This window comes from Acinonyx jubatus, chromosome C1 (genome assembly GCF_027475565.1).
Source record: "Acinonyx jubatus isolate Ajub_Pintada_27869175 chromosome C1, VMU_Ajub_asm_v1.0, whole genome shotgun sequence".
Lineage (NCBI taxonomy): Eukaryota > Metazoa > Chordata > Mammalia > Carnivora > Felidae > Acinonyx > Acinonyx jubatus.
The window spans coordinates 79726073-79847968 of record NC_069381.1 but is presented as its reverse complement, the minus strand read 5'-3'; the positions used below and the strand labels follow the sequence as shown (position 1 = coordinate 79847968).

Here is a 121896-nt window from a genome sequence, read left to right as displayed (position 1 = left end):
GCAAGAGACATCATTTGCAAATGGAAATGAGTATTGAGAGAAGAACAAATTTTAGCAAAATGGTACTCGTTAGCCACCATTTGTCAGGCCTTATTAAGTGTCACGCATTAATTTATTTAAATTTAATCCTCTCTGCAAACTTTCCAGAGTACACTCATTTTACTGAGGAGAAAACCAAATATGTGGTAAGGACATTCATCTTGTGACTAGTGGAGCCAGCCGTACAATCTACCTCCAAAGTCCATGCTTTTACCCACAATCCTACAGAGGCTGGATCCTACACAATCCTACTGAGGCTGGATCCCTTCAGTGAGTTACGCTTGAAAATTGCCCTTCTGGTAAGATACACAGGAGGGAGAGGCTCCATCTTTGGGTCTACATTCATTTTGGCTAGATGAGAGATGCTGAGAGATCTAGGGACACTAACTGGCTTTGGACATAGGCAGCACAGCTGACATTATGGATGAGAGCTGAGACTGGAAATGAAGAACTTCTGGGTCCATCAGACTGCTAACTTACATGTAGTTAGTAGATAGTCATTAAATAAATTACTTAATTTTTACTTTGCCAACCTGTATTCCCACTGTTAAACATAATATTGCCTGTCACATAGTAAATGCCCCATAAATTCATGATGAATGAATCAGTAAATACATGAACTGCTAAATGAATGAATAGGTTTATAAAGAACTAAGCATAGCCATACTTATCTGTAGGAAATCCTGGCACACAGACCAAAGCAGCAGCCCTACTATCACCAGTTGTATTTGTAGACATTGGCCCCTAAGCTCTACACGAGTATAGTCACTGTCCGAGCTGCTTATGTAACAGACTGTGCCAAAAGCAGTAATAAATGAGGCTTAGGTCATTAGCATTCCCAGGCTATGACACACACCACCAGGGTTTTTGTCCATGGACATTCTTTTTTAGCATTTCCTTGCGCTGCCCTTTTATAGAAGAATCAATCTGGACTTTTAATCATTTGCTCTTTGACCTAAAGCATATGGATTTACAGCATCCTTTTCAGGGCCATGGGATCTTTATCTTGGATTTTCCCAGTTTAAAAATCAATCTTAACTAATCAGAGCTAATTAGAGATCAACAAAAGCTTCCAATCTCTATCTAGGACCTGCGAAAGTATTTTAAAACCTATACAATTTCTAACTGAGTTGAAGTTCATTTTATGGGCAAGTATAGGAAGGACCCATATTTAGCAAATAGATTCTTTAGTTGTACAACTTTCAATTAACAGATGCCTTAATGACGGAAAGAAAAGGAGGAAAAGAAGTTAGACCTCCAAAGTTTGAAACATGTTTTCACCACTATTAGGTGTGACCTTGAACAAATCACTAGGCCACACTAGATCTATTTGCCCCACTGAGACATAAAGTGTTGAGCTCTCTGCTAGTTCTACAAACACCCATGTGTCGTTTATTATAGTGCCTTGTTTATCAACAAGATGGTGAATTATTTAAGGATGTGAAGTAAACTTTCTTCTTCCATCTCTCCCATTGCTTCCAGAACAGTTCAACACAAAAAGCTAATTATTTGGTCAACTGGATTGTAGTAAATCAAGGTCCCGCATGTTTGCCTAGCAAGAATACGAAAACTTTGCCAAATTTATGTAAAGAAAGCACTTCAGTAATCAGAATATACTGCAGTTGGGGGGATTTTTCTTTTTTATTTCTCACACATGTGTCATCGTGTGTGTGTGTGTGTGTGTGTGTGTGTGTGTGTGTGTGTGTGTGTTTAAGACAATCCATGCTTCTTTCACTCTTGGTTAAAAATTTTAAGGGTATTCATGATTTCCCCAAGTGAAATTTCCATTGAAAATGGAAAATACTCAATTTCTGTTTGCACTAAATGGTTTAAAATGCATGACAATTAACAAATGAGTCACAAGCAGCCTCTTCCTGTATCTAATGCACTGCAAGCCAGATTCATCAATTACAGCAAGGATACAATATTCACTTTACCAAACATCCAGGTTTCTTAGGCTTCGTGCCTGTTTGTTTGTTTGCCTTCTATTCTCTTTCTACGTGCTCTATTCATAAATTGTCTCCAGCAAATTATAGCAAAGGTGTCTCTCTTCTCTATTGCCACTTTGCAATCTATACTTAACTGCAGGGTAACAGCAATGGAAGCCATAACTAACAGCACCAACTCCAGCCTTCTAAATCTGCAACTACAGCTTGGGAAGAATCTTGTATCGGGGTGTTACATGCTAGATTTGATGTGGATGTTGTAGTCTGAAGCGAAAATTATTTCTACAGCTGGAATATAACATTTGCATAAGTTACAATTAAAAGGGAAAATATAATTACAAATTTTCAACTTAATTTGAATGGTTTGTAAAATGCTCATTTGGCATAGTCAACAGCTTGCAGGCAAACAGAACACAGTCTCAGAGTTGTGTCCTTTGTCTGAGTAGCAGTGGTGAACTCATTCTGAAGGGTTTGCTTTAACCCCTGAATCCCAACATAACCAGCAGTGAGAACCTAAGGTACAGGGCATTGTTTGCTTTCAAAACAGGATTGCAACATACACAGCAATTCACAAATATTTGCATCTTTTAATTGTTTCTAAAACAGAAGTGGCAAGTGGCATCGAACAGGAATGTTATTTCTCTTGTGGAGTGAATGAGCAGTGGAATTTTAACTAGTTTCATTTCCTTTCAGCTCTCAGATCTGAAATCTGTGGTCACATCTCCTGTACCATGTGTTCTTCATATCACAGTCTCTTTAATGGCTCCTGTTTCTGATTTTCTCCCCTCCTTAATTACATGTCTTTTTCTTGTAGCTACTTCATGCTGAAGGCATGTCATTCTTCCCAGACGCAGACTCGGCTAGGTGTCCGTGCACTGAGTCCGTCTGTTCGTTTGTTTTCAGGGTTTCTTTCTAAGAAGCAAAGGAATCCTTTTATTATCCTCAAACGTGAGAATCAAAATTTTCATAAAATACTTTGTACAGCATGTGCACTTGAAATCCTGCGTCCCCAAAGTCATGATAACCGTGATTATTATGGAACATGCATTGTGTCGCATCAATAGTTTTGAAAAATGAGAGAAAAAGGAGAAAATTATTCCATTCAGTCTTTCTCAGGGAAAAAAAATGCATCCAAAAAGACATATGAACAGGAAAAATTGCTATTATTATGAATTACACAATTAAGTATGCTTTTCTATGTTTTTGATCCTTCTTTTCATAGCAATCTTCCAAATAATGAGACACCAGAACATACTCTTGGAAAAAAACAAATTATAAAAACCTATCCTTTGTTCTATTTGCCCTGGAAACTGAAAAAGAAATTCTATGGCAAAGGAAAATATAAAGTAATAACATAACCTTATTTTATCTTTTTCCTGAGAAACCACAAAGGCGCCGGGTTGATTCAGAGTATTGTTAAGTAGCATGATTTTTTTTTAAATCACAGAAACCCTGTCTATTTATGGGATAACAAATACAGGACAGTGAGAGGGCCACCACACCACCTTCAGGACAATGCGCCGCTACTTGGAATGACTGGCTGAAACTAACAAGCAAATTACCTAAATGATGTTCTGGTGCATCATCATCTTCTGTGCCCCAGACTTGGAATAATTTTATCACTCCAAACTAGGGTACAAAATGAAAAATACATATGCATATATATTTTATTTATGTTGATTACACATATATTTTATTTATATTGAAAAAAATTCTAGGATTTTAATAAATTTTATACTGGGACCTGTAGGCTCCTGGCAATCTAGTCCAATAGCTTTCCCATTTCTTTTCTTCTTGGTGCATAAACCCTAAGTTTATATCCAAAGTCATAAGCCAGAAGCAGACCATTTACCATAATGAATGGTATTTCCCAAATGGTAGAACATTTACTGCTGGGGAGATAATTTTAGTTGCCACATATCCAAATATTTTCATTGTTACCTATTTTTTTAAAAATATAACATCACATTATACTTTTGATTTCACCAATTTTATTACTTAGAATTGCTCCCTTTTAAATTGATTTGAAGATGGGGTGCCTAGGTGGCTAAGTCGGTTAAGAGCCCGACTTCAGCTCAAATCATAATCTCATGATTCATGAGTTCCAGCCCCACATCAAGCTCTTTGCTGACAGCTTGGAGCCTGGAGCCTGCTTTGGATTCTGTGTCTCCCTCTCTCTCCCCTGACCTCTCCTGCTCGTGCGTTGTCTCTCTCTCTCTCTCTCTCTCTCTCTCTCAAAAATAAATAAACATTCAAAAAAATTAAGTTGATTTAAAGAAAAATGTGGAGAAAAATATCACAGATGGTATGCAGGCATAGCAAAGTCATGAAAGAATTATAGAAATGACTTATGTTTAAGAAACAGTATTCTAGAAAATCACTTCTCTATCAGGGCTGAGTTCTTAATTAAAAAAAAACTAATGTTTATTTATTTTTGAGAAAGAGAGAGCATGAGCAGGGGAGAGGCAGAGAGACAGGGAGACACAGAATCTGAAGGAGGCTCCAGGCTCCGAGCTGTCAACACAGAGCTCAACATGGGGCTTGAACTCACAAGTGTCAAAATCATGACCTGAACTGCAGTTGGACTCTTAACTGACTGAGCCACCCAGGTGCCCCTGAATTCTTAATTTTTTTTTTAAATTAAAAGGGCATTTCTCAAAAAAATTTTCAAGGAAAATGAACACCTCAAGAAAGAATAAACTATTTTAATGTTTACTTTTCTCCTGGATTCATGGAAAACACTTCTCAAAAAGAGTAAAACCACTACAGCATAGTGATTTGCCTTGAACACAGAGAGTAGATTGGGAGCAAGCACTCTCAGGAAGATTCAGGAATTTTTCCAGAAGGCATCTCACAAGAAGCCAAGAGAGGCAGGGATTAAGAAGAGTGTTGGCCAGGGGCGCCTGGGTGGCTCAGTCGGTTGAGCGTCAGACTTCGGCTCAGGTCATGATCTCACAGTTCTTGAGTTCGGCCAGCACTGGGCTCTGTGCTGACAGCTCAGAGCCTGCAGCCTGTTTCCGATTCTGTGTTTTCCTCTCTCTCTGCCCCTCCCCTACACGCGCTCTGTTTCTGTCTGCCTCTCAAAAATAAAGAAAACTAATAAAAAAAATTTTTTTAAAAAGAGTGTTGGCTAAGTTGCAGACAAGGTACAGGTTATTCCTAGTAGCTCAGCAGGTGACATCAGGGCAGGATTGGGGTGATGCCACCCATGAAGGAGGCCCTGGGTGGAGTCCCAGAGGCGGAAGCAAATGAAAGTGCCTGAATTGCCAGCCATCCTTCTCTCCCCATGCTCCATGCCACTCCACATCTTATGCTTTCCCTCCGGCCCTCTCCCTTCTCCTGTCTTTCATCAACTGAAATGACAATGGGGGCATAGAAATCTAGTTTTCATTATTTACTGTCTTTCTATAAAGTTTTTCATTTTTTCTTCTGAATTTTAAATGTAGATGACTTTAAAGTTTTATATTTCCAGGTCTCCAAAAAGACTAGAATTAGTCTAAAAATAGTCCTAAGTTGGTTTCCACTTACAAATGGTTCTAGGATATATATTTTATATGATTCAGTGCTCCTCCCACCCCCAACATTGAAAATAGAGCAATAATTACAGCTGAAGCAAATGGACCCTTTTCCTCCTCTTGGTGGGAAGAGTATACATGTAATATAAGAATAATTAATGGACTGGAAGAAGACAAAGACCTTCAGACGGATGCTTCTGAGAACCACTGTATTTTGGTGTTCTTTGTAGTAATTTGAAGAAGTCATGCCATTTCAAATGGTAATCAAGGGAAATCTAGAGTAATTCACTATGAAGAGAAAACAGACCAGTCTTAAAATGTTTCTTTACACCGTTTTCCATTTGAGCTGTACCTCCTAGAGTAAATGTTAGAATGAATGGATGGGATAGAGCTGGTCTTTTCCCATCAAATTCTTCAGAGCACTGCAGTAGTTGGAGGCTGGGGCGAGGAGCTGTAGGGTAAGGAGAAAGACACTATTTGACAAGCTCTTGGGACTGCACTATCCCCTCTGACCACTGTAACTCCACTGTTACCTGTCTGATAGATGGGAATCAAAAAAAAATGGTCCTTTTTTTTTTTTTAAATAAAAGGGTGCCCCTGTTTTTAAAACTTGGAAAATCATGGGAATAGAAAAATTCATGTTCCCAGATTGACCCTGGAAAAACAGAACCAATTATAAGGATGGTGAATGTTTCTTCAGACTGATCATTTCTTTTTAATTCCTCAAAGGCTCATTAAGTTAGATCCTGCTCCTCTGTGACCTTAGAAATCATTTCCCACTCTCCATACCCCTTACACTTTGTGGGGTGGAAGGGACACATAGATTAGATTGATGGGGTTATTCTCCCTACCGTTTTATGTAAATTTGCCAAAGAAATAAGATACCTGTTCTGACAAGAGTCAGGCAAGTCTAAATATTTCTTACAGACAGAGTTGACAAAATTCAAAAGTAGTTTGGTTACAAGAGACTCATTAATTTCAAATGGGCATTTGATTCCCAAAGGGAAGACAAACTTCATCAGTTGGAGCATTGTGATGTCACAGAGGAACTTCATTAGTGCACCACTTAGAAGGGAGCCATCAGAGTAAGTAAAATGAAATGTAAATAAATGCCTAATTAGGTGTCCATGAAAAACTGAAGAGTCTCCAAAGTTGTTAGAGATGACTGTACTTGGAAGGCAGCTTCTTAGACTAAGAATCAGTGCTTTCATAACCTTCACAGAGGAGGCTGGAAGATTCTGCAGAGGTCTCCAGAAGACTGGTTAACTTGGATGAAACCATTGAAGACAATCAGGTATGACATCATTCCCATGGTTGAGGTCCTCTGGAGCAGAAGTTCTAGAACTTCTTAGGGCCATTCTAGTAGAATAGAATACTCAGAAATCACCCCCACTTCTGCTGAGGGTGGGGTGGGAACAGGCACAGGGAGAGGAAACTTTATCACAAGGAATGAGCAAAATGGAACTGATTGTGATAAAGGCATTGTAAGTATTCAGTTAACATTAGAACCATGAAGATACGATCTTGTCTCAACCAATATTATAAAAGTCCACAGACCAAGCAGATCAAGTAGACTTTAAACCATAAATTGAAACCTTCTACTCAACAGGAACACTAGACAGCTCTTTTCTCTAGCACTCAGGCATTAAAGCTGTTGCTACTTCTCCCGTCTTTCCACCCCACACCTGCCTACAAAATAACGTCCAAATTTCTTAGCATGCATCAAGGCCCTTTAAGATCCACCCCATTCTCCTTTCCCCAGCTTACCTCTCACCATGTCTTAACCTGTTCCCTTATACATCATGCAGTCTGTACTCGGTCTAGTTATACCCTTTTATCCAAAGTCTCTGAATGGCAAAATCATATTCATCTTTCAGAATCCAGCTCAAATTACACTTCCTTCCCTAAAGAGTTCATGATTTCTCCTTTGTGTGTTACAGACACATTTCAAGCGTCTACTTTAGCACTTATCTGATCAAGGGTATCAGGAGGGCAGTTCTCCCTCGGCTTATGGTTAGATACATCTGCACAGATCTAGAAGACAATGGTTTGCACGCAGGAATTGTGTGCATAGGGCACTGAGAGGGCTAACTGAGTAGGTAACAAGCCCCAGGATGACAGGGGAAGGGAGAATTGGAGTAGTGTGGTGTTGGTCTCCTGTATCTGTCCCTAGCCTACCCCCACAGACATATGCCTGGGTCATATAGACTGGGATTGAGAGTGTGAATTCTAAAGCTCTGTGTCTGGATTCAAATTTCACTTCTGTTACATACTAGTTGCCTTGAATGAGTCAGTTAACCTCTCTAGCTTCAGGGGAGATGGTAATAATAGTGCTTCTGCCTCATGGTTCTGTCATGAGAATTATACAAGTTAATGAATACAAAGCTCCCCAACAGTGCTTGTCACACAATAAGCATCATATAATAAGCATCACCTATTATACTTAGGAAGAGAGATGACAGTTAAGTAAAAAACTGAAAATCCTATAAGGCCTTAGGGCACCTGCAGCACTAACTTGGAACCACTAAGTTGAAAGAAAACAAAAATAGGTGTTCTTCCCAACTCCACCATTGGCCAGAAGCAGCATGGCACTTTGAAGTGGTGGCATCTATTGGGACTGGAAATAGAGGGCTCCAATGCTTGACAGGGGCAGCTGTGCTCAGAGGGGTCGATTCTCAGCAGAGACAGAAGCAGTGCCCATCAGGAGCAATGGCCATCACTGTGTGGCCTTTGTCATACCCAGAGGTGATGTTGCAAGACATCCAAGGTGTCGGGTGAGTGCAGAGCAATGTAAGTGATAGAGGAGCCTGGTTCAAGTGAAGCCACCCAGTGGACACGGCAACTGTCAACAAAGACAGGGATGGCAGCATAAGAAGGGTCAGGACTCCGTGGACCCCACGAGGTGAGACATCAGACTTACCCACATGGAAATATTTTCTGGGTCACCCAAAAATACTTGGGAGGAGGGCTTTTGCCAGGGTGCAGAGGTCCTCTAGGGTGCAATGTGATCAATTCCTCAAATTATCATCGGTGTGGCTTTATTTTTACAGAAAGGGAATACTGAGACACCATTAAAAGCACAAGCTTTGGTTTCAGACAGACTTGTGCTTCAACTGAAAGTATTTACTAAGTATCTATTCTATGCCCCAGGCTCTGCTCTGGTCGGTGGAAATACCACAGTGAACAAGGCAAATAGGATTCCTCCTCACATAGAGCTACCTTAGAGAGGGGACACAGACAAATAACAAGAAAACAAATTAATGGGATCTTGCCTGTTTAAGAGCCATGAAGGCAATAAAATAGATGATATGGTGTACAGATTGGGTGGAGAGAGCTGCTTACATATGGCAGCCAAGTAAAGTCTCTCCATCACAGTGAGGGCTAATAGCCAGGAAGAGGCAGCTCAGGGAAGATCTGGGGACAGAGTGTGGGACCCTAAGATAGGGAGACTTGGCATATTAGAGGAACATAGAGAGGGATAGTAAGTCCGAGGGCGCCTGGGTGGCTCAGTCGGTTAAGCATCTGACTTTAGCTCAGGTCATGATCTCACTGCTCCTGAGTTCGAGCCCCACATGGGGCTCGGTTGCTGACAGCTCAGAGCCTGGAACCTGTTTCAGATTCTAGGTCTCCCTCTCTCTCCATCTCTCCCTGACTCGTTCTCTCTCTCTCTCAAAAAGTAACAAACATTAAAAAATTAAAAAAAAAAAAAAAAGGATAGTAAGTCCAAAACAAGGGTCAGCAAACTACGGTGTGGGGGCCAAATCCAGCCGGCTACCTGTTTATGTAAATAAAGTTTTATTAGAACACAGTCCACACTCATTTGTTGTCTCTAGCTGTTTTCGTGCTATAATAGCAGAGTTGAGTGCTATAATAGTAGAAATGAATAGTTGCCACAGAGGCTGAATGGCCTGAAAAACCTGTAAGATTTAATATCTGGCCCTTTACACAATGTGTGCCAATCTCTGGACTAAAGCCTAGTGAACAAGCTGGGTGAAAGCCGTAGGAACTAAAGTTTAAGGGGTGCCGGGAGGCAGCAAACTGCAGGGTACTACAGACCATGGCAGAGAAGTCAGCTTATATTCCACACATGATGGAAAGCTCCTGAAAGGGTCCAAGCAAGGGAGACACGTGATCTGATTCACGTTCTCCACTGTGGGAGCTGCACAGAGAGGGACTGCAGGGGCAAAGTGGCAGCAGGGAAGCCAGTTATGAGGATGCTATCCGTGCAGATGGGGACTAGTAGTCAAGATGTATTGGCTCAGGTATAGAACAAGCATGAGAATCCCAACTCGGCTGTATAACCACACATAAGTTACTCCAACGCTTTCAGCCTCAGTTTCTTGTCAGTAAAACCCTCAGACTACTATTGTGTGGGTTAAATTACAAACGCACCTGAGGTATCTGTCAAAAAGTAAGTGTTCAGTGGATGTTAGCCATTATTGTTCTCTTGTTGAGTCATTGTTGTTGACTGGCGAGGCCCATGGAGCACTGGGTCCCAGCATGGGCCTCTCCGTGCTGGGTAGTGTGGCACGCTTCTCTCCCTGACTAGACCTGTAAGTACCCTGGAAACCAGGAAGCTTTTATTCATCTTTATATCCCCCAAACTGTGCCTGGCACATGGTAGATGTTTAATAAATATTTATTGATTAAACTATCAAGGCGTTTTTGGTTTTTTTGAAAAAAGGAAAGGTATTATTCATTCTGCCATTTTCACCAGACATGTTTTGTTTTCAGGGTTGAGGTGGTGTATTTTGATGACACAGACCATTCTGAAGATACAGAGGTAGTTGTCTCTATGGAGAGCTAGTACCTAGTGCCCCCTCTGGTGCAAAGGGAAACTCAGATACTGCTCCCCATGAACCTCTAACACGACAAAATATGTCAATGATGGTAATTATATATGAAATCTGGACTAAAAAGTCACCATACCCAAGAAATTCACACATATCAGACACCATCTATGTATCAAAAATCTCAGCCACAAAGTGGACCCAATAAGAGTCAAAAAATATTGTTCTTAGTGTCAGGTTGTTTTCAGACTTTTGCTTCCAAACAGTTGGACATTGTGATGCTTTGTCCAGCCACATCAAAGGGAGTCTCTACTTTATATCATTATCTCGTTTCTTTTATTGATTCATTATCCTGCCTAGAAAACTAAAAGGACCGCTCCCCAAATTGAAATTTCAGAATTTTTTGTCAATTTTCTTATTCTCTGACACACCATGACCAAGAAAGACTGGAAATCTACCCTTCACAAGGAATTAATTTTCTCATCATAAAATGATCCATACTGTCTAAACAACTGTTTCAAATGAAATTAAGTATGATAGACACATTTGCAAATGGCATATGATATCCATAAAGTAGTTGCATACTTTGTGACATTTTTATTTTTCAAAAAAGAGGTTTTAATGCCAGAAGGGTTGTACAATACAGAATTATAAAACCCTGGAAGGGCCAACTCAAATGACATGTTACTAGGTGTATATCATCTGTGTATTCACAGTGCTATATGTGTCCTTCCTGTGCATTTATCACTATATCAAAAACATTAATTAGAATTTTTTTTAAATCAAAGTAAGACTGAGAAAAATGTCTCAGTAGTAGTCACCAAATCTAGCAGTCCTATGCAAACTTAGTAATTTAGCCAACAAACTCCAAAAGTACAGGAAACTTAAAAGAAGAAAAAGATTTAAAACAACACAATATTAAAGATGAGAATCCCCTACAATAGTGAAGGAAAAGGTGGAAATCCTTGAAACATCAGTGAGCAGCCATGAGAAGGTAGTTTTGTGTGTGTGTGTGTGTGTGTGTGTGTGTGTTTAACAGGAAGCCTGGCATCTCACAAATAACGTATGTTGCATATTATGTGGCAGTTGCTATAGTAACAACCTTTATTTTCTGAAACAGTACACAGATGTGTACAACATACTAACTTGCTGGTTATAAATTACGGCTTTTCCCATAGTTCAATAACTTAAGAATTCTACGTTTTTGAAATCTCAGAAGTTCTGTTGTTATTCAATTTCTTTTATGAGATAATTTTCCTTGTACTTTCAAAATGAGAGCATTCCGAGACAGGCTGAGAGAAAGAAGGGATGAGAAAATGGGGGATATCAGAGAGTAACAACAGACTGAGGACTGTTTCCTATGGAGTCTGGATGGAACCCACTGACTGAAATGAGAACATTATTTTAATGAATTAGGCATCATGTACAATAGTGATGAGAAAGAAGTTGCTAGCAAAATGATGTTACAAATAAAGTTATGAATTGATTTTTTATTACAAGGTGCCATATTTATAGTTTTAAAATAAATGGAGATTATTTCTTAGAAATGTCACAAACATTAATATAATTTTATAAGCTACAACAGTGTGGGGGAGTGAATTAGCCTGGTTACCTGACTTCAAATGAAGTTTTTTTGAATCTTCATTCAAGGCCTGAGTCTGGGAAAAAAATGTATATTCCTATTTTCATAAGAGATTAGCATCCCTTTGTCAGGTTACAAAACAGAAGGCAGATTTTTACTGGGTGGGATATTTTTCTTTTCATATTTTAACCTTAATCAACAAATATTTATCACGTGCTTTGTACATGCAGGGAGCTAACTATCTGTGCCTAGATGTGCATAGATACGTGTAGAAACACAAATTATAGAAAAATTGAGTTCTGTAGATGGTTCTTTTCTGATTCTAAATATTTACATATGTTTTCCATGTGCTGGATCTGAACATTTTCTTTAATAGACAGTTCACACTGTAGAGTTTTAAACCTTGTCAAAAAGAGCAATCTCTGCAGGATTTGTCAGGCTAAAGTTTATTACCTGGGAAACACATTTGAAAATAAGGTTATATAGTTAACATTTATAGTTAAAAGCCAACTTTCTACAATTTTAGATAGGTAAGTAGGTAGGTAGGTAGGTAGATAAATAGACAGATATAGATATAAGGAAGGGTGCAAGGATCATCATATAGAAAGTAAAAAAAGACCCCTGATTGAGAAAGTCCAGACCTTACAATGCTACTAAATTTACCTAACAAACACCAAACACTCAGAAATGCTATTTCAAGTGACAATACAGTCACATTCAAATGAAAAATTGTCTTATAGCTGCAATGGCACAGGATGAGAAACACTGAACACAGTGCAGATAAGAACAAATCATTTTGAAAAGCTTGCACCAGTAAGTGGCTGTTAAAATTTTTGCTAATGCTTTACACACACACACACACACACACACACACACACAAACTCCTTTCCATATCATTCTGAGATATATTATTAAAAACAGGACCATGACTAATCCATTCAAGTCCTTACGTTATCAGAGAGAAAAGAGAGAGAGAGGGAGAGTTAAGTTATCACCTGATGGGGGCTTAGAGCCTAGAACTGGGAACCCAAAAGAAAAAGAGTACTTCACTGGTAGATGCATTTTAAAAGTATTACTTAAATTACATTTAAGCCATCAGACAATTATGAACTTTCTTCTCTTTTATATTTATATGGCATATTTATTGAATTGCACAGTATGCTTTTACAATAAAGTGCTTTTTACGTTGCCGCCTTTGTTCATCCAAAATAAAACTGACAGTTATCCTTTTATAAGCTATTCCGAGAACATTTTCTCTTCTTTGAAGCTGATTGATGCACTACTTTAAATGTTCCTGCAAATATCTTTTCAATTCAAGTTTTTGCATAATGTAATAAGAAGATAAAAGAATTCTATACTTCAACGAGAGACATTACAAAGCAAGTAGAGACATTATCAAGGGCATTAACATGCTCCTAATAGCAATAAAACCTTTTAACTGTCTGATGTAGAACACACTCCCACCAAACCACCACATATTATGGTAATTGGCTCCAATTTCTGAATCTTACATTGTAAAGTTACAAAGAGTTAGGTGGAACTGAAAAACAAATCCAGAACACTCATCTTGTTAGCGTTCCCATTATGAAATGTTTGCTTGCTACCTGGAAGGAGAACTGGTCTGGTCTGTGGAGCTGTTCTTTCCCGTGCTATCATATTTTTGCATCCTGTCTCATTGTTATTCCTACTGACTCTGATATAAATACATATTTTTCCCCCAAATAACCCTTTTCTAACTCCAAAACACCATAGTAATATAAATAGCATTTTTCTCGGAATTTCAGTGTAACAAATGGGTTCTCTGTTCATGCCTGTGTCACATCTCATTCACTTTATGTGTTCTTTCATCACAGGAAGATACAATAGGGGAAAGTATTCCGCGAGGACGCTTTGATTTTTCTTTACAACACACCACTAAATTACGTGAGTAGCCTTTCCATCGTGGTGGAGAGGAAACATAATTTCAAACTAAAGTTGAGCCCAGTTTCTGTTAAATTAAACAGCAAACAAAAAAAATAGTTCTTGGCTTTATTCTTCTTAGATGGGGAGCAGGGCAGTAGGGAATTGACACAAGTCGGTCCTTGGTGATTAACCTGCAGTTTATGGTTGTGTTTCCCGGTGATGTGCCCATCACGCAGGAAGCTTCTCGGAGGCTGTGGAGAGCAGCCTGTCTGCTTTGAGAAGTGCAGATCTATCAGGATCCAGAATCGGGCTCTGAAAAAGCTGTCATTTCATGTCTCTAAAACAGCCTGATTTAATGTACAAGATGTCAAGAAGTAAAGGACAATAAAATAAAAGCCAAAAAGGAGAACTATTTCAATTAAGAAGCATTTCTATACCAATTCTTGGAAATCACGTAAAATAAAAACTGTCAGAATCAATCTGTGTTTAAAAGGTTGATTTTTGTGGCGCTTACATAGAAACTGCAAGACAGGAAAAAAATACAAATTATTAACAGAGCAATTGAACCTTAAAAAATTCCTTTCTCACTAGATAGATATTTGGTTATTAAATTTTCCTAAGGGACCTAGGGGAAGCGTTTGTACAGCAGATGCTGGGAGTTGGGAGAGAGAAGGAAAGCAATAAATCCTCATACGGAAAAAAGTAACAAATGTAAGCTGCAGTCCTGTAAGAAGAAGGAGTTTTGTGTATTTCCAAGAATTTAATATTTTGATTGCCGATAATTAGAACCCTCTTATAAGACTTTAGGAGTTTACCTTTCATTGCCATGATTTTCCAATGGTGTTTGAATGTCCTTTTCAGAGAAAGATAAATATTTCTTCAAGGACTGCCCTATCACCCCAGTAATCAAATATCTTAAAGGTGAACTGAGAAAAAAATCTTTGTGAAATTTGAAGCAACCTTTTAGCTAAGAGTATAATAATAATAAATAAAGAGATAAGCATTGTCAAAAATAAATAAATAAAATTCTTCCTTTGGAAGACATAAATTTTATTTTCATTTCTTTTTAAAAATATGCTATTTAAGAAACATACGTTATAACTCCAACCTACTCCTGTCCTTAGAATTTTTATGATGCTATGCTTTTTATTCCATATTTTCTGTTAGGAGAGAGATTGGGCAGGGAAAGAAGAGGTGAATATACTTGCTGTCCCCCATTGATTTGTACATTTCAGGGATATGCCCCTTTCCATGGTCTATTTCTGGCTCCTTTATTTAAAAAAAAAAAGTTTCTCTGAAGGGAATACTTTACAGAAGAAAATTCACTCCCTTATCATCAAATCAAGAACTTTTCTTAAAGTAACTCTAAGCACAAGCAATAAGAGGAGCAGCCTAAGAACTGCCTCCAATCACAAGAAGAAAAATAACAAAATCAGCTCACTCGTGATTTCCTTAATATACTTAAAAGAGATACAATCCCACTGATGCCTCTAAAAATAAAATGAGGAAAGGGCAACTTTATTGATTCCCTGCAAACCCACGAACGTGTAACTTATTGATAATACTAAACACTGTCTAAGCCTTTAGTGATTTCCAACCAAAAGTCTGCCTCTGAATGAAGGTTTAAATCATCGTATTAATATATTAAGGGGGGAAATTATCATGGGAGACACTTGGAAATTAATTAAAAACTCTGCACTCAGTTTGTTTGTGAGAGGAGATAAATATCACACATGGGAAATGATGCCTGACAACCGCCATAGTTTTCAGATCCAAAATTAGACCCTGACAGCTATGTCTTTGTATGACTCTCCTTGGGGTATAATATGCAGAGATATAGAATGGGAAGATTTCTGATAGAAGTATTTATTACTGACACTTCTGAAACACTCCACGTGTGGCATCAGCAAAGCATGCTCCACCTTAGACAGAAATGTCAGGTTTTCTTCCAAGATTTTCCTTCTATTCCTCTTCCCCCCTTCCCATCCCTCCCTCCCCATCCACCACCACCCCCCCTTCTTCTCCAAAATATGATTTTTTTTTTAGAAGTTCAACAGCAGCCCCTGGTGGAACTCAGCAGTTGTTTCAGCCTGAGCACAGTTGTTCAAGAAACTCCATCCCTGCTGTCAATAGACAGAAAAGTATGTCCATGTGCCTATCACCACACCTGCATGCTGTTCCTACAGGTCAGAGATCAGGATAAAACCCTGAATGTACAAAAGCTGTGCTTTGTGATGGTAATTGTAGCCAATTTCAGTAGCTGGAGTTTTGAAAAAAATATATATGTAACAATCAATAAACATCTGTCTCAAATGTCACATTCATTTTATGCATGAAGACCAATAATTAACTGCTCGTGAATAATGCTTACCACAGAGTGCGCCGAAACGAGGAGATCCCTCACACATGAGCCAGTGATCACCATTTTGTTTGGCTTATGTTGTGACAGAATCAGCTTTGTCACTTAGCAAAATGAGCTATACAAAATGACAATTCTATGCAAAGAAGGGATTTCTCTGGGTCACAGCTCCCAAAGTACCACAGAATGCCACTATCTGGTCCCCTCAAAATGGCAAGCTAGACTTAGAAGAAAGCCCACCAAAATGCTCTTCAGAAAGATCATGACTATTCATTTTCCTGCTTAGTTGGCAGCCACGGATTATCATTTGGGGACAAGGAGGAGATGGGAACATCTTTGGGGACGAAGATGGCTCTTTGCCTTAGGCAGGGTAAGTCTGTGCACTTCATAAAGTTGCCTGGTAGAGGCGCTCAAATCCAGCTTCCCTTCCTAGGGAGCCATCTGCCTAGAGGACAGGCACCTGTGTCTTAACACAAAGTCATGGTTCTGTTGCTGAGCCCTGGGCCTTTGGAGCTGCAGAGAGGTTGCCTTTTCCTCATTCACACAAAGGTGTGAGCCATATAGGCTAGAGGTAGCCTTGGTCCTAGACAAGGAAAGAAGAGAATTATATACTGACGAAGTTCACTTTCCTGATTCTCAGGTGTAACAGGGTTGGGGGACATGGTAGGCATTCACCTCCATGAGGCTCGTGTGAGGACAAAGGAACAATGGGTGATTTGCTCAAAATACCCAAAGGTTTACTTGAGTAAATTTACTCACCATCTTTCACTTGTGTGTTTCGACTTTTCACTTCTTACATGATGCAGTTTATTAAAAGGAAACGCAAAGAGAACTTTTAAAGCTTTCAATGGCTTTATGATAAATACTAGAATAGGGGCGCCTGGGTGGCTCAGTCAGTTAAGCGGCCAACTTCGGCTCAGGTCATGATCTCGCGGTCCGTGAGTTCAAGCCCTGCGTCAGGCTCTGTGCTGACAGCTCAGAGCCTGGAGCCTGTTTCAGATTCTGTGTCTCCCTCTCTCTGACCTTGCCCCATTCATGCTCTGTCTCTCTCTGTCTCAAAAATAAATAAATGTTAAAAAAAATTTTTAAAAATACTAGAATAATATTCCTATTAAAAAGTGGTTTTTAAATTTTGAAAGCATTATACTTTCCATTAGCCCTTCCCTTGCCCCTGAGGCCGCTTACATCTCTTGATTAATCTCATGTGAAACCAAATCAGCGAGCTGATATGTTGAGACCAGAGATAATCCCATGACAGGCTGCCTCCTGAGAACCTCATGGGCACTGTATTTGACACTAGGGAATAAGAGGTATAAAAAGAAATAATACCAGTCTCCAATGAATTACAATCTAGTGGAGGAACTATATCTATCTAGATCATTTTAATATAATGTGGTAGCAGCATGCAGAGTCTTAACAAAGTGAGACCTTTATCTTGCTTTCTGTAGGGATGACACTTGCACAAATTCTTAAAGAAAGATTATAAATGAGCTACAGAAAAGAGAGGTAGAGGGCAAGATAGGAGGAGAATCACTAGGACCCAAGGGTAAGGGTGTAAAACTACACAGTAGATCTAAAGAACTTCGGGCAGTTTGATACTGCTAGAACACCAAGTACAAGATGGTAAATAGGAATAGAATGTAGGGAAATGGGTAAGGCCAGTCATGAAGGGCCTGCGTGCCTTCCAAGGGAATTGGGATTGTCCTTTAGGTCATGGAAAGCAATGAAAAGAGTTTTTAAGGAGTTGCTCTTCTGAGAGCGGACTGAGACTGGAGGTTGGAAGACTGGTCAGGGCTTTTTGTGATTGTCCAAGAGAAAGAGGATAGAGACCTGAATCCTGGGGGTGGTAATGGGGTTGGAGAAGAAATGGTAGGTTTCAGAAATAGTCACAGGTGAAAACCGAGAGCAGTTAGTGACTTAGTGGTTATGGGCACCGAGGGGGCTGTCTTGGATAACTCCCAGGGTTTGGGTGTAAGAGACAAAGTAGATTGTGACGTCGTCAAGTGACTTAGAGACTACAGGGGCCAGAATAGGTTTGAGGGGAGAAGATGACACTCTAAAGTAATACTTCTCAAAATATGTCCTCAAGTACTCTCTACTGACCTCCAGACAGCTGCTTGTAACACTGGTATTAACACTGCCCACAAATGCCATGGCCAGAGAGGACCTCACAGATGAAGTCCAATTGCTTTCAAACTGTGTACCGTGGGGGTGACGGGGGAGGTAGAGCTGGCCGGGATACAGTCTGCCTTCCCTGATTCAACCCAAGAGAGTCCACTCTTCCTATTGTATATATTAGAATTCTTCAGAAGATTTGGTTTGAAAAAGGAAAACCACAGTTTGGAAACCACTTCCTTTTACAGAGAGGAAACTGAGGCCCACAGAGGTTAGAATAACTTGTCTGCAGACACAAGTTTATAGCAGAGGCTGAGCTACACCTCGGGCACCTAGTTTACCCATGTCAATCCTGCTATGCTGTGGTTTCCTGCATGAAGTAATTGTTTACTTTTGCTATGTCTTAGAAAATGGGCAGAAACCTCCTCATCTCCACCATGCAGTGAGCAGTTTCCTTGGGTTTATTCTTTCAATGAACGTTTATTGAACATCTTCTGCATGCCAAGACCTCTTTTACCGAGACTACCTGAGCGTTTCTGTTTGGACCCCTGGCTGTAGTTGTTGACTCTTTGGTAGACTTCTAATGATGCCCCATTAATATTCCACCATGACCGGATACAGTAAGATCCAGGATTAGGGATACTGGGGACTATTTTAGTCCCAAGTAAACAGTATTATTATCAAAGGCATGAGTTTCCTAATTCACTGGGGGATATAGCTAACTTATATTTTTTTAATTTAATTTTTCAAAATACATTTTTTAAAAAATCCATGAAGCTCCTAACATACAATAAAGTGCTATTCATAATTTTTTTAAGGAATTGCTTCTCAGATGTCACATTCAGCTTTCCATACACAGTCCAGGGCTCACTGGAAATAATGCCCCAACATTCAATAAGCTTAACTTTATGAAACTTAGAACTGATATCTGAAGTAATTACAGGATAAATTGCTTTCAAAAAGTGAGAATTCAGACCAATAAACTTGATAACCCTTCTTCCCCATCATATAACTCAACAGCTGCTTGTCCCAATAAGGTAGTTCCTCAAACAAGGAAAAGCACATCCTTATTCAACCTATAGAAACAAATAGAGACACATGTTAGCTGAGGGACGATGGTAGCCTATTGATATCTCGAGACCATTCCATCTTGGGAATCTTGTCCCAAACTCCTAGAAGGGAGGAGCAGGCTGCTTGTCTGTCAGGTGTGTGAGTGAGGGTAGGAAACAGGATGCAGGTGGGGGAAGACCTCCTGCTTGAGAATTTCCAGAGTTGAGATTCGCACAGGTCTTTCTAGAAAGATTATATAACATCTGAACTACAGAAAGGAATCCATTGCTCTGTCTCTCCTGTTGGGGAATCCATTCATCATATTTTTATTTTTTTTTTAATGTTTTATTTTATATTTGAAAGAGAGACACAGAGCATGAGCAGGGGAGGGGCAGAAAGACAAGACAGAATATGAAGCAGGCTCCAGGCTCCAAGCTGTCAGCACAAAGGCCAACGCGAGACTCAAACCCACAAACCACGAGATCATGACCTGAGTCCAAGTTAGATGCTTAACCAACTGAGCCACCAAGGTGCCCCCATTCTTCATCTTTTTAAATTCCTTAAAAGAAGGGACCAGGGAATTGGTCTTTCTTCAACTGTCCCTATGTACATCACTACCACACCCCAATCAATCCTTCATTTTCTGTCTGTGCTCTATTTGCAGGTAATTTTTAAAACCAGAAACTCTGTGTATACCAACATACAGACAACCCAGTTAGTTCATAAAGGGCATTAAGAGTACACTTATCTTAATGAGCACTGAAAAATGTATACAATTGTTGAATCATTATATTGCACACCCGAAACTAATATAACACTATATGTTAATTATATTTGAATAAAAGATAAAAACAAAGAGCAGTTGAGGAATTGGGGTTTACAGGCAATCTGATAAAGGAATGATAGAGTAAAACTGTCACATTAGGTACAAAACTGGTTAATGTCCTCAGGGTAATTAATTAAATCTTTGAGATTATTTTTTTCCATCAGACAGAAATTTACAAGTTAATGGTGTGACCTCACAGTGCCTGGGCTCTACTCAAATAGTAAACAGCAAAGACAAGCATAAGTATATTCTCCTGGAGATTTTCAATATGGGGGTGAGCCTCTAAAATATAAATAAAAAATAGGGGCGCGTGGGTGGCTCAGTCGGTTGGGCGTCCAACTTCAGCTCAGGTCATGATCTCACGGTTCATGGGTTCAAGCCCCACTTCGGCTCTGTGCTGACAGCTCAGAGCCTGGAGCCTGCTTTGGATTCTGTATCTCACTCTCTCTCTGCCCCTCCCCCACCAATGCTCTGTCTTTCTGTCTCTCAAAAATGAATAAACATTAAAAAATATTTTTTTAATAAATAAAAAATAAAACCAAGTGAGTGGAGGTAAGTTGCAAGTAAGATAGAAAGGGAAAGAAAGAAAAAAATCCAAGATAATAGATCAAAAAAAATTCAAGTCTCACCTGTTCAACCCCATTTCCTTAAAGATGAAAAACCCAAAGTCAAGTGACTCATCTAAGATTATCTCACCCCACTGTTTTTACATAGTAGTACGGTTGAAGTTAGGAGGCAAATAAGCAAAAACAGTTTAAAAATTCAAACAAAAGCTTAATTGGCTCCACAGGTCCCCATTTATACCAGCCTCCTTTACACTGTAAAGTGTGCTGGTGAATGGGCACACTGACTCTTGAGGGAGCAAGCATTTTTTATCACTTGTCCCCATTGCCCTGGCACTGTCCCTCTCCTTTGCACAAGTAAATCCAGAGTTAATGTTCTTTTGAGATGATCATTTTGTTCTAATGTCCTAAAAAAATCTTTCTTTAGAGCAAGTTCTTTCATCCACTCACCAAAAGTTAATTGGACGCTTACTCACTACTCTCAGACAGTAGTGAGAGAGAAGTGACTACTTCTGCTCTCTTGTTTATCTGCCCACAGCTTTGTCACTGTGTGTCACGATGTAGGAGCCGCATGTCTTCACCAAATCCAATAAGTTTATTTATCCATGAGCTTTTTTATACTAATAGGTTTAAAATGGTTTGAAAATTCTTTGAAGCTCATCTTCTGTGTGGTAAATAGCAATATTGGCATATTACCTCTATGTTTTTCCTTTGGGTATTCTAGTATCCTCCTTTCTGTGAAATCCTTCCTCTGAAATCCTGCCCTCTAGACTGGCCTTGTCTGAATGCAATGACATTGAGTTCCTAATTAATGAAATTCCACATACCACATGGAGGCTCACTGGGAGCATTTCACAAAATGAAGTGCCTCAGTGAGCTCTCCAAATTCCTCAGAGTCCAATGACTAAAGATGTCCCAGAATGAAGAACTGAATGTGGTTTAGAGACACAAGGTAAATGGGGCACAGAATTTTTTGTCAGGTCCTTACAAGCATTTGATGAAATGCTATTAAAAGATTCAAAACCTTTAACATAACTATGAAAATTACCATAGCCTTACATACCTAGGACTAAAAGAAATTAAGCGGGGCCTAAAATACAGTTGGCCACCTTATTAAATTAAAAAAAAGGAAAATGTGACCCATCTCTGGAAGGCACTACTCCTAAAGGTTAAGAACATGGTTCATCTAAGTATTCCACAAATTTAGCTATTAATACTATTTCTTCTCTGAGCATTTCAACTTACTGCTTATTACTATGATTAAAAGTATTACACAAAGCCTCCAACAAGTCTGTGAAAATTTGCTTTAATTACAATGTTAGATATAATTTTCTTTTTGGAAATAATAATGTATTATATGCAAAAAAAGATTTTTTAATCCTATTTCTGCCTTGCTTGCTTTCCAGCCCTTTTATTAAATTTGGTTATGATGGGGTCAAAAGCCAGAGCAAACATCCTATTAGTTAGCCATATTCTACTGACACCAGGCAAGTCCAACTGGCATGAGAGGTCAACTACAAGTAAAACACTCTAAAGATTTACTTGCAACACATCTTGAAACAATCCATCTCTTTCAAAATGATCCAGCTGCTCTAGAATACCTAAGTGATAAGTATTTTTCCAAGCAATATAAATCAGTAGATTTAATCACACATTTATTGAATATAAATTTTGCACAAAATATTGTGCATGGTATTCCAAGAAAAGTTAGGATACACCATACATATCCCTGTCCTCAAGGAGCCTACTGTTATGAAGTCCATTTCCTCAGAAGATTTCGATTCCATACTTCTTCCCAGCCTAACCTGAATAAAGATGAGGAAAATCATTTTTTTTTCTAAACTATAAGAAGCATTTGATTCAATCACTACGTCTCATACCATAGCTTAAAGACTATATTTTCCTTTGTGCATTTGATATTTGAGAATAATGAATTAAAAAATTATTGGGGAAAATAGGTCTGTAATTGATCTCCTAGGGAAACTACATGAAATCCCTTCAAAATTCCCACCCGGAGTAGAAGAGAAGTGGATTCAGTTACACCATTCTGAAACCTTCCCAAGCTTTCTCCACTGGAATTCTAATTAGTAGACCCCTGTAAGCAATTTTAAATATGCTTCATTTAAATACAGGAAGTATTTCCTTGGGCTTTGTAATACTTTGGCAGAGCTGATCCTATTTCCTGAGATTAAATAGGAGAAAATTCTTTCCTCTGGAGACTAAACTACATACAGTAAGATCATTCATTATAATTTTCATATAAATTCAAAATATACCACGGGAAGAGTAAATGTCTTCTTCCTAAAAGAGAACACCCTACAAATGCTAAGTGGAGCCATGATTGGTTTTACTCTTGAGTTTTGGCCTTTGTGGGATTAAAGTTCTCCAGGAAGAATTACTGAGGTGATAACTCATTTTGACAATGAAACCAAGTACAAGATAACTAAAACAAAAAACTTAATCCTTTTTCCTAAATAAAAAACATCTGTCAATATTATTTGCTTCTTCAGAGTTTTGCTTCCATTCATAAAAATAAAGCTGTACCTTTTGTGATCTAATTCTTATTCTGTACCACTTAACACGTAGCAGTAGGGAAATTTCAGAAGCTTAGTACCAAAACCTGTTACTCATATGGCTGATTGGTAAGGGGAGTGGAAAAGGATATGCTTCTAATACTTTTTTATTGTCCAAGAAAACAAAGGGGAGCACTTTTCAATCTCTTGCTATCCTCTTGCAAATTTACATCACCAAAAATTGATAGCTAAATAGTGTTCTGACAGTGTTGTTGAGACTTGTATGTCAGATTTAGAAATGTTATTGTGGAGACTTACTTTGATGGTGAGATTTTAGAAGCTTATTTTCCTCCTAAACAAATGTATTATAGAGTGATGGATAACAGAGATTCAAAGGATTACAATGAGAGATCAAGGAGTTCACCTGTAATATCTATTGCATTGACAGCTGACTTTATTGAAGTTTCACAATATTAACTGCCTCTCTGTGGACTGGCTTATCCGGCTAGGTGATTATCAATTTATCACCAGTCAAAACACAGATTGCTTCATGTACAGTGTCTGTGGCATAATCATGTACCTTGAATCCGATCAAACTGGAATGATCCAACTCGGATGATTCTTGTAAAAGTGAAGAAGAAACATTAGTTGGGAACTTCTCTAATGAAATGATATCTAATTCAAGGTTTGATAGAACATCTTTCCTGGAGCCTACATCAAGAATGCAGCACTCCAAAAGGAAGTAAAACAAAGCCCAAGTAATAGAATGGAGAGAATGTTAGAAACAATTTACTCCTTTTTGCTGAGCCTTGTTTCTCTAACCACCCTTCAGTCCCACTTCATGGATACTGAGAAGGACTTGACCAGTCTTTAAAATCACCTCCACAGTGGAAGACTTGCACCTTGAAACTCCACTTAGTATTATGAGAACTAACTGAATTACATGTAGGAAATTACCTGTAATAACAAAGGACCAGCACTGAGATGCTTACATTACATCTTTGACTTGTCAATATAGCAAAAGCTTTTAAGAGGTTTACATTTCCACCCTATTTCCTGATCCTATCCTCTAACAAGGTCTAATCTTTCTCCACATATTGAGCTCCATCAGTAGCCACTCCAATTAATATTTGTTAAATGCAGGAATGGAGAGAGATTTTGGCCTTAGATGTCTGTCTGATCAGGGCAAGAATTAATAGGTACACTAGCAAACACTTATTGACCACTTACTATGTATCAGGTACTAATCTAAGTACTTTTCACATATGAACTCATTTAATTTTCTTAACCACCCTGTGAGGAAAGTACTACTATCTTCCCTGTACTATCAATGAAAAAAGTGATGAATAGAAGTATTAAATAACTTGCCCAAGACGACCGAGCCTACAAGTTGAACCCAGGCAGATGACCCTAGAGCCTTTCAAATTCTGAAACCCAGATTCTATTCAGTCATACCCTGATTGGATTGAGTCGCTCTTCTCCTATTCCAGCTGCCTACCATTGTATAAAGTTAACCACCTCTAGAGGAAAATAGCATCATCCAGAGCCTTTACAATTTTTTAAGTGTCTGGCATTCAATAAAAAATTAGCCGATATACCAAAAAGTCAGAAAAAAAGAAAAAGAAAGAAAATAGAAACAGGGCCACAGATAATTCAGATGTTAAAGTTATCAAATACAGATAAATACATTCAAAAGTAGATGACAACATATCTTCACTAGAGAAATGGAATCTATTAAAAAAATAAGTGGAAATTCTAGAAGTGAAAGGTACAATAATTAAAATTAAGAAGTCAACAGAAGGGTTTACGAGCAGCTTAAACACAGCTAAAATGAGTATCAGTACTGTAAGATAGCTCAATAGAAAATATTCAGACCAAATAAGAAAGAAAAAAAAATGGAAATATAGAAAAAAGTGCAAGAGATACTTGGGAGATGACAAAAGTGCAATAGAAGTGCAACTGGAGCTCCAGAAGTACATTAGAGAGGAAATGGGGCCAAATCAATGTTTGAAGACATAACGTCTGAGAATTTTCTAAAATACATGAAAGACATCAAACCCCAAGTATGATAAATAGAGTATTAGTCACATCATAGTAAAACTGCCAAAAGGCAAAGACAAAGAGTAAACCATAAGAACAGCCAGATGAAAAAGCATATTACCTTCAAAGGAGCTACAACAATGACAACTAAGTTCTGAACAGAAACCATGGAAGCCAGAAGAAAACAAAATAACATCTGGAAGTGCTGAAAGAAATTTTGACAACTTAGTAGTCTATATACAGTAAAAACATCCTTCAAACACAAAGCCATCAAAAAAATAAATAAAAATAAGAGCACTTGTTGTCAGCAGACCCACATTAAAAGAAATACTGAAGGGGTTTTTAGACAGGAGGAAAATGACCCCAGATGGAAAGACAGAAGTGCAGGAAGAAATGAAGAGCAACAGAAAGGTAAATATGAGTATAAATATAAGTGACTATTAGCTACAAAGCAATATTAATATACCTTGGAGTTTAAAATACATACATGATTAAAATGCATGACAGCAGTAATTCTAATAGCCAAAGGGGATAAATGGAATTAATGTGTTATTAAATCTTAGCATTGTCTGGGAAGTGGTAATTCATATTAGACTCTATTAAGTAAAGGATGCATGTTGTTTTACCCAGTAAATATACTCCAAAATATATCCTTACATTAATTACATTAAATGTAAATGGACTAAATACTTCAACTGAATGATAACGTTTGTTAAAATAAATTAAAAAATCAAAATTCAACTCTACCTTGCTAAATAAGTACTCCGAAATTACAGAGAAAGAATGGAGAGATATGTAAATACTATCATTAAACATAAAAAGGGGCATTTCATAAGAATATTTAAAAGCTAATCTGTCAGATATGAAGATGAAAAAATGATAAAACTAAACAATAATTTAGGAATACTAATACTTATGATAAGACTCTTTAATTTTTTAATTTACATCCAAATTAGTTAGCATATACTGCAACAATGATTTCAGGGTAGATTCCTTAATGCCCCTTATCCATTTAGCCCATCCCCCTCCCAGAACTCCTCCAGTAACCCTCTGTTTGTTTTCCATATTTAAGAGTCTCTTATGTTTTGTCCCCCTCCCTGTTTTTATATTATTTTTGTTTCCCTTCCCTTGTGTTCATCTGTTCTGTCTCTTAAAGTCCTCATATGAGTGAAGTCATATGATATTTGTCCTTCTCTGACTAATTTCGCTTAGCATAATAGCCGCTAGTTCCATCCACATAGTTGCAAATGGCAAGATTTCATTCTTTTTGATTGCTGACTAATACCCCATTGTATATATATACCACACCTTCTTTATCCATTCATCCGTCGACGGACATTTGGGCTCTTTCCATACTTTGGCTATTGTTGATAGTGCTACTATAAACACAGGGGTGCATGTGCCCCTTCGAAACAGCATACCCACATCCCTTGGATAAAGAGTAGTGCAATTGCTGGATCATAGGGTAGTTCTATTTTTAAATTTTTGAGGAAACTCCATAGTGTTTTCCAGAGTGGCTGCACCAGTTTGCATTCCCACCAGCAGTGCAAAAGAGAGCTTCTCTCTCTGCATCCTTGCCAACATCTGTTGTTGCCTGAGTTGTTACTGTTAGCCATTCTGCCAGGTGCGAGGTGGTATCTCATTGTGGTTTTGATTTGTATTTCCCTGATGATGAGTTATGTTGAGCGTTTTTTCATGTGTCAGTTGGCCACTGATAAGACTCTTTAAAAGCACAGGCAATTAAAAAATTCAGGACAGTGGCATAAGAGAGAACTAGGCAAGAACATAAATGAGGAGAACAAGGGTATCTTTAAGTCGTGTTGTGGATTCACAGACTCTTATTTTTCTATTATTCTTTAAACTATATATTTGAGACATTATTTCTCTTTTGTGTGTATAATTTATCTGACAATAAGAAAACTCTTTAAATAGTAAAAAAAAACTTAATCTACTAGAAAGATGTGACCATTTTAAATTCATAGTCTTTCAAATTAACAGAACTAAATATAGAAAGAGATAAGTCCACAATTATAGAAGGAGACTTCAACAAACTTTCAAAAATTACTCACTGAACAATCAGACTAAATGATGTATTAACTGACTTAATTGATATATGTAAAATTATCTAATAAGGGAACATGAGACATTTACCAAAACTGACCATATTCTGGGACATAGAATGAGTCCCCAAGTCCCCCCATATTTCAAAATATTGAAACCATTAATGTATTCTCAGATTCAGTGGAATTAAGCAAGAAATCAGTAACCAAATGGAAACTAGAATATCGCTCAAATATTTGGAAATCAGTCAAAGAAGAAGTCAAAATAGAAGTCAGAAAATACTTTGAACTAAGAGATTATGAAAACATGACATCAAAACTTGGGAACACAGGATAAGCTTCACTTAGTGGGAAAAATCAGTGACAATGATTACTTTGAGGAGGGAAGATGACTGAGAAATAGTAGAGTACAGCCTGGTAATATTCTATGTCTTGCTGGAGGAGGTAATTACAAGAATGTTGTCCCTTTGAGAAAAATTCACCATGCTCTACACTTATGATTTGGGCATTTTTCTGTATGCATGATTATACTGCAAAATAAGATTTACTTTAAAAATATCAGAAATTATTCCTGACTCTTCTTTTTCTCACACCTCACATTCAGATCATCAACATTTCCTGTCAGTTTCAATTCAAAATTTATCCAGAATCCGGTCATTTCTCACTACCTCCAGCTGCTAATCTTGTATAAACCAACATCATCTCTTTCTTGATTCACCTCCATTTCATGTCTAGTCTTCCTGCTTCTGCCCTTGCTCCCTATTGCCACTTACCAACACAGTCATTAGGGTGAGCTGTTAAAGCCGAATCAAATACATTACCACTCTCCACAAAATTGTCCAATTGGCTTCTCATTTGACTCACAATAAAAGCCAAATATTTGTCACGACTATGTGCCTACATCATCTGGACTGCCATCCCATCACTTACTTCATCTCCTACCCCCACATCTTGACCCGAGATTTGTACTCATTTCTCCATCTCGCCTGGATGTTTCTTCACCTGGATCCACACAGCTCATTCCCTTACTTCTTCAGATCTCTGTATAAATATAACTTTCATCCCTGACCATTATCATTGCAATTCTTCCCATAAACAACAACTTCCAATCCCTTTTCAGTTAAATTCACCAGATATTTATCCAGTGCCAATATAAGCCAGGTACTTAGGTGCTCATGACAAATAGGTAAACAAAACAAAGATCCCTGCCTTCATGGGGCCTACATTCAAGAAGGAGGAGACAAGGAATAAACATAGATACACCAATTATACAGTGAGTTGAAGGAAATAAATACTCTGGAAATAATACTGGGACAGGTTAAGCAATGTTTCTCAGACTGTTAAGAGGGGGTGAGAAAGGAGTTTAAATTATAAATAAGGTGTTCTGAGCAAGCTTTATTGAAAGCAATAACATCTGAGCAAAACTTTGGAAGTAGAAGGGAATTAGCTACATGGATATAGGGAGAAGATTGTTGAAAATGGAGAGTAAGTGCAGAAGCCTGAAGTAGGAATGTGCCTGGCATGTTGGCAGGACAGTAAAAAGGCACATATGGTTAGAACAGTGGGTAGGGTGAGCAACTGTCCAAGTCTGCCAGGAACTCAGAAGTTTCCTGAGATGTGTGACTTTCAGGGCATCCAGGACAAATTGAGACGGTTGGTTGGTCACCCTAAAGAGAAAGAGTTGAAAGAGGTGAGGTCAAAGAAGTAATGGGGCTAGATCATGAAGATCTATGAGGGTCATTTTAGGGACCCTGATTTTTAAAATGAGGAAAACAGCACAGCATGTGGGTGGTTCAGTCAGATGACTGATTAAGATGACTCTTGATTTTGGCTCAGATCATGATCTCTGTGTTCATGGGTTCAAGCCCTGTGCTGGGCTCTTTCCTGACAGTGCGGAGCCTGCTTGGGATTCTCTCTCTCCCTCTCTCTCTGACCCTCTCCTGCTCACACACTCTTTCTCTTTCTCTCAAAATAAATAAATAAATAGATATTTAGGGGTGCCTGGGTGGCTCAGTCAGTTAAGCACCTGACTTTTGATTTCGGCTTAGGTCACAATCTCGCAGTTCGTGTGTTCAAGCACTGTGTGGGGCTCTGTGATGACATCACAGACCCTGCTTGAGATTGTGTCTCCCTCTTTCTTTGCCCCTCCCCCACTTGCTCTCTCTATCTCTCTCTAAATAAATAAAAATAAAAATAAATTTTAAAAACAATTTAAAAAATAAATAAATAGGGGTGCCTGGGTGGCTCAGTCGGTTGAATGTCCAACTTCAGCTCAGGTCACAACCTCACAGTTCATGGGTTTGAGCTCCATATTGGGCTTTGCACTGACAGCTCAGAGCCTACTTCAGCTTCTCCGTCTCTCTATCTCTCTGTCTGTCTCTCTCTGCCTCTCTCTGCCCCTCCCTGCTCATGCTTACTCTCTCTCTCTCAAAAATAAAAATGTTAAAAAAAATTTTAATAAATAAATAAATGAGGAAAACAGGGAGCCAGTGGAATGTTTAAAAAACTCTTTTTATGGTTGTGTTGAAAATGGGGCATAGAAGGACAAGTGTGAAAGAAGGAAAACCATCATGGATGCTATTGCAATAATCCAAGTGAGAGTTGATGGTGGCTTGCAACAATGATTTTTTTTTTAATTTTTTTCAACTTTTTAAAATTTATTTTTGGGACACAGAGAGACAGAGCATGAACGGGGGAGGGGCAGAGAGAGAGGGAGACACAGAATCGGAAACAGGCTCCAGGCTCCGAGCCATCAGCCCAGAGCCTGACGCGGGGCTCGAACTCACGGACCGCGAGATCGTGACCTGGCTGAAGTTGGACACTTAACCGACTGCGCCACCAGGCGCCCCATTGATTTTTTAGTAGAGATGATAACAAGTGGTCAATTCTGGATGTACTCTGAAGGTAGAACAAGTAAAATTTCCTAAAAGATTGGATGAGGAGTGTAACAGAAAGAGGAAGGATAACTTTCCAGGGGTTTGATCCAACCAACTATAAGAACGGAGTCGCTATCAGCTGAAATGAGAAAGAATGAACATAGAGCAAGTTTGAAGAGAAAAAAAAAACAGCTCTATGTTAGACATGTTATAAACCCTTTTCTGCCTCATTATCTTCCATAGTTTTTATCCACACTGACATGCTATGTACTTTATTTACTTACTTATTTATTATCTATATTTGCCCACTAGAATATAATCTCCAAGAAGGCAAAGACTTCTGTTTGTTTTGTTCACTGCTCTATCACCAGCTTCTAGAATAAATTCATCTACTACATAAGCATTTATAGAGTGCCTCCTGTATGACTGGAACTACGCTAGGCTCTAGGAACACATCAAAACATATGACATGTTCTTAGGATTGCCAGATAAAATACAGGATGGAAGGCCACATTTGAATGGCATATAAATAATGAATCATTCTTAGTATATATATGTCCCACATTCAAATATGTATGCTCCATAGACAAAAATTCAATTATGGGAAATAGTTATCTGAAAATAAGTTTAACTGGGAATCCTGTATTTTTATTTGCTAAATCTGACAACCCTTATGCTTTCTGAGTATAAGGAACCTAAACAATAATGGGATATATAGAAAAATAAGCAGTCTGTATATAATAACTTTAGGAATCCAGGACACCATGGGAGCATACAGGAAGGGTATCACACATAGACTGTGCATATTGTAACTGAGAGTAGAGTTATCTAGTTGAAAAGTGGAAAAGCATCCCAGGAAGATGGAATAATGTAGGTCAAGCTTAGAGGACAAAGAGACCTTGGGACATTTGTGAAGCTGCATGGTTGACCTGGTGTCTTAGATATACCTAGAGAACATAATTGTGTGAGACGGGAATCGGAAGAGTTAACATCTCCAAAAAGCACACGTGGCTGAGCAATTACTCTACCAGAGACCTAGGCAAAGGCCAGCAAACACAGGCACCTGCCACCAGAAGCAAGAGCAGCAAGGGAGACCATCTTCCCATCCACCAAGCAGTTGTGGCAGCAACAATACAGGGTTCTTTTTGTTTTGTTTTGTTTTTTTTTTAATTTGAAAGAGAGAAAGAGAGTGCAAGTCAGAGAGGAGTAGAGGGGGAGAAAGAGAGAATCATAAGCAGGCTTCATGCTCAGCACAGAGCTCAATGCCAGGCTCAATCCCACGATGCTGAGATCATGGCCTGAGCCAAAATCAAGAGTCGGAGGCTCAACAGACTGAGCCACCCAGGCCCCCAACAATAGAGGGCTCTGACATTCACTGCCCACCAGCTGCATTTCACTGGGCTTGACCATGATGACCAAGGACAAAATGGAGGACAATTCTTTTCCAGTCCATCCTTGAGAGACTAACTGTGTTCCCAGTTTCCCCACAGGTAGAAACAGGCAGACAGAACAAAACCTACTTTCATACAAAACAGGTAAACACTCCTAAAAATCTGGAGGAGGGAAGAAATCCCATAGAAAAGGCTGGAATTTCTGTTAGCAAAATGGGCAGAGGTTGGTACCCTTCGTAATCTCTTCTGAATCCACAATCTGGCAACATTTGAGTTCTACAAGAGCATGCATTCTCAGCAGGAGCGATCCAACTCCCAGAGAGGTGAAATTAATTCTTGGAGGTAGGAATATCTTAGATATTATAATGGTATATTACCCTGCAAAAGGCTATCGTACATAAACAGATCTATAGTATATCTGTGATTCTAAAATTACACCAGAGGATAGGGGAAGAGAGGATGAGAAGACCTTTTAAAAATATCTAAAAAGGCTACTTAGGGATGGCAAGAATGAGAAACAAATTGATAAACACGGAAGTAGAGCAAAGTTCTACCTGAGGGATGGAAACCAGGTTGGTGTGACAGATGTGTTCTTCTGGAAGAAGGGGTAGAGATAGAAAGGAGCAGGAAAGGAAGGTATTCTGGGTGGTGCAAACACCATATGCATAGACTTCCAGAAAAAGTAAAAGGTAAACAACATAAATGCAATAGCATGGTCAAGTAAGATAAGGTCTGGAAAGGCTTTATTGGATTTAGCAATTAGGAGGTCACTGATCATTTAACCTCTTTGTGCTTCAGTTTCAATACTTGTTAAATTAAATTGAAAAATAATCTCCCAGGCAACTTAAAGCTCTAAAGACTCTCATGTGGACTGGGTCTCTTTACACACAGAGACACACACAAAAGACACATCCACACACTTATACACACTCCCAACACACATGCTAATCTCTTTCCTTAATCTAATTTTCTTATCTCTCTGCAGCTATATTTGCTTTTGAAGAATTCCAGTTCTCTTTGTTTAATGACAACAATACTTTTTAAAAATCAGTTACAAGAGTCTACAGTTCCCTGATAAGCTGAGTTGCTGGGCAATAAACGGGTTAATATTAGTTCCTATAAGCATTCCTAATGCTTTATAAATACCTTTTATAATGCAATAAATTCTTTAGAATGTGGATGCCAGATTTTTATTTCATTTTAAAAAATGATTTGAAAACCCAGATTCATTCCAATGGGGGGGAAAAATGATTTCCACCTAAACTATCATTCATTCATTAAATATTTTCTAAGTGCCTACTATGTATCAAACAGTACAATATGTGTGTGAGAAATCATCAGCGAATAAAGACAAACAGTCCATAGCTTCCAGGAACCCAGAAGGAGGAAAGTAAGGGAATAACTGAGAAGTTGGTAATGTTAGCACCATGTACTCATGGTTACCATGTGGCCACATGGGTAACACATCCGGACCTTGGACCTGCTCCTGAAAAGAGCTCTGGGGAGAGGTAAAGTATCAATTTACCAAAGAGAAAAATGGCAGCAAAGGCAACAGCCACTCTAGAAAGAGGAGTTCATCACCATTTGGAGGCCATAGACCCCTTCTCAGAATCATGTATTTAAATGTCTAACATAAGAGTACAAATGCAGCCAATTACACTGAAGTATGGTTATCATTTTTACAATTTGTGGTATGTGCATTTCTTTCCTAACACATTAAATAACCAGATCCAGCAGCTGTCCCAAGAACAACTATCATTTTGAAGCAGTGATGAGCACAAATGGCCTGCTGAGCTACTTGTAACCCTGTGTTATAAAAATATCTGTGATGTTTATTGATGACAAAGTCACAGACACTATTAATAATTCTGCAGTCTGGTGCCTACATTTATAATTGAACAGAATGTGAAATTTCAGTTAGAGCTTAAGGAAAGTAAAGAATTGTTTTACTATCTAAATCCACAGGCTCTCCTAAATTCCACCCAGGGAACCCTTGGGCTGCAGCCCCCTGTTCTAAGACATGAAGCTCAGTCAGGATTTTCTCCTTCAATAACATAGTTCTGTAGTCACTTGTAGAGCTATCATTCCCTCATTGGGATTTCCCAAAGATGTAGCTTGTCCATTATTTGGGGCACACTGCCATCCCATGGCTCCTCCTGAGGAGTTTAGCATTAATAACATTCACAACAAAGCAGCCTTTTAGGGCATTAGACCAAACCTGCAAATTAATGCACTGGCTCATCACAATTCATTAATCAAACTCAGACCGGATTTAACAACAGATTATTAAAGACTCAAAATTATACCCACAGAAGAAGAAGGGGAAAAAAAAAAAAAACCAGGCAGCTCCCAGAGGGTCAAATGTAATGTGAATGGTTTTGCATAAAACCATAAACCTGCTATTAAATTAAAAACAGGAAAAATTATGTCCACTGCTTATCTCCAGTCATTTTTTTTTTAAAGGAACGTTACGCTAATTTATTTCTTTGCTCTTCCTGGTTACACAGTAAAAGACTAAAAGGTTACAATGCACTGGTTATTTTGATGTTTGGTTGAGCAACTTACACTAACATGTACTGACTGAGGTAAAGAAATTAATGAAATTACTCCCATAATTCATTACTAATGGAACACTGTCAATGCTTTCAACTGACAGTTCACACACATCTTCGGCAGACAGCGAGACACCTCTTGGAAACTGTAGGGCTCACTCCTTCTGATAATGACCAACAAAGCAGAACTTGGCTGCTTTGTCCTACAATTTCACTGATCTCTCACCTCCATGTGTTTGCTCTTGATGAACAGGTCTGTTCTCTCTGGGAACAAAAGCAGGAAGGGGGGAACAATGATTGGAATTTTTCTTTCCCTTCAGGGAAGTTAGGTAGACCAGCTGGGGATTCCCAAAGATGTATAAACATTCAGAATGCTGTAATTGGGCAGGACACAGAGCTACAACTTACTTTGCAATGAACTTTTTTAAAGGTTAATATTTTAGAGCAGCAATCATGGATAAAGAGCATAATCCTAATAAGAAGTATGAAAAAAAACTAAAGAACTGTGTGATTTTGTGACATCTTTGCTCTTTCCCCATTAGGACTGAATCATTAGTTCTTTCTGTTTTTGCAGAAACAGAAGCAAAAATTACTAGCACACATGCTGATTAAAGTAGGTAAGTGACATTTCTGGAAATACAAAATGTTTTATTCAATGTAGGTACCTGTTTGATATTTATAGAGTGTTTTGGTCTTACTACTGTCTGGTTTAAACTCTAAACTGCTCAAGAGAAGTGTCCATGTCTTTGTTATATACGTGAAAATAATTAATAACGTCTCTCTGAAGATAAGCTCCTATACACTGATCATACCAAGTTAGTATAAAATGACACTATGGGTGAGGCAAAATATACCACTGACCATATAATATATGCATAATACAAATTATGTATAATAGAAAAAGGTCCAAAATAGTCAACACATTCAAAACACTTTATAAATACAGGAAGATTCTTTTTTTTTAAGTTTATTTATTTTGAGAGAGACAGAACTATGCAAGTGGGGGGTGGGCAGACAGAGATGAGGAGAGAGAATCCCCAGCAGGCTCCCCACAGTCAGCATGGAGCCTAATGTTGGGGCTCAAACCCATGAAACCGAGACATCATGACCTTACTGAAACCAAGAGGTGGACATTTAACCGATGGAGCCACCCATGCATCCCAATATAGGAAGATTCTAATACAACATGATTTGGGTTGGGATTCTGCTCATATTGTTGTAGTTACATTATATGCAGTAAATACATAGGCCAATTCTGTCATCCCCCTCCTTCAACCCCTGGCACTCTTTCCTGTCTGCTAGGGATCACAATCCACCTCAACACAGCTGTAATTGTGTTACACTGCAAATAGCTTCCATCAATTGCTTAATGACTTCTTAAAAAGAAATGTATTCACTCTACCCAGACACAGTATCTGGCACATGGTAGGTATTCTCTAAATATTTCTTGAAATGAAAAAACAATACTTCCCCTCCTCTTTCCAAATGAAAACCTACTATGTTAGGACTGTCCTTCCAAAATCAACATAAACAGTACTAATTCCCACCAAGTGTTATCTTAGAGATTAACTGCAATAAGTGCCTCATATAAATATCTTGTAATTTTTCATTGAACCTCCAGTCTCACGCAGATGCTTATTACCCTGTCATGTGGTCAAATAGATGCACCAGAAGAGAAAGTTATATCTATTTGAAAACACAATTGTAAAATCCATATCATAGAAACAAGGGCCATCGTAAGCCACCAAGATTAACAAAAATAAAGCCAACCTTAACTTTTGAACAGGAACACTTTGGGCAAAAGGGTACAACTGAGATCCCTTATTTCTCTAAGGTGTGATAAGTGGGTAAATTCTAACAACAGCTACTGTGGATAAAGCCCCTGCTCTGGACCAGGCATCTGCTGCGTGGGTGACATGGAACGACAAGCCCATCAAGTGGATATTAGCATCACTACTTTACTAAGCACTAAGCAGGAAATTCTGAGAGCTTCAGCAGCTCATCCGGAGGTCAAGCTAGGGTGTTGCACAGCCAATGTGTAAAGTCACATCTCCTGCTTCCAAAGTCCTATGACACAACTACTCTATTGCACCGCTCTTCTCTCAGACCCTTTCCCATGTATGCCCTCCACTAGAGCTACTTCCAACCTAAAACAATCACTGAAGGAAAGATCTGGTCTTCAGACATACCTTTATACCAATTCTAGATAACCCACAGATTATAAGTGGCAGAAGAGCAAGGTATTTAGCTGTTGGACTATGGTATCAGATTGCCTAGATTAGCTTCCCAGTCCTCTGACTTCCTTGTGTGGACAATTTTCTTCATTGTGCCTTACTTTTCTCATAAATAAAATGGGAGTGCAAATAATGCCAACCTCATGAGGCTGTAGTGATAATTAAATAGGTTAGTAAATGTGAAATGCTTTGTGCCTGACATAGAAAGTGCTGAATGGTGTCAGATGCTATCTCCAGCTCTTAACAGCTACAACAGAGTGGAGACTTGGTCACTCACAATTCACTATCTTCACTGACCAGCTTCCAATCACTAGGCTTTACTGAGCATTGAATACAATGCAACCTAGATAACGAAATAGCCTGAAAGTGGTTTTAATGTTAGACCTCAGGCTGTAGATTCTTTGCCATGAAGGACAATTGGGCAATTCCTCCGAAGTCCCAGTGGTAAAATTCAGCACTCCATCCCCCGAGGGAATATTTGGTTCAACCCGAGGACTGAAGTGACCTGGATAAGTCTATCTGCATCCACTACTCATTTTCATTTTTAAATTATTTAGTGTTTTACCTCAATCATTTCATCTTTCCGGGCTTTAATTTTTCCAACTTGTGAATACTGAGGGGTAGAGATGAGCAAGTGGTGGTGCAAACAGGAATTAGAAGGGATCTTCACCACAATGCTGTCAATGAAACCACCAGAGCTTTCAAATCAATATAACTTTTGAAAGTTAAGGAAAGTGGGAGCTGCAACTGAACAAAATTCGTACATCCCAATGTACAAACGTAGAACTTCAGACCCAAGATCACCCAGCCAGTAATTACAATTTTGAGATTTGAACTCACAGCCTACTGTCCTCAGGTGCCTATTTCCACAACTTTAACCTGCTCTTCTAAGGAAAGGAAGAATTCAAACATCCTCTTTCATTACTATTATTTCTTAGGTATAACTAATTTTAACATATTACCACTATTAGACTCTCTTAGCTAATTATATAATGATGATGATGATGATGATGATGATGATATATATGAACAGCATAGAAATCTGTAAATTATGAAAACAGCTTGAAACATCATCTTCCATACTGGCTCTGATATACAATAAAACTAAGACTCTGAATATTTTATAATTATTGTTAGAATTGATGCAGTGCTGAGTTAAAAATCACGAGCCATAGTGTCCACACCCACATAACCTGAATTAGTCCTTTGATAGAAGACATTCACTGAGTGAATGCTGAATAAACATTTGCATTCCCTGCCAAGAGGAAATTTTTAAAAATTACTGTAAGCTTGAGCCAATGAGCTCTGTAGATACTGGTGACAAAGACCCTCTACATCCTTTCCTCCTGGTTGGAAAAACAAAAGGAAGTGAGGTGGTTCACAAGAGAAGAAAATGAGAGGGAAGAATACACAGCAGTCTAAGGTAAACAGAATAAGGTATAAAATCCTTCTTCTCCGAGGAACATATCCTTGCATATCCTAAGGTAATCTCCAGGCAAAAATGTCTAAGTGACCGAGACTTTCACCACAAGTCAAAAATCCATATGACCACAGGTGAACTGGGCTGCTGAACCTTATCCTAAACTATATTTTATAAAATCATTCTCTCTGGATCAATAAAATGCAAATGCTGAAGTTATCTTGTTAACCATCAAAATAAAAGGAACCTTGAGAATAACGTTGTCATTCTTAATTAAAACGGGCTTTTTAATTCCTTTAACTAAAGTAGATATTAATACTGGAAACACTTTGCTAACTAAAGAAAGACTCTACCCATACCCCCAATTAGAGAACACTTCATTTATATATGATGCAGTTTATAACTACTTAGCGGTATGGTTGGGTTAAGTCTCTTTGGCCTACTTTTTAAATGATTAAATACTCTCCATCCAAGTAAATAGATGTCTTCAGAGCCGCATTTTGCATGATAAAACATTCTTTAAATGCATAAACCTTCACTCAAGATTTAAGAGGGCAAAAAATCTTAGTGACAGTACATTCATTATGTCTTTATTAAGGCCAGACTTTTCCATAGGGTTATGCGTAGCTGAAAATAAGGCTCAGTTTAATAACAAAGCAAGCTTTCCTAGGACTACAAAAATTGTAAAATTTTAATGTTTAATGCATTCCTTAATTATAGAAAACTCTGCAAAGAATAACATCCTTGAAATTTACTATGCAAATGCTCTTAATTTATGACAAATTGCTCTTTCAAATACAAGTATTAAATCTCTATGAGATTGTTGAGGTAATGTACTAATATGCATCACTAAGATCTTAAATTTCTAAGTGGCAATGCTGTTTGTTAGATGCAAACAAGGATTACCTTAATTAAAATATACTATCCCCAGCCTCTCAGCAGATTTAGCTCAGTTTTTATATAGGACAGATTCATTATCTACCTCAAGTTAATAAAAGTCTGACCTACTGTGGTTATTTCCTTTAAAATTTAATTTTAATTACTATTTTGTTAATGGAAATAAAGCACTAAAGAATTGTGAAGATGATCCAAAAGCAATTTTGAAAACTTAATTAAAATACCTCTTGAAAGCTTCAAAAGGAATTTAACACTTACGTGGTTTGATAACTGATGGCCTTACAAATACCGCATTAGATACCAACTCTGTAAAAAAATCATCAGATGAAACATGCTTTAGAACTATAGCACTTCCTTAGTCTGTATCTTGAACTAATGGTCCAACTAAATAGATATAAACATCAAGCCTTTCATTCAAAATTTTAACATTAGACAAAGGTTCTTAACAAAGAAATAAAATGAGTAACCATTACACAGCGCCTTCACAATACATAAACCTTAAATGCATTCAGAGTTTTTACATAAAACCATCCGGGCTAAATCCAGATAATTTCACAAGTGTTCAGTTTGTCTTCTGATCCTTCGGGACTCGAATATAAAATTAAAAAGGCTGGTAAGAAGTTGTATAAAATTCGGTACCAGAGTTTTATTAGGCAGCTTCCTCTCCAATCTAAATTTCAAAGGTTTACACATATATTATTGATCTTATCTGTGAAAATATTGGTTCAGTAAATAGCCTTTAAACATAACACAATCCATAGATTTTATTGAGATTCACTCCTCATGAAAAAGATAAGAATATGAGAAGCAGGGTATAACAAAGAGCATGCTCCAGGGAAGAAGCACAGACTTTGTGATATTTAGAATATATTTAGCAGCTCTTATATTACAAACCTCACAATGTTATGGTTCATAATGCAATGTGCATTTTTGTACCAGACTATTTGACTACTTCCAGTAAGTAAAATCCCTGCATTCATTAGCAATAATGAATTTTTCTTCTCATAGATCTATTTAATGAAAAAGGCATTTTGCCAGAAACTACCCCCTACCATGTCCCAAAAAAAAAAGAAAAAAAAAATCAGTATACCATTTCATTTAACATAAAGTCAGGGATCTATTCTTCTAAACATTAGAATTCTAACTCCAGAAATTAAAGAAATTTTACTAAAAATGAAAAATAAATATATGACTAAAATAATTGGATAACAATTAAGCTAAGGTAACACTGAATTTCTGTAATTCTATATTAACCTTGAAATGTGATTTAAATGACCCCAGGGATGCGTAGGTGGCTCAGTTGGTTCAGAGTCTGACTTCAGCTCAGGTCATGATCTCGGAGTTTGTCGAGTTTGAGCCCCACGTTGGGCTCTGTGCTGAGCCTGGAGCCTGCTTCAGATTCTGTATCTCCCTCTCTCTCTTCCCCTCCCCCACTTGCACTCTGTCTGTCTCTCCCTCTCTTAAAAATAAATAAACATGAAAAAACTTGTTTAAAAGAATAAATAAATAAATAAATAAATAAATAAATAAATAAATAAATAAATTCATACCCACAAAAATGGCCTAATTGAACAAGGTAAAAAAAATTCTGTAAAAATACAAATCCATCCTTTGTTATTTTTTTATTTGCCACACAGAAAATCACCAATTTTTGAGTGAGTTATTTTCTAAGAGTTTACTTACATGTCAGTTTTTTAAAACTTAGGATGAATATTACCCTAGAAGCAATAAATAAGGATCAGGTTCATCCTAAAAAAAAAATCTATAAAAGCCTTAATTTAGCTTTATAGCATAGCTGCAAGACTTGCAATGAAATATAGCAGAAAGCAAAACTGTTTCAATACTAGTAATTAAAGCAAATGGAAAGTTAAATTGAATAAAAGATAGTTTATTATTCTTAAATGCTCTGGGAATAATAGACTTAATTGGAAGAGAAAGCAAATGTAGATGAGACATTTATGAGAATTCTGAACAGGACTTCTGAGCTTTTTCAAGGTCTTTGGAGGTTATTGTCACCAATCCAGTATTAAGTCTTAATTTCATGTGAAAACATAACATGTATTACTTTACGTGGTAAAGGTAAGTTTAAAAACAAGTGTTTCTCCCTTTTCTTGTTGCAAGTAATCTCTAATATTCACTTGATTTTCATCCAACAATGATAACAGTAATTTTTAACTGATGATTGCAACGGCAAAAGAGGGATGGTGGAAGTTTTCCTGGAGACTCACGCATGCTCATGCACAAGCACACACACATACACATGTACACACACACATGCTCGCACATGTTGGGACAAAGGTAAGGAGGTGAGAAGGAACAACAGAAAAGTATTAGAAAGAAGGGACTCAGGGTTAATAAGGAAAACTGTACAGAAGAACCTAGGTGGCTCAGTCCATTAAGTATCTGACTCTTGATTTCAGCAAAAGTCATGATCTCAGGGTCGTGAGACCAAGTCCCACACTTGGCTCTGTGCTGACATTGCAAAGGATGCTTGGGATTCTCTCTCTTCCTCTCTCCCTGCTCCTCCTCTGTTTGCCCATGCACATGAATGCGTGCTCTCTCTCTCTCTCTCTCTCTCTCTCTCAAAATAAATAAACTTAAAAAAAAAAAGGAAGCCTGTAATGAAAGAAAACGGTAACTTATTGTCTGTTGGTTGGAATGTTTTATTTGTTCGGTTTGTTGGCTGTGTGTGTGTGTGTGCATAAAACAGTGAAGGAAGGGGAGAGAGGCCAGAGTGATTTCCTGATACCCATCTTTCCATTTAAGTTAGTTTTTTAATCTCGGTAGTTTCTTTTGAGAGTAAAATGTACCAAAGTGGCCAATGATGCATATGATTCCTTACATTCAAAATACAATGGTTTTGGGGCGCCTGGGTGGCGCAGTCGGTTAAGCGTCCGACTTCAGCTCAGGTCACGATCTTGCGGTCCGTGAGTTCAAGCCCCGCATCGGGCTCTGGGCTGATGGCTCCGAGCCTGGAGCCTGCTTCCGATTCTGTGTCTCCTTCTCTCTCTGCCCCTCCCCCCCTTCATGCTCTGTCTCTCTCTGTCTCAAAAATAAATGTTAAAAAAAAAAAATCAAAATACAATGGTTTATAATTTCTACACTAATAAGCATTGAGAAGCCTTAAATAAATTAAATAAGGCTTAGAAGAATTCAGAGTTTTTGCATAAAGCCACAGTGCTATATTAGTACAAAACATTTTGTTTGTATTTTGATCCTCTAGGACCTACTCAAATTACCAAGCTGATAATGTACTACATAAAATTCAGTACCAAAGCTATATTAGGCAAAGACCAAAAAACAAACAAACAAAAACCCAACAACAACAACTTAGAGCTTTTAACATGCTCATGTGCATTGGGACTGTCTAAGAATATGTAGTCTGAACTTTTCTCAAGGGGTATCTGCCAGTGTTTGCATTCTGTGAAACATACTCTGGGAAAAGCAGAGTTAGAGTCAGTAATAAGACAAAGATTCCCACGGACAACCCTGTTGTCCAAGACTGTTTTGGAGAATCTAGCCAGTAAAATGGGTTAGTAAAATGGGTTAAAGAAATGCGGCATGCATTAGAATGGGAGAGAGAGCATTATCATTCTTTGCAAATGATATTAGAAAATCTGAGAGAATCAATTAACATCTATTAAAACTAACAAAGAATTTAGAGGAATAACAAGATATGAAAGCAATAATTTTCACTTATACTAACAATCAGTTGGAAAATATAATGGGAAAAAATATTTTACTCATAATATGAATTTAACAGAAAGAAAGAGAGATCACCCAAAAGAAAAATGGGCAAAGAATATTAACAAGCAATTAAGAGAAATATGCAAATAGTCAATTAACATAGGAACAGATGTTCAAACTCAATAATAATCAAAAAATATAAATTAAAACCAGATACCATTTTCCCCTTATGAGCATTGAAATGATTAAAAACGTGGGCAATACCCCATGTTGACATGAAATGTGGAGGGAAAACATACCCTTCTGTGAGTGGTATTACTCAGAGTCCTGACAGGAAATTAAGAGTACACTCAAATTGGGTAATTTGAAGAGCATTTAATAAAAGGGTTATTTATTCATAAGGGTGTCAGGCTGAGTGGAGGGAACCCACAAGAAATAGGGCAGTCTCTAGGGCTACAAGGAGAAAAACAGAGCTGAGCAGAGAAAACTGTGACCTTAGGTCTGAGAAGACAGCCAGCCCCCAGTAATCCCACAGGAGGAGCCAGGAGAAGTAGTTCCTCCTAATTCTCCTCCTTCCTTCTCATCTCCTGCCAGTGCCCCCATCCCAGACAACTCAGCCCAACCAGAAGCCCAAAGGCTAGGGACCTACACAAACAGATCAGCCTCTCAGAGCTCAATACAGGATAGAAAAGGGTAGAGGGTACACCCCAAGGTGCAACAGAAGATATCTAGCATGTAAGGGTTAGGAAAAGTATAAATTAGGAAAGCCAAATTGAATGACGGTTTGGCAACATTTACACTTACCATAATATTTGTGCAATCATTAAAAAAAAAGATGACAAAAACAGAAAAATATCAAACCATTAGAAGAGGTTGTCTCTGAGGAAGGTTGGGAAGGAAGCTCAGGGTTGCAGGGTCAGACAGATCTGCGTTTGCATCCTGAGTCTAGCTGCTCAATTAGTAGTTTTTTTTTTTGACTACAAAAAAAAGGACAGAAAATCAAACTGACCTGATGAAGACAGTTCAGTCTTCATCAAGGCTCACACTGCCAAACCATGGAGAAACTCGGGATAGGTCTGCCTTCAGAAATACCTGGATCCAGGGACTCAGACCTTATCAAATTTTTCTCTCTCTCTCTGCCTTCCATCCACTGTCCCTTTCCTCCCATAGGCTACCAGCTCTGTTCCCTCTAGTTGGCTTCATTCTCTCAGGCCAGCTGTTCCCACAAGTTCAATCCATAGCCAAATGCAGTGATAAAAGTATATTCTTCAAGCCTCAAGGCTAGAGAGAAAAGAGTTTCCCAGGTACTTCTGTTGAGATTCTTCTACAAAATGCCACTGCGTGGACAAGCGTAGATCACATGGCCAACCATGACTGAATCATATGGTAGGCCACAGGATGAGGGCATGGCGACTGGCCCTTTCTGGAACAAATGCCCCACTCTGTGACTAAAGGACATGAGAATTTTAGGGTGCCTAGCTGGCTCAGTAGTTTAAATGTCTGACTCTTGATTTCGACTCAGGTCATGATCTCACGGCCATGAGGTCAGCCCAAAGGTTCCATGATAATTGTAGAGCCTGGGATTGTCTCTCTCCCTCTCTCTCTCTCTGCTCCTTCTCCACTTGTGCTCTCTCTCCCTCTCTATTTCTGTCCCCCCACTCTCAAAGTAAATAAGGAAACATTAATTAAAAAAAAAAAAGGACATGAGAATTTTGATTATCTTTCACCACAACCACATGTTTGGGATAGAAGAACCACAATCTCCCTAAATGAGAAATTTTCTTCCGGACACTAGAAAAGCAAATAAATACTATATAAATGGCAACCTCGGACCCTCAGTTTCCTCATATGTAAAATAAAGGAGATGATGGTGTTCATCTTATTCTTATTTTCTTATTATTCTTTTTATCTCTGTATTTCTATATTATTTCATGTTTTAAAAGAACATTTTGCTTTTAATCATGAATAAGAAATCTGTTTCCATTTCAAGAAAAAAAGGAGAGGCCAACAACATTAATTCAGGAAGAGCTATCAGGTTAAGTTAATTACTAATTACTTAAAATTTGTATTACTTTTATATTGACTCTTCACAAAATACCTACTACTAATAATTACTTGTCTATACCTAATCAAATTTAAATCTCACAAACACTTCATAAAATTGGTGCAGTCCCCATTTTACTGACAAAATTTAAACTCAGAGAATTAAACTAATTTACCCAAGGACACAAAGCCAACAGCTAATAAAACTGCTATGTAAACTCAGATCTGTCTAAAGAAAAGGTCTGCAAACTATAACCTGTGGGCGAAATCCCACCTGCCCCCTGTTTTTTTATTGCCCACAAGCTAAGAATGGTTTTTTCACTTTTGAATTGTGGAAACAAAGGAAGAGAACACTTTACGACACATACAAATTATGTGAAATTCAAATCTCAGTGTCCATCAGAAATGTTTTATTGGAACACAATCCTGCCCGTTTATGCCAGAGAAGATAGATTTACATCTTCTTGGTGGCTGCTTTGGCACTACGATGGCAGAGTAGAGTTGGGAGAGTGATCATGTGGCCCAAGAAGTCTAAAATATTCACTATCTGGTTCTTTACAGAAAAAGGTTTGCCAACTCTGGTCTAAATCCCAAACACGTTGTCTGTCAAGGACCTCTTACTACCTATCCAGATACTGTCTAAAACTTATTGGATGATGCCGCTAGAAGGTCTCTTGTGGCCCAAGCAAGGGTATTTCAATGCAAGAAAATAGGAGAGCATCTGCCAAGTTCATCTTGAGGGATGGAGAACAACAAAGGAGGTAAAAAATGTCTGCTGCCATACCACCCTGACTGACCTGATCTCAGAAGCTATGTAGGGTTGGGCCTGGTTAGTACTTGTATGGGAGGTGAGGTAAAAAATGCACCAAATAATGACATCTGCTTAGGACAGAGGAGGGGAAGGAAACAAGGTTATTGGTTCCCTATGGCACATGGTGTGACCATTCACTTACATAAAATGTTAAGTTGAATTCCTGAACACAGTATCACACATCATTCACAACACCTAGTAGGGTCAGAAAAAAATTTTTTTTGAGAGAGAGAGCATGAATGGGGAAGGGCAGAGAGAGAGGGGGACAGAGGATGCAAAGCAGGATACGTGCCAACAGCAGTGAGCCTGACATGGGGCTTGAACTCACTGTGAGATCATGACCTAAGCCAAAGTTGAGCACTCAACCAACTGAGCCAGCAAGGTACTCCAGAAAACTTTTTTGGTATTAATAAATTTAGAAGTAAATCCTGCATGACATTTTAAGTTTATAAAACTATTCTAAAGCAAAAAAAAAAAAAAAAAAAAAAAAAAGGAGGACATGGAGTAAAGAATGACCTATTCAAATTCTTAAAATGGAAACTAAAAAACTTTGAATCAGTTTATAAATATCAGAAGCTAGTCTGCTAGTCTGCCTTTCACTATACATAAGCAGTATGGACTGCCAGATTCACAGCAGCCCTAAGGTGTATTCCCTGCTTCATTATACCAGTACTAGATTTATACCATCCTCGGAAAATAGTTATCTACTATTTTCTCAAAAATCTCTGAAGACTATACAATCACTGGTGTTCAGAAAATAATTTCTCATAACCTTTATACTTAAGCTATGTTTCTAATATAATCAATATATCAACATTAAGAATAATTTCAATCAGAGACATGGGACAGTAAATCCATGACTTCCTTTTATTTCATCACTGACTTATTGTGTAGCTTAGATGTATATGAATCTTATCTAGGCTCTGGGTTTCTTAATTTATGAATCTAAGCTAATATAGAATGTTTTAAGAATTGGACTTAGAAATTGTATTGGGGTGCCTAGGTGGCTCAGTCAGCTAAGCGTCCAACTCTTGATTTCGGCTCAGGTTATGATCTCACCTGAGAGGACTTTGAGCCCTGCGTTGGGCTCTGAGCTGACAGCATGGAGCCTGTTTGGGATTCTCTCCTTCTTTCTCTCTTCCTCTCCCTCTTCCCACCCTCTAAAAATCAATAAACTTTAAAAAAAAATAAACTGTATGAATTCCCTTATGGTCTCTGACAATAGATATCAAGTAAGTACAGGAGATTCTCATCATGGAATCACTAGACTCTATTTCTCAAAGTGAAAAACATGAGTCCCCCTAAGAGAACTAACAAGCCACTAGGCCACAGAAGAGAGTCGTAGGCAAGACAGAATGTGAATGCTAACCACCACTTAATCTCCTAGCGTGTGCCTTCTCTACTTCTGAGCAGTTGTGTGTATTAGGTATACTGAAGCCCTTTATGAACTGCTAAGCACTGTAAGATGTGAGTTTCTACTACTGTCCTTGATAATCACCCTTAGGATCGTAAAGGCAACTGATTTAGAAACACAATACATTGCCTGGACAGAGCCAGATTATCTTTAAGCAAGTTTCTGATGTCTGCTTAGGGTTAAGTAATCATGGCATATATTTCACATGCAGCATTACCAGTAGGAATTCAATAGGAAAAAGTTGATGGGTTGCAGGAAATAGAGAATATGTTGTTCTAACTAACTCACAGTTTCTTTGTCTCATCGGGTTGATAAAACTATGGTGAAGTCTTGATTGGAGGTTGCATATTACCTGGCAGGTTAACCTTTCTTTCAACACGACGGGATTTGGGTTCAAAAGCTGATGACAAAACCACCATGTGTCTAAAAACTGATCTTTTCATTTCTACTGTGTAAGCAGGTTGAAACGGCTGTGCCTGTTAATTAACCCCTGAATCCCGTCAAGATAATTGAAGCGTAAACTTAAGATAAGGTTTACATGGCAAAGTAAAGCACTGCGGAGCACCAGCGCTCTTGCGTCTCTCCACCCTGCGCCCTCTTCCGATCTCAGTCTGACAAAAAGCAGACTCGACAAGGCTTCACCCTGATCCACTTCAAAGGAGTGAAGTGTATGCTCCAAAATCGAGTAAAGACGTTAATGCCTCACACCGTATTGTCTAACATATATTTTTATAGATAGCTGGTCTTACAGAATTTTTTTGCCCTCCTTGCGTGTATTTTTTGCATGGAGAAAGGATAAGCAGATTCCATTGTTGTCTTTTCTCGTTTGGTTAAATGTTGTAGTATTAGGCAAATGGTAAGATATCAACCACTTTTATTTAGAAATTATTTTAGTTAGAGACAATGATCTGTTTGGCTTTGTTCAAAATCAGCTCCAGGATGATCCTTCTTACATTTCCATTAACTATGAAATTAAAGAGAGGAGGCAATTTTTAAAAGAGAAATATTGCTTTTAGCCTGAAACCCTAAGTGTTGAGTTTCTGCCTGCAGTGGGTTTTTTCAATTAAATTATAAACCATGGGTAATAGAGATTTATAATGGGAGTGCTGATACAATCTTAACTATAGGGAAACCATCCGACACGCTCTGTGCTGTATATGGCTGGATTATTTGCATTAAATTATCTTTAGGAAATGCAAACAAAACAAAGAAAAATGTAAAGCTTGTCGCATTATTAGCATAAAATCAAAGTCCTTGAATGCATAATTGTTCCATACCCAAAGCATTAACGGATTTTATTCTTCAAGTTAGTTCAAAGACCTCCTAATTAATATGCAAAATGGCCTCATTTTATAAGCAAGCTTTTTTTTTTTCCTTCTCAGCCAAGTGACAGTTCTTTGCTGGAGGAAAATACTATGAAGTGTAGATAACACTAATATTGATATAAAAGCCCATTTATCAGTATAGCCAAAAACAATAATAACTATATGTTATTAGAATATTTGTATTTCTTCAGTCTATGTATAGGTATAAATTGTATGTGTAACCAAATAATACCTAGATTTGGAACACTAAGTGTACAAAATATAAACAGAACACGATCTTTCTCTACAAAGGTTTACCTATTTGTATAGTTTTTTTAATTATTAAAAAGAAAGAAAATCCAATAGAAAGAAATTATGGACCTAGTAATATAAATGTAAATGATGTGACTCCAATCCAAGTTTACAAAGCAGTCCCACTCCAATTTACATAGCCCCACTAACCAGGATTTGACACAAGAAAAAAGAAGTTTATACAATTTTTTTTAAAGTGTACCAACACATGGATGATTTTCCAGAATTCGGATTTCTCCCTTATTTTTCTAAATAAACATCAGAAAACTATAATCCTTGGAAGTGATTTACTGGGTTATTTTCTTTAATAAATGTCATTCCAGTTTGGACTGTACAGAGTAACGGATTTTTAATCTGAGTATTTTTGTAGTTTTAAATGATTTATGCTCTTTTTAGAGTACATGACATATGTTGCAAATCAAACTATAACCACCACAACATTGTCATGTTTTAGAAAATGTAGTAATTTCTCTTAACCAAGAAATAATGTTCCTACAAAAGAGATATGAGGTCTTAAAATACAGTGTAGTCTCTAATGTGTCTCACTCATTTGAGCGATGGGACATCAATCTACAGGACTCAACCTCCAGCTGTCACACCAGGCTCACTACCGGATTAGGAGTAATTCTTCCCTAATAGTCAGTATTAATGAGGCCAATAATGATTAAGAATGCATGTGCCAGGAAGTGTGTTGGGCCCCCCATCAATACCTTTATCCCATTTGGGTTTCACATTTATATTTTGCATTTACATTTATACACATTTATATGTACCAACTGTAACTGCTCCAGCTAGTTTTGAGATTATTCCACTTAGCAGCACATTAAACCCTTGGTCAGAATGTTCAAGATATAAATTCATGCCAAGCACTGTAGGTAAAAAGTTATTTTTCCAAAACTCTGGTAGAGTTAGTGAAGAAAGAAGGATAAACAATTTATTAATGTCTTTTTCAAGTCCTTAACACATAATCAACACTCAATAAGCAATTGAGAATGAATGGTCAGATGACAATATTAAACCATATTCCCACTTTACTCAAAATTAAAATAAGAAATGTTTAGAACTAAAGTTTAAAATTTATATTTTAAAATGGAAGAAATACAGATTACATATTTGCAACTGTACTTTAAATGTGAAAATGGTTCTGCTTACTAAATGCCTCATCAATAGGAGATTCTGCCTTTTTCTTATCAAATAAGTATGCATGGGTTAAAAATGGCATCTATCATATGCTTTTAATGCATTTATCACATGTTCCAAAAAGACTTCATTATTTAAAACTTGTTTAACCAGTACTACAACATAATGGCTGAGTTTTTAAAATTGCTTTTACACTTTTGCCAAGGAAAAAATACCAGCCTTTTTGCTAACTCTAGAGACCCAAAGGTTGAAATCAATGTTGTTAATGGCAGGGAAAAATTCCTTGATTATTTTTTGTATTTTTAAATGGAATGTACCAAAGCTTTTCATTTATAAAGCACTTTACAGTTTACCAAGTGTTTTCATACAAGCCACCTTCCTTTAAGGAACTTAGGAGGCTTCCATGAGAAATTACTGCCCACAGATCACTACCCATGACAGTTCTATTGGATTTCTAGCTAGTTAAACCACATCTATAATATAGAATTCAATTCCGGGTGCCACATTTTAAGAGGGACTTTGACCAATTAGAATGTAATGAAAGGCAAATGTCCAGGTGAATAGGAGAAGCTGTAATTTTTGATAAATTATTCAAGCAACTTGGGAAGGAAAGAATAAGAAAAGGTATAATATCTGCTTTCAAATATTTGAAGGGCTGTCATGGAGAGAATCGTATACTAATTCTGTGTTGCTCCAGAGGCCAGAACTAGGATAAAAAGCTGGAAGTTAGGGAAGGCAGACTCTGATGCAATGCAAGAAGGAACTTTTTATCCACTTTTGCCATCCAGTAACAATAACAGCTGCCTCTTAAGGATGATACCAGTCTCTGGAGGTTTTCAAGCAGAAGTTGGATATCTGTCAGAGTTACAACTTTTAAAAATTCCTGCACTGGGTGGGGAGTTGAACTAAAACTCTACGTTTCTGTCCAAGTCTCAGAATTTACTTTTCTAGAGAAGGTGAAATACCCAAATTCAATGTAAAAGATTTTTATTGTATGCCCATTATTGTGTGTAAGATGTTTTTAAGGTTTTTAAAAAAATAAGTATAAGACTCTGTGATATTCAGAGTGCTTACCCCTGACTAAAAAGAATCATTTAGCTGTTTAAAACATACAGTATGTATGAAGCAAGTTTCAGGCATTGGGTCATATATGTTCTATCCATACATAAACAATTGCAATCATAGGAAAACAGCTTTCATTTGTGAAGATACTCTGTGAAGTAACTATGAGTATACATTTAGGGATAATTTTACAAATCAAGAATAAAGGAGATTCTCTCTCCTCTCGAAAGTGCCAGAACAGAATGGAGCAGATATTTCCCTGGAGACTGTAGTTACTGGACAACAATTGTTTGCTTGGCTCCTTGAGGTCTCCTTGCATTATATAATGGACTAAGGAGCTAATATAATTCTCTTCCAAATGAAGATTTACAGATCTATGTCTTAGTCCTGGTTTTGCTACCAGATGTATGAACGCTCTAAGATAAATTACTTACTTCAGTATTCTGCTTTTAAAAAGGTGTGTGGGGGGGGGGGGCAATTGGATTAAACCATCTTTGTAGGGGGAGAGGCCAAGATGGAGGAATAGCATGGAAGTTTTCTTTGTATCTCTTGTCCATGAAATACAGACAGATCAACACTAAACCTTCCTGCACACCTAGAAAACTGACTTGAGGATTAACACAACAATCTGCACAACCTGAACCACAGAACTCAGCAGGTACGCGGTGAAGAGAGGTGAACTGGGAGAGAGAGAAGCTGCGGAGGACAGGGAGCTGTTTTTACTTGCAGAGAGAGGATGGAGACAGGGGGAGAGTATGGGACCCCCCCAAAAAGCAGCTGAAGAGAAAGTGGAAAAGTGTAAACAGCCACAGGGACTGGGGGGAAAAAAAGGGAGAAAGGAGAAAGGAGAGGGTTTAAATTCCATTATGACTCTATAAACAGGGGAAGTGCAGAGTCTGAAATTCCGCAGCTCAATACCTGGCAGTGCTCTGCTGGGAAGGCAAATTCCCAGGAGCAGAGAGCAAGGTCTGAGGGGTCCTCGGGCCAAACAAGGAGAGGCAGTTTTCCTGTTGGGAGGACATTTGGTAGAGGCTGTGTGGTCACCCCACAGGCAAAGGTCCCAGTGGACTCTGGAGAACAACCACATTCACTGGTGCCGGAACAAAGACATTAAGGGGGAAGCCTGGTGCCAGATGTGTGTTGTGACTTACTATAATCCCTGAAATGTTGCTACTACATGATTGCATGAATATTTTCTGGGGTGGGCTGGCACCTAGCTGCAGTCTCTGGGCATCAGCAGCAGCCCGGTCCCATGAATGTCCCTGGGGGTGGGTGGGCACCCAGCCATTGCTCAGTGAGACCCTCCCCCAGAGGATCTGGGCGGGCCAAAGCTGCAGTCCCTCAGAAGTGAGGGGTTGGGAAACACAGCTGCATCTGAGATAAAACACAGGAGGGAAGTGCCACACAGCAACCTGACTGCTTAGTCACGGACAGTGTAAAAGTGGGGAATGAACAAAAGCCAAAGACAAAGGAGGGGTGCACAACTGCTGGTCAGGGAGGACAGAATTCTGCTACTAGAGTCTGGGTAGCTGTGTGATGCCATTTTTACCCCTCCCGCACATGCGCATACGCACCTACAAGTGCCACAACAATCGACACCAGTAAGCTAAGCAGCACCATCTAGTGAGAACAGAGCTGTTACACTAAGCCCTGCCCAACTGGGCCAAGCTCGCTCTTCAGGAACACCGCAAGTCTCTCCGCCTGCTTAATTTATGAACTATAAAGTGCTTCATAGTTTCACTTCTAGGGGAAACCGATATAATTTCAATTGTATTTCAGTTTGTTTGCTGGTCCATCTATTCATTTTTTTTTTCTTTTTCTTTTCCTTTTCTTTTTCTTGATTATAGAATGAGAAAAAAATATTTTTATTTCCAATTTGTATTACAAACAGTTTTCTTTAATGTTTTTTCTACTATATTTTTTATTTTTTTTTGTAAATTTTTCAAACGCTATTTTACTTACATCATTTCATTTTATTCTATTTCATTGTATTCATTTTTTCAATTTTTCAAACATTTTCCTTTTTTTTCCTTTTCTTATCTTTTTTCTAGTTCTTTTTTCCTTTTCTTATCTTTTTTCTAGATCTTTTTTCTCTGATCTACCAAGCTCCTTTCAACAACCAGACCAAAACACACTTAGGATCTAGCATCATCTTTTGATTTTTTTGTGTGTATATATGTAGTTTTTAATTTTTTAATTTTATTTTTTTACCTTACTAATTCATTTTCTTCCTTCAAAATGAGGAAACAAAAGAATTCACCCCAAAAGAAAGAGCAGGGGGAAATGACAGCCAGGGAATTAATCAACACAGATACAAGCAAGATATCTGAACCAGAATTTAGAATCATGATAATAAGAATACTAGCTGGGTTGAAAATAGATTAGAATCCCTTTCTGCAGAGATAAAAGTAAAAGCAGTCAGGATGAATTAAAAAAATTCTATAACTGAGCTGCAATCTCAAATGGATGCAACAGCAACAAGGATGGATAAGGCAGAGCAGCAAATCAGTGATATAGAGGTCAAACTTATGAAGAATAATGAAGCAGATAAAAAGAGGGAGACTGAGGCAAAAGAGCACGATTTAAGAATTAGAGAAATCAGTGACTCATTAAAAATGAACAACATCAGAATCATAGGAGTCCCAGAAGATGAAGAGAGAGAAAAAGGAGTAGAAGAAGGGTTATGGGAGGAAATCATAGTGGAAAACTTAGTCCTAACATGGGGAAAGATACAGACATCAAATTCCAGGCAGCACAGAGTACTCCCATTAGATTCAACAAAAACTGACCATCAAGAAGGCGTATCATAGTCAAATTCACAAAATACTCAGGAAAGGAAAGAATCATGAAAGCAGCAAGGGAAAAAAAGTCCTTAACCTACAAGGGAAGATAGATCAGGTTTGCAGCAGACCTATCCACAGAAACTTGGCAGGCCAGGGAAGAGTAGCAGGATATATTCAATATGCTGAATCAGAAAAATATGCAGCCAAGAATTCATTATCCAGCAGTGCTGTCATTCAAAATAGAAGGAGAGATTAAAAGCTCCCCAGACAAACAAAAATTAAAAGAGTTCATGAACACTAAACCACCCCTGTAACAAATTTTAAAGGGGACTCTCTGAAGGGAGAAAAGATGGGGGGAAAAAAAAAGACCAAAAGCAACAAAGACTAGAAAGGACCAGAGAACACCACCAGAAACTCCAACTCTACAGGCGACATAATGGCAACAAATTCATATCTTTCAATACTCACTCTAAATGTCAATGGACTAAATGCTCCAATCAAAAGACACAGGGTAACAGAATGGATAAGAAAACAAGATCCATCTATATGCTGTTTACAAGAGACCCACTTTAGGCCTAAAGACACCTTCATTTTGAAGGTAAGGGGATGGAGAACCATCTATCATGCTAATGGTAGATAAGAAAGCCAGAGTAGCCATACTTATATCAGACAATCTAGACTTTAAAATAAAGACTGTAGTAAGAGATGAAGAAGGGCATTATACCATAATTAAGGGGTCTATCCACCAAGAAGACCTAACAATTGTAAATATTTATGCTCCAAATGTGGAGAAACCCAAATATATAAATCAATCTCAAACATAAAGAAACTCATTGATAATAATACCATAATAGTAGGGGACTTCAACACCCCACTTATAACAATGGACAGATCATCTAAACAGAAAATCAACAAGGAAACAATGGCTATGAATGATACATGGGACCAGATGGGCTTAACAGATATATTCAGAACATTTCATCCCAAAGCAGCGGAATACACATTCTTCTCCAGTGCACATGGAAAGTTCTCCAGAATAGATCACATACTGGGACACAAATCAGCCCTCAACAAGTACAAACAGGTCAAAATCATATTATGCATATTTCCAGACCACAATGCTATGAAACTCAAAATCAACCACAAGAAAAAAGTGTGGAAAGATAACAAATACTTGGAGACTAAAGACCTTCCTACTAAAGAATGAATGGGCTAACCAAGAAGTTAAAGAGGAAATTAAAAAGTACAGGGAAGCCAATGAAATGATAATACCACAGCCTAAAACTTCTGGGACGCAGCAAAGGCAGTCATAACAGGGAAATATATAGCAATCCAGGCCTTCCTAAAGAAGGAAGAAAGGTCTCAGATACACAACCTAACCTTACACCTTAAAGAACTGAACAAAAAACAGCAAATAAAACCCAAACCAGCAGAAGACAGAAAATAATAAAGATTAGAGCAGAAATCAATGCTACTGAAACCAAAAAACAAAACAAAACACAAACAAAACAAAACCAGGAGAACAGATCAATAAAACCAGAAGCTGGTTCTTTGAAAGAATTAACAAAATTGATAAACCACTATCCAGTTTGATCAAAAAGAAAAAGGAAAGGACTCAAATAAATAAAATCAAGAATGAAAGTGGAGAGATCACAACCAACACAGCAGAAATAAAAACAATGATAAGAGAATATTATGAGCAACTATATGCCAATAAAATGGGAAGTCTGGAAGAAATGGACAAATTCCTAGAAACATATAAATTGCCAAAACTGAAACAGGAAGAAATAGAAAATGTGAACAGACCCTTAACCAGTGAAGAAATCGAATTTGTAATAAAAAAATCTCCCCAAAAAACAAGAGTCCAAGGCCGGAGGGCTTTCCAGGGGTATTCTACCAAATATTTAAGGAAGAGTTAACACTTATTCTTTCAAAGCTGTTTCAAAAAATAGAAATTGAAGGAAAACTTCCAACTCATTTTATGAGGCCAGCATTACCTTGATTCCAAAACCAGACAAAGAACCCACTAAAAAAGAAAACTACAGACCAATATCCCTGATGAACATGAATGCAACAATTCTCAATAAGATACTAGCCAACCAGATCCAACAATATATTAAAAGAATCCTTCACCACGACCAAGTGGGATTTATACCTGGGATGCAGGGCTGGTTCAATACCTGCAAAACAATCAATGTGATACATCACCTCAATAAAAGAAAGGACAAGAACCACATGATCCTCTCAATAGATGCAGAGTAAGCATTTGACAAAATATAGCATCCTTTCTTGATAAAAACCCTCAAGAAAGTAGGGATAGAAGGATCATACCTCAAGATCATAAAAGCCATAAACGAGAGACCCACTGCTAATATCATCCTCAATTGGGAAAAACTGAGAGCTTTCCCCCTAAGGTCAGGAACACTACAGGGATTTGCACTCTTGCCACTGTTTTCAACATAGTACTGGAAGTCCTAACCTCAGCAATCAGACAACACAAAGGAATAAAAGGCATCCAAATCGGCAAGGAGGAAGTCAAACTTTCAGTCTTTGTGGAAGACATGATACCCTATATGGAAAACCCAAACAATTCCATCAAAAAACTGCTAGAACTGATCCATGAATTCAGCAATGTGGTAGGATATAAAATCGATACACAGAAATTGGTTGCATTTCTATACACCAATAATGAAGCAACAGAAAGAAAAATCAAGGAATTGCACCATTTATGACTGCACCACACATGATAAAATACCTAGGAATAAACCTAACCAAGGAGGTGAAAAATCTATATACTGAAAACTATAGAAAGCTTATGAAAGAAATTGAAGAAGACACACAAAAAATGGAAAAGTGTTCCATGCTTACGAATTAGAAGAATTAATATTGTTAAAATGTTGATACTACCCAAAACAATATACATATTCAATGCAATTCCTATCAAAATAACACCAGCAGTGTTCACAGAACTAGGAAAAACAATCCTAAAATTTGTATGGAACCAGAAAAGACCCCGAATAGCCAAAGCAATCTTGAAAAAGAAAACCAAAGCAGTAGGCATCACAATCCCAGACTTCAAGCTGTATTACAAAGCTGTAATCATCAAGACAGTATGGTACTGGCACAAAAAGAGACACTCAGATCAATGGAACAGAATACAGAACCTAGAAATGGACCCACAAACTTATGGCCAACTAATCTTTGACAAAGCAGGGAAGAATATCCATCCGATGGAATAAAGACAGTCTCTTCAGCAAGTGGTGCCGGAAAAACTGGACAGCGACATGCAGAAGAATGAGCCTGGACCCCTTTCTTACACCATACACAAAAATCAACCCAAAATGGATGAAAGACCTAAACTTAACACAAGAAGCCATCAAAATCCTTGAGGAGAAAGCAGGCAAAAACCTCTTTGATCTTGGCCACAGCAACTTCTTACTCAACATGTCTCCAGAGGCAAGAGAAACAAAAGCAAAAATGAACTACAGGGACCTCATTGAGATAAACAAAACTTCTGCACAGCGACGGAAACACTCAGCAAAACTAAAAGGCAACTGACAGAATGGGAGAAGATATTTGCAAATGATATATCAGATAAACGGTTAGTATCCAAAACCTATAAAGAACTTATCAAATGCAACACCCAAAAAACAAATAATCCACTGAAGAAATGGGCAAAAGGCATGAATACACACTGCTCCAAAGAAGGCATCCAGATGGCAAACTGACACAAGGAAAAAATGCTCAACATCATTCATCATCAGGGAAATACAAATCCAAACCACAATGAGATACCACCTTACACCTGTCAGAATAGCTAACATTAACAACTCAGGCAACAACAGATGTTGGCGAGGATGCAGAGAAAGAGGATCTCTTTTGCACTGCTGGTGGGAATGCAAACTGGTGCAGCCACTCTGGCAAACAGTATGGTTTGAGGTTCCTCAAAAAATTAAAAATAGAGCTACCCTATGACCCAGAAATTACACTACTAGGTATCTATCCAAGGGATACAGGTATGCTGTTTTGAAGGGGCACATGCACCCCTATGTTTATAGAAGCACTATCAACAATAGCTAAAGTATGGAAAGAGCCCAAATGTCCATTGACAGATGAATGGATAAAGAAGGTGTGGTATATATACAAAGGAGTATTACTCAGCAATCAGAAAGAGTGAAATCTTGCCATTTGCAACTATGTGGATGGAACTAGAGGGTATTATGCTAAGTGAAATTAGTCAGTCAGAGAAAGACAAATATCATATGACTTCACTCTTATGAGGGCATTAAGACTTGGAACAGATGAACACAAGGGAAGGGAAACAAAAATAATATAAAAACAGGGAGGGGGACAAAACATAAGAGACTCTTCAATATGGAGAACAAACAGAGGGTTACTGGAGGGGTTGTGGGAGGGGTGATGGGCTAAATGGGTAAGGGGCATTAAGGAATCTACTCCTGAAATCATTGTTGCACTATATGCTAATTTGGATGTAAATTTAAAAAATAACATTAGAATTTAAAAAAAGAAAGAAATTACTTAGAAAATTACTAAGAAAATTTACTAAGAAAGAAGGTTAGAATGGAAATTAGGAAAACACCTAGTGATCTCTACCAACACTAGCTTTTCTCTCTCTCCAGAGGATATACTACTCTTGGAGGCTAGGGATGAAAGGGGCTTTGGAGGAGGTGTTTTGGGAGAGAGACAGCAGAGCCTGGAGATAAGAAGAACCAACCTGAAAGGAGCAGTGCACGAAAGCGAAGGTCATGTTCAGACCTCCTGCTCCCAGAGGGGGCCCAGGGCTACTCCAGGGAGCCCCAGAAAATGGCACAGGAACAGAATCTGTGTTCTCCCATGCAAGTGAGCACCACATCTCACCAATGTGGAAGAACTGTGTTAGTCGCCCCACCCATTGGTTTCTGGCAAGGCCGCCCAGTGGTTGGATATTAGTGTACGTGAAAGAATGTGCCCCTCTAGGCCGTGAGGCTTGCCAAGATCCTGGGTGGGCAGTCTCCATTATAAGGCCTCTGGACATTCAGAATTCCACCGAAACAGAAATTATGACACTAAACATCAAGATGGGTCCTGTGATCATAGGTTTGATTTGGTTTTGAGTTTTTGAATGTACATTCATAGGCAAAGAAATCAGGCTGTCTAGAATCCAAAGAAGGAGTTGAAATGTCTCTAGTAACACCATTCATATTCGTTTCACATAACTCAGTAAGTGCTGAGCTTCTAATAAGCAAAGTTCTACCCTCAAAAATCTTCTGATATAGTGGGGCACCTGGGTGGCTCAGTAGTTAAGCATCCAGATCTTAGTTTCAGCTTAGGTCATGATCTCACAGTTTCATGGGTTCAAGCCCCGCATAGAGCTCTGCACTGGCAGTGTGGAACCTCCTCGGGTTTCTCTCTCTCCCATTCTCTCTGACCCTCCCCCACACACTCTGTCTCTATCTCTCTCAAAATAAATAAATGAACTTAAGAAAAAAAAACTTCTGATCTAGTAGTGGGGAAATTAAACATATATTTAAAACAATAACATAAACTACAGAGTATTCTTAGTAAAAGCAAGGAAGGAGGAAGAGAAGAAAAAGGACTAGCCCCAGTTGAGTTCTACAATGGGTCTCACACTGTGCTAGGTGCATTTGTGCAGGATTTAATCCAGTGACAAGTCTGAGAGGTAAGACAGTGATATTATTCTCATTTTGCATACAGGAAAACTGAAGCTTGCTACAAGAATTCAGACCAAAGATCAATTATTGATCCCAGAACGGGGATCAAACTGTTTATGGAGGGAAACATTCTGAAAACAGAGAAAAATGTCAATAGATAGTGAGTTGGCAGAAGAATGGACAAGAGGCAAGGACATTACAGGAAAAAGGATGAACCTGAGTATATGTAGAAGAAAAAATGAGAAGTATTTAACCAGTTGAGGTAGATCAAAACAATATGTAGAAGATGAGTGGAAGATAAAAGCAGAAAATAATGGCTTGTGGTCAAATCGAGAAGGCATTTGAAATGGCAGAGTGTAGAGTTTACAACGAACCCAGCAGGAAACGGGAGTGATATGGTTACATGAGGAAGATTTACCTAGTCCAGATCTACCACGTCTTCTCCACAGTTCCAAAACCAAAAGCCCTAAAGATCAAAATGATGGGATGTTATTTTGGTTCTGTTTTGCTAGTTTACTTGGAGACAAAAGCCAGTCTTATCTAAACTCCTTTGGCATTAAAGTTTAACACGAACAATACAAAACCAGTGATACTTTTTATTTATCTTCCTTCAAGTGAATACTCATACATTTCACTGCAGAAAAACAAGGTTTGACTATAGGATGCTTCTCCAGACTCCATTAGGGAGATTTTGTAATATAAAGTATCTTCTCTATATTACCTTTCTTTTTTTAAAAAAAATTTAATGTTTGTTTATTTTTGAGACAAAGACAGAGCATGAGCAGGGGAGAGGGAGAGAGAGGGAGACACAGAATCCAAGGCAGACCCCAGGTTCTGAGCTGTCAGCACAGAGCCCTATGCAGGGCTCGAACCCACAAACAGCAAGATCATGACCTGAGTCGAAGTCGGATGCTTAACCGACTGAGCCACCCAGACGCCCCTCCGTGTTACCTTTCTAAAACTTCAACAATCCAAAAGAAAAATCTGTGGTTCTGAAACATATCTGACCCCAAGTTTTATATGAGGGAATATTAACTGTAGCAATGGATAGGATGGGACAGAGGGAGAACAGAGATGAGAATACTAGATTGGAGACTTCCAATAGTCCTGGCAAGAAAAAAATAAGAACTTGGCATACGGTGTGGAGAATGGAATGGAAAAGATGGGAGAATATAAGAATCAGTAGAAACTAGACGTGACAGCTAACTGGATGCAAGAAAGTGAGGAAGAAGTCAATGCAAACATCCAAGGTTAATCCTAGGAGCCCAGTGACAGTTTCAGTAACAATATCAACAACAAGAAAAATGCAATCGTTTGTTTTAATCATACTAGATTTGATGCGTACAGTTGTGTAGATTGTACAATCCAAAATCTAGATTGTAATGTCAGGCAGAATTAGAAATGGGTGTGTAGAGCTCAGGAAAGAGGTCAGGACCTGAGAGGTGTAAACTTGAGCCTGGGCTACACGGAGGGGATAATGAAAGCTCTGCAAATGGATGAAATTCTCAAGTAATAAAGAAGTGAAAAACTCCATGCATAGAAATTTGGAAACCACTAGCACTTTACAACATAGCTTTCCTGGTTGCATGAAAGGTCTACTGCTGAAGATTAGCAGAGACTAACTGTCCCCCAGTGATGGAGAAGCAGGATTGTCAGACACATCAGAAAAGAACTAGGCTGGAGTTCACACAGAAGGAGCACAATTCTGGAATTTTCTCCTAATAACACTTCAGGGTGTCTGTTGCCAGCAATGTACTAAGCAAACACAAGTTTAGAGCTCTAGAAAGTTGTCCCAAAGCAAGTGAGTTCACTTTTTTAAAAAAAATCAATACATGTCTTTGAGTCTACGTTTTTTATACTCCTGGGCTAGTAGAAGTGCAACTTTTTGTGGAATTTATTATTGTGGCCAGTTCTGACTCAAAAGGAGCCAGTCAGGCCAAAGAAAACTATAGTTTGTCAGGCTGTTAACTTGTTTTGTAAACAGTATCTTTCTTACCAGTACGACTACAGATTCATATCAGTATCTAATGTTTTGTAGCCAACGGACACCGATACAGTAAGAGACAGCAATGAGTGAAGCAGCTAGGAACTGAAAGCCACATTCCTCCCCTCTAAAAGCAAAGCTACGGATGGCAACTTCCTGAGAGGTGTGAGGGCTAACTGTGTATGTCAACTTGGCTGTGCCACTTTGCCCACATATTTGGTCAAACATCATTCTGGATGGTCCTGTGAGAGTGTTTCAGGGTGAGGTTTGCATTTTAATCGGTGGGCCCTGAGAAAGCAGACTGCCCACCAAAATGTGGGTGGACCTCACCGAATGAGTTGAAAACACAAATAGAACAAAAGCCTGACCTCCCACAAGCAAGAGGGTATTCTACCAGCAGACTGACCGCCTTCACTGGCTGTTTCCCCGGGGCTCCACACAGGCAGCCTTGGACCTAACTACAACATCGGCTCTTACTGAACCTCCAGCCTGCAGGCCCACTCTGTAAATGTTTGGTTTACCAGCCTCCATAATCACTTGAGCCAATTCCGTAAAATAAATAAATATATACCCTGTTGGTTCTGTTTCTCTGGAGAACCCTAACTAATAAATACAAGAGGGTATAGAAAAAATAAAGCAACATCACTTCAGGTGATCTGAAGCAATTGAAATCTATGGTCCAGCTTGTTTGGGGGAAAAAAAAATCTAGTCAAAAACCAAATGGTGGAAAGCAAACTGAGGCATTAGAGTAGCTGAAATGACAAAGTGATCAGAGAAGAAGATTCCATTCCCCAGCTCTTCTCATCTCTTGAGAATTTTTATACATCAATGGCAGGTTTGCAATCCTCAGACATTTTTGTCTATTTTTCATAATACGGGGGCATTGCCCCTGTTTTTAGTCTCCTTATTTCAAACTCATTTTTGTGCCCTCTGCAATCTATAGTAGTGAAACTTTAAATGTAGTTTTTCATTTATCAAATTCAGACTTGGGTGCATCAACTGACAGACAGACAAATTAAGCTATTGTGCAACAATGCCAGAACTGTTAACATCTTCATCTTCTATCGCTGTATTTGTACAATTATTTGAATGCTACATTTTCCCATTTGTATAAAAATAAGTGGAAAACAGCAAATTGGAGGGTCAAAAATAGTGCTGACAAGCAAAAGTCTCATAAAGCTAGCATCACTGAGGGAAGACGGAGACCATTTGGCATGCTAAGAGAGGCGGATGTACAGCTTCTGGCACAGAAACCTCAGCCAGTTGAGTCTACTTCAAACAGGCTATATTCCTTCAGGTTCGTGTCTGCTACACTTACAGGGCCTGCTGCCTGGAACTCTCCGCTGCCTACTTTTCTCTGGTTGGTCTCTTTCATTCAGGCACTGGTTCAAATGTCACCCCCTTAGACAAGATTTCCCTAACCACTCTACTTAAAATAGCCTATTCTTCTGTGCCTCCCTTCCAATTTTGAATGTGGCTGAGCCTTTATGATGGGAGAAGTTGCCATTAATTACAAAGATTTAAGAATCGCCTTCAATATTTTTCTTATTTACGAAATATATTGTAATAACCGGCATTTTTAAAAGCCAGGCCTACTTTCACAAGAGAAAAAAAAAAGTAGAAATAATACATTAAATATCCAGCTTAATGAATTACTACAACTGAAATGTCTGAGAAACCAGCACCTGGTCAGGAAGTAGAGCATAGCCATTGCTCTCCCTCCTCCACCCTCATCTCCACCCCCACCCCCCAAAAATAATCGCCACGTGCAACACCAACCACAACCCCATCCTTTCCCCCCACAGGTAACTGTAAGCCATATAATAAAAACCAAGAATGCATCTGTAATTTAGTGCCACTGTGCCTGCTTTTGAACATTTAGAATCACATGGTACGTATTCTTTTGTGTTCACTTCATTTGTTCAGTATTGCCTTTTTAAGATGAATCCATGTTGCTCTATGTGGCCATACTTCAGTCACTTAGTTTGCTTATAGGATTCCATTGCATAACTATACCACAATTTACTTGTCCGTTCCGCGTTGGTGGAGGTTTTGGGTTGCCACATTTGGGCTATGAAAAATAATACTGTTATGGACATTCTTGTATAGGTAACCTCACACATTTATGCACATGTTTCTGGAGGGTACATACCTAGCAGCAGAAATGCTGGGTTATAGGATATGCAATTGTCAGTTTTTCTAGATTATATCAAACTCTTCGCTCAAAGTACCTGGGTGGGTTTATACTCCCACCAAGGATGCATCAGTATGGACCTTGCTCCACTTCTTAGTCAACTCTTATTATTAATCATCTTGTAAATTCTTCTAGTGGGGGGCAACTGGGTGGCTCCGTCGGTTAGGTGGCAGACTCTTGATTTCAGCTCAGGTCATGATCTCAGCTCAGGTCATGATCTCACAGTTCGTGGGATAGAGCCCTGCTACGGGTTCTGCACTGACACAGGGAAGCCTGCTTAGGATTTTCTCTCTCTCCCTCTCACTCTGCCCCTCCCCTGCTTGGGTTTTCTCCCTCTCCCTCTCTGTCTCTCTCAAAATAAATAAAACACATTTTAAAAGTCTTTCAATATGAAACAAATAAATAAATTCTTCCAGTGGGTGGCCGGTAGTATCATCGTGGTTTTATTCGCATTCCCTCCCCGATTACCAATGGCATTGAGTACCTTTGCATACTGTTTTTGGCCATTTGGATAGTTTCAGTTGTGAAGTACCTATTCAAGATTCCTTTGCCCATTTTTCTATCCGGTTGTCTATTTTGTTATTAACATTCTGGAAATGAGACCTGTATCAATAAAATGTTAAATGCCTTTCCCCATTCTGTGGCATGCCTTTCCATTATCTTTAATGGTATCTTTTGATGAACATACGTTTTTAATTTTAGTGGAGTCCAATTTACTAATTTTTCCCATCAAGATTTTGCTTTTGTGTCCTGTTTAACACCAGGATCTGAAGGTGAAGAAAATATGCTACTGTATTTTCTTCTAAAGTATTTTTGCCTTTCACATTTTGGCCTCTAATACATCTGGAATTCATCTTGGTTGTGAAGTAGGGGCAAAATTTAATTTTTTTTTTTCCAATGCAGACACTCAGTTGTTCCAGCACCTTGTTCTGTCCTTTCCAAGCATGATTCCTATAACATCCTCATTTAACTCAACAATTGGGCTTGGCGGAAGCAGATGGGTCTCAGAGAATGGCTGCAGAATATCAAATTTGGGTAGGTAATGACTCCAATTATAATTGTTATTCCAGATGTAGTCTTATCCTTGAGCAAATCAACATAGCCCTGGGTACGTGGTATCTAGCTCTGGATCTGGCAAATACTTTTCCTTGGTATCAATTTGTAAAGACCACTAGAAGTAGTTGGTTTTTGCCTGGCAAGTACAGCCTGACACTTTCACTTCAGGACTATATCTTACTTTAGGACTATGTCAGCTCTCTGGCTCTGTGTCATAATTCAGTATTCAAGGACTTCTTCATTCATTTTAACATCCCTCTGAACATGATGCTGATTGGGCCTGGCAAACAGAAAGTAGCAAGTACTCTAAATGCCTTACCAAAAAGAGGGAGATAAAAGCCCATGAAAATTCAGAAGCTCACCAGCATGGTGAAGTTTTTAGGGGTCCAGTGTTCTGAGGCATATCCCAGAATATCCCAAGTTGCTTCACCTTACACTCCTACTGCTAACATACAATGCTTCCTAGGCATGTTTGGATTCTGGAGGCAATATATTTTATATTTTAATGTGATTTTCTGCCCCATTTGATGATTAACCCTTGGAGTTGCCTGTTTTGAGTGGGGCCCAGAGCAAGAAAAGGCTGCAGATCCTAACTGAGTATAAGCTGTCTTGCTGCATGGGCCTTGCAGCCCAGATGACACAATGGAGCCCAATGTAGTTAGAGTACAATAGAACTTAAGGTTTTATATCAAAGCCATGCTCTTTTACATATAGTTATCCTTCTCTTGAAAAAGAGCTCCTAGCTTGCTCCTGGTTCTTCATTGACACTGAACACTTGACTGTGGGACACCAACGGACTATGTGACCTGAGCTACCTGTCATGAACTGGATATTATTTCATCCATGAAGTCATAAATATGGGTATGTACAATGAAGTGATGTGTCCAAGATTAGGCTCCAGCAGATCCTGAAGGCACAGGCAAGCTGCATGACCAAGTGACTCAGATGACCACAGAAACTACTACATAGCTGCCTCTTCCAGGATCATGCCTCCAGCGTCACGGGGAGTACCCATAACTTGTTAGCCGAGGAAGAACGAACTCAGGCTTTCTGAGGATGGTTCTTCAGCATTACCATTCCAGTCTAAAGTGTCTTGGAGAGGTGAAAGTGAAGAGAAAAAACCTTTTCAGTGGGTAAATCTCTGAGTTGTACTTGTGGTTATATACTTTACCTAGGTAAAGAAATGTCCATGGTGGGGCACCTGGGTGGCTCAGTCGGTTAAGCGACCGACTTCAGGTCAGGTCATGATCTCACAGTTTGTGGTTTTGAGCCCCACGTCAGGATCTGTGCTGACAGCTCAGAGCCTGGAGCCTGCTTCTGATTCTGTCTTCCTCTCTCTCTGCTCCTCCCCCTGCTTTCAGCCTGCCTCTCTCTCTCTCTCTCCCTCTCTCTCTCTCTCTCTCAAAAATAAATAAACATTAAAAAATAAAAATAAATAAAAAAAGAAATGTCCATGGTGTAGATCTATTGTATATCATGGGCAATGGCTAATGGATTGGCCAGGGAAATCAGTCACTTTGAAAGAACTAGATCAGAAGACTAATGACAGAGATCTGAGGCAGATATATGTGAATGGACCCCTCAGGATGAGCATAAAATATGAGAATATTTATGTCCCATGTGATGTTTATAAAAGGGCAACCACTGCAGAGAAAGCCTTCACTGATTAAATGGACAGGCTAACTCATTCTGCAGACTTCAGTCATCCTCTTTCCCTAGCACCCCCATGCTTGCTCAGTGGGCTCTAATACAAAGCAAATATGGCAGCAGGGATAGAAGTTATACATGGGCTCAGCAACATAAAATTTCTCTCCCCAATATTGATCTTGCTGTTATCACTGCTGAGTGCCTAACCTGCTATGAACAGAGATCAATGCTGAGCCACCAGTAGGGCCTCATATCCTGGGAGACACTACTGCCTCATGACTAGTTAATTACATTGGATCTCTTCTCTAGTGGAAGGGCCAGCAATTTGTCCTCAGAGAAATACTTATTTCAGTTATAAATCAGAAGTTCCTTTCTATAATACTACCAACCACAATATTATAGACATTGTGAGAGCACAATATAATTTCAAAGTGAAAAATTCATTTCATAACAAAAGAAATGTAGCAATGGGCTCATGACTATGAAATGTATAGGCCTTCCATGTGCCAAATTGTCCAGAAGTGGCTAGCTTGATAGAATAATATAATGACCTACAAAAGAGTCAGTTATCTGGCTAGCTAGAAGACAAGACTCTGAAAGTTGACGTGCTATCATACAATATAAAGATGTACTTTGAATCCATGATCAATATAAGATATTTCTCCCACTGCCAGAATACATGGGTCCAGAAATCAAGGAATTAAAATAAGATGGATTTCTGTATTATACTTATAATCCACTCACAAAATTTTTATTCCCAACTCTGTAAACTTGGGCTATGCTGGTTTGGAGTCTTAGTTCTCATGGAAGGAATGTTTCTACCAGCCACACAAAATGGCTCAAATGAATTAGAAGGTGAGACTGACACCTGAATATATCAGGCTCCTTAGAACACTAAATGAACAAGCAAAGAAAGAGGTTCGCAAAATGGCAGGGGTGATTGATCCAGATTACTACGGGAAAACTGGGTTACTGCTACACCATGGGGTTGACAAGAACTATGTCAAGAGCCCAGGGAATACCTCTTAATATTTTTTGTTCAATAGTCAAAGTTTAAACCCAACTCCTGAAAACATAGATCCTTCCAAAATGAAGATTTGGCTACCCTACTGGAGAGCCTTAACTAGAGAAAGTGCTGACCAAGAGCAAAGAAAAATGGAGTAGAAGGAGAAGTTATAAGTATCAGCTACAGCTTCAAGATCAGTTATAGAAACAAGTATCAAAGTACTCATACAAATTTGCTTCATTGCTTGTTCTGTGTATCTTTGTATATATTAACTGTCTTTCCTTCCCACTTCCCTCAAGTTTTTCCCTTTCCTTCTCTCAAGTTATATAAGAAAGGTTGGTGGTGGTGAACTTTACAGTTTATCTTCAGGTTACAGAACATCCAGGTGGGACTGTGACTGAACAAGAATTAACACCAGGGGCGCCTGGGTGGCTCAGTCAGTTAAGCATCTGACTTCGGCTCAAGTCATGATCTCACGGTTTGTGAGTTCAAGCCCCACATCTCTCTCCCTCTGCCCCTCCCCCATGCTCTCTCAAAATATAGAATTAAACTTCAAAAAAAAAGAAAAAGAATTAACACCAGTGAGTCTAATAGTAACTGATGGGACCTTATTTCTCCACTTTTGGGGGGAAAGTTAAAAGTCTTCATTTGTACAGAAAAAAATAGTTAAATCTGATAGAAGCATAAACCTGTACTTGTATAGAAATTTAAATATGGGTAGGGAGTAGGTGTGAATGCTTAAAAGCTAAAAGGCAAGGTTGTGCTGGTTACTTACTATAGGCACACAGGTTTCTCCCCTCTCACTTCACACACACACACACACACACACACACACACACACACACACCCATCCTCCTACATTTTGTGGTTCTCCTGGGGTTGGGTTATTCAAACTACATTTCCCAGACTTCTTTACCAGGTGGATTCCTGTTGAGTTTGCTCAATAGGAGGCACTTCTGGGAACTCTGCAAGTGGTACAGGTTCCAGCACTGTGACGGCTGTTGGCATTTGCTGCAGTGGCAGCAAGTGGCAACTCCAATAGACCAGAGATAGTACCTATCAGCAGCGGTAGCTCTGGGACCAACTACAATAGTCTTTAAAGTGCAGCAGCAGGTAAATGTTTCATAATTTCTAAACGCTGAGTAGATCGCCCTCCCCTCTTTTTTTCTTCTCTGTCACCTAGCTCCACTCCCTCTCCTTTTTGCTCCTTTGGTCTTCTAACCAATTCCTGTTTTAGATTCACTGTTTGCAATACCTAGGCTGGTTTCTGGGTTCCTAACTGCACTTTAACTAATGAACCATTCTTGAATTCTTAATATTTTTCAGTTCTAGAATTTCTATTTTTTTTTGTTTTGTTGTTTTTCAAATATAAATGTCACCTTGTCAGCATGTCACCTTTTACATTTTCTAATTCCAGTTCCAAGTTTGGCTTTTATCTCCTGGAACATATTAAGCCTGTTTCGTGATCTATGTCTAATAATTCTAGCATGTAGAGTCCCTGTGGTTTTATTTCTATTGTCTATTATTTCTGTTGTTTCTCATTAATAGTATCTTGTCTCTTCATGAGTCCAATTATCTCTGATTATTTGCTGAATACTGAATTTTAAAATTACTTATAAATTTGACACCTAGGATAATGTTATCTTATTCCAAAGAAGACTTAGAGGATATGGGGTATTAGAATCATGGACTACCGTAATCCAAATTCAAAGCTTAAGACATTCTGGACCTAACAGAATCCACAAACTTTAGCTATAGTACTAGGACAACTAGTACTTACTCTTACAGTGCAGTCCTTCAGGGGTCCCAGCCCTTGGCCCCCCATCTTCTATCTTCTGGAAGTCCTAATTAGCGTTTCAGAAGTACCTCAAGCTGAAAAGAAAGCATCAGGGTTTTAGTAAAATCTTCCTCTAGTTAAGAAAATAAAAATATAAGAAGATAAAAAAATATCTTCCTCCAGTTAAGAAAATACCAGAGACTCTTACAGACTTTTTGCACATGATTTTAAATTTTCTTTTATTCAGAGATCATCAAATTAAATTCATATAAATCTCTAACACCGTCAAGGTTAGTTTTGCATTCCAACGTGTATACATTTGTGAAAGACTTAGATGTAAACATCCACAAAAAAAAAAAATCAAAACCAATACTTTTAAAACATTTTAGCAAATAGAAATGTAATTAATTTGGAGAAAGTCATTACCAACATTCAATTTTGCCTGATTCAAGCTCTTCTCTAGGGGTGGAAGGTCAAATCCGAAGATGAGAGTTTGAAGGAGAACCATAAATTAAATCATGGTGTGGCAAACACTTGAGCACAGAAGAGTCAAGGCAAAATGAAGCACTCGCAGTTCTCTTGTGATAAAATTCAGACCCAGCCTCCTCCTACTGCTACTGCTACAACCTTGATGGCAGTAACTTTTAATCCCCTCGTTTAGTAAATCAAAGAAAGTGGTAATAACGTCCAGTCCCAAATTTTCAAGCCTATTTTCAGTTTAGCGTATCAGTAGCCTAGTGTCTCCTTGCCATACCGTTCCCATAGAACAACCTAACAACATTTACCAGTTCTCCAGGAAAAAAAATCACAAATATCCTTGAATGAGATAAAATGAACTGCAAATCCCCCCTCGTTGGAACCCCATAAAATGATCATTAGGTAGGAATAACTTAATTGTAAGGGTGCCTGAAAAGTGAGACAATCAGACTGAACCACCATGATGCCAGAGCAACGCTGTGAAGAAACACTACCGGCATGCTCGAACGTGCCCTCGCTTATGCCTCCCATCGGTTAGGATTTTATAATTACATCACTGTACTTCATAGATCACAGGGAGAGGGATTTGTGTGGCCTTTCCTCCATCACTTGGCCGCTTATTTCAGAAGTACAGTTGGCTTTGTGAACACAAATATCCTTTCTGAAATGTAAATGGCTCCTTACACTTGTTAGAGATTTTAATACAAGCTTTTATTTTCTGGTGTCTTCTCTTCTTCTTTACTATATAGTAAATATATTTTATTTTATTTTATTTTTAACGTTTATTTATTTTTGAGACAGGGAAAGACAGAGCATGAACAGGGGAGGGTCAGAGAGAGGGAGACACAGAATATGAAGCAGGCTCCAGGCTCTGAGCTGTCAGCACAGAGCCCGATGCGGGGCTAGAACTCACGGACCGCAAGATCATGACCTGAGCCGAAGTCGGCCGCCCAACCGACTGAGCCACCCAGGCGCCCCTATAGTAAATATATTTTAAGATTATCATACTTTAACAGATTTCTTAAGAAATAAAATAATGGTATCTTGGGGCGCAGTCGGTGGTTCAGTCAGTTAAGCGTCTGACTTCAGCTCAGGTCATGATCTCGCTGTTTGTGAGTTCAAGCCCCGGGTACGGTTCTGTGCTGACAGCTCAGAGCTTGGAGCCTGCTTCAGATTCTCTGTCTCCCTCTCTCTCTGCCCCTTCTCTGCTCACATTCTCTCTCTCTCCCTCTAAAATGAATAAACATTAAAAAAAATTTTTTTAGTGGTATCTCTATATCATTTCCTCCATCCAACAAGTCAAGTTCATTTTGTGTGAAACAGTTTTCCCCTTGTAAAACCAGAAGGTGAATTTTTCAAAAAAGAATTTTAATTTAAATAGAGTCTGTAGTCCTGTAACTGGCAGGTACTGTGCTATCTGGTACCTCAAAGGAAGCGATCATAAATCAAGTTCTACAGAACCTCTTTGATTTTATTTAAGCTAACAATTCATGCACTTCCACAAAGAAATCAGTGTTATATTTTTCTTAACATTCAACTTAAAACATTAGATATAATAAGCTGAATAGGGGAAAATCGTGATCAAATGCTAAAAATGTAAACATGAAAAAAGTAAACACGAAAACAAACCTTTAAAAAAATTCATTTAATTACAAGAAAATTAGCCAGAAAATTGCACAGTTCCAAACAAATCTGCTATACAAACACAAGGGCTCATTTACCATCATCATCTTATATTTATCTTGCAAATAACATTCCATCTATTGAACCTAGTCTTTGCTGGCAAAAATTAGAATACATGGATGTTTTTACTGTTTAATATTCCATAAACAAAATTGGGTTTTGTTCCTGAAGTTAGAATGGTAGCTATCATTTTGCTTCAGAGAAACTTTAAAATTGTTCCCTTGTGAGTATTTCAATTAGCCATTCCCAAAACCCAATGTGAAACACAAAACAAAACAAAACAAAAAACCATTGCTATCTTACTAAAAGATTCCTGTCTTCCATTTCATTTTACCAGCCCAAGCACAAATTCGGAGAAAAGCTTCTTAAGTCCTGCAGTTTCAAATTCCTTTTGTAACTCATCCAACGATGAATACTCTTTGACTTCAAATGCCAGAAACCTGCATTATACAAGAGAAACTCATGAATATGCCTAGATTTGTCAGAGTATAATTATCGATTCAGTTACTTTTCGTTCTGCAATAGTACTAAATTATACCTTTTGTGTTCTGTCTGTACTTTTGTTTCAAACAGTACACTAATCATTTTCTCTTTGCATTTCTTTCCACTTGAGTCCACATCTACTTTGGAGGTTTTCTGAAGAATCAGGTATTCCTAAATGATAAATCAGTACATTAAAAACATAAAAACAGATGCTACTCTGAATCTCAAAGTCCTAGTTTCAAAGGAGCCATAAATCTGCAGGCTTATTTTCCTACGTAAAGAGTACCCCCTTTCTGAATCAAGCAAGAAGAGGGCTATGGTGTCTTTCTACACTAGGCAGCATAATATGCTGGTGGAAGGATGCAAACTACACAGGTTTAAATCTGGACCATGCAGCCTACTAGATCAGATTCCAGTCTGGCCGCCTACCCCCTCTGTGCCTCCGAGCCTGCTCCATGACATGGTACTCATAACAGCACCTACCTCATGGGAAGCTGTGATGGTTAAATGAGTTAATACATGCAAAGCACTCAGAGAGGCTGCCACACACAGCTATGGCACAATTAATAGTACCAACTACTGCCATTAATGTCACTACTCCCATGTCTGGAGGAGGTTAACAGGCACACAGCACTTGCCATTCCAAATGGCATGGCATCTATAAATATGTACCTGTAATTCTCCACCCTGATACGCAATCTTAGAAAATTGAAGAGACATTTACATGAAGTGGCATTTTAGGGAAAGCTAAGAAGAAGGAGGAGGAGGAGGAGGAGGAGGAGGAGAAGGAGGAGGAGGAGGAGGAGGAGGAGGAGGAGGAGGAGAAGAAGAAGAACTCTTTAAAAAGTGTAATTTCTCTACATTAGCAAAGTTCGAGTCAAATGAATAAATACTTGCTAATTGATTGATGGATCCAATCTGCAGAACATCTGCAGAACAGCTGCGCTTAGACTAACATTCCTGAGCTGGCTTAAAGAAAAATCTGAGACTTTCAGGGAAATACGAACATGGAAATTAATTTGTATTCATTTTGTCAGTCAGTAGTTTACTTGAAATATCAAGTTTTGTAGATATACTATAAATCACCTTAAAACACCTGGCTCTTTGGTCAGACCTCAAACCAAGATTTAGATTAAGCTTTAATTATTTGTGGCATCTGTATGCTATAAACCCAGCACTCATCCGGTTAACCAAATACCAATTACGTATTGTGATAAGCGCCCACCCTAAAAAAAGCTAGGTAGTTATTTTACAAATCTTTCAGATTATAGGTTGTGCAAGCTTAATCGGTTTTGAATAAATTCAATTGTAAGTATTCTTGACCCAACCTATCTGAAAGCACAAAACCTATTAAGTGATTTGTAGCGCTTTCAAGATATAAAATATAATAAGCAGCTTTCCTTGTCTGGTACCACATAAAACAGGTGAGATGAGTTGAGAATTCGAACTTGGAAAATCTGAAGATGATGATTTTGAAAGCAGCTGCTGAGACAAGTCAGGTGGAAAGCAAAAGTTAGGTGGGTGGTGACAAGCTGACAGCCCTAACAATTCTACTTCCACTAACACTAAATCCTCCTTAGGAAGGACCAGCGCCTCTTTCCAGGTATTAGAGGAGCCAAATTAAAGTGTCAGAATGTGTTTTTAACTGCCAAAAAGTTTAACCTTTCACAGACTACCCACAAATAGACACCGTGCTGTGCCAAAGAATGAAATACAAACACGCACAAACTTTTTGTGCACATTTATAAAGTTAAGGCTCAAAGCTAATTATAAACATTCATGCACCACAGAGATCTTTTTTATAACCCCTTACTTTTGTTATGCGGAATGATTTTTTTTTAAGTTTATTTATTTTTTTTGGGAGAGAGAGTAGGAGAGGGGCAGAAATAAAGGGGGACAGAGGACCCAAAGCGGGCTCTGTGCTGACAGCAGACAGCCTGATGCAGGGCTTGAACCCAGGAACTGTGAGATCAAGACCAGAGCCAAAGTCAGACGCTTAACTGACTGAGCTACCCAGACGCCCCTGGAATGATTTTTCAAATATCATCTACTTATTCAAGCTTTACAAGTTTGTAGATATAATTAGAAGTTAAAGACACTCCTAAGAAGATAGAGATCCATTAACACCATTTTGGCAGAAAATAGCCAAATTCATATTCAACATTAAACTTTCGGGCACCTTGATATTGCTTCGGTCTCCTTGTAGTAAAATTAGTATTATTTTACCCATGAACATCAGTCTTCCTGTCAGTTGTAAATCAGAAGCCCACTTTTCAACAGTTTGGACATATTTGGTCTTTGCTCTCATGTGATCTAAATGCAAAAGAGTCATCCACAGTCCATCATCCACAGTCGTGCCTGTTGCAAAGGTACACTTTTCACGGCCACTTCCAGTTTCTGGTTGGTTGAGGACGTGCCTGAGATTGTGCTGAATCCAGAGAACCAGCTCATGAACCATAGGTTCCGACAAAAGGTTCTCTGCTTGCTTAAGTAACTTCTCTTTCACGGTCATGGACTGGGCCCGGGTCAAGTGTTCCGAGTGAACCGAGATGGCAGGTAGACACGACGGGTAATTTACCGGTAAGTGGAACAGCAATTCTAAAGGTACATCCTCACCCATAAGTCCTTCAGCTTTTGTGAGAATTCTGAACATGGTCCCATCTGTCTCTGGAAAGCACCCAAAAATAATTATTAGCTATACATAATGTGATTTGAACGGAACACTAAGAAGTCAAAATTTGTGTTTCCAGATCTATTTATTTTTCATGAGAAAACTTGAGTTATTTTGCGAAGAGACACATAATACCAAGCGAGCTGTGAATTACAGATGATCTCCTTCAGCTATACATATATACTCATGGATTCATGCATACCAGCACCCAGGACTTCTCTGGCATTTACACCGGCTATTGCCCCATTTTTATTCAGATTTCCCAGAGGGTTTCTCATCACAAATTTTTTTCCCACCCAGACCTAGTTATAATTCTGGAAACTCGTAATAAACTCATATGAACATTCAGAGAAACAGTATTATGTATATATAAAATCAGTAATTAATTAAAAAGTGATACAGTACATTCAAGGAAGGTCACTTTGGGGCAAATTCAAGTCAAAGCAAACACTGGAATGCTGTGTGGTTGCAGGGGCAGAGAAACCGATGACTGTGCATGATACAGTAACTGCCCGGCCCTGCTCTTTTCTTACTTCAAATATATTAGTATCAGTGTAACATGAAGGTAGCAAGATGAACTAAAATGGGGCGGACATCAATTCAGCCCTTTCTGGCTCCAGAAGGAGGAGGGGGGAAGCACACACAGGATAGGAGATGAAACACTCTGCTCTCTTTCAGATTTGCTCCACTTCACCCCTCTGATGTGTTCCACACCACTTCACCCCACTTTTCAAAAAGTTGATAAAACGTCAGGCTGATTCATTCTGCAGGGGGCAAGCAGCACACAGATCAGAAGAGCAGAGTAGAAGAGAACTGGGTGCAGACGGATCTCTTTGAAGCCGACTTGCCTCTCTCTACCCCTACTTCTTTCTCCACACGCCCTCGTTCCATTCTCCTTCACAAGAGAGGCAGGCAAACCTTTCTCATTTTCATACCTGGATTGCTGCCCCACAGCCTCAACAACTGGAACCTGAATGTGTCTCCCTTAAGAGAACCAAACGGAACATTAAAACGGCTTTCTAGCCATCTGATCCCATTAATACAGAAGCTGTTGTGACAGACATTGATTCATACAGGACCAAACATACCTGCTGCACAGAGGTTTTTGTCGTGTTTTGTTTTTTGTTTTTAATAGACTCTTCAGTATCAGCTGCAAAGCACTACTATTTTAAGATACCACCCAGAAACACGAATGGTAACCATTATAAAGATCGTATTAAAGTGATACAGCCAAAATTTGTTGACATAAGAAAAATGTGTACTGTATAAAGAAAAATTCTCTAAATTTTAGTACATTCCTCTACGATCCATCACATTTCTCAAAACCCTTGTTTCTTCCAGCCAGTTCCTCATTTTTAAAATATTTTATTATTAAATAGGGTCCGTATATGTCAGATCAGTACACTTCACTATGTGAAATGGGCATTATAAATACACCTACAGGCAACGTATAACCATTAGGGTGAATAAACTCTCCAGAAAACCTCTAGGGAGCCCAATTTTTCTCTCGAGGGGAAGCTTAACTTTTGAAGATCTTCATACATTCATCAGTCAACAAATATTCACCTAAAATCTGTCTTATGATTCCCATGGTACTTTGAACTTATTTTGTGGTACTTTCATACCAGAATTACTACAGTTGAACCAAATGAACTATTTTCTTCACACTGGAATATCTCAATTTTCTTTTTAGACAACAACCAAGAAGTAATTTTACAAGTTATAAGAAACTTTTTCATTTTACAGTTACACAGCTCTAAGCATTATGTGGCTAGCTCGTCACCATGGGTCTCACAGGTGCAGAAGTCACTGCTACCTGTGCGAGACTGAACAATGGTCCAACGATGCGTGTGTTCTGATCCCCAGAATATGGCAAAAGGGCCTTTGCAGATGTGATTAGGTTAACGACCCCGAGACAGGCGCAAAATATAACACAAGTGTCCTTATAAGAGTAAGGAAGAGGGAGATTGTACCACAGAAGGCAATATAGTCACTGAAGCCAGATGCCATGATGTCAGCTTTGAAGACAGAGGAGGACCATGAGCCAAGGGGTGCAAGAAATGCAGCTATAGAAGCTGGAAGAGGCAAAGAAATGGATTCACCCTCAGAGTCCCCAGTGGGAACACAGCCCTGCTGACCACTTGATTTTAGCCCAGTGAAAGTGATTTCAGGCTTCTGACCTCTGGGACTATAAAAGCAAATATGTGTTTTAAGCCAGCACATTTTCAGAAATTTGTTACAGTTGCCACAGAAAACTAACACTATACCTGTGCCCACAAAGCAAGCTTTTCCGTTCGAGCCAGGATCTCTTTCTGACAAAACTCTGAAACCCACAGTGTTCTCCAATCCCTGTCATATAAGTACCCACCTGTTCCTCCCCAGTGCAGATAACCAATTGACAGAAACAAGCAGTCCAGGGAGAAAGTATGAAAAGGCTACTGAGCTGGCCATTCAAATCCTTACCAATTTTCATTTTCCTCTCCTAGTAATTTTCTGGTCCCAGTCAGCAAAAAGAAAAGCAATGGGAGAAATCCTGACTTTTGTCTTAGAAAATTGTAAAATTATTGGGTGTATGTTTAGAAGGAAAATTGCTTTGAGTCATTCAAAAACTGGAAAGGATTAACATTCTTCCTAATTGGTCTTCTTGGTGACAGTGACTCCTTGCCCATTCCCCCCTGCCAACACACACACACACACACACACACACACACACACACACACACACACACACACACACACACTGGGGCTGCAAACTAAAATTACACAAAATGATATTATCGCTGCAGGAAAACAAAAGCCCAATAACATACACCACTCTGCTGATATAATAAAAGTACATATTCTTTTAAAAACTCGTTTTCTTCCCAAAACTCTAGAAGTATGCATATTACCCCTCCATTTCATATCTGCCTTGGTTTGTACATGCAACTAAACTGGGTGTCTCTTAAGTCAGAATTTTTCATGTAACCACATGTACTGTCAATCTGATTTTTTTCGTTAAAAAAAGAGATTCAAAAAACAAAGTTGTCTCTATCTGCTTTAAGATTATTAACAGCTTAGAAACAGCGATTAACAGAAAAATAATCCTGCTCTAAATCTAATGCTAAGCTCTGCCATTCCCTGGCCTCAAAAAACTCATTATTAAGTTTAACTCACAAATTCATCATTGTCAATAAACACCTATGCCCTAGAAAACTTATGCTTGCCCTAGAAAACCAAAATTTTCCTAAGTCCCAAAACGATTTTAATCTAAAGACCCCACCAAAACATGTAGGTCTTGCCTCTGGTTGAGAATTAACAAATTCCCTAGTCTTTTTTTTTTTTTTAAATAAGTCATTCTGCCTTATAATAAGTGTTATCAATTTCATAAGTAAAACACAAACTAAAATAGGTTTCACACTTTATTCTTCCTTACAAATACATGAAAGAAATTATATACCTAACCACACTCCAAACAACAGAAATTCAAACTAGAAAAACTGAACACGAAATTCCACAGCAATGTTACTTTTAAGGCTTTCCCCTACTTCATAGTCACATAAGAGAAACTTAATAAATGCTGTCCAATAACAGAAGACATCGGAAAGTGTAAACACTCTAACAGAAGTTCTTCAAGATTCATTTAGACTCATTAAGAAACCATATACAACTGGCTTTCCTTATACTTGCTTTTTATTTTTCAATTTTTAAATATCCTCAGAGTAAGACTTTGTTCAGAAAACCGATAAGAGGCCCCCAGTATCCTCTGATACTTCACTGCACAGGGTTTTCTTTCCTCTTGCTCCCAGGCAGCTCACCACAAGCATGCGTCCCCCTTGTGCTTGTTTTTATGTTACAGCTGGGTTTTTAGGTGTTTAAAATGTGGTTAGAGAAAAAAGGAAAAAGGGAAACTAAAAATAAGGGAAGCTAAAAGTGGCAATCCCATCCTTTAGAAGTAAAGTTCAAGGCTGAATTGGTTTTACAGAGGTGAGTCAGTACTGACAAACAGCAGGAAACAGAGCTGAGCAGATTTAGAGGGGTCAGTGGGTGACAGTCATGATTCATTTTGCAAGAGGGCCCAATCCAATCTGAACATGAGTGTTAGCAGAATACAAAAATTCACTCTGAAGCTACCGTGCAAGCATATTATATGCTATTGAGTCTTACATACCTCCCATTTTACAACTTTTTGATCCGCAAGATAATTTCTAGAAATACAACTTCACATATAATGAGCACCGACTACAGCAATACAATCTGTGACCCTCAAGTATCTCATCAGGAAAATGAGGATTTATAACAGTATCACTCTCCTCTGATCGGTGTGCACGCATATACATGCACAACACTCCCCTTCAGAATCGTTCTGAACAAAAGTTGGGTCATACCCATCTCTTTTCTCTGGGTGCTCATTATTGCTCTTTCACAAGTGTTATCCTTGCTAAGAATTATCTTCCTCACGCAGCAGCCCCATTACTATCAAGGAGTATGATACAGTGCAAGGGTCCATACATTCTGGTGCCAGGTGGCTACTTAACCAGCCTGAGCATCTGTGAACCTCTCGATGCACTTGAAGTATCAAGTACATGGTAGGTGACTCCATTAAATCTGGCACCTGGCCCGACTGCACTGTACAGGGAAGGGCAGAATATTCCTGATTTGGTCTACCCACAGCCCTGCCTAGTAGACAGGAGTGTGAGGGTTTACATAATTCGTACCCGTAAGGGAACAGTTATACCTGATGCCTCTTACTATAAGCTTACTATAACCTTTGTAAAGAGGCCATGTGCTTAACTTCCCTGAAATTCCCAGCACAAATTAGGCCAACTTAACTGATTCCAGTGATTCAGCCTCTTCAATCTCAAGGCCTTTTAGTTGACCCTCGGGTTGACAGCCTAACCCTTCCTGGGCTACCTCATACAGGAAGTACAATCCCACCCACAATGTCCCATGATGTTCTCCTGATTCCAGTGGCAAACAAGAAGCAGCATATTTGTGGGGAGGCCAGAAAGGAAGTGATGGTGTTAAGAATATTCTGGTATCAAGCTTATATCCTCCAACCCAAGCTAACAGTGACTATGAGAATGGCAGCCAGCAGCTCAGTGTATGTTTATTGTGGTCTGTTAAAGAAGTCCTTACCTTACCCTGAATTCCCAGTTGTGAACATCAAACATCCCTATTTGAGTCACTGAATTGTTCTATTCTCCAACGAACCTTTCAGCAACAAACTGTCCTAAGTTGTTACACTGAATTCTTTTATAATTCAATTACTTATTGATGCCAGAACACTGAATTAAATTAATTAGGAGGCATGGTTTGAAAGTCATGCTCAATTTAACAGCAGATAAAGGGCCCACAGTGTTCTCACTATTAAGAAACTGCTTTCTTTCTATGCTGACTTTTTTGGGTTTTCTCTGACCTGTCGGCAGCGTCTTACGCTCAGCCCACTACCATTTCATCCTCTTGGAGGTGTGATGGGAAACCATATGTTCATTTTTCCAGGCTATTCCCAGCTGAGTCATAATGAAGGAACTTAGGAAAACTGATGATCTCTCAAATAGCCTGCCTCAGACAGAAGTAATTACCAATAAAAAGAGACATGGAGACAGTAAGATGATGAGAAATTATGAAGGCTATCCAATAAGAAATGGGATGACAAGAAAACACTACAAGTAAATTCCTTCATATGGATTATAAAGCTCCGTTATCCGAATTGCTTCACAGTGTCTGGAACAGAGCAGTGGTCACACGAACACAGGTGACGCAAGGAAGAATAAACGAAAAGGCCCAGCTCTGGCTTCCTGTGTGAAGAGGCCACCAGACGATACCAGGAAACCTTAGTCCTAGATGGCTTTCTCACAACACCCAGACCATTTTTAGACTACCTACTTAAAGGTCAACCAAGTTATGGCCACAAAGGCAATTTTAATAGCTGCTGAAACATAACAGAAGGCTGAATCCCATGCCAAAAAATGTACATAATGTATTTAAAACCTAAATGAAAACTGAAAATTATCTGCGTCACTGCACTTTTTCATAATCTGCAGTTTTGGTTTTTACTTAACAGAAGTCACAGACAGGGACAGAATTAGCTTTAACTTATCATCAAAAAATAGCCAAAAGAACCTTTCTAGACTGTAAGCTCCTAGAGGGCACAGGCGGTGTCTTTGAAACCTTGTCAGTGTTTACAGGGAATAAGCACACGTGAGCTGATGGTTCGAGTCCCCAAGAGCAACAGACAGCCACCTTTCAGTGGACTAGAAAAAAGCAAAAAAGCAATCAACTTGGAAACATGACCGAGAAAACGTTTGGATAGAGCACTGGGCGAATTCAAAAATTCATTTCACATTTACTGACTACCGTATGCCTGGCACTGTCCTGGGGCCGTGGAGTTTTGTGATTACGTAACACACAGGGTGCCTGCCATCCCATAAGCTGGGACACTGAATGCCCAGATGGAGTTAAAACCATGGCGAATGCCCTGAAGGAAATAATGCAGAGCTTACAAAGCACAAAATGCAATTTGGGGCGGCTGGGTTTAAGCAGAGGGTGTCAGGGTAGGCCTCTTTCCAAGGTGAGATCTAAAGTTGATACGGGCGGCCGGGGAAGCGCGGGGGAGCGCGCTCCGGGAGCAGGGCCCGGCGCTCGGCCGGTGCCAGTGGGGCGGGGCGGGCCAGCGAGCTCTTCGCGCCACTGTTCACGTCGGTGGGGGGGGGCGGTGCTCCTCACTCTCCCGCCAGCTCCCACACATCTCCGGTCCCGAGGCGGGTCGTTCCGTCCTTCAACTAGCCGGGTCCCCCAGGGCGGGCCCCGGGGCAGGGAGCCCAGTCGCGGTGGTGGGGAGGAAGGGCGCCCGGCCCCTCCGGCGCGGGGTAGTCACCTGAGTGGCTCAGCACTTCCCACTCGCCGGGCCCGCAGAAAATCGCGGCCAGAGCCGAGAGCTCTTCCCGCGCCGACTCCGCCATGGCCACCCCGCCGCCGCTACCGCCGCCGCCGCCCCTCCCCTTCCGCCGCCGCCGCTGTCCCTCCCTCCATCGGCCCCGAGCGGTGCGGCTGGGCAGCCACTGGGGGGCGCCCCGCGCCTCTCCCGCGCGCTGGACCGCGAGGGGACGGCGGAGGTAGGAGTCCCTCCCACAAGCTCCTGCTGGTTGACTCCCGACGCGAGGCTCGGTCGTTCTGGGCGTACTTTTCCCGGAGGCCTGCGGCGATCGTGCAGCTCACCAATTGCTTTCCTGACAGAGGGAGGAGGCCTCCCGGCAAAGCCCAAGATCCCCTGGCTTTAGCCCAGGCTAAAGCTTTGAACGCCCACCAATCCCTCCCAGACTTGGCCTTAGGCTGCCTGGGTAGAGAACAGTCTGGGCGAAAGGAACTTTGGCGATTAGGGAGACAAAAATAAGCAGGAAAGTGACCAGCGGGGAGGTGAGCCCTCGTCCGGCTCAGAATTGAAGTAGGTGTTGGGGACATGAGAGGTAACAGAGCAGGTGAGACTCTGTCCGATGAAGCTTGCAGTGACCCTGGCAGCGTGGGACTCCCGGAAAAGGCCCCGGGGCAGTAACAACCCCAGATGCTGAGCTGTAACTGGCGCTGGGACTCTGGAACAGGGCTGGATTCCTGGGACCTCTTTCTCTCAACGCGGCAAAAGCAGAGGGCTGGACCTGCCGGTCCTGCCATTCTACGGATGTTACTGGGGTGGTCCTGGATAGGCCTCTTAACGTCTTCACCTTCCCCATTTGTCTCCTGCCTTTACAGGGGATAGCCCAGACTCCTTGGTCTTTGGGGTACAATCAAGTGTGTAAATGTAGCAATCGCTGGCTTTTCAGTATTATTCATTTTGTGATATTCGATGCTTACAAAACATGTGACTCTTAAAGCTTAATAATGTAATGATCATCCTTGAATCCAGCACCTCAGTTTAAGAATTTGAGCAATACCAATAGGCTTTTAGAATTATCAATCTCTTTTGTTCCAGTTTTGATTTAGTGAACAAGAAGATTACAGTGATCCTCTGTGATAGTTCTATCAGTCAGCATGTTTGGTTTGTCCTTTTGTTTTTCCAAATAACAATTTAAAATTTTGCAACGCCAAGAAGTAGCTGGTCTAGCTCTTGGAAGTTCCACAATTTTTGTTTGTATCAGAAATAACATTTTGTAAGATAAATCAGAGAATTTAGATGGCTACACAGTGACTCCTGTCACTGACCTACAGAAGTCACAACAAAAGGGACTGGTTTTAAGATTCTGAATCCATGTTACCATCCTCAACATCATTACCACTGTTGCTAAAGAGTGATTTTAAAAAGGAAAGATGCTGACTTCCAAAAACAGAAAGGAAATCTAACCAGATAGACTGCGGGAGAAATGCATTTCACAGGATGCCCTGCCATGGGATTTCCATGACCCCAAGTAATTAAGAGCACTGCCATGCATAGTTGGAAAGACAAAGATTTATTTAAACTCACAATTATCTCTGAGGTGGCCAATTTGTTTAATAATAATTCTTTAAATTTCTGGGGGCGCCTGGGTGGCGCAGTCGGTTAAGCGTCCGACTTCAGCCAGGTCACATCTCGCGGTCTGTGAGTTCGAGCCCCGCGTCAGGCTCTGGGCTGATGGCTCAGAGCCTGGAGCCTGTTTCCGATTCTGTGTCTCCCTCTCTCTCTGCCCCTCCCCGTTCATGCTCTGTCTCTCTCTGTCCCAAAAATAAATAAAAAACGTTGAAAAAAAAATTTAAAATAAATTTCTTTGAGTTATTTCCAAAATAGCAGCAGTCCAGTAGGTTCATAACTAGTTTCTAAGGAGTTTGGTGAACAAAAGAATAAATTGTTAATTTAAAATATTACTAAGTTATTTAATTTTAAAGTCTAATGTCAGTATTAAAATACAAATATTAGTTATTTGACTTATTAAAAGTGGTCTATAAAAAAATCAAATAGTTCGTATCTTTTTTTTTAATTTCCCAAATTCAACGTAAGTGATATGAGTGAAGTAATGTGAACAGCAAGACTCCAGTTGTCAGAAATATTAGGAGACAATCAGGAAGGCTGCTGTCAGCTAGGATTCCATGAAATTTATGTAAGAGTACATCAATCTATTCAAAATTTTCTTGTCAATAGGTTTCTTCTTTGCTCTTCCTTTCTCTGTTGATTTCTTAACCTGCTTTTCATCCTCCATTTAGCATGTTTAAATAAAAAAGAAGTCGATGTGAATGTCTTTTAAATTGACACTATCCTAAGGCCCTGAAATCCCATGAATAAGTTTCTACTCTCTGACATTTGGAAGTAATCATCACAGAGAAAGTATAATGTCAGCTTGATATTTCTCACACTATGAAAATATCAGCTACATGTCAAATATCTAAAGCCTACCTTAATGTAATAAATTTTCTTGTATTCACAGGCTACTGAAAATTCTAAATATTTAAATGTGGAATGAATGTCTAGACATGTGGATGAATGTCTAGTTAGATCACTGTCTCTTTCTCTGCCTCTCTCTCTGCCACTTCCTCTCCCTCAAACAGTGTATGGGTGGCTAGAATATTATTTATACATACAACTTTTCTAAATAGTTGTTTTCCCAAGACCATAAGGGGGAGAAGTTTTCAATCTTTCATCTCCAGTTAAAACCACTAGCCCAGGAGATAGTTCCTTTAACTTCTCTTGGAAAACACTTCTATTCACTTTATCGTGAGTAGTGTGTAGATCTAAATACTCTGTATCTGAAATTTTAAGTCAAACCCCACTTGGGCATAGAAGTGGAACACACAATTTTAAGAGTATTAGGAGAGGGGCGCCTGGGCGGTTCAGTCAGTTGAACGTCCAACTTCGGCCCAAGTCATGATCTTGTGGTTTGTGAGTTTGAGCTTTGCATCCGTCCCTCTGCTGTCCTTGTGGAATCTGCCTTGGATCCTGTCTCCCTCTCTCTCTCTGCCTCTCCCCACCTCTCAAAAATAAACATTAAAAAAAAAAAGAGTATTAGGAAAGGTTGGTTAAACGTTAGTATCATGTCAAAAAAGCTAAATACTGGAGTAATGAGACGTGGTAAGGAAAATGATCATAACTATAAGACAAGTAAAAATGCTTTTAAGAACCACCCAGAGGATTGTACACTTGAAACTAATATAACACTGTTAAGAACTAACTGGAATTAAAATAAAAACTTAAAGAGAGAGAGAGAGAGAGAGAGAGAGAGAGAGAGAGAAACACTTAAAGAACAAAAGAGGCATTAAATGCCAACATGCTAAATGAACCTGAACTTCAGTTAAGTTGTGCTACTGGTTTTGTCTAAAGAATTTCTGTATTTTTCTGTATTTACTTATTTCACAAAACGTTCTTGGGCACACCTGGACTGTTGACTGGTCTGGCCCTACCAGCTGAGTGTTTTGAAATATAGACGTGAAAGCAACGAACCTTGTTCTCAAAGACTTAAGTCTTCGGTTAGCTGGGTAAACACAATGAGCAACAATTACAGGTTCTTTCACCACTTTTCCATATTGGTGCGAAGTTTAGTATCAATAGGTGAAAGCAATGGGTGTACCTCCCACAAGTTCCCAGAGGAGAAATATGTTTGTAACGCTTGGGAACACCGTAGGTTTCCAAAAGTACACAAAGTCAGTTGTGTTGATTGGTCATAGCTCTTTTCGTTCTGTTACAGTGTGAAAGTCAACAAATTTATTTTTCACCAAGATAACAAAATAAGAGCAAATAAAATCCATGAGAATTTGACCGTGACTCTTATACCATTTTGTGGCAAGATCTGCCTCTGCCATGTCCAGATAATCTGTACTTAACTCCAAAAGATTGGTTACACTCTGCCTATGAAAAACACGCTTGATTCTTATGCATGAGTGATAGCAAAACAGTTCCAGCTTGCTTTGTGGGAAAACATCCACATGGCCCACGTCCACAATGCCTTATCAATTTATAAAAACAAGTCTTCAGTACCATTAGGGTTTTAGAATTTGTATAGTTAAAATAACATCCAATACTTAACTTTGGCAATTACTGTAACTGGATTCCTCTTATTAATTATATTTTCTCACATTGTACTACAATGTAGCCAGTTTTTATTATGAGGAAAAGGGGGGGGTTAGTTTGGAGACTATGTGACTTTTTAAAAATCATATAAAGGGACTATAAATGACTCATAAAGGGACTATAAATGAGGAAACTCTGCCATTTTGGCAAAATAGATTCTCTGTGGTTGAAAATTGAAAGAGGGAGGTAGATCAAAGAACCACATCTATGGGAAAATTAGACCTGAATTTCCTTTTTTTTAAAAGTGGGGGACCTATAGGCAAAAGATGTATTAGATACAGAGAGAGGGAGGGAACAAGGGAATGAGGGAGAAAAAGAGGAGTGGAGGAGGAGCAAAGAGCTGGGAAATAGGAACACTTCAGAAGATGATACAGAAAGGATGATTTTTTATGAGGTAAAGAAGAACATGAGTTAAAATTTGGCTTTATTTCTAAAAGAAGAATATTGCTTCATCTGCTTTTTAAGCAACAGAGAGACCTGAAAACTTCATTTGGAAATAATATGCGATCTGAGATTTGCTTCAAAATAATGTAGGAAGATGGGGAGAAGCTAGAGTGTGGATGTGGCTGAGTTGACCATAGATTAATAATTGGTGAGGCAGAGTTTTGGTGCAGAAGGATTCGGTATTTTATTCTGTCTACTCTCGTGTATTTTATATTCTCTACAATAACAGTTAATTTCTAAAATGTATTCAATAGAAAATACGTCAGATATTTGAGTTTTGCATACTGCTCATAAGGAAAAAAAGAACAGAAAAGAAAGGGAGGAAATGGGAGGGAAGGGAAAAGAAAAGAAGATAACAGGTTCTAAAGTTCATACATGTGTTCACATACATGTGTTCAACAAATGTGTGGCTTAGGATTCATTCCTAAGAAAAAGCATAAAACCTGAAACTTCAGTGCCCTTAATAAGAGACAAGTGGTTTTGTCTTAAAGGTTCAAGAGGAGGGAGGCAGGCAGCGCTGGGGTACCCCACAGCGTAGGGACCTACTGTCTTTCCCTTCGGTGGCCCTACCCTGCACAGCTTTGATCCCCTGTGCATGCCGTGCTGTGCTGCAGGGCAGCCATCGGAACTCCAAGCACCAAGTCTATATCTGGGCAGGAGAATAGGATTCTGTCCAATCTATTTGACTAGAATCTAGTTCCATGACCACTCCCAGCAAAAAGAGAGGTTGGAAAATGTCATTTTTACTGAGAGGCCATGTATCAGGCGAAAAGTAGAGGAAGAAATGAACCATTATTATTATTATTCCTTCCTTATTATGGAGAAAGGGAAAATATTGGGAGGCAGCTGGCAGTCCCCACCACATCAAGTGGAGTTTTAGTCAAGAGATTAAGTCATCACACACATAATTTACCCTTTTTCCGTCCCTTGACCGCGACCACCCCTCACTGTCTGTCTCATTGTCTCGTTTTATTTTTCCCATAACATTTACCATTATATGAAATCAACTTGTTTATTTGTTTACATGTGTCTCGTGGTTGCTCCACAGAAAACAGGATCGGTGCCCCACCAGCACCACCAAAGTGGTTCAGATATACAAAGTGATGAGGACACACATGCACCAGGAGGGTCTGAAAGGGTTTATTGCTCACATGCTGAGGCTTTCTGGGAAGAGCAGGGCAATTCAAAATGGCCTAACTGAAGGCAGGGACAAATGGCTCTGCTGTTCACTGTGGTTAGGGGGTGGGTCTGGGGTTAGAATTCTCCTGTGCCTCCCTGGGGTTTCTGTGGCCTGAACAAGGGAGGGAGTGCCCAGACTTTCTTACCCACTTGTCTGGAGGTGGAACAGAAGAGAAAAGGGAGGGCTAGGGCTTGAAAGCTGTCAGCAGCCAGACATCAAAAACAGAGTCCGACCCTCTGATTGTCTGTCTCCATGAGAATTTTGATTTCCATGAAGCTCGGGGCCTTATCAGTCTTGTTCACCTCTGTACCCTCCATGCCTAAAAGAATGCCTAGCAAATTAGGAATTCAGTGAGTATTCGTGATACAAATAAGCTCACTGCAAAGTGTATAAACTCTTTATACAATTTCTTACTCAACAGAGTTATGGAGCACCTACTATATGCTAGTGACTTTAGGAGCTCTCAGGCATTCCCTGACTGAATAAGACACAGTCACTGTCCTCCAGAAGCTCCAAATGCAGTTTGGGAGAGGCACCAACCTTTCCTGGGACCAGGCGATAAGCGTCCTGCCAGGTAAACTGAGAGCTTTCAGAGAAGTCCGAGGAGTCCTGGTTTGGCCATCATGTTAGACATTCTCCAACATAGGCTACAAGGAGGAAAGTTGGAGTACAAAATGGCTGGAAGATAAAACTTTACTTTCATTCAGTAAGCATTTATTGAGCTCATTACGATGTGCCTAGTATTATGCCAGGTCCCACGGAAATGGTTTTTGACACAGACCTCTCAGAAGTTGTAGTGGAGTACAGGTGATAGGTTTTGAGGGGTAAGTCATTTGGTAATCTGCAGTCTGTTGAAATCATGGGAGTAGGTGAGATTCTCTGCCTGCATCTCAAGAATTTCATAATGACAGTGATGTATTTCCCAGCAATTGGAACAGAGAAGCATTGGTTTGCTAGTGTTTCTAACACAATCTGGATCAAGACAATAGTCCCTTTGTGGTAGGGTTTCTGTATTTCCCTACTGTTTTCACTTTTCTGTTTTGTTCTATTTTCTATGGAGAGACAAATCAAGTCAAGAAAGCAGGAAAAAAAAATTCCTTTGTAGCACCTTTATCACTTGGAAGGGACCCTTTTAAGGGTCTCCCTTAGAAATACACAAACGATCTTAGAGTAGGAAGGTTGAGCTGGAATACTTGGTCTATTGTTTCAGATAAAAATCCTGCTCTATTTATGTGATTCTCATTGCTGTTTGAAACCTTAATTGGCCAGTAATTTCTTCACTGATAGCTTCTTTAGTTTTAAAAGGAACTTTATACTTTAAGGAGAAGCATAGCCAGGGTTCCTACTATTGGGATCATATTACCAAATACTTCGTCCTGTCTCCTCTCTCTTTCTCATAAGATACTTTCCCACCTCTTTGCCTGGTAAATTCTTACTCATTCTTTACATCTGAATTGCACCCCTCCCTCTGAGTCTGAGTTGAGGGCCCACCACTTACCGTATTTACACACTTGCGAGACTGCATTGTAATTGTTCACGTGTCTGTAACTCCAGTAGAGAATGACTTTCATGAGATGAGTAATAGACACTGTGCTTGTCCTAGCTCTCTGGACAGTGATTAACTCTTTGCTGGGTGGACAACTTATGAGCCCTGACTCTGTCCAAAATTGTCTTTGGTTCTGGTCTGGCTATTCTATCTTTGGTTGTATCTCCAACATTGGCACAGTGGCTGGCATTAAAAGGCATGCAATATTTGTGGAATAAACCAAGAATGAGTGAACCCAGAGTTAGAGTGTCAAAGTAAATAGACTGTAGTTCATTTTTTCTTATTCTACTCCGATTTCCACCAGATTTTATTAGCCCTTGAACATGTAAATACACATCAACAATTAGGCAAGCAGATTATTACCTGTGTCTTTACTGGGATCACATTCAGAGTGATGAGGTAACGGGCAATAAAGAGTGGATTATTCCTACTAATACCCAACAGTTTCATACAGGAAAGTGAATGGGAGAAGTATATTATCACCTTTATAGTAATTCTATGTTTGAGTAATAGTTTCCCACAGTTGCCACTTCACTTTATCATATGCAAAGAAAAAATAAATTTTAAAGTAATTATCACAGCTAATGTACAATATAAAGCTTTGAGACTGCTGGGCTGTCTGGAATTCATAGGGTAGGTAAAACTATATAGTGTTTATGTCCTGAACTGAAATGGGACACTACATGGTACCTGATCCAGCCTGGCTAAAAATATATCATATTTCCACCTGTGTGTGTGACTAGGGTATGTATTTTACTTACTACTCAGTTAATATTAATCATTTAAAAAATAACAAAGTCACTTGAAGACAGGCTAGTTGTATATAACAACATAGATGTAGTAATTAAAATTAAGTTACTAAACAGATTTTTTACCCTATAACTCATGATCACTTAAGAAGTTTCTTTTTTTCTTTTCTTTTCTTTCTTTCTCTTTCTTTCTTTCTTTCTTTCTTTCTTTCTTTCTTTCTTTCTTTCCTTTCCTTTCCTTTCCTTTCCTTCCTTCCTTCCTTCTTTCTTTTCTTTTCTTTTCTTTTCTTTTCTTTTCTTTTCTTTTCTTTTCTTTTCTTTTCTTTTCTTTTCTTTTTCAACAATATTTTGTTGACCATGATTTTGTTGACCGTGATGGTTTTGTTGACCATGAGTTAAGTTAAAAGACCATGTTACGTTGAAGGGGACCAGAGCTAATGATTGGGGAGGGGCCCAGGGAACTTTTCTGTCATAATAGAAATGTTCTCTTTTTTTTCTTTTTCTTTTTTAAGTTTATTTATTTATTTTGAGAGAGACAGAAACAGCACAAGTGGAGGAGGGGCAGAGAGAGGAAGAGAGAGAGAATCCCAAGCAGCGCAGCACCCAATATGGGGCTCAAACCCACAAAGCTGCGAGATCATGACCCGAGCTGAAACCAAGAGTAGGACGCCCAACCAACCGAGCCACCCAGGTGCCCCAGAAATGTTCTATTTCTTGATTGGGGTGCTGGTTACATGAGTTTATGCCTTTTAACTGTACCTTTTTAGACCTATGCATTTTATTTTATATATAGTATATCTCAGTTAAAAAAAAAAAAAGAGTACTGGGGGAAGAAGACAGGTTAGTAAATTCATAATACTTTTATAAGATTCTTTTTTTTTCCTGAGTTTGAGCTGAGTAGGCCCTCAACTTGAAAACCGAACGAAGTTGTTCTTTTAAAAATCTTTAAGCCTTGCTGCTGCTTGATCTTTATAAGAACAAATCATGACAAGAAAAAGCTGCAGGTTTCGAGTGTCTTCAAATGGCACCAGCTTGTCTCCATGAGTAGGATGCTAATAGAACTGAAGAAAACCATTCCTGCACTTGGGGCAAGTTGTTCTTAGCCTAAAATTCAGCCTATCATTCCCTGTTGGTGCACAAAAAAGAAAATGTGATTGATGAAAGTACCCTTCATTTTATATGGACTAAAGAGGAATTATTCAAATATTTTTTAATGTGCTGAGCAAGCTCACTATTTCAAATAATTTTATAGAGACATTTTTTTCTAAGTGAGGGACCTGTAATGACATGGGCTATCTACCATTTGTACCTCAATTCTTAGATGCACACATTTTTCACATTTTAACAACTCTGAAGATGAGAATTTTAATACCACTGATGGCACTTTGCATTGGCTATCGGCCAGGCAGCCGACATCGATATGGCTTGCACATGCATTAATTTGGATGTTTTCCTTGACTGATCCCACGATTTCTGACGAGATCATGAAAGCGGCAGTCTCAGAACTTGCAGAATGGCAGGATGGTATTAACAATTTGGGAAAAACTCTAGAACACTAGTGTTAGTGGAAGTGACTTCTTTAAAAGAAATGCATCTCACTGATGCTCTGGATGGAATAAAGGATGATACATGTGGAAAAACACAAGCATGGATGCCTCTGACTTGATATGTTGATTCACAGTCATCAGACACAGAATGTGAAGGAGTTTCAGGAATATTTTAACCGGTTTTTTGCTTATAGTTTCCTTTTTATGTATGCACAATAGTGGTATTTGATAATGTGTCTAAATAGGTCTAAAAAAGCTTTCTCAAGAAGTATGAAGAAAAATTCTAAGTGAGCTGTAGTATAGTTGGCAGCATATCTTATTTTTTAATGGTGCATAAAATAATGGCTTATCTTACAAGTGATGGCATCTTAGATGCCATTAAAGCTGATCTTTGCAACTTTTGTATGTTAGCTTTTCAGCCAGGGAGAGATGAAAGAGCAGGCAGGAAAGAATATTAAATCTATAACAATAATACTATTTATTGAGTAGCTACTATAGGCCAGTGTTACGCTAAGTGCCTTATGTATATCAATACATGTAATTCTCCCCAAAAAGTCTGAGAGAGAGTTATTGCTGAACTGACTTCTGTCTGTTCAGAGCCATTAAATAGGTAAATTTGCAAAGCTGAATTTGAACTTAGTTTTGATTGACCCCCAAAGCTCTTGATCTTTGTATAGTAACTTCTTCGCCTACCTCTCCCCCATAACAGCACTCCAACTAGTCATTTTTTAAAAGTAATCTCTACACCCAGGAGCACCTGGGTGGTTCAGTCGGTTGAGCATCCGACTTCAGCTCAGGTCATGATCTCTCTGTCTGTGAGTTCGAGCCCTGCGTTGGGCTTTGTGCTGACAGCTCAGAGCCTGGAGCCTGCTTCGGATTCTGTGTCTCCCTCTCTCTCTGCCCCTCCCCTGCTCATGCTCTGTCTCTCTCTCTGTGTCAAAAATAAATAAACATTAAAAAAAATTTTTTTTAATAAAAATAATCTCTACACCCAACATGGGGCTCAAACCTACAACCCTGAGATCAAGAGTCACATGCTCTATCAACTGAGCCGGCTAGGAGCCCCAGCACTCCAACTAGTCTTAAGGGTTAACTTGCTTCAAGTTTATGCACTCCTTGCTTGCTTGCACTCCTTGGTCTATAGCGGAACTAACTTCCCTTCCTTGAGATTTGCAGACCACTGGCCTTGAGGAGTGAAGGACCAGACTTTGCCAGAAAATAAGGTCTGACTACATTTGTCTGACGACAGCTGTCATGGCTGCCACCAACTCTGTTCAGGGTCAGGTCAACATACAACTCACTGCCTGGGCACCTGCTTCTCCCGCCAGTAGTCCCCCTCCCTTTTTCCATGCCTTCCCCCTTTAAAACCCTCTGGCTGGGGTGCTTGGGTGGCTTAGTCAGTTAAGCGCCTCCGACTCCTGATTTCAACTCAGGTCATGATCTCATGGTTCAGTTCATGAGTTCAAGCCCCACGTTGGGCTCTGCACTGACAGTGGGGAGCCTGCTTAGGATATTATCTCTCTCTCTCCCCACCCTCGCTCCCTCTCTCCCCTTTCTCAAAAATAAATAAATAAAACTTAAAAAAATAAAAGCCTTCTGTCTTCCCTCAGACTGGGAATATTGTCTTGGTAACGTAAGTCCACTGTCTTCTCAAGTTGCCAGCTTCCTGAATAAAACAATCTTTCCTTTTCCATCATCACTTCTCTCTCAAGTATTGATTTTGGAACCACAAGCACCCAAACCTGAGTTCAGAACCAGTTCTCTGTTCAGTTTGTAATTGTAGAGTAACACCTCTACTCCACCATTCCCAGAAGTTCCAAGTGGAAGCTTAAAGAAGAGAGAGAGAGAATGAGAGTCTAGCAGCATTCAGTTCTGTTCAGGCTGTTCTTGAAAACAACTTTATCTTGATTTGGCAATGCAGCTCTTCTTCGATTGTGTAAGATACCCCAGAATCCTAACATCCTTAACACCCTTTCTTTGCCTTAGCGGGTTCTTTTTGGGATTGTATCCCCTGCAACAGAAAGCACACTACTGTAACAATTCAGTTTTAATACATTTACACATTTTACTAGTGATAATAAAATATTCCTTCTAACACACCTTCAACCCAAAGTCTGAGCCTTACCGACTTACTTGAGCCCGCATAGTAATGTTCCGGTTACAGCCTGAGCCCCCAGAAGCACTGATTCTTATTGGACTTAAACTAGAGTAGCGCTCCCTTATCTGTTTTGCTTCCCGCAGTTTCACTTACTTGGGTCAACCGCTGTGGACAAGCGATGATCCTCCTTCTGACGAATCATCAGGAGGTCAGTAGTCACCCCATCACCCATCTAGGTCACTCATCTCACCGCATGTCCTCACGCAGGCATCTGGTCATCTCACATCATCACAGGAAGGGTGAGTCCCACACAGCAAGGTATTTTGAGGGAGAGAGACCACATTCACATAACTTTTATTACAGTTATAGCATTATAATTGTTCTAGCATTATTGGCTTGTTAAATTTTTTTAATGTTTATTTATTTTTGAGAGAGAGAGAGAGAGTGTGTGTGTGTGTGTGTGTGAGAGAGAGAGAGAGAGAGAGAGAGAGAGAGAGCTGGGGAGGGGCAGAGAGAGAGGGAGACACAGAATCTAAAGCAGGCTCCAGGCTCTGAGCTGTGATCACAGAGCCTGACTCAGGGCTCAAACTCAAGCACCGTGAGATCATGACTTGAGCTGAAGTCAAAAGCTTAACTAACTGAGCCACTCAGGTGCCCCATATCATTATTGTTTTTAGTCTCTTCTTGTACCTAATTTATAAATTAATTTTTTTAATTTTATTCTTTATTTTTAAAATTTACATCCAAATTAGTTAGCATATAGTGCAACAATGATTTCAGGAGTGGATTCCTTAGTTCCCCTTACCCATTTAGCCCATCCCCCCTCCCCAACCCCTCCAGTAACCCTCAGTTTATTCTCCATATTTATGAGTCTCTTCTGTTTTGTCCCCCTCCCTGTTTTTATATTATTTTTGTTTCCCTTCCCTTATGTTCATCTATTTTGTCTCTTAAAGTCCTCATATGAGTGAAGTCATATGATTTTTGTCTTTCTCTGACTAATTTCACTTAGCATAATACCCTCCAGTTCCATCCACGTAGTTGCAAATGGTAAGATTTCATTCTTTTTGATTGCTGACTAATAGTCCACTGTATGTATATATATATATATATACACCACATCTTCTTTATCCATTCATCCATCGATGGACATTTGGGGTCTTTCCATACTTTGGCTATTATTGGTAGTGCTGCTATAAACATAGGGGTGCATGTGTCCCTTCAAAACAGCACACCTGTATCCCATGGATAAATGCCTAGTAGTGCAATTGCTGGGCCTAAATTAAATTTTATCATAGAAATGCCTGTGTGGGAAAAAACATGGTATATACAGGGTTCAGTGTTACCCACGTTTTCAGGTGTCTGCCCGCAGATAATGGGGGACCTCTGTATGCCCTAATCAGCACAGCGAGGGGTGGAGGAGGGAGCAGGGAAATCCAGCTCAAAGAACACAGGACCCCAAAAAGGCTCAGTTTCTCTCAGAGTAGCATTCTGTTTCACCACAAGCTCCTTAACTCTGAGAACTCAATTTCCCCAACTGTAAAAAGATGCAAATTACAAGATGATTTCTAAGAACTTCTCTGGTTTTTAAAATTCTTGGCTCCTGCACCAATTAAAGACATCCAGATATTGCATGAGTCACACTATATGTAAGTAAATCCAGTGGCTTTCATGGCCAGTTCCACCCCCAATTTCTTTGATAATATGTATTTTTTTTAGTAGAATTCAGATTCAATATTTCAAGTGATATGCTTAACAAGATTAAATTAAGACAGTTACGCTCAGTGGTAAGAATTTTTTTTAACTATAAAATATTAATGGATGATATAGAAGAATAAAATGATGTTAAAAACCTTATCTCCAGGAACTATCTGAAGATACTTTTTTTTACCACAAGACTCGTGACTCATGGAAGGAAAACCGCCAAGTTCTGGAATGGTGCACTGATTTCTCATTCTTACCCCAGAATAGTGGCATACATCCTTGAAACGGAAGTCAGATCTTTAACATTAGGTAATAAGAAGGAGGCTGAGTTGTCCTTGCTTTTCCATATGCACTATTGATTTCAAATTTTAATACCAAAACAGAGTAGATAATTACTTTTTTCCCCAAAATGATGACCTTTAAAAACATATATTAGTAAATGATTTACAATTATTAAAATGTGTGTATTCAATCTTAGGTAACTGATACAGTTTTACGAATAAAAAACTGAATGCTTTGGCCAAAATGTTGACTTGGAAAAACAAAACATGGAATGTGATTGGACAATTCTGATATTATTAAGTATTTCTTCCAAAAGCACTAGGAAATTTTTTTCAACAGAAGTGGAATTGATTCAATAAACTGCCTTCAATTTACAATGTATTTGAGGAGACACCCCTGTGATGTCTTGTAATCACCTGGCGCAGCTATTTCCTAACTCAGTATTAAATATGGCTTGGGATTTTTCATGGCTTTCTATGATATCTAACTTGCTTATACTCGGGAAATTATTCAGGGACTGGTTTCCCTCCTGTGTTCATTGCTTGGGGTAACATTTTAACAAAAGGAAATCAAGGAAAAGAACAAAACTATCTTTACTGAATACTCATTATGTCCACTGCCCGCAATGTTCACACCAACAGACAGAACCTCAGGTGTGAGTACAGGCATGTGTGTCCACCTGTCTGTGCTCACACTGGGAAGGGCTTCCCAGCATGCCTTGCTGATTTAGGCAAAGCAAGAATACCTTCTGCAAGAGCAAGGTTTCCCTTTCAAAATCCATCACGGTGAACCAATCCCTGGCTCCACACCTCCGGATCCCCGGGAATCAAGGCATCTTAATTATTTACATGTAGTGAGGGCAGGCCCAGATGACACTGCTAGTTCCAACAGTACATAAATTAATGGCTGTGAGGGCCAGCGGGAAGCTGACTCTGCATGTCTCCCCAGTAGCTGACAGCAGAGATGTTCAACATACTTAACACTAATGCAGCCTGGGCCCTGACCAATCTAATGAACGTGAGGCATAAATATATATAAATATAGGTCACAAATACATCTTGAAATATATTATCTTCAGCCATCTGTGGAATTTAAGAAACAAAACAAATGAGAAAAGGGAAAAAGAGAGAGAGGAGCAAACCAAGAAACAGACTAACTATAGAGAGAAAACTGAGGGTTACCAGAGGGGATGTGGGTTGGGGGATGGGTGAAATAGGTGATGGGCATTAAGGAGTGCGCTTCTCTTAATGAGCACTGAGTGTTGTATGCAAGCGATGAATCACCATATCGTATACCTGAAACGAATATTACACTGTATATTAACTAACTGGAATTTATTGTTTTTTAATTTTTTTTTGGAATGTTTACTTATTTTTGAAAGAGAGAGAGAGAGAGTGCGAGTAGAGGAGGGGTAGAGGTGCCCTTAACTAACTGGAATTTAAATAAAAAATTAAATATATATATATATTTCATATATATGTGTGTATGTATACACACACACACACACATATATATGTATGTATATATATATATATATATATATATATATATATATATATACACAGAGAGAGAGAGACAGAAACTTAATCCTCAAAAATTTTGTTATGTAGGGATTATTCTTTTTCTAATTCATAGGTGAGGAAATGGAGGTTTGCTGACAGAAGCAGTGGGTCACAACTGGTAAGTGGTAGAGCCTAGATGAAGTACGGCTGCTTACTGTACCAGTTTTACTCTGTAGTTTCTCTTTCATTATCAATGCTAATTATCAGGACATTAAACTCGGTAACTTGAATTTTTTAAACAGTCTTATGTATGCAGAAACTAGAAAATTTTAAATGACAGAAGTGTTGATAACAGTATTTCAACTTCATGTTATTCAAATCACTCAGTTTTAAGTCAGTCCCATTAAATGACTTTTTTTCTTGGTCTGTGGAAATGTTAACGGCTAGCAGAAATATGTGAGTAAGACGCTTTCAGTATTATTTTTGTGAGGCTCTTCTTCAAAGCTCTCAATTTCTGCTATGTCAGTATGTTAATCTGTATTGAAAAATATGAATCAAATAGCTAACTTCCTGGATGAACTTTATCCTACGAGTTTAATCTCAGTAAGCAAGGCAAGAAGTCATCGAGTCTTTCACAGGGGGACTAAGAATTGACTTATCTGGGAGAGAAGAGACAAAATTCTTATTCAGAAAAACTCCCAATAATTTATGTAAATACTCCACCCTCAAGGAAGTGGAACCTGGCCCCTGACTCCTTAAGAGGGGGCTTTGCATAGTGACTTCCATCCAAACAGGACAGTATGGAAGGGGAGGGAGGGAAGTAACTTTACAGTGGAGAAATTTGACAAATATTACCTTGGCCAGGTGATCAAGCTTAACATCATTAGTGATGAGTCATGTCAATGGTATGTACCTTTGATATGATGTGATTAAAATGACATTCTGAGGTCTTCCTCTCAGAGACCCATAACCCCAGTCTAATTAGGAGAAAAGCACCAGACAAAACCCAGTCAAGGGACATTCCACAAAAAATACCTGGGCAGTACTCCTCAAAACTGTCAAGGTCATGGAGTGCCTGGCTAGCTCAGTCGGTAGAACATGAGACTCTGGATCTCAGGGGCATAAATTCAAGCCCCACGTTGGGTGTGGAGCCTAGTTTAAAAAAAAAAAAAAAAAAACACCTGTCAAGGTCATCTAAAACTAGGAAACTCTGAGACATTGTCAGAGCCAAGAGGAGCCCACAGGGATATGATGACTAAATGTTATGTATCCTGAATGGGATCCTGTAACAAGAAACACCAGGTCTTAGTTAACTCAAAATCCCTAAAGAAGCAGATAATAAAAGTGAGACTGGAATTCCTTGAAGCTGCCTTTATTCTGAGAAAGGCTAGCTCCAATATCACCTCCCCACAGACACACATACATACAAAATCATCCCTTCTCACTTCCTTTTCACAGCCAAGGTTCTTATAAGGAATGTGCAGACTTAGTCTCTTCACCCTCATTCATTTTTCAAAGCAGTGCAATCATGTGTCCACCCAACAATGACTCAAAGACCAAATCCTTCTTAGTCTCCACTTATGTAACCTGATAAAGACTGAAATTATTAATCACTCACCTCTATAAAACTCCTGATTTCCTTACCACAGTCTCTCTTGTTCTCCTCTTAAACTTTTCTTCTCCTTTGCTAATATAGCAGGATATCTATCCTCCACTATTTTTATTTTTGCCTTTTTAAACTTGATAGAACTTGAGCTTCTGGATCTGGAGAAGGATCACTTGAATAACCCTCTTAGTTATGCAAATATAGGGTGAGTGGACACCCAACATTCTGGAATAAGGGACTTTTTTTTTTTTTTTTTTTTGGTCTTAACAAAACCTGTCTCTCCCATTGGTGTGCTGAGCTGGTCATTGGGGAGGAGATGACTCAGTCCGTTAGAAACCTAGGGCCTTCTTGGAGAGAAGATATCAGGGCCCCATACTCCAATCTCCATGATTCAAGTGTAGAAAAACCTGTGAAGGGTCCATCAAGGAATTGTGACCAAAGTCTGCTAGAAGAAGAATTGACCAAGGATTCCAAGAGCTGAACGCACCAGGAAAAGAGATATATGTCAGCACAAAGACTCTGCTCTCTGCAGGCGCCTGGGGGTGGTAGCCTACTAAGAACTATCTCTGATTGCCACAGTTCTGTGGGATCTGGGAATGCAAGCCCCCATAGCCACCAAAGCCAGGCAATCAGGTGGTGTCGCCTGGGTAGCAGTCACAAGAACCAGGGCACCAGACAAAAACCAGGGTACCAGATGCATGTAACCCTCCCCTCCAGGAGAGAGTTGCACTCTGGAGCACAGCACAGGGAGAGTGTGAAGATAGTGCTGACCCTCTGAAGTCTCTGGAAGGAATTACAGTCAGCCACTAGATGGGTGTTTAATTAGAAGCCTCCTTCCCCACAGGCTGCAGCCATGATGATTAGCTAAGAAGCCTCCTTCACAGAAAGACCAAGCTCCTGGGTCTGTTGAGTCTTGCTGTGCTCTGGGGGTAGTACTGTTTAAGAATCCTTTCTCCCTTTATTACAGTCCTGTGGGACCTGTGAGCACAAGCCCCCCAGGCCACCAGAGCCAGGTGATATAGAAGTGCCATGGTGGCAGCTGCAAAAATTGGGGTACCAGAAAGGGGTATGAGCTCCTTTCTGGGTGACACCAATAATTATAATCCCATGGGAGCAAGAACACAAGCTCTGCTGACTTCCAGAGCCAGGTAGCCAAGGCATCCCCCAGGCTGCAGCCGCAAAAAAGCTCACTTCCAGAAGATGCGAGTGCTCTGGAGCATGGCAAAGGGATAGGGCAAAGGTGGTACCTGCTAGAGTCCATCCCAGAGGATGCTCCAGCAGGCTCCTACATGTGTGTGTTAAGTTAGGTGACTGACCTTCAAGCAGATGCTTTCATATGAGCCTTCTTCGCTTTAAGCCTGGGTGCAATCAGCTGCCTCTGAGCTGGGCCGGGCGGGGCTGGCCCTTTAAGAGCTATTTCTTATATCACTTCAGTCTTGTAGGCATTGAGACATGAGTCCCACTGGTTTCCAAAGTTAGATGTTCTGGGGGCTCATTTCTCCTGTGCAGATCTTAAAAGTTAAATTGACTGATATGGGGTATAAACCCCTTGTTTTTTGGAGTGAAGAGGTTTCCAGGCTTTGAATTTTGTCCTGGTTGTGGGTCAACACGCTGAGGAAGGATTTATGGTGAGATTGTGTCCCAGCCTTTCTTATCTGCTTCAGTGTGGTTTTCTTCTCATTTGCCCAAAATGTAGTCATCACTCAGTCACACTTTAGGTTCTTTAAAGAGGAGTTGTTCCGGACAGAGGGGAAGAAGATGGCGGCGTAAGAGGACGCTGGGCTCACCGCGCGTCCTGCTGATCACTTAGATTCCACCTACACCTGCCTAAATAACCCAGAAAACCACCAGAGGATTAGCAGAACGGAGTCTCCGGAGCCAAGCCAGACAAGAGGCCCACGGAAGAGGGTAGGAAGGGCGGCGAGGCGGTGCGCGCTCCACGGACTGGCGGGAGGGAGCCAGGGTGGAGGGGCAGCCTGCCGGCCAAGCAGAGCCCCGGAGTCTGGCTGGCAAAAGCGGAGGGGCTGGACGGAGTGTGTTCCGACAGTAAGCGTGACTTAGCGTCTGGGAGGTCATAAGTTAACAGCTCTGCTTGGAAAGCGGGAAGGCTGGAGGACAAAGGGAGGGAGAGTTGCTGAGCCCCCGGAGGACAGAGCTCAGCTTGGCGGGGAACAAAGGCGCTCGCCAGTGCCATCTCCCTCGCCCATCCCCCAGCCAAAATCCCAAAGGGAACTGGTTCCTGCCAGGGAACTTGCTCGCTCCTTGCAAACACCCAACTCTGTGCTTCTGCGGAGCCAAATCTCCCGCAGCGGATCTGACTCCCTCCCGCTGCCACAGGGCCCCTCCTGAAGTGGATCACCTAGGAGAAGTGAGCTGAGCCTGCCCCTCCTGCCCCCGTGCACCTCGCCTACCCACCCCAGCTAATACGCCAGATCCCCAGCACCACAAGCCTGGCAGTGTGCAAGTAGCCCAGACGGACCACGCCACCCCACAGTGAATCCCGCCCCTAGGAGAGGGGAAGAGAAGGCACACACCAGTCTGACTGTGGCCCCAGCGGTGGGCTGGGGGCAGACATCAGGACTGACTGCGGCCCCGCCCACCAACTCCAGTTATACACCACAGCACAGGGGAAGTGCCCTGCAGGTCCTCACCACTCCAGGGACTATCCAAAATGACCAAACGGAAGAATTCCCTTCAGAAGAATCTCCAGGAAATAACAACAGCTAATGAACTGATCAAAAAGGATTTAAATAATATAACAGAAAGTGAATTTAGAATAATAGTCATAAAATTAATCACTGGGCTTGAAAACAGTATAGAGGACAGCAGAGAATCTCTTGCTACAGAGATCAAGGGACTAAGGAACAGTCACGAGGAGCTGAAAAGCGCTTTAAACGAAATGCAAAACAAAATGGAAACGACGACAGCTCGGATTGAAGAGGCAGAGGAGAGAATAGGTGAACTAGAAGATAAAGTTATGGAAAAAGAGGAAGCTGAGAGAAAGAGAGATAAAAAAATCCAGGAGTATGAGGGGAAAATTAGAGAACTAAGTGATACACTAAAAAGAAATAATGTACGCATAATTGGTATCCCAGAGGAGGAAGAGAGAGGGAAAGGTGCTGAAGGGGTACTTGAAGAAATTATAGCTGAGAACTTCCAGGAACTGGGGAAGGAAAAAGGCATTGAAATCCAAGAGGCACAGAGAACTCCCTTCAGACGTAACTTGAATCGATCTTCTGCACGACATATCATAGTGAAACTGGCAAAATACAAGGATAAAGAGAAAATTCTGAAAGCAGCAAGGGGTAAACGTGCCCTCACATATAAAGGGAGACCTATAAGACTCGTGACTGATCTGTCTTTTGAAACTTGGCAGGCCAGAAAGGATTGGCACGATATTTTCAGTGTGCTAAACAGGAAAAATATGCAGCCGAGAATCCTTTATCCAGCAAGTCTGTCATTTAGAATAGAAGGAGAGATAAAGGTCTTCCCAAACAAACAAAAACTGAAGGAATTCATCACCACTAAACCAGCCCTACAAGAGATCCTAAGGGGGATCCTGTGAGACAAAGTACAAGAGACATCAATACAAGCATAAAACATACAGACACCACAATGATTCTAAACCCGTATCTTTCTATAATAACACTGAATGTAAATGGATTAAATGCGCCAACCAAAAGACATAGGGTATCAGAATGGATAAAAAAACAAGACCCATCTATTTGCTGTCTACAAGAGACTCATTTTAGATCTGAGGACACCTTTAGATTGAGAGTGAGGGGATGGAGAACTATTTATCATGCTACTGGAAGCCAAAAGAAAGCTGGAGTAGCCATACTTATATCAGACAAACTAGACTTTAAATTAAAGGCTGTAACAAGAGATGAAGAAGGGCATTATATAATAATCACAGGGTCTATCCATCAGGAAAAGCTAACAGTTATAAATGTCTATGCGCCGAATACCGGAGCCCCCAAATATATAAAACAATTACTCATAAACATAAGCAACCTTATTGATAAGAATGTGGTAATTGCAGGGGACTTTAACACCCCACTTACAGAAATGGATAGATCATCTAGACACACGGTCAATAAAGAAACAAGGGCCCTGAATGATACATTGGATCAGATGGACTTGACAGATATATTTAGAACTCTGCATCCCAAAGCAACAGAATATACTTTCTTCTCAAGTGCACATGGAACATTCTCCAAGATAGATCATATACTGGGTCACAAAACAACCCTTCATAAGTTTACAAGAATTGAAATTATACCATGCATACTTTCAGACCACAATGCTATGAAGCTTGAAATCAACCACAGGAAAAAGTCTGGAAAACCTCCAAAAGCATGGAGGTTAAAGAACACCCTACTAACGAATGAGTGGGTCAACCAGGCAATTAGAGAAGAAATTAAAAAATATATGGAAACAAACGAAAATGAAAATACAATAATCCAAACGCTTTGGGACGCAGCGAAGGCAGTCCTGAGAGGAAAATACATTGCAATCCAGGCCTATCTCAAGAAACAAGAAAAATCCCAAATACAAAATCTAACAGCACACCTAAAGGAAATAGAACAGCAAAGGCAGCCTAAACCCAGCAGAAGAAGAGAAATAATAAAGATCGGAGCAGAAATGAACAATATAGAATCTAAAAAAACTGTAGAGCAGATCAACGAAACCAAGAGTTGGTTTTTTGAAAAAATAAACAAAATTGACAAACCTCTAGCCAGGCTTCTCAAAAAGAAAAGGGAGATGACCCAAATAGATAAAATCATGAATGAAAATGGAATTATTACAACCAATCCCTCAGAGATACAAACAATTATCAGGGAATACTATGAAAAATTATATGCCAACAAATTGGACAACCTGGAAGAAATGGAGAAATTCCTAAACACCCACACTCTTCCAAAACTCAATCAGGAGGAAATAGAAAGCTTGAACAGACCCATAACCAGCGAAGAAATTGAATTGGTTATCAAAAATCTCCCAACAAATAAGAGTCCAGGACCAGAAGGCTTCCCAGGGAAGTTCTACCAGACGTTTAAAGCAGAGATAATACCTATCCTTCTCAAGCTATTCCAAGAAATAGAAAGGGAAGGAAAACTTCCAGACTCATTCTATGAAGCCAGTATTACTTTGATTCCTAAACCAGACAGAGACCCAGTAAAAAAAGAGAACTATAGGCCAATATCCCTGATGAATATGGATGCAAAAATTCTCAATAAGATACTAGCAAATCGAATTCAAGGGCATATAAAAAGAATTATTCACCATGATCAAGTGGGATTCATTCCTGGGATGCAGGGCTGGTTCAACATTCACATATCAATCAACGTGATACATCACATTAACAAAAAAAAAGAGAAGAACCATATGATCCTGTCAATCAATGCAGAAAAGGCCTTTGACAAAATCCAGCACCCTTTCTTAATAAAAACCCTTGAGAAAGTCGGGATAGAAGGAACATACTTAAAGATCATAAAAGCCATTTATGAAAAGCCCACAGCTAACATCATCCTCAAGGGGGAAAAACTGAGAGCTTTTTCCCTGAGATCAGGAACACGACAGGGATGCCCACTCTCCCCACTGTTGTTTAACACAGTGCTGGAAGTGCTAGCATCAGCAATCAGACAACAAAAGGAAATCAAAGGCATCAAAATTGGCAAAGATGAAGTCAAGCTTTCGCTTTTTGCAGATGACATGATATTATACATGGAAAATCCGATAGACTCCACCAAAAGTCTGCTAGAACTGATACATGAATTCAGCAAAGTTGCAGGATACAAAATCAATGTACAGAAATCAGTTGCATTCTTATACACTAACAATGAAGCAACAGAAAGACAAATAAAGACACTGATCCCATTCACAATTGCATCAAGAAGCATAAAATACCTAGGAATAAATCTAACCAAAGATGTAAAAGATCTGTATGCTGAAAACTTATAGAAAGCTTATGAAGGTAATTGAAGAAGATTTAAAGAAATGGAAAGACATTCCCTGCTCATGGATTGGAAGAATAAATATTGTCAAAATGTCAATACTACCCAAAGCTATCTACACATTCAATGCAATCCCAATCAAAATTGCACCAGCATTCTTCTCGAAACTAGAACAAGCAATCCTAAAATTCATATGGAACCACAAAAGGCCCCGAATAGCCAAAGTAATTTTGAAGAAGAAGACCAAAGCAGGAGGCATCACAATCCCAGACTTTAGCCTCTACTACAAAGCTGTCATCATCAAGACAGCATGGTATTGGCACAAAAACAGACACATAGACCAATGGAATAGAATAGAAACCCCAGAACTAGACCCACAAACGTATGGCCAACTCATCTTTGACAAAGCAGGAAAGAACATCCAATGGAAAAAAGACAGTCTCTTTAACAAATGGTGCTGGGAGAACTGGACAGCAACATGCAGAAGGTTGAAACTAGACCACTTTCTCACACCATTCACAAAAATAAACTCAAAATGGTAAAGGACCTGAATGTGAGACAGGAAACCATCAAAACCTTAGAGGAGAAAGCAGGAAAAGACCTCTCTGACCTCAGCCGTAGCAATCTCTTACTCGACACATCCCCAAAGGCAAGGGAATTAAAAGCAAAAGTGAATTACTGGGACCTTATGAAGATAAAAAGTTTCTGCACAGCAAAGGAAACAACCAACAAAACTAAAAGGCAACCAACGGAATGGGAAAAGATATTTGCAAATGACATATCAGACAAAGGGCTAGTATCCAAAATCTATAAAGAGCTCACCAAACTCCACACCCGAAAAACAAATAACCCAGTGACGAAATGGGCAGAAAACATGAAAAGACACTTCTCTAAAGAAGACATACGGATGGCCAACACGCACATGAAAAGATGCTCAACGTCGCTCCTTATCAGGGAAGTACAAATCAAAACCACACTCAGATATCACCTCACGCCAGTCAGAGTGGCCAAAATGAACAAATCAGGAGACTATAGATGCTGGAGAGGATGTGGAGAAACGGGAACCCTCTTGCACTGTTGGTGGGAATGAAAATTGGTGCAGCTGCTCTGGAAAGCAGTGTGGAGGTTCCTCAGAAAATTAATAATAGACCTACCCTATGACCCAGCAATAGCACTGCTAGGAATTTATCCAAGGGATACAGGAGTACTGATGCATAGGGGCACTTGTACCCCAATGTTTATAGCAGTACTCTCAACAATAGCCAAATTATGGAAAGAGCCTAAATGTCCATCAACTGATGAATGGATAAAGAAATTGTGGTTTATATACACAATAGAATACTACGTGGCAATGAGAAAGAATGAAATATGGCCTTTTGTAGCAACGTGGATGGAACTGGAGAGTGTGATGCTAAGTGAAATAAGCCATACAGAGAAAGACAGATACCATATGGTTTCACTCTTATGTGGATCCTAAGAAACTTAACAGAAACCCATGGGGGAAGGGAAGGGAAAAAAAAAAAGAGGTTAGAGTGGGAGAGAGCCAAAACATAAGAGACTGTTAAAAACTGAGAACAAACTGAGGGTTGATGGGGGGTGGGAGGGAGGGGAGGGTGGGTGATGGGTATTGAGGAGGGCACCTTTTGGGATGAGCACTGGGTGTTGTATGGAAACCAATTTGACAATAAATTTCATATATTAAAAAATAAATAAATAAATAAATAAATAAATAAAGAGGAATTGTTCCATATGTAGTGTGTCTGTGGGTGGAGGTCAGTTCAGGATCTTCCTATGTTGCCATAATGAACTGGAACCAGGAGTCAATTCCATAGAAGAGGAGGGAACACTTCCAAACTAATTTTATGAAGCCAGCATTACCTCGACACCAGAACCAGACAACGATGCCACAAGAACATGAATATAGATGCAAAAATTCTTAATAATATATTAGCTAACCAAATTCAACAATGCATTGCATTAAAAGGATCACACACCCGACCCTGATCAATGTAATTTATCTCAAGGATGTAACAATGGTTTATCTTCTGCAAATCAGTGTGACACATAACAATAACAAAATGAAAGATAAAAATCATATGATCATCTCAATGGAAGTAGAAAAAGTGTAGAAAATTTTATCAAAATTCAACATCCACTTATGACAAAAACTCTCAACAAAGTGAATACAAAAGGAATGTACTTCAACATAATAAGGCCATATATGATAAGCCCACAGCTAATATCATACTCAATGGTGAAAAGCCTAAAGCTTTTCCTCTAACATCAAAAATAAGACAAGGATGCCCCCCTCCTCATTTTAACATAGTGTGGGAAGTCCTAGTCAGAGCAGTTAGGCAAGAAAAAGAAATAAAAGGCATCCAAATTGGAAAAACAGAAGTAAAACCATCATTATTTGCAGATGACATGATATTATATATAGGAACCCCTAAAGATTCCATCAAAACACTAATAGAACTAATAAACTCAGTAAAGTTGTAGGATACAAAATCAATAACACAAAAATCTGTTGCATTTCTATACACAAATAATGAGCTATTAAAAAGAAAAGTTAAGAAAACAATCCCATTTACAATTGCATCAAAAGAATAAAATACCTAGGAATAAATTCAACCAGGAAGGTGAACGACCTGTATGTTGGAAACCACAAGACACTAATGAAAGAAATTGAAGAAGACACAAAAAAATGGAAAGATATTCTGTGCTCATGGATTGGAAGAATCAATATTGTTAAAATGTCCATACCGATCAAAGCAATGTACATATTCAGTGCAATCCCTATCAAAATTCCAGTGGCATTGTTCATGGAAATAGAACAAATAATCTTGAAATTTGTATGGAACCAAAAGACCCTGAATAGCCAAAACAATCTTGGGAAAGAAGAACAAACCTGGAGGCATTATGCTCCTTGATTCCAAACTATATTACAAAGCTATAGCAATTAAAACATATTGGCATAAAAACAGATACATAGATCAATAGACACAATAAAGAGCTCAGAAATAAACCCATACATATATGGTTGATTAACTTATGACAAAGGAGCCAAGAATATACAATGGGGAGAGGATAGTGTCTTCAATAAATGATTCTGGGAAAATTGGACCACTTTCTTACACCACACACAAAAATCAACTCAAAATCGATTAAAAGACTTGAACTTTAGACCTAAAACCATAAACTCCTAGAAGAAAACATAGGCAGTAAACTCCCTGACATAGATCTTGGCAATAATTTTTTTGGATGTGACACCAAAAGCAAAAGCAACAAAAGCAAAAATAAATTTGGAGACTACAAAATTAAATAAAATTGGAGACTACATCCAATTAAAAAGCTTTTGTACAACAAAGAAAACCATCAACAAAATTAAAAGACAACCTATTGAATGGGAGAAAATATTTGCATATTATATATTTGATAAACACACAAAGAACTCATAAACAATAGCAAAAAAAGAACCACCCCACAATCCAATTAAAAATGGACAGAAGATCTGAATAAACTTTTCCAGAGAAGACATGTATGACCAACAAGTACATGAAAAGATGCTTACCATTATTAATCATCAAGGAAATACAAGTCAAAACCACAATGAGATGGCCCTTCACACTTGTCAGAATAGCTATTACCAAAAAGACAAGAAATAACAAGTGTTGGCAAAGACGTAGAGAAAAGGAAACACTTGTGCACTGTCGGTGGGGATGTAAATTGGTGCAGCCATTACGAAACATAGTACGGAGGTTTCTCAAAAAGTTAAAAATAGAACTGTCATATGATCCAGTAATTCCACTTCAGGTATTTATCTGAAGAAAATAAAAGCACCAAGTTGAAAAGATATACACGCCACCATATTCTCTGCAGGATTACTTGTAATAGCCAAGATATGGAAGTAACCTAAGGGTACACTGATGAATGAATGGATGAAGAAATTGGGGCATATATCCACATACAATGAATATTGTTCAGCCACAAAAAAGAATGAAATCTTGCCGTTTGTGATGATATGGATGAAACTCAAGGGCATCATGCCAAGTGAAGTTAAGTCAGGCAGAGAAAGAAAAATACCATATGATCCTTCTTATAGGTAGAATCTGAAAAACTAAATAACTAAAACAAGCTCAGAGATACAGAGAACAGACTGGTGGTTGGCAGAGGCGAGAGGTGGGGGATGAAAGAAAGGGGTGAAGGGGGTCAAGAGGTAGAAAAACATTTTTAATAATAATAAAAAAATTATTCCAAGCTAATGGTACGACACAATCCCAGACAGAAGTGGGGTAGGGCCAGACACAGAGCCAGAGTGAATAAGCTCTTTGTAGGCTGGGGATCGGCTTTGAAATGGAGTAGAGCTTCCAGATGACCATTTTAGATTGCTGCAGGGCCTGGCCAAAGATTCGGGAGCAAGAAAACACCATTGGTTGCAGCGTCAGGAGCAATTTGGAGAAAGTTCTTGCTGGAGACCAGCAGGGGTGAAACGATTTAAGTTTAGCTTGGGTCCCGTGTTAGCCAGATGGTTCCAACAACTGGCGAGAAATTCGCCTGACGTTTTGTCATTTGGCAGCAATGGTGGAGCTGATCTCAGTCATTAGAGGGAAAGCGTATAGCTCTCCTAATCTAGTGGGAGGTGAGGGGAATGGCCAGGAAAGTGAGAAGCCTGACACCCCTGGTGGAGAAGCAGCGTCCAATGGCATTTTTGCCTCTTCCCCCCACCCCCACCCCCCCATTCAAACTACAATGAGAACTCACAGTGGAATATCTAAGAAGTACCAGGGCAATATGTTTTACTGCTGAGAGATCAAGAATGCAGGAGGAGGTTATGCCTGGCTGGCTCAGTCAGAGGAGTATGTGGACTCTTGGTCTCGGTGTCATGAATTTGAGCCCCACATTGGGGGTAGAGATTTCTTAAAAATAAACTCTTAAGAAAATAAAAAGAAAAGGAGGCAGAAAGAGGAGACCTGAACCAGAAAGTTGGTGCAAAAATAAACAAAACAGTTTATTCTAAACCTACCTCTTTGGCTCTTTTCTCTCTCCGTAAGAATAATGTTCTACAAAGGAAGGGACTGATAAGTGCCAACTGAGCAGTACGTTGAGTATCTGTTTACTATAAAAAGCTCAAAAGGAGCAGAGATCACAGTAGGTTGGAGCCACTGAGGAAACAGCAACTGGAACTTGGTCTTCAAGGATGGGTAGGATTCCCATTAAGTGGAAAGGGGAGGAAAAGGAGAGGCTTGCTATGTGAAGGAAGATGCCATATACAAAGGAAGCGGAAAGCGCAAGGCCACTGTTACTCCTAGTCTTAACAGATGAGAAAAGGCTCAGAGAGACTAACTTATCTAAGGATACACAGCTCATATGTTACTATGCTGGAAATTAAAGCAAAGCTACTTGATGCAGAAGTCCACATCTCTTCTCTCAGGAAAAGGAAAAGAAAAAAGAACTGGCGTGTCCTGACACTACCCCAGGCACTGAATTCACTTCTTGGGTCTCATGTCTCAGCTAGTACTCTGCAGCCAGGCATCTCTCCAGCTTGCTGGCACCCTGGCTGCCTAACCCACATCTGGGAACCGTAGCCCCGCAAAGAGACACCGAGAAGCTGAAAAACAAAACAAAACAAAACAAGACCAGCTATAACCTAGTGCCCAGTGTATGGCACTTCCGCGATCAGCACAGCTATCGATCAGACCAGCAAGGGCATCCCAACATCGTCCATCAAACTGCAAAACCGGTCTTCAATGGTGATACCTGTGGACTCAAACGGAGGCAACCGACTTATCAGAGTCCAGTGTTCACTTGATTCCTGGAAGAGGACGGACCCACAAAGCTCCGCGCTTGGGTTGAATCTGTACTTGCCATTATTGGACATTTTTGAGGAAGACGAGTATGGAAACTCCTTGCTAACATGGACTCAACTTATTAAACGAAACATGTGATCACGTTTGTAAATTTGTAAAGATCACACCAGCGACACGGGTTTTACTCTGTCTGCCTAAGCCACAAATATTGCCATTTTGGAAGATTATGTGCTTCATCTAGAAAATTCCGTCCAGTCTGTCACTTTACTATCTCCATGTTATACGACTCTGAGAAAAAACACAAAGGTAATTATATTTTTCTTCTGAAATGTATTGAGAAAGAGAAAAGCAGCTCTTGACCTCCGGAAATTGGCCTGGTACTGTCAGCTAGGCCTTGGGGCTCTCCTGTTGCACATCAACAATTTCATAGAACGTCAACATCAGGCAAGGCCTCTTTGTGACCATGACCGTGAAGGACCATAAAAAAAGGCCACTCCGTAATCATGTCTGCACACAAACATTGTGCAAACCACAGAAATTACTAAACAGCCTTCTATCCTGCCTGATATGAATGACTGCTGCTTCTTTACCAATTATAGGCTAGCCTCCATCTAGTCTTCTCTCTCTTTTTTTAATGTTTATTTATTTATTTTGAGAGAGAGTGCGTGCATATGAGTGGGAAAGGGGCAGAGAGAGGGGGAGAGAGAGAATATTTTTTTAATGTTTATTTACTTTGAGAGAGAGAGCATACAGGAAAGAGAGAGAGAGAGCAGAGGAGGGGCAGAGAGAGAGGGAGAGAGAGAATCCCAAGCAGGCTCCACACTGTCAGCGCAGAGCCTGAAGCCAGACTCGATCCCATGAACCATGAGATCATGACCTGAGCTGAAATCAAGAGTCAGACACTTAACCGACTGAGCCACCCAGTCACCCCTAGTCTTCTCTCCTTTTAGGTAAGATTGATTAAAATAATCATAGAATTACCTGTTTCCTGACAACATCCAATCCTAAGCACAGCCCTACTTCCTCAAGTTCTCCCCAAATCACTTAGCATACGCCCAAATCCTATTATGTGGAGACACCCCACAGCTCCCCATGGTGTGAGTTCTTCCTTTCTGCCATGAGCGCTGCTAAACGATGGATTTTCCTGGATCTATCCAGACAAAAGAAAGTTTTGGCCAGCTTGTTTTAAAGGAGAGTTCCAGCTGGGTGTGTGATCATACGTAGCTCAACTACCAGCTCACTGCCTCCCTTAGGAAGCATGAGCTCATGGGTGACATTGATACCATGTAGTACAGGGCGGATACAGCACCTCGCACAGTGAGAAGACTCCGATGTTGGACTCATCCTGTGGAAGCAGGAGCCCACAGTTCCTTTCAGAGTATTTGTGCTTGTGTCACGTCGACTCCTTTGTTTTCTCCCCTCTTGGTAAAGCCTGCACACAACATCTTTGTTCAGGGGGATTTTTTGAGGAAATGAGAGAAAGGCCAGGTCTCGCCTCTGAGTTCATTCCATAAATTGTGGGAAAATCTTTGGTTTTTCAGAGGCTACAGAATTAGTGATGTGTTTTGATCTAATTTTATCTAGATCTTGAGAGGGAAGAGAAGTTTTCTGTTGACATCTGGGTTGTACACGTAATCTGAAAAATAAGCTGAGACTTGTTGAACTACAGTGGAGAATGGAAATGGCTGTCACTATGCTATGGACTTTTTGAGGACGGACCATTCCCCCATCCTTGCTACTCAAAGTGTGGTCTAAGGTACCACAGCATTGGCATCACCTAGAAGCTTATTAGAAACAGGAATTGTAAGTGATGAATCACGGGAATCTACCCCCAAAACCAAGAGCACACTGTACACATTTTATGTTAACCAACCTGACAATAAATTATATTAAAAAAATAATAAGGGGTGCCTGAGTGACTCAGTTGGTTGGCTCAGGTCACTATCTCACGGTTCGTGGGTTCAAGCCCCGCATCCGGCTCTGTGCTGACAGCTCGGAGCCTGGAGCCTGCCTTGGATTCTGTGTCTCCCTCTCTCTCTCTGCCCCTCCCCTGCTCACACACACTCTCTCTCTCAAAAATAAACATTAAAAATAATAATAAAATTTTAAAAAATAATAAAATGTCCTAAAAAAACCCAAAAAACAGGAATTCCAGTCAACCCCAGCACCAACCCTGCACAAACTACAGAATGAGAATCTGCATTTGAATAAAACCCTTGATTCTTTGTAAGCACAATGAGAAGAGCTTTGAGTCTGGTACTATACCTCACTCATTGTGGAAGGAAAGAAAGTAGAAAGAAGGAAGGATGGCAATCTTCCCTTATGCTAGGCTATTAATAAATGAGTATTTGAGGTCTTTAAAAATGGAGAGATAATAAGGAAAATATTTTTCACTGAAATTCATAAATGTTATCTAGTCCATAATATGCTTTTTGTTCTGTTTGTTCTCTAAGATCTCATATTGTTGCTACAAAACCTCTCCCAACTGATTTTTTTAACTTCAGTGCTTTTACGGATGAAGTAATACATGAAATCATCTTTTTCTATAGCTTACTTAATTTGACACAAAAATGCTGCCAACTTTGACTTAAAAAAATAAGGGCATCTATACTCTCTCTTTCTTAGCTACCCTGATCAGCGCCGCAGTTTTTACATATTATGTCCCTTTGATAGTTATTGTTGTTGTTAATATTCTCCACCAGAGTTGAGCACCAACTTTCATTCATTTTGTTTTGGTAGAAAGTAAGGTGCCAAAACTAAAGCTGTACTAAGTCAATATTCACTTTATAATTTCAGCTCCCTCAACATTGTGAAACAAAATTACAAGCACCCTTCAAACTTTTTCGGGCTTTGGTAAAATTAAAGAAATGCTGGAGGTCACAATGACATTTGATAATGAACCTTGTGCTGAAGTAATCCTGTTTGTAGACGTGCTTTGAGAATTCTAAGTGCTGTGCTGGCTCTCATCCTCCTCAGCAAAGATAAGAGAATGTTGGAAGTGCTCACACTCCAGTGACCTCAGGAGCACAATAAACAGAGCACTAGCCTGCCGGGGTAAAGCTTTACTTAAATTTAATTTCACTTCTCCTCAACGTTTGCTGAAGAGCAAGAAGCTCCCCCAAGATAGTCAACCATTAGCTATAACTTTTTTGTTTATTTCCAGGAAATCAAAAGTTATGCGAGGACCACGCAGCTTACAAATAATATTTGTTATAGGAAATTTTTTTTCCCCATGGAATCTGTTTAGGATATTTATTATTTAAATGTTTGTTATTGAAACCATTTAATCAATAGATTATTTAGTATTTAAATTTAAATTGTTCAGCATTCTATAAATGAATCCACCAGACTTGTACAGATTACCCTCCCTCAATATTTAGTGTGAAAGGTCTCCTTAGTCAGACTCTAGCCTTAGCTTTCTACCAGCAGTCTGCTCAAAATAAAGGATACCCCAGGTAGATACAATTGAAAGCACACCAGAAAGCCTCATTCTTCCACAGAACTATAATTACACAATCACTATTTATCGCTAACTTATTAAAGACTTTCCTTCCAACCAAAGTACTTCCCCACAATTAAATAATATTTTAAAATATTAGCTTGAAAATACTGTGTTCTGGGGGAAGAAGGAGAGAGAAGCTCTCCCTACAGCATAAAGTAAGTGTTTCAAGTGTTTTAGAACAAACTTTTAAATCCAATATTCTAAAGCCAAGGAGGGGTGTTGGTTCCCTTTTTGGGCAATGAATCCAAGAAGGCTCCAGCAGGGGATTTTGCTCATTATTTTCCCCCTAAAGGCTCATATTCTTTTATATCAAACAACTGTTAAAACAACCATGGGGAGCACACATTTACATGGTTTTACTTTAAGTAAACTTTTTATTGCTGTATAGCATCCAGAAGTTTGCACAAATCACCTGAATTTTACCAAATGAACTCACTCATGTATCCAGCACTGAGATCAAGAGACGGAACACGGCCAGATCCCAGAAGCCTCCATCCTGCCCCCTCCCTATATTTACCCAGCCCCCATCCCTCTCCAAGGTAACTGTTAACATCATAGATTAGTTTTGCCTGTTTTTGAAATTTATGTAAATGCAATTATATGGTATTAACTCTGTATCTGTCTTCTTTCACTCAACAATAACATGAGTTCATGTGATTCATCCATATTATTCCTTGTAATTGTGTTCATACTTTGTCGTTGCCGTGTAGTGTTCCATTGTGGGAATAGATAGTAATGGGTTTTCCATTCTATTATTGATGAAATTTGAGTTGTTTCCAGTTCAGGGCTATTATGAATCATGTTGCTACATATATGGTTTCAAACCCCAAGTATTATAATCAGTTTGAATAGGGAAGAGTTTGTCCGATACTTTCCTTTTCATCATTATTTTCTTCTAAAAAACAAAGCTATTGGATTAGATAGAGCAGTGTTGAACCTTAGAGGCAAACATTCTATAATCCTACAATATCTTAGGAATACTTTCTTCTTTTTCTAAAAAGTAGTCAGCTTACCAACTGCACTAGTTTCTATTGCTGCTGTAACAAATTACCACCAATTTGGTGGCTTAAGGCAACACAAATTTGTTCCCTCATAGGTCTGGAGGTCAGAAGTCCAGAATGGGTCTTAAAGAACTAAAAGTAAACCACGGACAAGGCTGCATTCCTTCTGGAGGCTCTAGGAAAAACTGTTTCTTGCCTTTTCCAGCCTCTAGAGGCTGCCCATGTTCTCCGTCTCAGAGTCTCCAGCCGGTAATCCCATCCCTGCCATGGGCACCTCTTGTCACCTCCCCTGCCTCCTTCCCTATACAGATCTTCCTCAATTTAGGATGAAGTTACATCCTGAAAAACCCATCAGAAATTGAAAATAACATAAGACAAAAATGCATTTAATACTCCTAACCTACTGCACATCGTATCTCAGCCAGGCCTACCCTCAATGTGCTCAGAACACCAACGTTACAGTTGAGTAAAGTCATCTCACACAAAGCCTATTTTATAATAAAGTTGTGAATACTCATGTAATTTATCGACTACTATAAAAATGAGAAACAGAATGACCACAAACAGAATGGGCACAAAATGGTTTTGGTTGTTTACCCTCGTGATCACGTGGCTGACTGGGAACTGGGGCTGCCGCTGCCCGCCTCTCAAGAGAGCATCATACCGCATTCTGCTAGCCTGGGAAAAGATCAAAATTCAGAATTCAAAGCACAGTTTCTACGGAATGCATATTGCTTTCACACCATTGGAAGTTGAACCACTGTGAGTCAGGGACCATCTGTATTATAAGAACTCTTGTGATTACATTGGACCCATCTGGAGAATCCTGTATAATCAAGATCCTTAACTTAATCACATCCGCAAAAGCCCTTTCGCTATGTAAAGTAACATTCACAGACTACAGGGATTAGGACATAGACATCTTTGGAGGGCCATCATCAGCCTACCACAACAACCCTCTGAAATTACGTTCAGCTGTCTTTACCCAGTACATTTTGCCCTTCCCACTTCACCGAAGGAAAGCAGAAACTCAATGTCCTTTTATTCTGTGATCTCAACTCAAAAACATTTATAAATTACTGGAGAGAAGGGAAAATAGAGAGTGAACAGCTGTATTGCTGTTTCCGTACCAACTGAATAATCTCTGATATACAGGGGGCATTCAGTGAGCACTGGGTGGTTGAATGACTGCATGAAGGACTATTCCCTACATCCTCACATCTTCTCACTGGTAGGTGAGAAGCAGCCATATTATACTCATGGACCTGGGGATGGGCGCCTTCAGCTGTGGTTTTACTTCATACTCTGGTCTTAACCTCCACTTCCTCATCTGATGAATGAGGTGAGTGGCACAGGGGAAATCTAGAGTACCTGGCTAGCACTAATATTCACTTTAAGTGGAAACAATACTTATGATCTACTGTAAAGTGAAAAGTTGAGAATTCAAAATTCTATAAATGGTATGATTCAAACTGACTGTAAAACTATGTACCATAGTAACAAATGATAATAAAAGGGGAAACTGGGTTTGGGATATGTGGGCACTGTACTATCTTCACAATATTTCAATAGATTAAAACTGTTCTAAAATTAAAAGTTTATTTTTTAAAAGTTATTTGATGGGGTGCCTGGGTGGCTCAGTTGGTTGCCTGGGTGGCTCAGTTGGTTAAGTGCCTGATTCTTGATTTTGTTTCAGGTCATAATCTTGTGGTTCATGAGATCAAGCCCCACATTGGGCTCTGTGCTGACAGCAAGAGCCTGGTTAGGATTCTCTCTCTCTCTCTGTCCCTCTCCTCACCCCCTCTCAAAAAAATAAGTAAATAAGCTTTAAAAAGATATACTTTATATTTTTAAAAAAAGTTGTCTAATGAGGAGATTGGATTTATAAACTCCTTGAAGCAAGGACCATGTTCTTCCTCATATTTGTTTATATAAGACAATGCTTCAACAGAGTGACTAGTAAGTGATGAAATATAAGAGTATGTATTTTTGTGGATTTGAGATTACTATAGACACAGTATCTAACAGTTATCAGAACCATGAAATAAGCTTTGCTGTATGTAAAGACCAATCGGGCTTGATGAAAGCCCTGGTCATCAAGGAATGGGGTCATGGAGTAAGTTTCAAAGTATAGAGATTTTAAAGAGATGCATCAGAATGAAGAGTGAAGGAGGCCAGAAATGACACATGTAGTTTGGAAAAGCATGTTTAGTTATTATTTTATATTTGAAGAAAATTTTAAATCCTGGATGTTGGAGAGTGTATGGAGTATATATGTCCCAATCTGGGCACATATATGAAAGTGATGAGAAAATATGATGTGATCATGTGTGTAGATATTTAAAGTTTGAGAAAGAGTGGATTAAATAACTGGGTTTCCCACTAAAATCACCTATTATTACAAAATAAAGCTACTTATTAAGCATCAATGACCATGAACCTCACTGTTTCCAAATCCACTGATTAGCTCTAAACTACTTACATAATTCCAATCCTAAACAATTATCTGTATAAAAGCCTAGGTGATGACAAAAAAAAATGCATAGAAAAAGTTACATTAAGGAAACATTTAAAACATTCATCATGGGGAGGCCTGGGGGGCTCAATTGGTTAGAAGCATCTGACTCTTGATCTTGGCTCAGGTCATGATCTCATGGTTTGTGGGCTGGAGCCCTGTGTCAGGCTCTGCCCTTGACAGTGTGGAGCCTGCTTGGGATTCTCTCTCTCCCCCTCCTCTGCTCAAGCATGTAGGCATGCCTCTGTGTGCTCTCTCTCTCTCAAAAATAAATAAATAAACATTTTTAAAGAACAAACTTTCCTACATTAAAAAAACCAATCGTGGTCATTTTTATGCGGCCATACCATGGATCCCATTTCTTTCTCTTTTATTTTAGTAACCAGGCTTTACTTCTATCATGAAAATAAAATTAACATTTTAGAAGCATTTTTAAAAGTCTACATGAAAAGATTTTTTATTGTTGGTTTGTGATTTGCGCAATTAATGTTACACATATTCTATATGTATATGAACATTTGTAATCAGAATTTTTCAAAGTGTTTAAAGATTTCTTGATTTCCCCTCTACCCCTCCCTTCAAACATATTCCTTCCTTGGTCTTCCCCATCTCAGGATATAGAGCCATCCTCCCATTTGTTCAAGCCAAAATCATAGAGAATCATCATTTATCATGCTTTTTTCCTTACCTCCCCACAAGTCTGTCAATAACCGCTGTCAACCCTACTTCTAAAATATACCCCGAATCTGTTCATTTCTCTCCATCTCTACTGTCAGCACTTTAGTTTGAACTAGTATTTTACAAAAATCGCGAGTTGCAACCCATTGATGAGTTATGAAATCAGTTTAGTGGATGACAACCAGTATTTCTTCTTTTACAGTGAAATCGAAAAGAAAATCTCAGAGCACATCACTCATGGTAAGGGGACCGTCTCATGAACTTGTTGTTTATGCATATGTGTTCACGTACAGAGTCATAACATAGAATATGTGTCTTCTTGGGTATTGTGCTAACAAATGTGCGAAAGCCTGCATGTAAGTCGCAATATTTCTCCCCTGGACTGCTTCCAACCTGGAACGCTTTGTCTAAGCATGATGAGAAGCCAAACACCTTACAACGGCCTAACGGCCCAGTATGATCTGGTGCGTGCTTACCTCTCAGACCACATCTTATCTCTCTCCTCCCCCTCACTAACCATACTCCAGTCACAGCGACTTCCTTTAATGAAACACACCAAAGCATCCCCACCTCAGTGACTTTGCACTGGCTATTTCCTCTGCCCGGACTGCTCAACACAACACTTGGTCTTAGTACAAGGGTCATCTCCACAAAATGGCCTTTCTAAAATGCCTCCCAATCCCCACTATCTTTTATTTCTTTCACAGCACCTAGCATTGCCTGAAATTACCTTGTAATTTCTTTTTTCGGGCTTGTTTACTGCTGTTCTCCAGTGGCTAGAATGTAAGTTCTAAGCAGGCAGAGCCTTCCTTGTCTACCTTGTTCAGTGATGTCCTCCAGAGCCTAAAATAGAGCCTGGCACATAGTAAGTGCTGACTAGATGTTTTCTGATCGCGTGACCTACCATATGTGAAACACTGTGCTAGATCTGGGATGAAAGAGGAAAGGAGACATGGCCCATGGAGTCGCTTGACATATATATGCTTTGCTGCTCCTTACCTCTGTTCCCTGTGGAGAAGGACCCGACAGTCTTGTTCACTGTTTATACCCTCTGCCTTGCATGGTACCTGGTACCTAATGTGTAAGTGTTTTTTAAGTGAATGACTGAGACCATGAACTTGTGATGACTCCAATTACACAGGCTTTCCAGCAGGTCTCTGGAGCCCGAGGCAAACATAGAAAATGTAGGCATTTGGTTAGATCCGGGATAAGGATATTTAAGAGTTGAAGCTAATGACTGGGGAGTCCGAAAGGGACGGAGAGTGGAGTGTAGACTTCTTTCTGGCTTTGCAGTTTTAATATTTTTTAAATGATTTTGAGAGAGAGAGAGAGAGAGAGAGAGTGAGCAGGGGAAGGGCAGAGAGAGAGAGAGGGAGACAGAGGATCCAAAGCAGGCTCTGTGTTGACAGCAGACAGCCCAATGTGGGGCTTGAACTCAACGAACTGTGAGATTATGACCTGAGCCAAAGTCGGACATTTAACCAACTGAGCCCCCTAGGCACCCCAGGGTGCCTCACATTTTTAATACACAGCTTAGACGCCTTACTAAAAAGAATGGTCCAAAGTTATAAATAAAAGTGTTTTAGTCATTTTTAAAGAAAAAAATTAACATACTGACATATTCATTTTCTCACTCCATTCTTTAGAACATAAATCCCAATTAGTATTTATTTTTACTCATTAGAATGCTAAGGAATCATTCACATCTTCCCCTAGAGCAATGGAGATTTACTTATTTCATTACTTTTCTTCATGACATGGTGTCTTAGGGTGTAAAAACCTGGAGTGGATCTTTACTATAGATTATTCCATTACCAGTCAGCTGAAGACCAATAAAGTTACAGGAAACAACTAAGTGTACCGCCCAACTAAGTCACAGACAATAAACATTATTAAAATAATTTCCCCATCCTCGTTGATCCTGGACTTCACTCTGCACAGAGCCCATCAAATAGCCCTAGCAGGCCATGATGCTTAGAGTCACTAAGAACACAGAAATCTTATGGAAAGTCTGGTTTACCCAGTACTGAGTCAACCAAGGTAATTGACCTATTAGTGGTAGACTGACTTCTCAAGATAATTGGAGGATTCAGATTTTTTGTTTTGGTGAGACAGGAAAAAATAACTTACTATTTACATTTTCATTAGTTGTCTCTTTTCCTTTCTGATTATATTTTCTTGTGGGAAATAAAGAAAATGGGTTCCATTTTTGGATACCATGATCAAGATGTTTACATCTTTCAAAGGTTAACACTGGGAAGAGTATTTAAAAAATCAACTTGGCTTCAAGTATAGTGGGAAAGTACATCATTAAAACTTTATCTCTTTCCCCTAAGAATCTTGAAGCACTCAGCAAATATTATACTCAGCCTCTTTTGGCTAGGTTCATCGATTGCAAGTGATACCATCTCCTCCTGCAAGTGGGGAAGAAGGAGGCATAGACAAGGGGCCTTACTCAAGGGCACACCATCACAATCAAAGCTTGAATTTAAGCCACCTCCAAAAACTTATGCAACTGAAACCAATATTCTAGAATTGCTGGCTGATGGGAATTATGCTCATAGGCTGCCCAACCTCGATTCCAATTACTATTATCATAGGATGTTGGAATTTGAAAGAAAAGGGCCCTTCGATTCACCCAGCCGAACTCATCACCTGACAGATGAAAACCAAATGTCAAGAAGGTGAAAACACTTGCCTAAACTGGTCACTAGCAGGTGGTGAACTGGAACTGGAATCCAGGTTTTCAGACTCCCAGATGAAGTCCTTCCACCGTGCTACTCAAAATATGAAAGCCTGTGCAGAAGTCTGAGGAGGGCTGAGCTCCTACTACTTGCCCTAGCCGGTGGGGGTGGTGAACTAATGTCTTTGATCTTTAGGCTGACAGAAAACATAACAGCTTGGCTATGGCCGTAGAAGCTTCGCCAGGACAGAAAGTTCTGAGATCCAGGCTCAGTCAAGAATGAATTTATTTATCCGGGTTGTTCCAGGAACTCACTGGGCAATCTAGCCAGTGCTTAATAAATACTAACATGATTTAATGAGTGTATTCCTCTTAACTCTATCTGGACGTGTTTGTTTTGTTTTTAGTGGAGAAGAGAGGAACGGATTCTCTTAGCATGTGTCTTGAGGATACGCAGGTGACAGATTTGTGAGAGTCAAGGCCCTCTAGGCTACAGGCACAGCAAGTGTGCAAGGGTGTGTGCAGCTGGCCGAGCAGGTGCAGATAGTGGCACCCGCGTGCTAGAACCTGGATGGATAGGGTGTGGCAAGATCACGGAGAACTTTAAATTTCCTTGTAGGAGTTTAGACTTGGGAGGAGAGTATTCTCAGAATATTCAGAAATTCTGAGCAGGGCTGTGACACATATTGAGGATGTGTTTGAAAGTGAGTCAGTCAGTAGCGTGTGTGACAGATGGGCAGGAAGAGAGTGTGTAGTGGGAGAGACCAATTAGGAGACCGTATGGCAGTCCAAGAGGGAACGTTTTAGAGTGCTTCTCCGTGTCGCCTTCCTGGCAATTCATACACAGAAACTGGAGACCTAACACATTCACGGCAGCCTCCCTGTGCCTGCTCCAGGTTATACTGGCTTCTGCTCCCTGCTTTGAACCTTGCCCCCCCCCCCACCATCCAAAGACCACCGCACCTAGGCAGTTAACACCCCCCGCAAGGCTGCAGCTCTCTCCATCTGCAGCAGCCCCCAACTACCGGACCTGCAGCCAGACTCTCCAGAAGGGGCCTTAGTACGGTCTAGAGATGATACCCAGAGAATAAGGCCCCTGGGTATCATCTCTAGGCTGTACCCAAGCTCTGAAAGGACCGTGGGGAGACTATGGGTGACAGTCAGGAACCCAGAACACACAGATATGAGGGGTCAAGGCAAGGCCATGGTTCAGAAATGAGAAAAGCAATAGAAACTACAACAGTGAGGCATTTTGAGAGACTTCTTCTTTCCCCCAGATAGAATTCTTCACATTGCCATTATGTTAGAAGTCCACCCCAGGCTCTACTCTGCTCTTCCAACTACTGTACCTTGCCCTTCCTCATTTATAGAAAAATGCCTCAGTCCCTGACTTCCCTCTTTCCTCTCATCCACAGTGTCCCCTTAAGAGCTGCCGACAGTAGTCGTTCTCCAACCTCCAGCTGAGTCCTCGGCTCCCAACGTTCTGACATCACATCCAATGGCATCTGTCACCTCCCCGCTCCACAGCCTTAACCGTCAGTTCCGTTCAGTTTTTCTAAACCATTCTGGTTCTCCCTTTGCAATATTTACCAGATCTGGCCCTTTTGTTTTTCTTCCTTGTCCAAGGCCACACATCAGGCTTAACCATTTCACCGTTGCTTAGTCAATTTCTCCATTACTGCCTATTTCTCTGTACTCCCATCTGAGAAACTCCCTCAGATGCCGTTCCAATCACATTCACTAAGCCTTAAAGCTACACTTGCTCCATTCTAATTGCTTTGTTTCGAATTAAAGCTCTTACTAACAGGATGGGAGAGTTGGAAGGAACATCAGAGATACTTGAAACATGATTTTACAGATCACAAGACTAAGACTCTCAGAAATGAAGATACTTCTTCACTGGTACCTTAGGCTCTCGGGCACCTCACTCTTTGCACATTGCTCTTTTCCAGTTTACAATTCAAACAAAATCCTACCCTCTTGTGCCACATCCATTCAGACATCCTTTCTGTCCACAGCACAGTATACTTTTGAAACTGCTCATTTCATCTTCTAAAACCTCTCATGATGAACCTGACAACACAAATCATTCCACAAAGCTTAATCATTGGGCATAGTTGGGTTTTTTGGTAACTACAACAGACCAGGACTCGGCGTCTGCTGTGGGCTCAGGCAGTCCACCAGAATCACTGTTCCACTGGGGTGCCTGCTCAG

The 121896-nt window shown here is 39.5% G+C and overlaps 1 protein-coding gene and 1 long non-coding RNA gene across 11 annotated transcripts; one reads left to right on the top strand and one right to left on the bottom strand.

Moving 5' to 3' along the window:
• Positions 1 to 2552: 2552 nt before the first annotated feature.
• RWDD3 (RWD domain containing 3) lies at positions 2553 to 93540 on the bottom strand. 10 transcript variants are annotated; one of them, XR_003419993.2, is made up of 8 exons: positions 80736 to 80866; positions 73385 to 73872; positions 71261 to 71376; positions 71026 to 71162; positions 68566 to 68657; positions 38929 to 38976; positions 3548 to 3614; positions 2553 to 2897 (listed from the first exon to the last, which is right to left on the bottom strand). XR_003419993.2 is itself a non-coding variant. In XM_015064452.3 (4 exons), exons 1-4 carry the CDS (start codon positions 92678 to 92680, stop codon positions 71048 to 71050), a joined length of 798 nt encoding a protein of 265 aa, XP_014919938.1. In that variant the 5' UTR covers positions 92681 to 93540; the 3' UTR covers positions 70490 to 71047. The 10 variants fall into 10 exon arrangements, 4 of the variants coding, with proteins under 4 accessions (XP_014919938.1, XP_026914337.1, XP_026914334.1 ...); XR_003419992.2 differs by lacking the exon at positions 3548 to 3614; XR_003419995.2 differs by lacking the exon at positions 38929 to 38976.
• On the top strand, positions 6507 to 14244 carry LOC113599246 (uncharacterized). Its single transcript, XR_008295067.1, has 3 exons — positions 6507 to 6794; positions 13726 to 13795; positions 14011 to 14244. It is a non-coding gene; the product is annotated as an uncharacterized LOC113599246 (long non-coding RNA).
• Positions 93541 to 121896: the final 28356 nt, after the last annotated feature.

Coding starts and splice junctions, on each gene's coding strand:
- RWDD3 (XM_027058533.2), bottom strand. CDS start 80,820: ATGGCGGAGTCGGCGCGGGAAGAGCTCTCGGCTCTGGCCGCGATTTTC. Junction 73,873..80,735: donor GGAAGTGCTGAGCCACTCAG/GTGACTACCCCG, acceptor GGTGCTTTCCAG/AGACAGATGGGACCATGTTC. Junction 71,163..71,260: donor GTACAGACAGAACACAAAAG/GTATAATTTAGT, acceptor TGTATAATGCAG/GTTTCTGGCATTTGAAGTCA.